Source organism: Brachypodium distachyon, chromosome 3 (genome assembly GCF_000005505.3).
Source record: "Brachypodium distachyon strain Bd21 chromosome 3, Brachypodium_distachyon_v3.0, whole genome shotgun sequence".
Taxonomy (NCBI): domain Eukaryota; kingdom Viridiplantae; phylum Streptophyta; class Magnoliopsida; order Poales; family Poaceae; genus Brachypodium; species Brachypodium distachyon.
Window position 1 is genome coordinate 58290598 of NC_016133.3, and position 121896 is coordinate 58412493.

A 121896-nucleotide genomic window follows, 5' to 3' on the forward strand; every position below is an offset into this window, starting at 1 on the left:
CCATCATATCGATACCAGTGGAGTACAATTTCCGTACTCCAGCTTACGCATTAGAATGTGTGCGTACGTACGTACGTACGTAAGTCATCATAATTAAAAGTACTGGTGCTTAATTATCTGATGGTTTTCCTTTAAAAAAAAGTGGACTAATGACACTGATGATCTTGGGGACTCACTAAGTTTCCACGGGAATTGGTCGACCAATTAAACAGGACAGAAGCACATGTGTTTGTTTACACAATGCACCCAATCAACTCAACATGCGAAAGCCGCAGCTAGCTCCCGATCTTTTCCTCCTGGCCGGCCAGCTCGGCAGCTCATCGTGCCACGCGGTCACTGACACGCAGGGCCAAGACACTAGCACACAGACACTCACGTGCAGCTCCCACTTGTCAGACGGCCAACAAACGGACCTGTAAGTTTGTTCAAAACCTGTTTCATGCATGAATATGTGCCAGAGCTATATAAGCGCGCGCGACACACTAGCTATCCTGATTTGTCGGTAAAATCGAAGTTCACGGGGCATTAGTGTCAACAAGTTTAGCCCCAGATACAAATAAGCACGACAGACTCATAATGCGTCTACAGTTCATCCGTCAAAAATCTGACACACATTGCACCGTACGTGGGACAGACGTCCCAACAGACAGTGCGCTGAACTATGAATCCTCATGCCATGTGCTAAAAAAGCCAGGCATGTGATCCACTTGTCTAGTCGGGTAAACAGTTAAACTACCTTGATACCGAGACATGACACGTTCAAATACACCCATGAGTCATCTGACCTCCATCAGAACGTTAAACCCAAGCCATTTAAACACACTACCTACCTGACTTGTCAATAAAATAGAAATCGATAGGGTTATCATCGTGAAAAGTTTTGGGCTGAAGTACAAATAAGCGCGACCGGCTCATATGTGTCTGCAGCTCATGTGTCTACATGCGGAGGAAAAAGAAACCACGGAATACAAAAGGAATACATGGAGAGAGGAAACCACGGTTGGATGCTTAACCCCTGCCCCGAGAAGTGTGTAAGAAAGAAAGAAAAAAAGCTACCATCGGCAATCACAAGAAAGAAGTTTTTTTCAGGTAAAAACCACGACGGCACAACACATGCATTGACGGGCCCCGATAGCCCCGACCTCGAACCAGCTAGGTAACGTAGACCCACCTGCGCAAAGAAACAAGAGCGAGACAAAAGGAGGCAGGCATGCACGTGCCATTAAACAGTACGGTCGATCGAAAATTGTGGACCTATAGAACTACAAGGGCAACCCTGCTCCCTGCAGGACCATACGCACGCACGTCTGCTTCATCCCTGCCCCTGCTTTATATGGATGGACGCCATCGACTCGTGCAGGCCGTGCCCTGGCGAATTGTTTCCCTTTTATTTTCCTTCTTGCGTTCCTGGCGAATTTTGGTACGTGGGTGTGTGGTCCTTGCTTTGCTTGCCATCCATCGGTCACTGGCTGGCTTGGCTCCTCTGAAGATTGTTCGCCCATCAGATCAGATCAGAAGACAAAAGCCTTGCTTGCCACGCAGCTCGTCTCCTTTTGGACTCCAACCTTTTTTTTTTCCCGGCGACCTCCTCCACTCGGCCGAAGACGACTAATTCTCGGTCCAAACGTCAAAACTATGTTCAAGTACATTATTTTTTTTGGTTTTCGTGATCAGTTCGGCGGATCTATTGATCGATGGGCCGGCCTGCCCGGATGGGTCGGCCCATTGCCCATCCGGCAAAATTGGCCCGATAATGCCGCCCGTGTCCCTTGGCTGTTGTTCGCCATGATTCCGCGCCCGGCCTCATCTTCTTCCCGCCTGCTCTTTTTTTACAGTACTACTCCGTAGATTCGGTGCAATTCTCTTCCATGCAACAGCCAACACGGATGCATGCTTCACCTGCTTGCTCGCTGCATGTGCACGCATGCATTCGCCGTCTCTGATGACAGTGCTCGCATAAGTGCAGTACTTAACACATCGATCTTAGTCTTAGACCGTTAATTAACTGCGTGTGCATCTTTAATTAGGAACACCGGGCAAGGACAGGCCGGGCGTGCATGCCTGCCTGCTCGATTAGTTGGAGCGATCAAGAGCGGCACAAAATTAACACCGATCCGTCCTCTTTAATTTCGCTTTTGTCAACCATCATCGTGTTCCAAGCTCGCCAAAGCGGGGGTAATCATGCCGCTTTTCTTCTACTAGCATCCCGATTCGCGAGAGCGCTCCATGTATCTTTTCTGTCTTAATCTGTGCCTGCAGATAATAAGCTGGTAGCTTGAACCATATGCCATGTCATGTCACCGTCTCCTCCTGCTGTAATATCAGCTCCAGCGGCAGATCAATCCATCTGAATAGGGATCAAGCAGCACTTCTTCGCTCGATAGCTGCATTGATTTAATCGGTTTTGCTATTTCCAAATCGACTGAGAAATAACTATTTTTAAATTGATGCTAACAGCCGCTTGATCCAATCCTTGAGATTCGTGAAAAAATTATGCAAGGATCGTCGATGAGAATAATTAATATGAGTTGCTAATTAATTTCTCCTAAACTAGTACTCCTCCAATTTAAGCCATCAGATCATGTATAACACCATATGAGGCAAGTTAAAGGTACTACTTATTAGTGGTGCTTAATTATCTGTTAAACCGGACGTGTTGTCAGCTAAAAAGGTCAGGTCCACTGATTGTTCCAGCTGTATTAAGCTAGAGGCTAGCTAGTTGCTTGGTTTCCTTTTTTAAAAGTAGATTAATAAGGACACTGATGATCTGGGGGGCGTCATGATTCGTTTTCATGGAAAAGGAAGCTTTAACTTAAGTCACATCATCTTTGCGATTCGAAAAATAATTACCCACTTGGCTCCGACTTAATCAGTTTCTCTCTTTAATGATTCTGATTATGTGGCTACTCGAAATGCTGCTAAAACAAATGTGATTTTGAAAGGAAAAAAAGGGATCATGCTGATGGAGAAAACTTTGATTTTAAGATTTGTATATGACTCTGGTTGTTGAAAGGGAGAGAACAGTACTTAATGCCAATCCATCCACATTATTTGATGCACACCGGCAGTTAAATTAAGAAAGTGCCAAAATACGTGTTTATGTCCAGCAGTGGACAAGATTCTATCCTCTGCTGGTGCTCAGGTAATGCCAAGCCAACATGATCTTATCTTATAGTATAAATAGATCCTATAATTAATATTTCTCAGATAGTTTAAGAGCCTCAATGCACAGAGTATCTCCACACCGCACTAACCATCGATTGGGGCCAGCATCAAGGACCACTGAAACCTAATTTAAAACCATTAGAGTCTTCTGATCCCATTATAATGGCCGGAAGACAAACCTGCATGCCTAGGAATGTTTAGCGGCTGTGCTATGAATTGCTCACCCTATCGGTAATATATAACTGCTTAAAGTACTAATCCGCGTATGGTTCCTGATTCCTTCCCTGTTTGGCGCCACTGCACTTTTTCTTCAGTATTTATTTGGTGACTGCTGCAGAAAAAGCCCTGTATTTGTTTCCTTCGGTTTCTATAATATGCACGTACGTACATATATGTTTTTCATCATATACGGCAGTACTCATTCGTCAGTCATTCAGACACACGTACGTACGTGTGGGTCAGCGTGAATATCCATGACAGCGTAGAGTAGTAATTGGCTAATTGCTGACGGGACAAATTACGGTAAGCGGAAATGATGGTTGGTAATCGATGGTTCAGCAGGGCAGAATTCTGCAGTGAGCAAGCGGCAAGCGGCCATGCATCATCGGTCCATCAAACGTAAATCATGGCGCGGCCGATCTCGAGGCGCGGAAAGGAGATCCATGGCAGCAGCAGAGGCGCGCGACAGGCGAGGATGAAAGTTCTGAGACACCAAAACCTTTATGAAAAAGGACTACAGTGAGTGAGGGGAGGGAAAGAATTATGCATGGCATGCCTGCCTGCAAGGAAAAAAAGAAAGAAGAAAAAAGCAAGCAGTGAGTATTTGAGTAATGCTAGCTAGGCATCCATCGCAGAAGCACTAGACTATGCACAAAATCAGATCACACACATATATAAAAGCTGCTGTTTTGAGGTTGTACGTGGCTGGTAGCCAGTGATCACCTGGCTAGCAATGGCTGCTATGCTAGCTAGCTGCAGAGAGATTCCTTCGGTTCTCCTGTGAAGAACAAACCATGCATGCGAGCGATGGAGAACTACTTACAGAGTTAGAGTGGTTGTTACTTTACACTCATGATCCCCATGAATTCCCTATGCGAGCGATGGAGAACTACTTACAGAGTTAGAGTGGTTGTTACTTTACACTCATGATCCCCATGAATTCCCTATGCGAGCGATGGAGAACTACTTACAGAGTTAGAGTGGTTGTTACTTTACACTCATGATCCCCATGAATTCCCTGTGGCGAGTAGTTGTGTTACTTTACACTCATGATTTTTAAATACTTGTCGTGGTTTTATGCAATGCAATCGTACGTTAATTTGCAGGGCCATGCGTGTAGCCTGCTCACAATCGTACGTTTATTTGCAGCGTGTACTAGACTACTACAGTACAGTATATATAGTTTGTGTGCCACCTCGTCACACGCCATGACACTGCCTGTCTTTTGAAAAGAAAAATGCATGCATGCGGCACAGATGATGGACCTGACAAAAGCCAAGTCAAAATGGGAGCAAAAGCTACCGGCCTCTGCGCGCGACTCGATCGATCGTCGGCGACTTAAAGTTAGCACACACATAGTGTATTAATTATTAGATGCTTACTGAAACGTATGTGTCCAATTATTCCGAAGCAAAACCAAGTGATGATGAGCTAAGCAACAGGTTCTGTGGCGCCTCGCGCCTTACTTAAAACTTAATCATGGACGATATGCGTGTAGACAAAATTATCTGTGCACACACATATATAATAGTAATATGTTTTTCTTTCTTCGGATCGATCTCCTTTGACAATCTTGTGCTTTTGACATGGACGATGCTAGTGGCGGTAAAGGCCCACTGGCCCAGCATATAGTAGACTACACAAGCAGAGACAGCAGACACGCATGTACAGTAGTACAGGTGTGCTGGACTTTTGAAATTATATATGGCCTGCAATTAATCTGGCTTTTACGTTTTACCACACCGCATTATGTTTCCCAGCCAGCCTGCGCAGTACTCTCTCTCTCATCTCTCTCAGGGACACAGAGAGACATTAGCACATTTGTGTCAACTGTCAAGTCCACTTCTCTTGACAACGATGTGTGTCAGCCAGCGTGTGTGTGCCTGCCGTGCGAGCTAGATGGAGATTGGAGAGAGAGAGAGACAAGGAGGCTATGCTAATAGCAAAAGAACAGGGCCATGCGTGTAGGCTGCCCACAATCGTACGTTTATTTGCAGCGTGTCAAAGCTTGGTTAATCACAGCGAGCGACACGTCCAAACTGGACAGCTGAAGCACATGTGTTTCAGGGGCCGGACGGGCTACTACCAGTCTACTGCTGCCATGCATCACTCAATGCACCCAATCAATTAACTCAAACATGTGAAAGCAGCTAGCTCCGGCATTGCATTGCACAGAGAACAACCGACAGGTCCAGCACGGAATTGGCCGCATCCCCGGTCTTTTCCCTCCTGGCCAACTCGGCATGCCCTGCTGTGCTGTGCTAGCTCACCGCCCTCTATACGGACAGCTCATCTTGCCGCACGGTCACTGACACCCGAGGCCCTGACACACGTGCGGCTCCCACTTGTCAGGGAGCCAAAACGGACCTGTATTTGTAAGTTTTTTCTTCTTCTTCAAAAATCCGTTCCATGCATGCTATGCCAGAGAGCTAAGGGCGCGCGCGACATGTCCATATGGGTCTACAGCAAACTATGTCTACACCTGGCACACAGTCATCTGAGCTCGATCAGAATTCAGAACGTTTAAACCCCAAGCCATTCTTAACAGACTACCCTACTCGTCGGCAAAAACTGAAATTGACAGGGCTATCAGTGTAAAAAAGCTTGGCCTGAGGCATAAATAAGCGCGACAGACTCATATGCGTCTACAGGTCATCCGTCGGTATCCTAACACGCATGACAACTATTACAATGGTGCGCTGCTGGCACACTGCCCGTTGGGATACCCCAATAGGCATATGTGTTGAACTGTATATCCCCGTGCCATGTGCTTCAAAAAGCACAGAAAAAAGACCAACAGTACCACATGCACGCAACCTCTTTGTAAGAAGTCGGATGGACAATAAAACCACCACGGTGCTTCCTAAGGAGCGTGAAGTGAAGAAGACAACACGACACGTTCATTCAATCCTCTCTGAGAAAGTCTGATAAAACAAATATAAACATCGTGCTATAAAAAACGCACGCATGTACACATAGAAGAAAAAATGGACGGGGATAAATTAAACAACACCGAGAGAGAAAAAAGAAACACGGTCGCACGATTAACCCCTTGACTGGAGATGTGTGTGAAGCAAAAAAAAACACGACTATAAATCACGAGAAAAGTATTGAAAAAACCATGACGACACAAAACAGCCGTAACACATCCAGACTCTTCACGTAAGATAAAGAACAACAAATCCATGACGCTCTATTAGAAACGTGAAGAGAAAAAACACGACATGGCTTATTCATTCAACCCTTATTCGTGAAGTCTGATCATACTTGGTATAAAAAAGCACACACAAAAGAGAGAGAAAAAAAACACATATGATTGGTGATAAATTAAAGAGGAAAAAAAAAAACCACGGTTGCATGATCAACCCCTTCACGGCCGAAGAAAAACCCCACGACGAACAATCACAAGAAAAGAAAGAACCGCGACGGCACGAGACAACAAGCAGTGACTGAAGCTATGGCCGGCGATAGCCCCCAACGGCCAACCAGCTAGCTGCACAAGGTAGACCCACCTGCGCAGGCTGCGGGAGCAAAGAAACAAGAGCGAGACACGGATATGGAAAGGGCCGGGCAGGCAGGCGTGCACATGCCCATTAAACACCACGGTCCATCGGTCGATCCAAAGACATGGACCGAGAAGGGCAACCCTGGGGCAGCAGCACGTCCTGCTTAATTCATATGGATGGACATATCTTGACGCGCGCATCCATCGCCTGCACAGCCAAGTCGTCCCGCGTTTATAAATGCCTCCGTGGACCGAGATCGCGGGCCAGTTGATCTCGATCGTGCGCCCCGATGGCATGTTGCATCTGCCACGTACGTGTACGGTTGGTGCGACCGGGCGTGTGGGGAATCATTGACGGTCGCTTTGGACGAATTAAATATGGGTCATGGTCGACTCTCCACTGGGGGTGTGGACTCGAGTCCGGTCTTGGCTTGCGCTGTTTCTGATGAGCCGAGTCTCTCTCTCTTTCTTTCTCACCCTGCACGCACGCAACTGTACGTGGTCCTGCAGCAGCTTGCCATGGATCGGTTGCTGCTAGCTTGGCGCCTCTGCAGATTGTTCGCCCATCAGATGACAAAACCTTGCCACGCAGCTGGCCGCCCTCAGCTCGTCTCTTTTTATACTCCACCTCCTTTTCTTTTTTTCTGTGAGTACCTTCTCATGGCCAATGGCGACTATACTTCTCTGCTCGAAATGTACCGGTGTACGACTCGTCAAAGGCAGCCCCGCCCTCTCAGTTAGTATAGTACATTTGTTATGGCACGAAGAAAGGCGGCGGCCGGAACATTCATATGTATGTAAACCTAGCTTGCGAGATTGAAATTAAGAACAAATCATCAATTAAGGATCGATGGAATTAATGGTGGTGCTAGAGCTAATTAACACTACTTGACGGGGAAGAAAAATGAATGAACCGTCGACGACCATGGCAACAACAATGCAAGGCGGTGATGATCGATCGATCAATTGGCCTCATCATAATTAGACGGCAAAAAAATAATCTCTCGCATTTGATCAAACCCTAAAACTCTAAAAGAACAAAAATAACAACCTCTCTCTCTCTCTCTCTCTCTCTGCTTGCTGCTCATGCGTTAATTTCCCTCCTCTAATTCTCCAATGGCATGCACACGCCCCCCGCTCTTCCACTCACATGCTGACATGCACATACAGCTAGCCCAAGCATGCATGCAAAGGATGAAATATCAATCCATGATCTAAATGTGCATGCCTGCCATGGAGTGTAATCCTCGCGAGTTGTCTAGCTAGCTACGAGGAGATAGAGGAAGGGAAACCACAAAACCGGAAAAGGGAAGAAGAAAAAATGGAATCAAAGACCAACAAATTAAGAACAGATCAAAGCTAGGCACACGACCTGAGTACCAGAGACCAATGCACGCGCGATCCTCGGAGACCTTCTTCCTCTACGACTCGCTGGTGCTCATGCTCTCGTGCCGCTCGCCGCCGCCACCGTGCTGCTGCTGCTGGCTATGGCTAGACGCTCCTGCGTCCGTGGGCGCCGCCGCCTGCGCCCGGTACGCATTGAGCGCCGCAAGGATCCCCATGTGCCCCTCTCCTGCTCCTCCTCCTCCGGCTCCGGCTCCAACCGGGCCGAGCCCCAGCTGCTGGGCCGAGCCCGGCAGGAGCGCCATGGGCGCCGCCGGGAAGTTCATGAAATGCAGCCCGCTCCCACGGTACACACCGGCGCTGCCCATCTGGGCCGGGAACGTCCAGATCGACTCTCCCCCTCCCCCACCGGAAGACGGCGCTCCACCCTGCGTGCTATTGCTGCCGCTGGGCACCATCCACACGGTGCCGCTCGGCATCTGGCTCTGCTGCGGCGTCGTGTACCCGGCCATCTGCTGCTGATACTGCTGCTGCTGCTGCTGTTGCTGCTGCTGCTGCTGCATTTCTTGCTCCCATCTCCTCTTCCTGGAAAGATCAGCGGCGTTCGGCGACGACACGTCGAGCCCGACGCTGCCCGAGTGGAAGTTGAGCAGCAGCGGGGACGCCGATGCCGACGCCGGCGCGGCATCCGACGGCGGCGGGAACCCGAGCCCGACGACCCGGTCCCACGCGTCAGGACGAGCCCCCGCGCTCCCGATGAACCTTGCGGCGGCGGCGGCCTGGGCTGCGCCGGGGCTTGGCAGGCCGCGGAGGTGGGCCGGGACGACGGAGAGCGAGGAGCCCGAGGAGCGGAGGGAGATGTTGAGCGAGGTGAAGTTTGCCGGGATGGTGCCGGTGCCCGTGGCGGCGATCACCGCCGGCTCGGCCTGCTGGAGGAGCCACTCGATGGTCTCGCCGTCCGTCTTGTGGCCCAGCTCACGGGTCAGCTGGAACACGCGCGCCGCGCACAGCGCCGGCATCCGGATCCGCCGCCCCCGGCCTTCCACCTTGGTGTGCCGGTCCTTGGTCGACGTCCGCTTCGGCGCCGCTTTGTTGGGCCGCGCGGCCGCCAGCTGCATCTCGGACGAAGATCCATTCCCGCCGCCACCCGAGGAGGAGCCCGGCGGCCCAGCAGCGGCCTGCTGTTGCTCTTCTTCCTTCTTCTCGAGGAGCTGCAAGGGGAAGTTGGGGCGCCGGCCGCCGCCTGATCCGGCGATGTCCATGGTCAATTAGACCATGTTATATATACGCTACACACACGGCTATATCTGTAATCTGCCGGCGTGTATCTTCTTTACCCGGGTGGTGATTTGGAGGAGAGTGGAAACGGATTTGATGTTGCTGGGCGCCGGCCGGGCTCCTCTTGTGGGTCTAGCTCGTGAGCTCCTTCGTCTTGTGGGTCTAGCTCGATCGAGAAGGTTAGGTGTGCCGATGGTTGAGAGAGAGAGGGGCTGAGGGAGTGCTTCAACTGTCGCCCAAGAGAGCTTAGCTATGAGCCTACTAAAGATTGCAGCTGGCTAGGTTGGCCGGAAGGAATCCTTCATCAATCCTCATGTGATATGATAAGAGCGAGAAAGAAGCCAGGACGGGCTGTGTTTGTGTTTGTGTTTGTGTGTGCGTGTGGGAGATCACAACACTATTTTATGGAGTTTTGGTGAGGGTTCATCGATCTCTGATATGATCTGAAAGAAAGGAAGAAGCATGAGCAGATGGCCCTAGCTAGCTAGAAGCTAGGAGAGAGAGAGAGGAAGAAGAAGATGGTGTGGTGGTACTTTGTAGGGCTTGGAGAAGAGAACTAGCTAGATGGATGAATTAAATGGTTCCTTGATGATGTAGAGAGAGAAGAGCTTGAGAAGGAAACTGTAGTAGCAGCAGTGTACATGGAGGGAGACGGGCGAGGGGAGGAGGATAAGGCCGGAGGAGCTAGCTAGAGACTAGAGAGGTCGATCGGGGGCCGAAGAAATTATTAGCCAAAAGCCAAGCCAACCATGGCTCTCTGCTAGCAGCTAATCCCATGCACAGTGCCCATCAGTACTGTTGGCCAGAACGTAACGTGATATGTTCTCCCGATTGCTAACCAACGAATATCCCCATTTAATCAGCGATACCATAAACACTATTGCTTGCTCTATTCCCCTGTCTGGATCGAAGCTAGCGCGCGCTAGCTATATACGTGCTATACGGATTAACTCGAACAAGCCTGGCTAGCTATTTGGTGTGATTGAAAGCAATGTTTCCTTTGTGGATTGGTTGCTTTTGAGACAACCCTATCTATCTAGTATATTTTTCTCTAGCTTTTGCTGTTTGAAATGTGTTTTTTTTTTCACTGCGCTCCCTTTATTATTATTTTTATTTTTTGTAAAAGGGAAATCTTTAGGCTGTGGAGAGGCAGTCACTTGGTCAGACTCCACGTGCGGTGCTCTTTATCAGTCAATCCCCCAAAGACTGCACTGCCCACTGTTGGTGCCACTCTCTGCAAGTCAAAATACACAAGGAAAGAAAAATACAGCAAAGTGTTTCTAACTAGCTGCCCGTGTAATGTAATGTTGTTGTATTTAGTGTCCTGGATCGATGTTCCAGTTTCTTATTTTGTATGTTTCAGAATGTAGCACCCGGAGTGTGTACCTGCTACATTTTTTATTAAAAATATCAAATATAATCATGCAGGAGCATATATCCCATACTTTATATCTTGGGAATGTGCAAGCCTCAATTTTTTCTATTTCTCAAAATAAAAGTAATATCTGCTGAAATTATGACAGGAACAGCAAAGAAACAGATGATAAAGCAGGCCAGCTCAACGAGTAATCATTCCATGGCCTTTCCTATTATGCTTTGCCCCCTCCTTTGTTTGCCAGCCTTAGAATCTGCCGTGCCCTAATTTCTGGTGCCATGGACATGGTGCACACAAGTATCCAATATATATAGCCTCTTCCAGGCCTTATACTTGGACTAGGAGTTGAGCAGGGTGAAACAAAACTATAAGTTAAACGCCAAAGAAAAAAAAATGGACCCATGTCTAACCCTCTGCAAAAGATATGGCTCTGAATTTGTTGTTACTGTATATAGCATCTGGATTAATTAAGCTTTGCGTGACTGTGGTCGTGGCAGGTGTAGAATAAAAACTCCAACACTTACTCTAGTAGTTAAAAAATGTAGCAGCAGCTGAGCAGGCAAATAGTCAGATCTCGCAGCTATAGGTGTTTCTATATTTAAATGAGCACAAAGTTGTTTATCCATTTCTACCAAAGAGTTGGGAGAACATGTAGCTATATATTGCTAGCTTAATCCAACCTTAACTTGCAACGTCATGTCCTTTTCATTATTCTTAAATTTTACTTCCCCTAAGGTCCCAAAGTTCCAAGAGCTCTGCCAAATCCCAATCTCTTTTTCCTCTGACCATTCTCTGGTATGGACCTAATTTATCTCTCTGACCTCCCTACTGTCAACCATGTTTGGGACAGCAAATGTGGAGTGCTATCACAAGATGGACGATAGATGGCAGAGATGTAGCCATTGGTAGATAGAAATTCACCAGCCCATCTGCATTGACCAGGCTCTTATCTAGCCCACCTTGGAATCATTTAAAACTACCAAATATGACCAGCTGCTGATTCTGTTATAACCAGCCGGTTTTGGAAGGAGAATTTTGGTTGATGAGGTGGATATGACTAATTCACAAAACATATTTATGCATTAGGCACTGATCAATCTTGATTTTTTCTCTCCTCTTGTTCTGTGTTTCCAGTGCACGTTCACCACAAGGTATTATTGCTCGATTCGGTTGTTAGAAGCGCCTAATGAATATACACAGATGCGGCAGAAAACATTTCTCACCAACCATAGTCGTCCAACCGCCGTCTAATCCGTGCGCCGGGCCCACGTTACAGCGAGCGAGGGTGGCTTTCAAGGTGGTGACCATCAGTCTACAGAAGCATTGCTGCTAATCAAACAGCATTGCATATATTAGTGTGTAATAGGAGCAAAGCTAACATGGGGAGGAATGATCTATCAAAAGCAAAAGATTGCTGTTGTTTGTTACAGGTGAGACAGACAGCAACGCTCCAAGTACTCAACCTTTTCTTTTTTTCATCTCTTCTTTTCAGCCACACACAAGCTTTTCTGTACACTGCAGTGCTGCTCTCTCTTGTGATACTGCAAATTAATAAGGTGTGCATCAAAAGCCAGCAGCATTGCACGCATGTAAAATATCTAATGTGTTGCAGACGTCACTTTTGATATTAGTAGTAGGAGTAGCCAGACAGAATCCTGTCAGTTGGTACACATAGCATGCAACGCTCTTCTTTTTTCTTTCCTTCTGCTGTTTAAAGCTGGGATTGCATTGGCACCAGTTGTTAAAGGCCTAAAGGGTTGAATTTGGATCAGTATGTGAAGAAAAGGGTGGAAACGAGGGGGAGGAGGAGCAATCCATTTCTCAGCTTTATGAGACCTATTTACCAGAGCACACAGCTATTATGCATCTTGAGCGACTTGAGTCAAGCCTCTCTCTTTCTCTCTCTCAATCCCAGAAAAGGGAATATGCAAATGGCCAACCTGCATGCATTAGAGGGGATCAGGGACCTGAAATTGTGGGCTAGTGGAGGATCTTTGACATGATGCCCTTAATTAGCTAGGGCAACACCAACACCAACAGGGCAGCTTGCTGCTTGCAGGCTGCAGCCTTGCACATACACTCCTCTCCCTCGTATGTACAGTTCAAATATTCAGTGCTAAAACTTATGACAGCATCAGCAACATGTTATATGTGAGTTGTTTTTAGCTAGTAGAGTATTTTGATGTGTGCCGCTTTAACATATCCCCACAACTAAGCCAAGAGGAAAAGTCAGTGAGTGATCAGCAGGAGGCAAGTATGGCATACTCCTCCATCCCATACCAAGTGACTCAAATTTGTCTAAAAATAGACGTATCTATATATACTAAAATACGTCTAGATACGTGTAATATTTTGACATTTAATATTGGACGGAGGGAGTACCAGATGTATGTTTGAGATGACTTTGACCGGAAAACCACTAAATAAGAGTCCATGTGGGTGTCTAGAATTTTTTTTTCTACGGGCAGTTCTAATTAACAGGAATGTGTCCAAATTAAAACGCAGAAGCTATCGAATAAAATATCCGCTGCGTGTGATGGAGGGGAATAAATAAAGTTTGAGCATCTGATGTCAAATGATTGAGAAGCTAACAAAACAAATGATGCAGCTTGTTTAGAATATTGCCTAAATGCCTATCCTAATTAGTGCACATTATGTCATGTTTAGCTGGGAGGACCTGTGTCTTAGCTACTCCTGGCACGTACGGCAGGAAACTATAGACAATCTTATCAAATCCATTTTTAAATGCCAAAGCAGAGCTGCAAATGGGTCTGACAATGATTATGGTTCGTGAAGGGAGAGTATATGCATTATATAATAAATAATTATCATCGAATTGCCCTGATCATTACTGTCGATCGCTGGCTTAATTAAACAATTGCATGGCTTTCAGTGTTCCACTGGGGAGATTGATTTAAACTCCTGCAAACTTTCTGAGGCCGTTTGTATTAAGTGCAAAACGACTATCTAGCTTCATTTCTAGGTTTTCATTTGGTCATTTGAATTTGATGAGACACTTTTTGGCCCAACATTGCCAACCCACACATCCAGGCAGCCTGCAGAGCTTGTCTCCGTCTCCCTGGGTTAGATGGAGGATCTGGCAAGTTTGTAATTAGTGCAGCAGCTTGCCTTTAATAGGGTAAACTGCAGTGGTACTGCCTGACTTTTCTCACCTGTATGAACGTATATTTTTAAAGGGTACATACAGTGCATATATAAAACAGATAGGTTCAGGCTTCAGTGTAATTTTATTCTATCAATATATAGTAGCATTTGTTCTTTAATTGTATGGCTATTGAGAAACCGACAACGAGATATGTTCAAACGCAAGCAGAGCAGAAATCATGAAAGCATAGATCCATCCAACCAATGGTGTGATGTCTTTTTATATGTTGCAGTACTGAAACTTCTCTGTCTATATATAGACAAGTTGACAGAGAAATAAAAAGTATAACAATTTGCACAATATACATTTATAATAAGCAAAGCACAAATGTGTTCAGGAGAAACTGCTAGCTCATTCTCATAGGAGAGATTTTTTACGGTACCTCGGTACACCTCGAGTCAGGTTGAAGTAGTGAATAAATCTGGCCGTGCGCCCACAAGAGCAATCTGGACATTTTCCGTATCCTTTCAATCGAGCCAACGAGTCACTAATTCAGGTTGTGTATCCTGCGATTCGTGATACTGCCAATGTATGTGGAAGAAAAATCTTTTTCTCAGTTTTATGCTCCTATCACGTACGGCCACTAGTAATCGGTCCAGGTAGGCAGGGGAGACAGGGCCGGGGACTGTGAGTGCCATCGGGGAGGATGATTGGGACTGGATGGGCTGCGCCACGTCACCCAGACATTTGGAATCTTCCTGGCTGGGCCCAGATCCTTTAGGCCATGCCCACATCAATCACTTTTTGCCCTGATATTTACCACGCCACGCGGCCCAACTGGGCCCTGTCTCTCCCTCCCACGCACAAATATCAGCTCGTGGGCCCAGCCCGCGTATTTCGGACGGTAACCACGTACCCTCCCCGTAGGCCCCCTAGCTCAGTTCTCAAAAAAAATTTAAATGTATTGCACTCGATCCTCCGCTATGTTGACCACGTCACCATGGAAACCAGCTTCCTTCTTGAGTTCTTCCTGTGTCTTGAATCTTCTGATGGATCGTATGGATACTGAAAATAGTGCATGCTTTCGGATAACGAAAGAAAGAGCCGTTGCGGCGGCCAAAAGTGAAGATGAAAGTGACAAGGCACGTACGCTCAAAACACCAGAGCTCATACGTTGCGCCAATGGCGTGCATGTCGAGGTCGAGGTACTCTTTCGTTGCTGGCTATATATCTTAGACACCTGTTATTCTTTCGTTCCAACACGCGTTCAATCAGTACGTCGATCGATCAGATGGTCCTTTTCTCGTTCGGATCGATCGATGGGTCGCCTTTCCTGCCCGAAAACATGTCGCTACCACTTGCTGCCTAGATGGTCCAGGGTCGGAGGTTTTAATTTGCAGGGCCGCGCGCTGGCATGGGGGCGTTATTCTCTCCGGCTGCCTAGATGGATGGGATCTCGATCGTGCTGCTCGTTCTGCCGGCCGGTCGCCGGTGCGCCCTCTTCCACACGACCACCATGGATCCGGCAAGTAATCGATCCCCACACGGAGCGGGCCGGGGGGAATGCCTGCGTGTGTCTCCAGGGCAGGCGTGTCCGCGCCCCATGCAGCCGGACCACGACAGGCCGATTGGGGACCGAGCTAGCTAGGCGTGTGTGGATTTGGCCCTCTGTGCGTTGCGCATATATGCACTCGTGCGTGATCTGTGCGCGGGTCTCACTCTGTGTACTTGCCCACTGTTCCTTTCCACTGGTACTCCACAGAGGGTATGCATACTGCTTAATTACTGCTGCTACGAGATTATAGAGGAGACGGGCAGACATTGTTGATTACTCCTCTCCGGCTGTATGCCGCCGATTTAAGCTTGCAACCGGCATGCCTGCATGCAACCCGCCAGTCTCGATCGATCGATACACAGCACACACGCCAGTAAGCCAGTAAAATCGGGTTGGGTTACGGAGGAACAGGAGGAGTATTTCTGGCCAGAGGAATGGAGACGCGGTAATCGTGAATGGCGACCAAACAGGCGCATGTGGCTTCATCTTAACTGCGGATCCACCACAGGGTATCTCGGGAAACATCTCTAATGCAGGACAACAGACTTTCATTCAATACGCCGCGATTAAATACCATCTGCTCTACTCCTATACTCCGTAGTAGCTAATGCTGATCATCGACTGAGCGCATGCATGGCCCGGTGTTTCCAGAACAAACACAGCTAGCTAGATGTGTTATTTGCTTCCTTTTGCTAGTGCTGCTGGTTTGGTTTCTTCTTCTTCTTCTGATGGAATCAGAGCGAACTCGGTTAATTCGTGCGTCTGTGTCTGAGGATTTGTCGACCTGGCCGGGAGGCCACCCATTGATTGGTTCATGGTACTCAATTATATAGCTTTCACTACACTATACGGCACAGTCCAGACGCGGCATGCAACTTGAGAGTAATGTACTACTGATCATCAGCCGGCCGTCTGTGTACGTACGTGTTGTGATGCGGATACATGGGAGCATGGTGCATCATCAGTATTCAGCACTGACGCGTGACTTTGAAAAAGCTTCCAACAGTAGGCGACCATACATCGAAGCCACATACCGCTGATCAGAATTCAGATCGAGCCGGGCCGCAATAATGCAGAAGCAATCTGCCCAGCTAGCCATGGAGCAAATTAAGAGCCATGCGCGCGCCAAGGAAACGAAACGAAACCAGCTCTGACCAAGGAGAGATGCCAACTTTAGCAGCTGGACGATGCCATGTGTTGCTGCCTGGTGCTGATCAATTCAGAGGACCCATGTGTCCGGCTGGGATATCCTGTGGATATATGATCCTGTGGGATGCAGTTGCGCGTCGTTGGTCGATCAACGGGTGGAGTAGCTTGATAGCTAGACAAACTTGGGATCGGCTTTTGGAATGGGCCCCTGGAGTGGCACCCGTCGATCAGCTCTTTCTTGATGTTTCAAGCCTACCCTCTAGCTAATACGTGTCAAGAGCCTGGAATTCAAATGTGTCATGATTGCTCTGTTGGAATTGGTTATACGTTTTACTAGGACCGATTAACTCAAATTTGACGGGGAAAAATGTACTTTTATTTGCTCTGAGAAATGTTCGTGCAAACCATGCATTTCCAAATAAAAATAATAACGGTTTTGTTATTATGAAGTCGTCTGTTTTTGTTAAGCATATTGAGTAATTCATCTTTTAAACACTGATTCTTCCTCAGTTCCAAAATAGAGCGAGCGTGACTTTTGTTGACTGTCGAAATTTCTCAATTCTGACCAACCATATATCAACATGTATAGTGTCAAACAAAAATAACATGAAAATATATTTCACAATGTATCTAATGATACACATTCGGCATGTTGATATTTTTTGTTATATGGTTAGTCAAAGTACGGTCAGCAAAATTTATATGTCATACATTTTGGAACAGAGATGAGTTATATGTGGTTTCTCATGATAAATTCCCTTTTTATCCAAACATAAACCCATGATGATCAGCACTACGATACTGTATCACAGTTGGCAGTGAGATCGACGTGTTACCTAAGACGACTGGAAACTTCCAAAACAAAAGAGATGAAGTTAGACTCTATAGTATGTTACGGATCATGTATAATGCACGCATGCATGCATTCGTGAAACGAGCAGCCTCTGACGCGATCAGTGTAGTACGGCCGGCCGGACTACTGGAGTGGACCAAGGTCGATCGTCAAGATGCCATTGCGGCTGTAAGGTCGACGCGCACAGATATATATATGCATGCAGATGCGGAGAGATATAATCGAGGCGTGTGATGTAAACATTGGCTTGGAACATCAACCAACATTAAAAATCCCTGCGCGCAGGCAAGGAATAATTCATCTCGTACGTGCAAGCCAGCCAATGAATCCTGCATAGTGTAGGGCACGCTAGCTATAGCTAGTACATCCACGGCCGGATTCCACGAATGAAAACGAGTTTGATATGACTAGCGGTACTCCGGACGTATATATTGATCCACGTACCGGAGGCACTGTTCTACGTACTACAGTACACACTGATCAGAACGGTCCCTAGCTATAGCGCTAGCTACTGACTGTGCGCGTCCGGCAAGTCCTTTTTTTCTTTTTCACCCTGTTGGGAATCACATTGTGGAACAGGAGCAACTCCAGTCTGCAGAGATCCGAAACATCTCAAAAGGAGATGGACACTGTGGAACCATCGACCTTTCTGTCCATTCATCGGTAGATCACATTTAAACCGCCCGGCCAATTGTACGTTCGTACCGGGGCCATTGCTAGCCAGCTAGGTGAAAAACTTAACGGCCCAGACTCCTAGTTGCGAAAACTTGTTGCAAGTTTTTTGTTGTGGGTGGCACACTGTCACTCAGTAAATCTCTAGCTTGTACGCTGGCTACATAGGAGAGTACGTACGTACCGTATGTAATGTGCCGTCACATATATACGTTGTTCATGCATCCGGCCAGAGATATATATACGTAGCCAGTTTGGATCAGAAAAGGTGATTAACAGTCTCTGCAGCATGCATGCATCTGCGACTGCTTAATTTTCAAGGTCAGGTCCCGGCGGGCCGGCCACGTTCGCGCAATTAATCAAACTGAGAATTTAGGAATGCGCAGAGGGAGTGCTCTACGGCTATTTGATGGCGCGTCACGGGGATCGAGGCCACTCATGCAAAGCTGGGTCGACTCTGCGAAAACTAGATTGGATAAACGGGCAGAGCTGGATGATGACATGTGCTCCTAGCTGCTGTGGCTGCCACACGTACAGCGGTACAGATACAGCTGCTGCCAATTGCAGGCCGGCCGGCATCTGCCGCCTGTACGTACACAGGTGACAGGCCACCCACGATATTTGCACCAGCCTCAGTTTGTGATGTGCACCACGAGAAACGGAGAAAGAGACGAGATTACGATATTGACTAGTACCAGCTCATGCATGCACGGGTCCCGGCCCCAGCGAGCAGAGAGATCGACAGCAGCTGTAGCTAGGCTCAGCAGCAACGGTCAGCTACCGTTCCCATACGCATTTGAAGCATTGCACCATCTGGGACGTGGAGACCACACACGGCACGCGGTAGGCTCGCTGCTGGGCCCTTTAAAAAGTTTTTGATGGAGCGCTCGATATATCCCACTCACACCATCGTTCGTCGCTACTGATGAAACCGAACTGTTCCAGGTTTCAGGAGACATGCAGCTGCGGCTCACTCTCCTCGATCCCCCAATCGCCCCGGCTCCTGCAGTATAGTAGAGCCGGTACCAGCACTGTACGTGCAGATCCATCAGAAAATCAAGACAGGCATCTATCTTTCAGCAGTTAATCGAAACATATTTATGGATCTACTGGCCACAACCGGCATTAAGCAGGGCAGTAGTGTCAGATCAGAGAGGAGGCTCAGAGCTGCGATATGGAACTATGGCAAACATGCAAATGTTGGGCGGTCGATCGAGTTAATAATACGGTGCCGGATGCATATATAGACCGGCCGATGAAAGTCTGATACGGCTTGGCAGAGCAGAGCTGTGCCCGTTCTGCTGACATCGGATAGCTGTGGTACTCAGTAATCTTGCAGTTCGAATTAATCGCGCATGCAGCGCAGCACGTACGTGCAGAGATCTTTGTAAATTCGATCCATAAAGACAGTGTCCAGATGATGCATACTCTCGTACGTGCAGGATAAGATCGAGCTTGCAACCACATGATCACATCACACGAGCAAAACGGGGAAGGCATCTTCAGGAAAAAAAGAAGAAACAGAAGGCAGGGAGCAGCGACTAAACGGGACGGCCCAACAAACTGATGGATGGCCGCGGAACTAGATGGGCCGGTTCGTCCCATGTGCTGCTGGGAAGACATAGCGCTGTTTCGAGCTACTGAAGCCCAAGTTGCCCATAAAAAAAAAGGCTACTGAAGCCCAACTAAAATTAAACTAAAAATCATTAAAAAGAAATTATCAGAGCCAGGTTTCGATCCTGGGACCTGTGGGTTATGGGCCCACCACGCTTCCGCTGCGCCACTCTGATCTTTGTGATTAGCAAACGAACAATACTTTATTATCTCTTAAACCATATCTCTTTTGTAACTGCTCTGTACTGGACCGCTGGTATTGTCATCTTTAGTGCTATGACCTAAACTGATTCGTTTCTAGTCTAGAAAAGGCTACACCAATATGAGTTGCAAGTACTTGCTGGGCCTGTTTGAACTGATATCGGTTTCATTTTTGTGGGAATAGAGCCATGGTTTTTTAAAAGGAATAACACTTTCACCGCAAAAGAGTTGAGAACGAAAAGTGACACATACGTACAGTTGCAATGTGGAGATTTGTATTTGTAGATCTAGCTTTAAAATATACTCATGTCGTATGTTATCCTCCCTACATCGCATGAGTATATACATCATACAGACCAATGAACCTAACAAAAAATGTTACATAGCCATCGTCTTTATGGCAACTAGATAAAAAGTCATACGGTTGTTGCGCGACATATGTATGTAGTTTTTTGTAGTTATTTGGTTGTATGATCCGCTAAGTTCGGTCAATCAAACGATAAACCATGTTCGAGTGTGCTTCTTCTCTCATTCTAATGCCATCTTGATCGTTTCTTGAGGTCCATCGGCTAGCTATTCAATGCCGCATCACATTGAGAGGTTACTACCGTCTCTTGAATTTGAAAGATAGCACACCACTTATAGTTGTCTTGGCGCTGATGAAACCGGTCCAAGGCCATCATGGTCATCACCTTCTCTCGCTGGCTTTCTCTATCACATGCGCCATCTTCTTCCTTAATGATCCATAGGATGGTAGGACGAACCACCGTATGTCATTTACTCTGTAAAATTAGGGAATGGACGTTCATGCTTGTATTCAGACAGATGGAGTAGGATTGATGACTAATAATAATCGCCCTATTTCCCCCTAAAACAAAAGAATTAGATTTAGAATTAGGGGTAGGAATTGTCTCGCTGTCCCCCTTTCTCTTCTGTTCATCGCCTCCTCTCCACCCCGACTCGTCCACCCACCCCGCGGCCCGAAAACCCTAGCCAGTCGCCGCCGGCGAAGCGGACTCCACCGGCGGCTGCGAAGATGAGCGGCGGGGGGCCGCCGAGGAAGCGCAACTTCAAGATCGAGGCGTTCAAGCACCGGGTGGAGCTCGACCCCAAGTACGCGGAGCGGACATGGAAGGTCCTCGAGCACGCCATCCACGAGATCTACAACCACAACGCCAGTGGCCTCTCCTTCGAGGAGCTCTACAGGTCGGTCCAGCTCCCGAACCCACCTGCATACGCTAGCCTTGCCGCCGCTCGTCGGTTCTCCTGCCTAGTTATTAGAGATGCATCCGTCTCAACCTGTGTGAATCGGGAGAAGATGCAATTGGTTGGGCCTGTGCGCCAATTCGAACTGGCCCGTGATAGTATTGATTGGAAATTAGCTGGGCACTCCAATCGTTTACGGTGATGGGCACAAATTGATTTATCAAAGAGAATTCTGTCTGAGTATTTGTGATCCCATCGTTTATTACGGATTAACTCGTTTCTTGGGGGGTGACAATGAATAATGAATATCACTAGATGTACGAGTCATGCGATTCATCTTTACTTGTTATGTAAATGGTGACATCCTGCCCGTTGAACAATTGAACTCTAATGTTGCAGCTAGTTGGTGGTAAATTTACTATGCAAGAATATTGGGTGCAGAGGGCATGTAGTATACCAAGTACCAAGTGCTACTGTCATAATGTTTTATCACCTTAGTGTAATTACTGAGTTCTCTTGCTACATGTGCAGGAGTGCCTACAACATGGTGCTTCATAAGTATGGCGAGAAGCTTTATACTGGTCTACAGAGCACTATGACATGGCGCTTGAAGGAAATATCAAAATCGATAGAGGCTGCACAGGGTGGTTTGTTTTTGGAAGAGCTGAATGCAAAGTGGATGGATCACAACAAGGCATTGCAGATGATCCGAGATATTCTAATGTACATGGATCGGACTTATGTCCCGACATCCCATAAGACACCTGTTCATGAGCTTGGTCTGAATTTGTGGAGGGATCATATAATTCACTACGACATGATCCATGATCGGCTGCTTCACACCCTTCTTGATATTATTCACAGAGAAAGAATGGGTGAAGTGATCAACAGAGGCCTGATGAGGAGCATAACGAAGATGCTAATGGATCTTGGTCCTGTTGTGTACCAAGATGATTTTGAGAAACCTTTTTTGGAAGTTTCGGCTAGCTTCTACAGTGGGGAATCTCAAGAGTTCATAGAGTGCTGTGATTGTGGGAACTATCTTAAGAAGGCTGAGAGACGGCTCAATGAGGAAATGGAGCGTGTCTCGCACTACTTGGATGCTGGCAGTGATGCAAAGATAACTAGTGTGGTGGAGAAAGAGATGATTGCCAATCACATGCATAGATTGGTCCACATGGAAAACTCAGGGCTTGTCAACATGCTTGTAGATGACAAATACGAGGATTTGGGTAGAATGTACACCTTGTTCCGGAGGGTTCCTGATGGTCTATCAACAATCAGAGATATGATGACTTCTTACCTGAGGGAAACAGGGAAGCAATTAGTGACGGATCCTGAGAGATTGAAAGACCCGGTGGAATTTGTTCAGTGCCTGTTGAACGAGAAAGACAAGCATGATAAGATCATCCATGTTGCTTTTGGCAATGATAAAACCTTCCAAAATGCTCTAAATTCATCCTTCGAGTTCTTTATCAACTTAAACAACAGGTCACCTGAATTCATCTCATTGTATGTTGATGACAAACTCCGCAAAGGACTGAAAGGGGCAACAGAAGAGGACGTGGAGGCTATATTGGACAAAGTCATGATGCTCTTTCGGTACCTTCAGGAGAAGGATGTGTTTGAGAAGTACTATAAGCAGCATTTGGCGAAAAGGCTTCTGTCCAGCAAAACTGTTTCTGATGATGCCGAGAGAAGTATGATAGTTAAACTCAAGACAGAATGTGGGTATCAGTTCACCTCCAAATTAGAGGGCATGTTCACTGACATGAAGACATCTCAGGACACCATGCGTGATTTCTATGCGAAGAAATCCGAGGAACTTGGGGATGGCCCTACACTTGATGTCCACATTCTCACAACTGGCTCTTGGCCAACGCAACCCAGCCCTCCCTGCAGCCTTCCACCTGAAATACTTGCAGTATGTGAGAAATTCCGTGCATATTATCTTGGAACTCATAATGGACGGAGGTTGACATGGCAAACAAATATGGGAACAGCTGATATAAAAGCCACCTTTGGGAAAGGCCAGAAACATGAGCTGAATGTATCCACTTATCAAATGTGTATTCTCATGCTGTTTAATTCTGCCGATGGACTAACCTACAAAGATATCGAACAAGGTACTGAGATACCTGCCGTAGACCTAAAGAGATGTCTCCAATCTCTTGCCTGTGTCAAGGGGAAGAATGTTCTCCGGAAGGAGCCCATGAGCAAGGATATATCAGAGGATGATACATTCTACTTCAATGACAAGTTCACAAGCAAGCTGGTTAAGGTGAAGATTGGGACAGTGGTGGCTCAAAAGGAATCTGAGCCAGAGAAACAAGAGACTCGCCAACGGGTTGAGGAGGACAGGAAACCTCAGATTGAGGCTGCCATTGTCAGGATCATGAAATCCAGGAGAGTCTTGGACCATAACAGTATTGTAGCTGAGGTTACCAAGCAATTGCAAGCACGATTCTTGCCAAACCCTGTTATCATAAAGAAGCGCATAGAATCTCTAATTGAACGTGAGTTCCTGGAAAGGGACAAAGCAGATAGAAAATTATACCGCTATCTTGCATAAAAAAGCCACCATCTGATGGATATTTCATGATCAGGTGGCTGCCTTGTATTCCTGTAAAACATAGTATTTCATTATGCTTGAGTCCAGTTTTATTTGTTGGACATTGTCCACTGGGATCGCAGCAGCTGTTGAATTTGGTTATTCATCGATTGAAATGGAGTTCTTACCCAATACCTGTGAAAATTTTACCAGTCAAGCATTTTTGTTGAGCATACTTTTTCGTTCATAAGGGAATACATTTTACTCCATTTCCCTTCTCTTTTCCTGAATATGCTACTTCTGCATTTCGTTGTTGTTTTAACGTTCTGACATCTTTAACATCAAGTTCAATAATTAATGACTTAATGTTGATTGCCAGTTTAGAACATAATAGTGGCGAGCCCAGAAACCAAATGCTTGCGGTCATGGACTGGAGGGTGCTTACAAAAAACTTGCACATATTTGGAAGAAAAGATACAACTGAATTTTCAAGATACAAAAAGGAACCTCTAGAAATTACCCCTGGAACATGTTCTAACGTAGCCTGGAAATGAAAAATACTACTACCTGCTTTCCTAACTAACATTTTCACTCCTTCACAGAACAGTAACTGTCAGAATAGCAGTGAGAGTTGAAACTGACAACATAAGTCCAGAGAAAATGATCATCAGTAATGTATCTCTCCTACCAACGACTGCAAAACTTGTTCAATATCTCCTCTGTACAAGCATGGCTGGGACTTGGGACACTGCCTGTTTTCTGCTCCTGTGGATCACAGCAGAATACAATCATGCTCTGTAGAATTTCTCCTGCGCCTGGAAACTGAAGAAACTAGTAGGACGCAGCAAGAAGAATCCCATGCATCTAACCGGAGCTGGATGCATAATATGTGTGTCAAAATGAAATAGTGGTCTTGCCCCTAATTCCATAGTGGCTGCCTTAGCCTGGCATTGATGAAGTGTTATCCAAACGAAGATTAGTTGGTGGTGGATCTGTAGTTTCATTAGTTCGGTGATGGAACAGTTTAGCTACTGCTCTTCTTTCACAGTCCTGTTTTAGCAATAAATTGCAGAGCACCACATTAGAATTCTATGTAAACCTGTTCCAGCATTGATGCACTGACAATATGACTCTAAATTTACTTCTGTAAACAAGGAAAATACATAAGTGTTTAGATGGAGAGCTCAGTCTCAGCAAATAAAAACATGTTAGTCACGGTTACATTAAGTATTAACCAGCACATCAGAAGGAACTCAGCCAACAAAAGGAAGGCTCTACAGAGAATACCTTAAACATATTTAGGTGAAAAAGTTTTCCTGTGTTCATTCTCCTGAGCTTCAAGTAAGTGTATGTAAAACTCAACTGATCACGTGAGGTGAAACGGTTGACCTCATTGAACCAAAGGCATGAAAACAAGTTAGACATTGGTGTATGGGCACGCACAATGAAAGATCCTTCAGGCACATCTGCACAATTGCGATACACTAGATCAATTCATTGATCAGTCACAAAAAAAATATATACTTGATAGATAGGAGAATTTATCAAACATAAGTAAATGATACTCACAACTCGGGAGAACAGACTCTTGGGCAGAGTCATTAAACTTCACAAGACCGTCAGACTGATAAAAGTAAAATTGCTCGTCAATGGCAGTATGATTATACTTGTTCAAGCGCTTGTTTTGAAGCACTTCCTCCCAGACACAGGTACGATCGTAGTGCATTGAAATGGCATATTCTGCTTTCTTTCTCCATAAGAAATACTCAATGATAAGCATTGGATCAGCATGAAGACGCAGTTTGCTATCCAACCAAATGGAGTACCTAACAAGTAAAATATCTTTTGTTAGTCATAGAGAAAGAATGCACGCATTGGTAATATAAATAGGAAAATGCATATAATGTGCCAGTTATTAGAAAATATAGATAAGACTACAAGACCCTAAACCACATTAAGAGTTCATGGGGTTGACATGCAGCAAGAGATCAACCAGTTAGTAGGTAGTAACCAACAAATTCTATGTGCTTTAGGATTGCATGCTCTAAGGATTGCAGTTAGACACTGCACATAAATGGATCCACAAAGACTTACAAGGCAGATGGGAAGAGCCGCTGAGCAAGAAATTTTGGCACCTTTCCTGCTCTCCGCATATCTTTGTAGGGTAAGTTCTTAACTATAACAATTCTCCAAAGGCCAATGAATCCATTTTCATCAGGGACGTGTCCTTCAGAGGAAAGGGTTGCTAATGTTAGCTCATCCAGGAACATGATGAAGCATACATTCTTCTTAGAGTATGAGCCAATCTGTGAGAGTTTAAAACTGGTAATGTTTCTGACATAGTGTAATAATGCCTATTGTTCTACTAACAAATATCGCTAAATTACGGAACTGTGATGAAAGTAAAATAGTACTCCCTCCGTTCTAGCTTTGTCCTAAGTCAAATTTCTTAAAATTTGATCAAGTTTATAGAAAAATCTACCAACATCTACAACTCTAGACTAGTTTTATTAAATCTGTCATGATATATATCTTCATAGCATACTTGTTTGATATTGTGTACTATATTAGTACATTTTTCTATAAATTTGGTCAAACTTTAAGAAGTTTGACTTGGAACAAAACTAAAAAATCTTATAAAGAGGAACGGAGGGAGTACAAGATATTGCCAAGGAGTGAATGATAGTAAATTTACCTCTGAAAAAAATACAGCACCCGAACTTACCATTTTGCTACTTAAAAGCAAGGTACTCATTACATACAATACATGCACAAAAAGGATAACAACATTACCTTGCTCTTAGTTGGTCTCCTCAAGTAATCAGAGCCGCCAAAAATGCATGATGACACCACAATACGGCAGGTAGCCATATAAGCCTTGTCAGTCTCATCCAAATCAAATCCACTACTAGGGTGACCCTCTGGTCCTTCTACAAAACCACAGTGGAGAGTTTGGTTTTCTGCATAGTATGTCTCATCTCTTTCCTGAAGACTCTGGTGCCCACCAAACAATGGTCCGAAAAGGGCATTACCAACCAACTTTTGCTCCTTCAAGATATAGTTCAGTGAAAACTGTGTAAAATTGTTGTAGTCAGCAGGCTCCACAAGATTGTCAACCGATGGCACAAACTCAATTTCACAGGGCGCATCTGCAATATTCATTCTTATGTCAAACTCAGTATTTATTATAGAACTGGGAAACATCAAGTTTTTAAAATATACCCATCATTTACATGTTTCATTTAGCACATAAATATGTTAGCAAATGCCTAGTGTCTTTGCAAGGACAAGGCTTTATGCTATGTTGGAGTAATTTTGAATGTAGAACCATCAGAGCCTACATACATGTTCATTCCAAATGAGGCATCTAAGGTAAATGTTGGATAACAGATTTGTTTTACAATAGACTAAAAATGACATTTAGGAACTCAATTTATAGAGAGTAGAGTTCAGAAGATCTCTTACAACGCTTGCGAGGTTTCTTTCTTCTTGTGAAGGGTTCTGACCCATTTTTAGTCCTGACATAAAAGTAAATCTGATGACTGAAATTTAGTGATGCCAAAAGGCATGTGAATATACATAGTTAAATATTTGCAGAAAATGGTAAAAGTGAATTTACATAGATGTATTTGTTTTCATCGTAGCATTGAGGGTGTGTCTCTTATCTATTTCCTTCCGAACATTATCCGCAACCAACCCAGGGTGCACTGCTGCAGAGCACAACATCGTCATTCCAGAGAAGTCTGAGAACGTTATCAGCCAAAGCTGATTGTGTCATTCTAGCAAGCATCTTAGTTCATGAAGATTCCAGACAGTGAGGTTCAGCAACGAAATTCTTTGTTAGACAAATTCATCATACACAGAAAGCTGAAGACTAAAAGGAATTTATCTTACAGTTAAGTACTTCATGTAATATCGGTTTTACCGTACTTAAGATGACAGTGCTGTAATTAGTACTATATGCTTATAACCACCGTAACTTCAAAATCTAGACAGGATGCAAATAAGGTCATACACATACGCCCAGGGCTAATCCAATATACGAACTGCGATGGCTTCCGCTTGATCATAATTACATCGTTAGTCGTGGGATTTCTACCTCTAGTAACTGTAGTCCAGCGAATTACTGCAAATGCGGCGGAGAGGATACGTGGATGCTACTTGCACAGAGAGAACAAATCGCAATCTGTTCACCGTCGCCACGCCACGACTACATGTCTACATTGCAATGCAAGCAAAACTGGCACTGTTCTTCATCGCGGAACAAATCAAAAGCCGTGCTTCCGCAGGGTGGTTATTAGGAAAACTTACCGTGGAAGGGGAGGCTGGAGTGGGAGGAGAAGGAGAGGTAGGCGAGGCAGAGGAGCGCGACGGAGAAGGCCGGGAGGAGGAGCAGGCGGCAACGGCCCCGCGACCGCCGGGGATAGCGGCGGGGCACTGCCGCGGCCGGAGGAGCGGATATCGGGAGGCGGCGCTCCGCCATGAGTCGCATAGACGGCCGGGCACCGGGAAGAGCGTGTGCCCCCGAAATCTCACCGGCCTTTTTCCCCCACTTCTTTGTTTGCTGCTGTTTCGGTGTCTTCGCCCCTATTTTTTGGGGCACGACAGCGTCCAGATTTCTCGTCATACGGTTTTGGCCTGGGAATAATAGATTTTGCTGGAAGGCCAAGAGTTCTCAAGAGAAACATTCTGAACATGTAGCTATATCTGTTTTTCGTAACAGTCTGAGAAGTGCAGTAGTCCAATGGTTTGATGCACTTGATTCCAAAGTTGAGAGCGGCTATGTTTCATTATATCTCACGGCATGTGATGATGCCTTGTCTTGGTAGACCAACTTTAAACTTGAAACAAGATAGCCGTGCAAGACTCGTTCCATAAAAGAATGATGACTTCTGCCCCCATGATCAGAGTCACAGTTTAGCCGCTTTCAGTTGCCATAGATTTACCTTGCTGATAGTAATAAACAGCACCCTCCCTCTCTGTCTCTCTCGCCTGGAATAGGAAAAAGCTTAGTCGAATGATGTAGTTAATTTAAGTTAGGACTTTTGAGGGGTATGTCAGACCATGATAATCAGCAGGAACATAGCACGTCAAAATGGTCAAATCTGACGCACTGAGGGCACAACGAATTTCGTAGCTGATAGACAAAATTCAGTTTGGACCAGCCTATAACAAATACCTCCAGCCCAATTGCACGCCTGGGATCAAACCCAACAATAGCATTCTACTTGAAGCTTTCATATGTTGCTGAAGGATCAGCATAAACGGAACTACTTCATTACAGCTCATTGGTGAATGGTGGATCAACTCTGAAACATATAATTATACACTGAAGAAAGAAGCTTATATGTCCATTGTCCAACATTCATCCACCACTGGTATACTGCTATAGGGCGTCACTGGTTGGAGAAGCTATCATCACAGAAGGATATTGCATACAGAGTTATATCATCATTCTTTGTTAACATCACCACGGATGGAAATACAGACTAATCCAGAGGAGACAAATCCAAGTGGATCTTGAGTATTCTTTTGATACAGTACAATATTTTACCCGGTATACCTTGGTACAAGATAGAACTCCCAAACCAAATCAAAAGAGAATGTATAGAACAAGAAAAACTCTCACTATATGAAAACCAGGATGAGACTTCTACAGCATTTGCGAGGTTAGAAAATCAGGAGGGGCCACACAACGGTGAGCATCAGACCTACATGGACAAGAATCAGATACTATGCATGTATTAATCAATCAGTCTTGGTCTGCTCTACTAATTTAGCTGGCCGTGACTCGAACCCTCCTCCTTTTCGGTGCTCGATAGAGTAGGGCATGTATGTCCCGAGTATCTTGTCCCAAAGGACAAAGAAAGGTTGCGAGAAGTTGTATTTGTTGCCATAGAGCTGGTGGTGAATGTCGTGATAAGCACTGTTGTTGTTGAACAAGGCATGGAGCACATTACCAGGAAGCCACAGCCCGCAGTGATCGTCCACCGTCTTGATGGTTGCAAACGAGAAAAAGAATATGGATGTTCGTGGAGTCATGCCAGAGATGAGGAATGAGAGAGCACCACCGATGGTGTCCAGAATAAGTCCCTCAAGAGGATGGTTGTAAAGAGCTCCAAATGAATAAGGGACTACAAGAGTGTGGTGCTTGGAATGAATGTGCTTGTACAGAAACTTGTTGACGTGCATGTATCTGTGCATGAAGTACTGCCATGTGTCCATAACAAACATTGCAATCACGAATTGCAGCGCTATCATCAGGGCAGGAGGTTGCTTCTGTTCGATACCACTCTCATCACCAATAACCTGTAGTTCATGGAAATTTAAACATTTTAGAAACTTCTGTCCAGATGATGCTATCAGCTAAAATCCAGAATAACTGTTACGACCCAGTATTGCTTTCACAGTAAAATTTCTCATTGACTTGGGCATTCCTGCATATCAATTATTTTCATAGAAGCTATCTTGTTGTACTTTCAGTCAACAACACACAACTGTTTTTCGTCAAGCAATTGGAAACCTAATCAGCGACAATATTAAAAGTCAGCTCCTCACTATTTCAGATGACTTTCTTGTTATCTATTGTCATCTGCTCATCTACCGTAGCAAGTAAACACAAAACGTATGGATGAGCAATACTCCCATAAGAAAATTTGCAGCTCTAAACATAGCATGCCAGCACAGACGCGCAGGTCCCGAAACTTGTTCAGAGGGCTATGTGGAATGCGTTAATGCCTTAATGACATGCCGGTACGATCGATGTTTCTAAACCAATATGTCCAAACAGGGTTGCTTACCGTACCAAGGGTATCTCTCTCTAGTACCATTTCTGAAAGAAGGAAATCAGAGCCACTTTGCAGCGGTTAACATCATGGTTACCGATAAAATACAAGGAGCAGGCTACGCGTTCCGTAATTTGTGCGGCGGCGCCGGGATACAAGAGAAAGGGCCGGCGGGGAGGAGGAAGGGGAGGATTATTACCGCGAAGAGCGTGAGCGAGACGGCGACCTGGAAGGCCTGCTGGACGAGGACGCCCCAGACGACGGCGGACCTGGGGACGGCGTTCTTGGCGGCCTCCTCCTCCCTGGGGTGCAGGCGGTAGAGGTCGAGCCGCTCCACGCCGTCCAGCGCGACGTACATCCCCGAGTAGAGCCAGTACACGGCGATCGGCACGAACGTGCCCAGCAGCTCGTCCGACGCCCCAATCGCCATCCTGAAGTCCGAAAGCGCCGGCCCTCCCCTGCTCGGGAAACGCGAATCCCCGGCGAGACGACGGACGGAAATGCGCTAATTAGGAGATAAGGGAGCGGTGGTCGGGGGGGATTGGTTGGAGGCCGGACGGACGGACCCCGCAAGCGCAGCAACCCGGATCTCTCCAATGGGGAGGGGGACGGCACGAGGAGGCTGGTGGTGGCTAGGCTGCGGTGGAGGAAGGGAGGGGGGAAGGTATATAGGCGGTGGCGCGGTGGTCGCCGTCGGTCCGCAGAAACAACGAGAGGAAGGGGAGGGGCGGCTCGATTGTTGCGAGGCGCAGAGAGAGAGAGAGAGAGAGAGAGAGGAGAGGTGTCAGTTTCCTTTCTTTGTGTAGATTTTCTCGGCGTGTGAAAGTCTAGTCGGTCCAAAATTTTCACAGCGTCCCTTGTTTGACGCCTTCCTTGGCTTCTTCAGCGTTCAGCCGGCCCCGTCGTGCTCCAGAAGGTTAATTGCCACGTTAACAGCCTTGACGTTACGTTTGCAGGTTCATCTTGCACAAATTCAAGGCTCCAGCTACGTCATTTTCGAAATCTAGAAGCCTGGCTAGCAGCATAGCACGGCACGGCTGAAAGTGGTAGCACACGCCTAGCACGGCGTTGCTGAATGTGGTAGGAGTTTAAACGGACGAATTAGGCCAAGATACTACTACTGGTAAGCTTCAGTCCAGTGGGTTCAGACTTGAGGTTGGAACAACCAAATAAGCTCGGATGCAAGAGCTTCAGGTTAGAATTGATCAGTCTATTTCTATGCAAACATTCTGCGTATTAGCTCATGCTTCAAAAGGAAACAGGAGAAAACTGGTATCGAATCTACAGAGTTGTAAGATGGAAACAACGAGTTCGAAGCTGCTTGTTTCAGAACCTGCAGGCTACCATCTTTTTTTTCTCCACTATCAAGAGATAACGGAACAGTAGTTCACCCCACAGAGTTTTACATCTGCCGAGTTTCTTCGAATCGTCAGCTACCAAGCTCCTTCAGTCACTGTTTCTCGCAGCACTTCCTTCAGTCTTTGCCAGACTGCTTACGAGGCAAACAACTACCAACAGAGTGGTCTCAGATAATTACCAGCCGTGGGCCCAGAAACAAAACAGGGTGTTAAGACCACTTGCAAAACAAACACAACAGATCATATTTGCAAGACCTCTGCAGCACTTTCTGGGATAACATTTTTAAGCGCACAAAAGCGTCACTTTTAACAACGGTTCAGACAGAACACAGGTTCCAGTACAACATTTTATTTAAACCGACCGGAAGAAGGTTCAATAAACTGCAGTACCAGAAGACACTAACTACAGCAACCACCAATGATGAGACCAATTTTTCAGTGCAAGCACTGGGGTGATCATCTATATGCTGGAGCACCAGCAAAGGAATAAAGAGAAGACACCGGAACCCTTGTAGAAGCGGGCATTTGAATGCTTTCTGGGTAAGCAGGCCTGGAGTTCTCATAGGCAGTTGTCAGGTACTGAGACACCGGCACCCTTGTAGAAGCGGGCATCTGAATGCTTTCTGGGTAAGTAGGTCTGGGATTCTCATAGGCAGTTGTCAGGTAGGGATCCTGATGGAGGCCCTCTGGACGATTGGCAAGTATATAAGAATGGTAGAGCTCATCCACACGGTCTGGGCGTGGGGCGACCTCTGCTGGCAGCGCTCTGTAATCTCTGGAAAGGAGTGGATCCCTATTGGTTGCGTCAAATGAAGCTCTCGGAGCAGAACTGCAGTTCAACAAGTTTAAAATGCATCAAACATTTCAGCATACATGATCAGAACAGATTAAAGAGACTTATAGTTGCAACAATCAACTCAAAACACTCTTGTTTCTTGGAACACATGCTTGAAACTTATAGAAGACAGAAAACTAACAAAACAAAACAAACAGTAATAGAAACTAACACTGAAACAGTATAATCAAGACATCAGATAGAAACCCCAATGTTATTAACCCAATAGTCAAGGCACAATTCAACAGGCAACTCACTCACACCTTCAAATAATCATAGCTGACTTTGCCTGCATACTAAATTGCCAGAGAGATTTTGAGGTGAGGTTAAATCTATTTCTTGTGGAAAGAGAAAATTGAGGGTCATCAACTAGTATTGAAGTACCAGTTAGGTCCCTAAATATTAGGGGCCTTCATTGCAATCCTCTCTTTGCTAAGTCAGAGCTTTTTGAACGCATGAAGAAGTCCCCACTGAGTTCATGCTAATGATGGCATGATTAAGTTTTTCTTCTTCTGAAATTTCAGATTTGCATAAACTACCAATACAAGGGATTAGCACTACCTATAAAAATCACCTCATAATCCAAAACTATTCAGTGCAATCTTATCCTCTCTTTGACAAGTCAGATAAGCTTTTTGAACGCATGAAGAAGTCCCCACTGAGTTCATGCTAAGGATGGCATAATTAAGTTTTTCTTCTTTTGAAATTTCATAGTTGCATAAACTACCAATACAAGCGATTAGCATTACCTATAAAAGTTCACTCAAAATCCAAAACTATTCAGCTTTATACTCTTTGGACAGATGGCTTGGTTAGCTATCTTAGACTTAGCACCGAAAGGCAAAGGGGTCATTATCCTAGAAGATCCACAAAATAACCCATCCAACAAATACTCAAATGTATTACAAAACAGACACAGCATCTATTAAATGATCGGCATGCTTGACAAAAAATTCATTGAATTGATGAGTGACCTTTCTGTAGAATAATATAAATAGCAAACAAATTTTAATATGCCAATAAAAAGGATGATTGGAGCACTCACCTTTCATAAAGAATGTTGGCCGGATGTGGATTGTACACATCACTAGAAGCAGGAGGAACACGGTGATAGTATGGAGGTACATATGACACCGGCAAATGAGTAGGTGCACGAACTTCTTCAACAAATTGTGGGCGTCGAATTTCTTTAACATGGTGTGGTGGCTGTCTTTCATCATAACCATAGGTTAGTCTCCCATCTTCAACAAATCGTGAGCGTTGCATTTCTTCATCATGTCGAGATAGTCGCCTTTCTTCATAATCATGTGGTTGTCGCCTTTCTTGAACATACTGAGGCATACGCCCTTCAACACAAGGCGTTTGACGAATTTCCTCAACATGTTGCGAAGATGAGCGACGCAGATTAACAGGCTTGTACAGTGCCATTAGCTTACGAACCTACAAAATAGTACCATAACTTACAACGTCAACACTCAAATTGATGCTTTCAATTTGAATATCTTTTTGCTTATTACTTCAAACTATACATTGTGAAGAATTGCCAGGACTTACTTGTCTGGAGCTAAGCTCTTGGGTGAATCTTCCTTTGGCATCGTAATTCTCTTCAATGGCATGCTTGAAACTACTCTCAGGAAGAGGAAGACAATCTTTGTCGATCTTAAACTTGACCTGCATCAAGTGCACAAATTAGCTACAATAATAAAATGTTTCCTCATAGCATCATCACCTTTGACGCAAGGTTCATTTTCAACCGATGAAGGAAAAAATGCTAAAAGAAACTACCATCTTAACCTTGCAAGGGTAAAAAAGAACATACTAATCAAAGAAAAAAAAGGAGAAAGAATCTTCACCACATAGTTTGGTGAACCGGATATAAAATTCAAAATAATCATCCACTAGCTATAAATACAAGTTAGTATTCCATGACGAATATAAGATTAAGTTATACATAAAGTATAATGCCCACTCACAAATGGGTTTCATTGTAGTTCAATATCAAGAGGCAAAAGTAGTTTTGCGCAAAAAAAAAGAGAGGAGCAAAAGCAGTAACAGTATGTACCCTGAAGTTTATGAAAATAATTGGTGTCTCTAAATAGTACCTCTAGGTTACAACATAATTATTCATATAACAAAACAATACATAAAACACATGCAAACACTACCAATCAATTGAACCCAAGGTCCCATATCTCTACATATTTCATCTTCGTCGTCTATCAGTGCTCCTCATCATCAATACCTCTAGCGATCAAATCTAGGCGATAGGGATGGCGTGCAACATTACGCCACAACCTTTGCACCCTTTGTTATTCCTTCCTGTGAGGAATTCTTGACGTGGTGTGGCAGGACAAGAACCCATACGTTATCAATACCATGCCGTCATGGACATAAATGGTTGACGATGAGGCCACACTTTAACGATAATTGACACTCCCCCATCCATGCATAGAAGTCCCCTCTTAATTAACCGAGTCGCTAATTAAATCACATTAATAATCTCGGATACCAAAGCAGAGGGCGCTTGGATGCACATTGAGTGTGGCGTTGAAGCATGCAATATTTGCATTAAAAGCAAGCGACAAACGAGGTGTAAAATGAATTAATTCATCTTGCAGAAAGAGAGGCAAAGAGAATATGGCCTTGCACTTTCGGAAAAGGTATACTTGAAGAGGGGCCATACATGGATGGCGGGAGTAGTACATTGATGTGCTAGATCAATCTGGAAAATAACTTTTTACAAGCTAGAGCAAAAAATAGCATAGTCCTAGTACTCCAATTGTGACTGTATGACTAAAATTCCAATTGGGCTGAATGCTAAGCTGTCTTCACCAATCTAAACAAGAATAACAACAGAAGGACCGTAGTTTTCAAAAGTTTTTTCTTCCAGATGGTCAAGTCATGTCAGACCATTATCTTGACTACCAATTTGTGTTGTTTACCCAGACCATACGATATAGCACATAAACTTCAGAACTCTGCATATTCCTAATACTCTAGTAGTAAACAGGATACTCCTACTACCATAAGTATAGATTATAAACAAGCAAGCAACAAAGGTTAAGAATTACCTGCGCAGGGAATCTCCCATCGAACGCCCGTCGAACGAGATCCATCCCTCCTTTTCCTGTTGCCTTGTACACCCCGTAGAGAAGCTTCAGGTCAAAGTCATACAGGAACAACTTGGACCCTAGATGGACCTTCTTCACCACATCTATCTTCCCCTTGGGCAAGCCAAACACGCCATTCTTGAAGCACTCCGGCTTTGTCTTTGCGTTGCACATGAAGATAAACCCAGCAGCACCACTCTCGTCCGCCCCCCTTTTATCTTCCTTCCTCTCCTCCCCCCTGCCATTCATCCTACCCCTTCCTTCCTCCTTCGGCCTCCTGACAGCGCCGTTATTCGCAGTGACCACCTTCTTTTCAGCACCATCGTTCTTATCGGTGGCAGTCTTACTGCCATCGCCGTTGTTCTTACTGGTGGCAGTCTTACTGCCCTCGCTGTTCTTCTCGGCGACCATCTTCTCATCATCGCCCTTCTTCTCGGCGACTTTAGCGGCGTCAGTCACCTTCTGCTTCTCCTGGTCGGCCGGGGCCTTCTTCTTCTTAAACATCTTCTTCCTGGACTTGACCGATCCAGGACTGGGCTTGGGCGGCGGCGCCGCCAGCAGCGGCGCAGAGGCGGACGCGGCGCCCTTCCCCTTGGCGTCCGGATTGGGGGCCTTCTTCACCATGGCTAATCAGAGCACATCCAGATCAGAAACACAAAAATTTGCAACGGAAGTAGGCACTGAACCTAACTCGTATAATCAAATCAAACTAGGGTACGGGCAGCAACAACGAAATTCCCTTGGTTCGATCTACTACTCCAGCGGACCCGATATGCGTTACGGCCTTACGGGAAGTACGAGGAATCAGAATGAATCGAAATCGAAATCTGGATAAGGAAGATGGGGAGCAGCGCGTGGGGTAGGGGGCGTACCTTCGTAGCCAGAGAGGGGAAGACGCACGGGCCAGGGCAGGTGGGTGGTGTGTGACGGCGCTCGTGATGTGGTGGCGTCGGCGGGCGGATGTCGCGTCGGGGACTCTCGGGGATCGGAGTTTATAGGGGAGCCGGGACGGACGGGGTAGCCGCAGCCGAGGCCTAAACGCTTCCCCGCCCCCGGTTTATCTTTCCGTTTCCGTCCCTAGGAGGAATTCGGCCGACAACCCGGTCTGGATCGAACGTTCTTGGGCAAAAGGGGATGTTATTTGTCGTCTCCGAGGAAAGCTGTCATTCGTAAATTCCAGCCGGTTTTTACATTCCAGCTGATTTGTACCTGTCCGATCCGCGTCAGGGTCAGGCTTGTTCGTTCTGCCCCATTCCGGTGAAACAATGGTATCGAACGACACGGGAACAGAGTTCACTTACCCAATCTTCAGGTTACAAAACAAGGCCTCACGGTTGTGTCCCTTTTCTCACCTTGCGCTGCACACAGTCTCGTGGCGGAGGTTAGGGTTGCCGTGAGATGGAAAACACCGGAACCATTAGGTCCGTTAAAGCCGTTGAGGAAAGACCTCGCCGGAGTGGTTAGGAGTAGAAAGATAGGGTTCGAGGTATCGACATGAAAGAAAGAACCACATACCTCTCCTCGTGCGTGTGTAGAGGGATGGTCGATGGCAACACGAAGACCATCAACGATACCGGTTGGGACATCGTAAGAGCACGACCGTGCAGCGCAGACCAATGAGACAACCAATAGCGGTGGATCAGTAGTGATAACCATCAAATATGGAGGAGAAAGGCGGCGGCGTTGAGATAGAGAAGACGAGTAGCTCTTAGGGTTAGGTTAAAACAAAAATGATCGGGGAAGGGTTTTTTTAGGGTTAGGGTTTTAAGAAGGTTGTGTTTGTTAGTGGTATTTATACGTATTTTTGGCGGCGGATATGTTGATGTCGGAAAATCCCTCCCCCGCATAATCTTGTCTCTTGTCGGTGGTGCGCACGTGCAACCTCTCTTTTCTCACCTGCATTTATTGAGAATCAACTGCTTAGGTCGGGAGTTACTGGCAAAAATACGGTGGGTTCACCGTTGCACGTTTGACACTAGAAGCATTTATGGGTGCTCATTTCGACAACGGAGACACTCAGCTCATCCTAGCTAGCACGTGTGGCCCACACTCTTGTCGTTAGTGCGCCCGCGACATCCTTCTCCTACTTCATTTATTGAGAAACAATGGCGTGAGCGATAAGTTATTGGAAAAGTACGCACAATTGTTTCTCCCCCATCCATCGAGACACGAGCTTGTCACGGTGGTTAGGGATACCATGCGGATATAGCGACACAAAAACCTTTATGTCGAGGGAGAAGATCTCACGGAATGGTCATGAGTTGGAAGTTAGGGTTGAGGTCGGGATCGGCGTGGAAGAAGGGCATGTACCTCCTCATGCGTGGAATGGTAGGTATTAAGACATGACAGGAACATCGATGCACGTAGCACGTGCCAAGGAGATAGATACTGGCCTATGGATCCAATTGCGAGAGCCGCTAAAGAGAGACAAGAAAAGAGGCCACCTTGAGATAGAGCAGACGGATGATATTTAAGGTTGGGTTCAAAAGAGAAGGGATGAGAAGGTCGTCTGTTTGTACGGTATTTGTAGGTACCCACTGTGGTCTGTGGTAGCGCATATATTCTCATGTCAATAAGCCCTCCACACTCTGTCGCTTGTTGGTGATGTGCACTTGAGTGTTGCCCGAATGTTCATGTAATCATCTTGTCGAAGCATTGGCACTTTGGCTTGGTCTGCAACTGACAAATCAGCAAGGTGCAATCACCTCCTGGTCAGTCAGGATAATATTGACTGTTTCTATCTCGCGAGGGATCGTGTCGAGATTTCCTTTGAGTATTTGTTTGTTTGCGGGATGCTGCTGTTGTTGCCCATGAACTCGCCGGATTAGCTAGATGGTCTCCTAGTTCGGCATGGCAACCGTGGCTAGATTCCCACCGGTAGCAGCATTACACCTCTCTTAACCGAGAAAATGGTTTTTGAATGACGATCAGTGCAGAGGCATACTGACACACTGTAAAAGGAAGAGAAGAAGAAGTTCCAATGAGTGCTTTGATCAGCTACATGGGTTCTCTGTTTCAGAGCCCGAAGTTGCAGAGCGTGAGCAACTCCATGTCGGCGTCGACGTGCTTTGTCCAGAGACGCTTGTACTGGTTAAAGGCGACGTCGAGCCACGGCTTCATGTCCCCGTTGAAGTGTACCACGGCCGCTCCCCTGACGTCCTCTGGCCTGACGTGCGGGTTGCATCCCAGGCCCATGACGTGCCACGACCTCTCCAGCGGCCTCGTGTTGCCGTCGAACGTCATCAGCCCCGCCGCCAGCACGCTCGCCGGGTCCCATAGCGTCCCATTCTCATTCTGCACGCCCCAAAGGACCGAATCAACATTAACACCCGATCAAAATGCAAGCAATTAAGCGTCATGAAGCTCGAAATTCTGAGTTCTGACCATGTCCATGAGCTCGTGGAACTTGTGGGTGCAATTGTCGCGGCGCCATGCGTCGAGGTCGAAGACGTTGACGCCGTAGGACCAGGCGCAGGCGCGCGGGCTGAAGCGGCCATTGACGGCGGGGTGCGAGAAGTTGAGGTACTTGGCGTACCGGCGGAAGCCGCCGAAGCAGGTGTGGAGCGCGGCGTTGGCCATGCCGCGCATGTCGAGGCGCCAGAGCCCGGCCAGGTCCCGCTGCACCACCACGTCGTCCTCCAGCAGCACCACCTTCCCCAGCGCCGGGAACATCTCCGGCAGGTAGAACCGCAGGTACTCCAGCCGCCGCAGCGCCAGTTCCCTGTTCCCGTCCTCGATCTGCCTCAGCAATGGCGACGAGGAGCCGTTGTTGTTGAAGAGGAAGGGGAAGGAGAGCTCGGACGCCGCCAGGAGCTGCACGCGCGCGCCGAGCGGGGGCGGGCTGCGCGCGAACCAGGCGCGGAAGGCTTGCAGGTACATGGGCGCCGTCACCACGTGGAACACGTGCCGTGTGGGCTCGGCTGCCGCTCGCGCCGCCGACGCCACGACCACGGACACGGCCAGGACGTTGTCGGAGAAGATGGCGTAGTGGTACATCGCCGGGTCCGTGAGCTCTGGCCCTTCTTCATCCATGGCAGCAGGGGGATCGTTGACGGATGATGACGAAGCGTTGGCGTTGGAGGAGAGCTGGGACTGGAGGAGGCGCATGGCGAGGCAGTGGAGCGACTTGGGCGTGGATCCGGCGGCGATGCGGGAGTTCAGGATGCCGGCTTTGCGGGCGCGGAGGAGCTGCTGGGAGACGGCGAAGACGGTGTCGGAGAGCTTGGCGACCTTGGACTGCGTGTCGAATGCCTCCTTGGCGCCCGCCGTGGCCAGGGACTTGGCACGCTTCAGTTGCGCGCGGGTTTCTTTCTCCAGGAGGGACACCGTGGAGCTCGTGACGCGGGCGGCGAGCGAGGCGAGCTGCGAGGACGCGGAGAGGAAGGAGGCCGTCTGGGACGAAGACTCCGAGCTCAGCCGCCGCGCGTGCGCCGCGTAAGCTGCCAGGACCGCCGTGTGGTCCTCCGCGTGGCGCCGGACGGCGGCCAGGCGGGACGCCGGGGAGCTGAGACTGCTGGTGGCTGTGGTTGCTGAGAGGAGGAAGAAGAAGACGCAGCAGGCGAGGAAGAGGAGAGTCACCAGCGCCGCGAACGCCGCGCGGCGCGGCCCGGGCGATCGGGCGCCGGCCATGGGCGCTGCTTGCTGCATATGATATATGCGTGGAGAACTCCTAGAAACGGCGTCCAGCGACTCACGATCGAGGAATTTCAGGAGCGCGCGATGCTTTCCTTTCCTGCTCCGGTGTGTTTTGGCTTTAGAGCGGCTTGGTTAGGTTGCGTTCTGAGTGTGCCCGGTCGGGGGGCACTTGGAGAATTGGGCTATGGTGATCGGCGAATGACTGAGTGGAGTGGCGAGGCGCCGGTCTACGGACTGCGACGGCCAGCAATTTTGTAATGAAGCCAAGCGCGCCCGTTGTCAGCGAGCTTGGTTTGGTTTAGGTGTGTGCGCAGTGGACACTGCCACTAATGCTAGTGGCAATGGCTCTGGTTTGGTCGCACTAACTTGGGGTAGTGGTGCGTGCTCAGAATTTGCCTAAGCGTGGGGCTGCTGACAGGAGTTTCCAAATGGTCGCCGCTTTGCTCTTGACTATGTCAACTGATATAGTGGATAGAGTGATTTCCAGAAACATGGATCGTACTGGTACACAGAGTAGTAGAAGAAGTTCTCGCTTCATCCGACAAAGTCATCGGGAGAAAAATGTGTAAAAGTTGGCAACAAATAACTTTGAATTACACAAATGGGCCTAGTCTAAACCGGGCCTTTCCCCTTGAAGGAAAAAAATATCTAAACGGGGGCCTTTAAAGGCAACAGACTTAGAAGGCCGAACCAAACCGATCGGTAAATTACGCGGGCCAGTTCCCAATCTGAAACTCGCAAATTCCGCAGTTCTCCACAGGTTCAGCCGGCATGACGGCAACTGCCGGCCGCCGCCGGCAGCCGGATGACCGTCGAGCTGTGCAAGGAAGTCGTAAAACATCTCGTGTGCTCCGTCCAGACTCCAGACCGCATTATCGGCACCAGGAAGGCGCGGCGCCTGTGCTGACAACTCTGGATACACCGCATGGCGCAAGCGGGCGGGTGCCGCTTGGGAGCGCACCACTTGTTCGGCGGAACGCCCCGCCGAGACCGCCTCCTCGCCGATGCGCAAAGGGGGACTCGCCAGCGCCGGTGCCGGAGCAGTAGATCGAGCGCAGGGCCGAGGCCCCGTGAATTGACCAGCCTGTACGGGTTCAGAATTCAAATCCGGTGGTGCAGGATGACCTCGGTGTCATGCAGTCAAGCCTTTTCTTCTTGTGATGCTGTTGATTCTTCTACACAAGGTACGTGCACCGACAACCCTTCATGTTCTCAATACTAGGGCGGGAAATAAGTGGAGAGGATCATAGGAAGTAGTTCCTTGAGAAACATAGATACTTAGCACAATTCTGCAGTACATGCAAACTATTGACAAAACTGGAACTGATTTACGCTTACTCATTACACGACCACAGCAGCTACTGCGTTGCACAAAAGGGTGATCAGCTCCGCGAATGCATCCTACATAGTGTCACCTTACTTTCTGATGATCCTAGTTAGCTTCATTCGTTAACACAACGAAATTCTAATACCTCTACATGCTAACAATAATAGTAGCAGATGGAGGTAGATACGATTACTGCCTACTGCACTCTAAAAAGTAAAACCAATGCTACATTGCTACAGAATACGAACTAAGTGTAGCACTTGGTCGAGTGGTAATTTGTCGAGACCTCTGTCGTGCAAGGGAGTGAGTCCCAAGGCACGGTCGCCCTCCAGTCATCAGAAATCGATCCTTGCATACTGAATGGGAAATTGATGGACCGTGTAGCACCGTTCACATTGTTGCCTATATCAGGCAAGTCAACCGCACATCTGTTGATCATGCTGTTGCTGCATTGTTGCGGCTGCGCAAACTCAATGCTTGTGGGGGTTGATCTGTCCATGCTGGGGAGGGTGATGGGTGATGTGTTCAGAACCATCGATGCGATGTCCATCCCAGCCGGAAGATCAAGCGGGATTGCTGAGAGTATACTGATGTTCTGATGTTCTGAATCTGGTGGGGGGAGAACTACGGATGTAGTTGACCTGCTGATGCTGTCAAGGATGTTGAGAGTGTTCTGACAGGAGGAAACCGTTGAAGGAAAGTAGCCACTGCCAGTGAATTGGATGTTGGAGGACATGATGTTGGTCATTGTGGACAATGTGTTCTCTGTGCTGTGTCGACTTCTATGTGTGGTATGGAAGTGGGGAGGGTTGTAGGTTCCGTTTGTGCTCGGTAAGGGAGGAGAGACCCATGAGTGTGAGATCGCTCTCTGAGCAGTGGCATTGGTTTTCTTGAAAATCCTGCAGATTGCCCAGGAATCCTGTTCATGAGGGAAAAATAGATAAGAAAAAGTGGCGGTTAGTTGTGAAGGGTAAATTATATCTTACACTTATAACAGTACACAGAAAGGAGAGATTAAGCGATTTGCACCTGACATATTGAACCTTTGCATAGTGCTATACATATCTGCCAGGCGTTTTGCAGTTTATATATTTCAAGTTATCTCGGTATAATATTTGGAAGACATGTATTGATGTAGTTTAAAAGCTTTAGAGGTCATCCTACATAAATTGCACTCTAGTTTTCATGTTCAGTGAAAAATTCGGAGCTGTCTGTCTCAAATATTGCAGCATGCAAGTTGCTTACATTTGGTGGAATGGTCTTCTCCAGTGGCTTTTTCTGCAGCAATGAGGGGTCGGTGAGTGATGGCAGACGGAATTCGTGCATCATCCAGTCAGTTTTGATGCCTTTGGCCGCTCTGCCCTTGTAAAAGACGAGAGACTTCTTCAAGCCTATGCACTTGCTTCCATCGGAGGAGTAGATTGGCCTGTCAGTTCCGGTGGCCTTCCAGAAGCCTGCTCCTGTTACCCTGTTCGGCCTTGTGCTGTTCCGGTACTTCCTATCCCTTGGGCAGTAGAAATACCACTCCTTCTCTCCTGCACTTGCTAGTTCTTTTTGGAGGGAAATAAAGATTTTGTAAGTAGTCAAAAAGAAATTAACGTGGGCTTATGCCCCATTTAGTGTACTCGTTTGGTAAATGAACATGAATGATGCATGCAACTATTTCACAGATGGATCATCTAAACTCAAAGATGGAATGAAGTGATTGTGTCCAAAAGTGATTGTGATAAAGTGATAACTTGTGCTTATCAAGATTATCAACACCATATGAGCCAGTGGTGCTGGTGCATGCTACTCTTTCACAGTTACTCCAGTTCTGATAAGAGATAATAGGACTTGAAAATCTTAGTCTAGATATTTTATGATGGTATGGTGAACCCTGAAACTTCTTTGGCTTCATGATGCGTGGGTGCTGTATAGAGTTAATTATTGCATGACAGGTGTTTGAAAAAAAATCTAAGTAGTAACCTTTTCTTATTTTGAGCACAACCCCAAAGAGACGGAAACTAATCAAAAGATGGATGTAAAAGGGTCAGAATTTCTTCTTTTAGACGAATGATAAAGAAAATATCTACTGAACTACAAGCTATGAACATGATGGAGTATATGCATGCTTCATACCAGTCATATAAAAGAACAAATATGTAACAAAAACAGTCCTTTCATAGAACAGAAAGGCTTCATAGCTCTTTATTTGTCTGTGCAGATTGCAGAGAAGCAAAAATAGTTGCCAAAGGATTTGTAGAATCTTACTTGGGAGATCCCATGGATCAAACTTGTAGATGTCTAGCTGCCTAATAAGCTCGATGGGAAGAGACTTCTGCTGGATTTTTCTTTTGAGGTAGAACCTGACGAGTTCTTCATCTGTTGGATGAAACCTGAAACCAGGTAACATAACTTCATCCTGCTTCTCTATATCATCACTTCTGATCTCATCCATATCGAGCTCGCTGGATGTGCCCAGTATCTAACTCAAGTGTGCTCGCCTACTTCTAATTATCAAGAACTTACTAAACCCTAAAGGCTGATAAGTATGGCCAGACTTACTGATTGGTGCTAGCTAAATGGTTTGGGTTTCTACTGATTACTGAAGATAGAAATGGCAACACTTTCTACCACTCGACGCTAGATAGACATATATATAGCAGACACTTCCTTTAAACCTAAACAAGCTAGCTCTAAGCACTGCCTGTTTCTTACCAACAGAAAGCTAGCAAGAAGACTATGAGGACACTATGGCATGCAACTTAAAGAGAATAGGAAGCCCGAGCTAAGTTCCAGAGTTGGACTTAGCTCTCTTGGTTGCCCCCTTCGTAGGGTTTTCCCTTCCTACTATTCGGCTTATTGTTCACACCTTTGCACACACTCAAGAACATGTTCTTATAGCAGATCTTTAGAATACTCACTCATTGTTGAACTCTTATAGGGTCTGTTTGGTCTTTAGTCTTTACTCCATGACGAGGATCTCAATGACCTGTACAAATTATGCGGCCACTTTGGGATTAGCAATCTAGCTAACTGATAAAATGTTACAGTAATTTACATCTTAGTTCAAACATATGTGTCCTTGCTTATAATCAAGCCTTCTGAGAGAGTAATCTAGGCTCGCTAGATGGCTAGCTTAGTATTTTATACTGTGGTTCCTTTGAGTTGTCTATAGTTGATGTATTTAAGTAACAATTCCCAAGACATCAGAGACTTCCAAATTCCAAGTAAGTACAGTTTTATATTGGAACGATGAGAGTCTAATTCCCTCTGACAACATCCATATTTTACATTGGTACCAACATATACCTTTGATATCCTCTCCAGATCCAAAAATTCCTTCCAAACCATGCCTTCCCCCTTTATTCCTCTTTTCCTTCTCAACTATATATTTTGAGTTTTAAGGAACAGACTTCTTGAACAGTAACAAAGACGAGTGCAGAAAATACTTCTTAGAAATTTGTACTAGCTGTTTGCTCATTGGTGTGCTGGCCCTTGTTTGAATATCGCTTCTGACAGAAAGTAGAAGAAAATTTTCTACCATGAAACCAAATTTAAGTTAGAATTATTTACAGACAAAACTTATATTTGCAGTACACGTTTTTCATCCCTGGAATAGAGCCAAAACACAGAGTCATACGTGGTAAAATTATTTATCTTTCTTTTTGTAAAGATGCTACTGTCTCTGGCTACTGTAAGCTTGTGAACTGTCAAACCCGCGTTAAACCTGACCTCAGTTATTTTACTCTATAGCTAGTTGCTGATGTGTACGGCCAAGGGCTTTGTGTGTGCAATGGGTTAACTACCTTTGTCTTTTAGCGACAAAGTCTTGTATCCATTCGGTTGTCACTACTCTGAAAGTCCTAAGTTTGCCTGTGTGTATGAATGCAAGAGCACATCAATTGTTATGGACTGGGGTGCAAACCTTTCTTGGCTGTTTAACCCTTCCAGTTTCAAGCAAAAGCTAGTTGGCATCCTCCATATATCCTATCTATATATCCATAAAGCTATTACTGTACGTAAATCTTTCAAAGAATACATTCTGGCATGAGTTATTTGATGCATCCGATGTTTGCACCACACATGTTCGAGAAAAAAAGATACCATACCTCACCACCTCACTCTATCAGTAGTCACTAGGTTAGCATCATAGTCACATGCCATCATACTTTAACGGAAAAATCCAGACCTGCCCATTCGTGCTGCATTGGGTGCATCAGCGGGACTTCTACAGACATTGATGCGAAAATCCTGCATGGATCCAAGTGCAACCTTCTCCTTCCTCCACTCGCTACCAGAAAAGAGAAGTTAGAAAACTATGCAATCCAAAATCCCATGGGCCCAAGTTTTCCAAACCCTGTCGTCCAAGCACCCAACAGTGCAAGGACCTTCGAATTAAATGATGGGGGAGATTACCTCTAGCTAATAGGGGTTTATAGATGGTCTTAGGGTCAAACCTCTGAGGTCGAATGCTTGCAAGTCGGTTCGTGGAAACTCACGCAGCTTACTCATCCTTGTACTCCACCACGTACGATTTGGGCGTTTATACTAGTATCTCCCTGTCAGTACTATACGGAGTAGTAATCAACCTAACCTTATAGATGAATGCTTTTGTATGATACTTATGATATTGAACTTCAGAGATTGCCGTGCTAACCTATAGCTGTAAGTATGCTTGTTTTACAGATCAGCAATTGCATAGCAGATTCCTGAAGAAGTTTTTAAGGAGCTTCATATATCATATCTGCATTCCTGCATCCATCAGGTGTGTCATGGGAGTGGGTGACGACTGACTGGTGGGCCATGGGCATGCAGCAGCCTCTCTCCTCGACAGGTACGCGCTTGTCTCTCCTGCTTTGCTTGACCTCGATGGGGCTGTGTGTGCCACACACCCGCTCGTGCGGCCTCTCGTCTGATGTTACTAGTACTGCTAGCTAGAGTAGCTACTCGGGGACGGCTGAGTCAAACCCTTCCGTTTCAAGTCTCCTTCGTATCTTCTTCATGCCCCTTGGTTATGCGTGGCGCTTGTAATAAGTTTGTTAGCATCCAGGATCCCATGTTTCCAGGGTGCAGACTCCAAATTTAATCCCCTTGTACTCCTTCTCTTCTCTCCTCTTCTCGCGCGGGCGGCCAATCGATGCGCTGGGGCCGTGTTTGTGCGCGTAAGCGCGTGGCACGCCGAGCTTTGGCACATCGGCTGTTGGCCCCGTGCACGTGTGCCATGGGGACAGTGGCTCCCTGGGGCCAGTAAACTTAATTGGCTCTCTTCGCTTCTTCTTTTTCTGGCAAAGTTCAACAATGGGGAAATGCATGGCTCGATCGGACTGCTCTCTCCGGTTCCCAGACCGGCAGTGAAAACCCCAAAACGGGAGGAGCAGTGGTTCTTACTCCACGCTCGTTACTAGGAACGACGCGATGGAAACACGGAATGCAAACAATCTTGCAACAACGCGTACACATGCTCAGAACGAGGCAAGAAACGAGAGAGAATAGTATAAGTGAATCATAGAACGACACAAAGATCAGGCCACGGAGACTTACCATTAATCACACTGCTTTTATGTTTTATCATTCATTCAAGATTCATGCACGAATGAATGCATGGTGCGCTGGGACGTACGGTGGATGCTTGGATATATAACCCCCATGCATGCATATTTGCTTGCAAACGAAGCGAGTGTTCCTGAATGGCCCTGATTCACATTTCTGCTTGACATGTCCATGCAATTTGTTCAGGACTTCTAGGTGCTGTGTACTTTTCTTTGCAGAATCTCATGCGGTCAAACTTCCTTGTTACTCGACTGTTCTTGGTCATACCACTACACCATAGTCCAGATCTTGAAAAGTGTTCTGTTCATATCTGCACAAAAAGAGAGTGTTCACGTGAAGTCCATTGAAGTCCTTACTGTAGTTTCGCCTCACAGTCTTAAAGGATCGCTGCATCAATGAAAAATATTTTTCCTAATGAAATTCAAATTAAGGGAGAATATGTTCCTGTAGAGAATGGGGAAGAAACGTGATAAACTACAGGCCTAATGGGCCGCGCCCACAACACCCGCTGGGCCTAAAATTTAAGTGTATCACTGAATTAATCAGAGCTTGCCTTCATGGAAGTTCGATTAATCTACTACTAGTAGTCAGTAATCAAAGGTGCCTTGCTCCCTTAAAAAAAAAAGGTGCCCTGATCGATTCTTGTCGTATCTGTGACCCCCTGTCCCCCCTTTTCGAAAGAATATCTGAAAACTTTCGGAATCCAAAGGGATGATGCAAGTCACTATTTTATGCCAACACAAAAGGTGCCATGATTATATAAATCTAACGCCTTTAATTATTATCCATCAAGGAAAAATCTGCCTCGGCAGATGATAACAATGCACTCCAGTTACTTTTCTAGCTCGATCAGTAACCTTTTTTTGCCCACTGCGGCAGTGCGCGTACCATGGGAATTCTTTTACGAGGATCTCGTACCATAAGATCGACGTTGATTTAGTGTCACCTCAGGAAATGACCATCCAAAACACACGGCCGTCCATACTTTGCATTGAGGTTCTACTAGAAGAACAATAATTAACCGCCAAAAAAAGTAAAAAGGCTGAAAGTTTGTTGCAGATAACTCACTTTTAGTTGAAGGCAATGAATCTACTTGCTTTGCGTGCATCACATTTGCTACTAATTTTTTCATATGTTGTCACCTTACAGCACACCCAACTATATGGATTACTTTTATGTCGACTCTAAATGATATGGAGAAACTGAATAGTAATCAATATACTATCTACCTTCTCTTCTTCTTCTTTTTTCTTTCACAAAATGGACTCTATCATTGTAAATGCATTCACCACCGAGCTAGCTAGAATTATGTCTTGATAGTAGGAACCACTCACTCCGATCCTAAATTGTTGTCAAAATATTTGGACAAATTTGAGTCAAAAATTTAGAATCAGAGGGAGTACTATACTAACCATCTGTGCCATGGCTCAATTCCCATCATGTGCTCTCCAGTTATCGAAATTTAAATGTCAAAAAAATTTGTGTTTGGAGACCATGCCAATATCTAAACGGAAATGTAAACTTGTATAGAACCATAGAGTACATTGCACTATAAATGTTCAGGGAAATTCTCATCGCCTTATTCATTTGTTTTCAGTCCCATCCGTCCATGCAACAACGTAAGTAGGAGTATGCGTTTGACTCTTACAACTCTGGACGTTTGAATCCTCTTTGTTACATGCCACCTTACCGTTGCAGATGAGAAAGGAGATGAAGCCGTGTCCCCTGCTTTCCAGCGAAGATCAGATTAGCATGTACCATACTCGTACTATACTAGATTCTAGACACCAGTTATCGTTGATCAATAATATCCCACTCCATCCATCTACAAGAAAAAGAAGAGGCTCAATTATATATGCGACCGTACCCTGTATGTATCGCTGCTTTTTAAACAAAGCAATGCTAGATTACAACCTGCCTGCCTGCCAATGCCGCTGTAATAAACAAGCAATATCTACACTACCAGCCGTGTGCACGTCGACCCCTGCTGAGTGCGCTAGTGATATCGCTAATCCAGCGAGTCCCATGAATCCGTTCCCCCGGCTGTCTTGGCCTTTCCCCGTCCAAAGATCCGTCAAAAAGTTGGCACGGATCCACCCAAAAAGATCCCCACACGGAGCCGATATGATCAATCAATCATGTAGCCGCCGGTATACTGGTCCTCAGGTGCTTTGCTTTCTTTGCTTCTTACCTCGACCGGCCGGAAACTGCCAGGTTTTAACTCGTAGACGACTAAGGAACGGCGATATTATACGTGGATCACGTGACGGGGACCTGGGGGCAGGGAAGGCCATGGCGGGCGCCGGCTTTCGGCGTAGTGGAGCTGTCTGTCAGTGCTAGTCGGCGCCGGTGAGGTGTCGCTGGCCGGGTGGCGAGTGGGATTACACATTTACACGGATTCATATATGGAAGGTAAAGCTCTCCCCAGCGTGGCCGGCCGGTTGGAAAGCAAAGCAAAGCGCCACGAGATTGGGCATAGGCGACGTCCAAGACGCGTACTTGGTCTTCTCCAAATTCCTCCGGGTCGTGAGTCGTGACTCGTTCGTGCGGCAGATTTTTTGTGTGGGCGTTGGGCGTCCATGGACGCGTTGGAGTCGGCCACGTGAGTGGCCGGACCATGCAGGAGATTCAGGAGGGGACTGGATGACTGCGCACTGGTACTGGCTAGAACGGGCAAAGATAAAAAGGAACCGATCGAGCGCTAGTGCGCGCTGGTGCTGCGGTCTCGTCAGGCTAAAGCTTTTTATTTTCGGGCGATCGAGTTGGCCGGCATGCGTGATACAGTTTTGATTTGATTCTGCGTGCGTGCGGGCGTGCGTGCCATTTTTGGCGTGTCGTCTTTCGTTCTGAAGATTATTACAACCTTCGAACGCTATCTACGCTACGGCTAAAAGGATGACGTATTGATGTGTCTTTGATTTATCCATGACGTATTGATGTGTGCTTTCTGCGCCAGAACGCGTCGGTACGTACTGTGAAACAAAGGGGCGAAGAATGCTATAGTTATTTAGAGCATCCGCGTCCCGGCCGGTACTCATAAATTAGACGCTGACTCTAAGGATGTGTGCGTGTACAATGAGGTGACGTTAGCTTTTTCTTAGCGATGCCACGAAGGATAATTGCTGGTGTGGAAGAGAGAGGAGTGAAGAAAGACATAAGCGTTATCTTAACTAAGAGATAATCACTTCACAAGAAGGATAAGATAAAAAAAGGCAAATTTCTTATTGTACTAGGTTTCACCTTTTCTTAACATTTCAGCAGTTAATTTATTCATCTAACCATTAATTGTTTGATAAGGCAATAATAGATGACCTATTGTACAGTATGTTTTTTTATCTTTTCTAAATGACGTGGAACATTGTACATGCCCTAAATAATAGCCTTGCACCCGCCAACTTAGAGAAGGCTGTCTTATCAACCATTGTACATGGCCTAATTGTATTAGAGAAGGCTGTCTTATCAACTATTGTACGTGCCCTAAATAGCCCTGCACCCGCCAACTTAGGTGCTAAAAACCTTTACATTTAAATTAAAAATTGATGTATATGAGCTAATGTAAAACAAATTGTACTGCGTCAGGTGCTGAGCATAGTGATGGCGCCAAGTTTTTTAAATCGCTCACTCTCATGTTCTTTAGCGTGGGTGCTAGATTTTCTCTCGCCTTTAGCGACTGCTTAGCACCTAGAGATGTGGATATTGTAGCTCTCATGTGTGCTGCCATCAGTAAGAGACAAGTCCATTACTCCATTAACAGATTATTTTCCCTTAATGTAAAAAGGACGGCCACAACCTACGCGCGCTCATGGCCGGAAGCCATCCACAATAGCACTCAAACGGGATGGCAGAGCATGCCATTCAACGACTATTTTGAGATGCTTGGGACCCTGCAATGCAAGCCAAGTGTCCAATAACAACGACATGTGTGTTCTTTCGTTATGTACTCATGAGGCCATGACAGGAAGACGGTTCCGGGGCCAATTGTACGTGAGATTCCAGGGCCGTGGGCATGATTGAATTCTTGTCTGTTGTCTCTAGTGGGCGCGGCAACGGGAATTAATCCTTTGGGATGTGAAGAATGGTTTTTTTGGTTGTGTGTTATGTGGTCATATTGGTCTCTGATTCCATGTTGATATTAACGGCATGCACTAGCAACAGTGGAGCTCCTCTGTGAAATCGTACATTTTGTCTTCTCGGCAGTGAGGACTCGACGGAGAATCGGGTGCTTGGTCTCTACTGAAAGGATGGGTAAAGTACAAAAGGGCAAAGGGGAATTCCTCTTTCAAGAAAAAAACATTGGTTGACCCTTGTCTCTGGCTATGATTAACATGAGTCAGAGTACTCGCTATCTCTGTTTTTAGCAGCATAAAAAATTCCTAGGTTTGACCATATACGAGTTCCAACAAAGGATTACAAGCATCGACAACATCAAATCTATAATATTAGATACATCATCAAATGTTTTTGTGTGACGCAACAAATTTGCTTAGAAAGTAATGGTAAAAGTGTCACGTTGAAGATTTTGGCAATGTTCAAAATGACATGTGCTATTATGGCTCGGAGTGAGCATTTCTAATTGGAAACTGCTTGAAACTAATTACTTTTCAAGTGGGTACAAATAGTTTACTTTGATACTTGGACAACCTTTACATCATCAATGAGATATTTCTTGTGCTTGCTGCAATGGTTGCATGATCATCACGATTATTTTTAGTTATGCTCGTCATGAAATGATGTAGAGCCCACACCAGCCTTCTCGCTTGTTAGAAAGGTGTAATGATGATCCTTTTTTTACAGCAGATGTAATGATGATCTAATCGCATTGCAGATATCGTCAAAGTGTCAAACGCATTGTATATCATTATTTAAGCCGGCCACAACTTGCAGGTCCAGTCCAAACTATATATGGAGAAAAATAGTGATTTGATTCTCCTTTCCCCAAGCAAGAATCCTTAATTATCAGCTACCGACAATGACGTGACTATATATTACAAAATCATTAACTAAAGCTTACTCCGTTGCATTGCACGGGGAACTAAATAGAGGCAAAAGCCAAAAGGACACGAAAAGGGAGTGGAATAACAGCAGAGATTATGTCTATATACTCCTATATGCTTCTTCTATATGTCATGGCCGTAGCTATAAGAAGGAATAAGCATGTGCTTTTAGGCTGTTTCGGTTGGATGAGAACAAGAGACAACATCAACTATTGCTCACCTTTTCCCCCTAGGGTCACCAATTGTTCAGTTGTTTGAATCATCGCCGATAAATGAGAAAGCTACACCTCAGGACGACCCGAAGCAATAAAATATGTAATTCAATTTTCTTAAGAGATCTCTTTGCTTAATGCATTTGGTTTCTAGAGCATTTTTAATATGTTTTCCGTGTTTAAGCTAATAATTGTTACCAAAGTGTCAGAAAATATCTACAATTTCGAAAAGCACTCACAGTCTTGGATGAGTGTATGCCTATTTTATTGTCGATTGCATGGGGCCTCCAACACCGAGAGCGGTTAGAATGTTTTCCCCTCACACCGTCTTTCCTAAGCAGCGGCTTTCGGAAGCACCCTCCTTCCATCCGCAGATCCATCCAAATGGGGAGATATAATCAATTGCTTCCAACTCCATGACATCAAAGCTTAAAACCCTCCCCAAGGGTTCGAGCTTCCAATCACTAAATACAGTCAACCTTCCAACTCGACAAAATTAATGTAGCTTAGCTTCGATCTTACTAATAATCGATCTTCCATCTTGCCCAAAACATCTTTGGGTCTTTTACTTTGTGAAAAAACTCGGAGAGCTAGAAACAGAAGTATGTATGAAACGCCACAAAGATGTTTTATGTACTGCAACAGCAGGAGAGGTACACTTGATTGGCACGCACGCACGAGCGCGTATGACAGACAGCAGACTAATGCACACGTGCGCCCTCAAAATCACGCCCCGGCTCCATGTTTTCGCACATCAAACAGAGCGAGCAATTGATCTACCGCCACACACGCGAAGCACGCACACACTCCCCCGTCATTGAATCCATCATCAAACCGGTACAAGGTGATCACACAGAGACACATAGCTAGTGATCAAGGCAACAACACGCTGAGATAGGATGATCAGACGGGGATGTGGTCGAGGACGTCGTCGTCTTCGGCGGCGACGGATTGGCTCTGGAGGCGTCGGAGCTTGAAGGAGGAGAGCTTCTGGGGGGCGTCCTTGGGGGAGTCCTCGAAGCGGATGAAGGTGTAGGTCCAGGCGCCCGACAGTGTGCCTAGGATCGGGCCCAAGAAATAGAGCCACAGCCCCGTGTAGCGGTTGCTCGCCAACGCCGGCCCCAGCGTCCGAGCCGGGTTCATCGATCCGCCCGACACCGCCCTGCACGATACATCCATTTCGGTTTCCCGCCGCGTCTCAGTTTAGTTTCCATCCATCACTTTAATTCTACTTATCCATTCATGTCTTTACATTCATCTGTTGTTGCCGTTATCCGTATATTTTTTTGAAAAGGAATAACCCCCGGCCTATGCATCTATTGATGCACGCAGCCATGTCGTTATGTGTATGTATGATGTGATCATGATATATATGTGCCCTGTGTAAGTCTAGCGTGTCACTTTGTTCGACATAAGCATATTCCCCATGTGAGTGACTAACCAGGTCAAGGTTACCCTAATTATTAATTTAGCTTGTTGCATCAAACAATCTTATCTTCCCCGCCCAAATATAAAAGAACAAAAAAAAATGATCAGTTGGGCAGGTTTTTGGCCTTTCCCTTGTTTGCCAAGAGCCAAGTGGTGACTGATTGGAGCTAATTAAGTCGTAATTTTGGACAGGAATGGGAAACAGTTAAATACTACTCCTAGCCAGTGACAATTTGTTAATCAGCCGGGCGGCATGCATGCGTGTGTATGTATAATATCTGGGTTGTTACTAATATCTAAAACGTGTATTTATTAATTACCCTGCGAAGATGGACGTAATGCAAACGGAGGACCCGACAGCTAACCCGGCCAACTCACCCACCTGCAAAATAAGAAAAGGAGTAACGTCAGCACTCGTTCATTTTCTTACAGCAAAAGATGCATATATAGACAAAGTTAGTGAAGGAAAGTTAGTAAGAGTGCTCAATTACCGCTCTGGTGTCCGTGGCGACGGCGAGGGTGACGAACATCATGTTGAAGGTGACGATGATCTCGATGAGCAGCGAGTGCCAGTGCGGCCCCACGGGCGTCGTGGTTCCCAGCACCTCGATCGGGTGCAGCACCGCCTTCAGCACGAACGACGCGCAGATCGCCCCCGTGAACTGCGACGCCCAGTAGAACGGAACCTACACACAACACACAACATACATATGGTCAAGATCCAAACAAATTAAAGAAGACATCTTTACTCTTTCAGAAACAGCTTCTGGCACATCGATCGATGTCCATCGAATCGGTTCGTGCATCATATGCCGGCCTCACCGGCCGGTGGTGCGCGCACACACACATGCACAGTGAATATGTGCAGCCAGTAGCTAAGCTAAGCTTAGCCCGGGTCAGCTAGCCAGAATAGGGTGCCAATCGGAAGGACGATTCCCATTTCCTTGAACGAATATATGGCACATGCCACACTGTGCCCAGCCTCAGCCAGTGCACACCGGCCGCTCTCAAGCTTTGTTGGAGTGCCCAGCACCGCAACACGTGTCCCGTGTGTGTCCTCCACGAATTAACCACACAACTGAAAGCTCAACGATCTGTGCTGCTATCCCTGCGCACTCGCACGCACGACCACCGTGGCAGCAATGGACGGGACAACTCCTGTGACGAGGACACATGTAAAAGACACGCGCGCACTGGATCGTCTTCTAGAGATCACTACACTCACCAGCTGATCGATGACCGACCAGCAGGCCAGCACGGTGAAAAATGCCCGGATTGCCTCGGCTTAAAAGGTTAAAAGTGATGATGTGACTGTTAACCCGGTCGGTTGGTGTGGCATGCACAGTGTGTTAACTGTTAAGTACTACTACTAGTAGTTGTTGTATTAGCCAGTGCCCTGTGGATTGTGATCGATGCAAATGCTTTGAGCTCACACTAACTTAACCATCGGTCTAGCTTTCCATGTGTATTCGATGCGAGATTTGGTGCTTTTTGGATCGATCCCGGCCTACACGCTGTGCCCGACGTGTTCTCTGCTTAATAGTAGTAGTACTAGTTTTGCTGCTACTGCTAATGGTTGATTGCTTGCTGCATCCAAATTATGAAATTAAGCACCTGCTAGACAAATTATACTGACAAGGAAAGGGACCTATGAGAGGAGAAGTAGTACCTAAATATTATACCAGGGGTTCCAATATTAAAAGAGAGGAGATAAGTGTTGATTCTTTCTGGCGGGCATCGTTTTTGTGCATAAACACCGGCCGCTCATGAAAGACACGCGGTTAGTTGGCGGCGACAAGTTAACTACGCGAGCATATACCAAACCCGTTAACGTTGCTTTTAACTCTGGTTTATGGCCAAGGACGGCCGCAAGCTAGAATATTGGAGGCGTCGGCACCTAAGAAAAAGCAATTAAATTTGGCAGTATCACGTCCATGACAACATCATGAAAAGTACGCGTGAATAAACCGGATTTGCAGCCATGACTAAATCGGCCAATGATGTAGCTGTCTTGTGGTTTTTAAAACCGTTCTCATATATATATATATTGCACCGGCTACTGCTACCCCTAGCTCCTTGCTGCATGCAGCCCGATATATCAAGTGCTGAGCATTGTAGCTCTGACGCAACAAGATCTAGACGGGTGTTCTATTAATCTTATGCAACGCTTCTTTTAGTGATGTCTTCAATCTGTGGCTACAATGATTTAGGAACTACTCGAAATGAAGAGCGCGTAGTACACGTTGTTGTTTGCATTTTTTTTTTCGAAAAGGAGAATGCGTGGAGTTACCTGAATCCATGGGAAATGGCGGAAGACGGCGAAGGCGGTGGTGACGGCGGGGTTCATGTGGGCGCCGGAGATGTGGCCGACGGAGTAGATCATGACGGTGACGATGAGCCCTCCGGCGACCGACTGCCCGAGCTGCGATATGCGCGACGGGTCGTTGCCGTTGATCGCCGACGCCCCGCACGTCACGAACACCAGCAGGAACGTCGACACCACCTCCGACACCATCTGCATAACCATATAAACGCATTAGAAGGAAGAATCCCAATAAGTTTCACAACACAAACCGGAGACTACAGTTAACTCTGAGTTGAGCCAGTTAATAAGCAAATGATGATGATCAAGCACCTTCTTGAGGAGGTGAGGAGGGAAGAAGTCCGCCAGCGACCTCTCGTTGTAGTACATCATGTTGGGCATGTTGGAGTTCTGCGGCGTCGCCATGTCGTGGATCTCGTTCGAGAAGTTGGCCCTCGAGTTGGATCTCGAGTTTGTAGACATTTTGATCGAGTTGCTAGACGGCCAATAAACTGGGAGTAGACAGGAAGAAGAAGAAGCTCACACGAACTAGCCTGTTGCTTGCTTGCTTACTTGTTCTTTGAGGCAATGGAAAGGGTATTTATAGGCAGGGTCAGGACTCAGGAGAGCCTGGAGCTAACACAAGAGGTGGCAGGTACTGTACTAGCTAGCTAGCAGTCCACACTTACCTTTTAAATTAGGCCTGGTTGTCAGAACGACACTGGATGCCGTCGTGCTTACCTCTAAAAAATATCCTCAGATCGCTAAACGCGCTGTGTTTTCCATTAGTTTTCAGTTATGATTCGGGTAGTTTAATCTCAGAAACACGTTGTCGGACGGGCATTGGCCGAGATTAAACCGAACCGCATGCCTGTTTTGTTCTGCTCGATCGAGCGAGAAAGAACAAGACGATATAGAACTTCAAATTTTCAAATCTGTGCTGATAGAAGAAATGATTGGAGTTATAAAATTCCAGGCTGTGTATAATATGCCTGGATAAAGCGCGATGTCGGGGTCATGACGCCGATGTTCGGCGACGAACTGATTCTTTTATGTGAGCTCTGGAGAAAGAATTCTACTATAGGGGATGGATAATTTTGGCATTGTGCATTCCCCATGGGTTATGTATGCTTGTATTAAGTTGACATTAGCATATTCTCATTCCATTCGTTCCAAGGCACGCAGTAAGCAATGCAGGACTGAACCAACCATAGCTAGGACAGCCGTACAAAATGCTATAATTTACCAGGGGGTAAATTGTCCCTGTCATCGGCTGCCGCCAATTTTCCAGATTAATGATGGAGCTGGATCATTCAAGTAAAAACAGTTTTCAAATGCAGGCATGGTATGTACTTTGCCATGTATATGTCGAGCGACCGGATTCAAGTAAACGAGCAGTTAAGGATTTGCTAAGATGCCATTACAATATGGGCTTATCCTAACCACTCTCTGCAAGTACGCAACGCACGCTGCCGTTGGCGACGTCGAATGGCAGGCGCTAGGCTTAGCTCGTGCGTACGCTTGCACATTTTGCACTTTGATTGGTCACTGTCAGTGTGTCACCACTGACCTGCTACTGCTGAAATATCTCCTCTTGTTTGTTATACTATTTTGTCCAGTCTGCAGTGGCCGGACTTCTCGTTGATCTTCAGTTTGGTTTCTCGATCGAGACCTGTTGGGCACGCACCGGATCAGTAGGAAATCATGTACGAGCAACGGCCGGCCTCCAGACTCCAGAGTGACTTCAGAGTTCACCAGTTTCAGGCCTCTGGATTTCCATCATCCTCTTCTGTTGCTTGGGATCCTCAGCAATAGCCCAACTGAGCACTGCCAGAAACCGACTTGCCAACCACACTTTGATCGACCCATGCATTGTGTTGTGTGGTAATTTCCAGCTTAGCTAGTTTATGTAGGGCAGGTACCTAACTGCCTAGCTGAATCTCGGCTTGTGGTGTACGCCTTCAGCAACACAGAAGGAACATCTGCTACTGTGTTTTCAGAAGAAAACGAGCGATTAACTGTAGCAGAGTCAACACCATCCGTGATTGCTACCACTCCCAACTGAATATTTCGGGCAGGTAAGTACAGAGAGATTGTATCTGGGCTGGGGAGTCTAATTTTGGTTCTTTCATTAGGAGTATATTTAGGAGTTGAGACTTGAGACAAGCAGCTGACGAAAGAATACATTCGAGAAAACACTTTCGGTTTGCATACACGCTTGTGACGGGTGCTAATTTTGCAGTTTCTCTGATGGTTCAAATGACAGCTACTGTGTCATTGGCATGAGGCCACAACAGGAAACGCTTGGCAGAAAACGAACTGTAATAGGGTGATGATAGCTGACGAGTGGCAGATCACATCAGTCACGGACAAATCTAGAACCCAGCATCATTTTACCTCTGCTAATTATTGCTCCCCTCTGCTCTGAGTGCACTCTGCAGCTACCAGGATTCAGGTTGGGAGCGACTTGAGCGTATGCTAACCGAAGGCAGGAACCGAATTAACCAACTAAACTTAGATTCCTCAAGTATGCTGACTGAAGTTCCCTCGGTCTCTATTCAATCGGCTCCGGTTTTTGTTTCTTGGTTTTTATGTTCAGGTCAGATCAGGTGTGTCATTCGATATGACCATACCTATCAGCACCCGTATATGTTACTAGGATCCCGACGTACTCCTGAACAATGATTAGTTTCAGGTTCAGAATGATCATCGTTCGCTCTCTTTTACACAGCGTACGCCGATCGATGCTGTCCACGGCTTGGCCTGTTTTTGCCGTTCTGTGTTCGAGTCTCAAGATTGATTTTCAGAGCCGTCCGTACAAATTTCACTGGCCTGTACTCGAGCCATAGTATCTGACAGGCCGGTGAAATGTAGTGTAAATTAAGAAATTCGGGCTAGTCTGATAGTAGTAGTATCCTATTCCTATATATGCAGTCTGGACCTCCCTGCAGCAATATAATACAAGGTGCTCAGTTTATTCAGGGTGAAACCGTCATACTTGCGTGTAGGCATTATCTCATTAGCCAATCCAGAAGAGCCAGAAGCTCAGACGCTGTATCACTCGTGAGCAAGACAGCAAGTTATCTCCGGAGAATCTATGAGTTGACTTCTTCTTTTTTTGAGAACATCTATGAGTTGACTCAGCCAGCTTAATTAGCTCCCGATGGACCGTAAAGAATCGACATTACATTAACACTCATATTTGGCTGAAATGGCAAGGAAGGAAACTTAGTTTCAGAGCTGATCAGATGACACCAAGCACGTCAGCTCGCAGCTAGCTGTCGAAGGCGCAGTTAGGCTGCTACCTGCCGGCCGTCAATCTCGTCTCTTCCCTCGTCCGAAAGGAACCCAAGTGGCTCAAGTGGTCGTGTGTACTCTTTCCTACAAGTGGCATGTGCACGGTGATTACTGATTAAGAATTAGCGTGACGGCGAACGGGAAGGGATTAAACAAGTAATCCCTCCGATTCTAAATTGTTATCAAAATATTACATGTATATAGACTTTTTTAAAAATAGATACATTCATATTTAGACAAATTTGAGTCAAGAATTTAGGAGAAGCGTGAGCGGTGTACAGCACGCCGCCGCTTCATGTGATTAGGATTTGCGTCACCGGACGGTCAGTGGGCCAGAGTGAGAAGAAAGAAAAAAACGCGGATCCATCCAAATGTCTTACAGTGTTGGGCTGGGCCAGTTGGGCTGTCTTTCGTCGGAGGCCGCGTGGCCGCCGGTGGCACCGTGCTCCTCCGCGCTGGTGCTAGAGATTCGGAGAGAGCAGCAGCGGCGACACTCGTCAGAAATCAGAAGCGGAGAAGAGAAACCCATCTCCCCTTCCTCATCCTCCGCGCTCCGCCACGACGATGCTCGCCACCGCCTCCCCGCACCTCCAAGCGGCGGCGCGCCGCCTCTCGCTGGCAGCGCTCCCCGCGCGCCTGCCCCGCTCCGTGCGCCTCCCGCGCAGCAGCACGCGGCACCCCATCCGCCACGCGTCGCTGCGCGCGTCGTCGTCGGCGGCGGAGGCTACCCCGTCGGCGAAGGACGGGGCTGCTGGCGCCGAGGAGCTAGGGTTCGAGGAGATGCTGTCCAGGACGACGCGGAGGTACTACATGCTCGGCGGGAAGGGCGGCGTCGGGAAGACGAGCTGCGCGGCGTCGCTCGCCGTGCGCTTCGCCAACAGCGGCCACCCCACCCTCGTCGTCTCCACCGACCCCGCACACTCCCTCAGCGATTCCTTTGCGCAGGTCGTCTACCCTCCCCACCAACAATTCCAGTGAGGTTTATTCTGAGCCTGTTCGTCTTTATGTATTGTAACATTGCTACTACGTGCTTGTTTTAGGATTTGACTGGCGGGGCGCTCGCGCCTGTTGAAGGCACCGATTCGCCACTGTTTGCGCTCGAGGTGAGTTGTTTTGGCATGTGAACAGCGAAAGTGATCTCTGCCGCACCCACAAGCTAGTAATCAATGATGTTTTGTGTTGTGCCGATAATAATGAGATTGCATTTCGCTAGGTACTACTGCCTGTGCATCTCAAAAGATACTCGAAGCAGTCATACAATGTGTCATGTTAGAACTTGTGGGCCTGTGAAAACTTGCACAAAAATAAGATAAAATGTGCCCTGCATAAAAAAGATAAAAAGGTTCAACTTATTTTTAAATAGTGCAGCTACAACCAATTGTCTTTGCTGTGCAGGGCGCACCTGATATTTTTTGCATGATTTTTGCAGGTGAACATGTTCTAACATGATGAACATCTATGAATATTTTGAGATGAACAATTACTTAAATCCAAAAACTCAAGCACCCATCCTTGCATGTGCATTTGCCTTTCCTGATAGTTTAAAGCATACTTCAATGTTGTAGCCAACTTCTGTTGTTTATTTCCCTAGCAAAGTTTGCATTCATGATATATTTTTCTTTATTAAACAATGTTAACAGTACTAAACGGAAGTAAAGGACAATATCAAATTTCATAACTTGAAAACTTCAGCTGTTAATTTTGAAAAAAAAATCAAAGATCACAACGGTTAAGTTCTGTGGAACAATAAGTAGCGGAGGGCTGGTCTTATCATGTGTATGACTTTGACGTGGTCCAGAATCTAGATAGATATGGATAGTGCTGCAATGTGTCATCCTGGAGTTCTGATGCAGATAAATCCTGAGAAGTCCCGTGAGGAGTTTCGGACACTAAATCAAAAGAATGGAGGAACGGGGGTAAAAGATTTCATGGACGGCATGGGCCTAGGGATTCTTGCTGAGCAGGTACATGGCCATATTTCTGGTTACTTTTGCTTCCAGTAGACCAGTAGACCCTCCATCCTCCCATAGTTGATAGTCCATTACGCTCAGTCATATTTGTTCTCTTGTTCATGATTAGCCTGAATTGCTTTCAGCGGCTCTCAGTATTATAACTGTTGTCTTATTAAATATAGCTTGGGGAATTAAAACTGGGGGAGTTATTGGACACGCCGCCACCAGGATTGGATGAAGCAATAGCAATTTCAAAGGTAAAAAAATATGGCTTTAGGTTTGTAGTCCACTTGTTCATCTGATTCTTCCAGTTCTTTCGTATGATTTCCTTTTTGCATGTTACCTCAGGTTATACAATTTCTCGAAGCACCGGAGTATAGCATGTTTAGCCGCATTGTATTTGACACTGCTCCTACGGTAATTGCCATATCTTTGTAATCCAAAGTTGACTCCCAACAATCACCTTATTATCTATGGTTTGCTTCTCCCGTTGACAGGGCCATACGCTTCGGTTATTATCCTTACCAGACTTCTTGGATGCATCCATTGGGAAAATCTTGAAGGTACTGTTATCCCTTTTAGATGCAGGCCTGTTCAAGATTAAATCTCTGAATGAAGAACAAATGACTTATTTTATATTACTATACCTTTTTTGAATCAAGCTATGCTACTACTCTACTTGTTTGCAATATATCACTTCTGTTATTTTGCCAGATAGATAATACTAGGAGCTACTGCATTTCCGCTGCTGTACCCTTCATCAATTGTGCCTGTCTGTGCAACTTCATATTGTGCCTTTTTTTGTTAACCTGTGACTGAATTTGGAAGGCTGTATATATCATGTTGAATTTCATCTGGTCAATACGCTGTTTCAATTTGTTTGTACAGTTATTGAATGAGGTCTACTATTGTGTCACTTGTGGTTACCACTTACTAGACCTCGCGAACTTCCCCTTCACCTGCTTGTCTCCGAATATCATGATTATTACCAACACCAAGTTTTAAGTTTTTCATTTCTGTCATCTGGTTTCTATGGAATTCAGGATTAACTAGTATTACACTGAAGTGTTTTTAAATCCATTTACTGGTAGCTATACAGCTAGTTAAGGTTTGTCATACTGATTTAGTTTTATCTTTCGTCCAGCTTAGGAACAAGATTGCTTCTGCAACATCAGCTATTAAATCAGTCTTTGGACAAGAAGTTCAACAGCAGGATGCAGTAAGTTCATTGCTCAGTTCCTCTGGAACGTATTGTTCCTGAGTTTCTTCACCAGATACATTTTTAAAACTTTGAGCTCGTTATTCTGTCTCTGAAGGCAAACAAATTGGAGCAACTCAGAGAAAGGATGGTGAAGGTGCGGGAGCTCTTTCGTGACACTGAATCGACTGAATTTATAATCGTTACAATTCCAACGGTAAATTTTGTGCTCACCTCCGAAGCCCCTTTTGTATGGCAATATTTCTCAGTACAACCACGTGATCTCAACTTACCATGTTTACGATCGGATGTGACTGTGATTCATGCTCGATGCATCTGATTTGTTGGTCACATGGCGGTACCACCTTGGCTTTATTTTTATATGTATATATGTTTCCCTATAATAGTTGCCCTTTTTCGCATTTTCAGGTCATGGCAATCAGTGAATCCTCAAGATTACATTCTTCCTTGCAAAAGGAAAGTGTTCCTGTAAGGAGACTGGTTGTTAACCAAGTTCTTCCACCTTCGTCATCAGACTGTAAATTTTGTGCTATAAAAAGAAAGGTACATTGGTACTTTTTCTACGGTTTCAAATTTACAATTAATAATCTTCTGCTTGTACAAACTACCAGTGTGCAGGGGCAATTTATGCATTTTGTTTCGTGCAGGATCAAACACGTGCTTTGGATATGATAAGGAGTGACCCAGAGTTGATGGGGTTGAACATAATGCAAGCACCTCTTGTGGACATGGAAATTAGAGGTGTTCCTGCTCTCAAGTTTCTGGGTGATATAGTGTGGAAGTGACCTTAGTTTAGGGAAAATAGGATAACTCCAGGCACCTACTGGCTAGATTATCACTGTTGGCCTGCTATGCTGTTAAACCTTTAATCCAATCGAAGTGTCAGCCTGAGCAGATCTTGAGAGCTACTGGGTGGAATGCAACTTAGCAGATTCCCATACTAGTAAATAGCACCAAATAGGACGGTTTTGCTGCTCTAGCATATTTGATTTCATATACTTAACAGTAAGCAAGGACTGGTTGGGTTGCAACAGCATCATGCCAATGCAGTCTGAATTCCATGATGTTTCTTGTTAGGAGCAGCCAGCTGTGGATTTTCGGATCCTCAGCATTGTAAAAACATGTTTTCCCACTCGCGACATGTAAATTTTGTTGAGATGTGGTATGATTTTGCCAAGATCCCTTGTGTCGTGTCTCGTATGCAAGGACTGAAACTATATACTACTACCGTAGCAATCCAGATTGATGGGTATGCAGTTAACGCGACGTGATAATACAGGCAAGACCTTGACGGCTGCCGCAGCAACTGAGCCAAGCTTCACTTCTATCCATGCAATATTCCCCCTCCGGAGGCAGTAGCTGCACTGCCACCGGAACAGAGCCCATGGATGACGGAGGGGGCACCGAACTGGCCATTGTACTTGTGACGTTGTAATTCGCGCGTGTCACATTGTGTTCCCCCCGTCAAACCGTGCCAGGAAAATGTATCCGTACGAGAGGGTTGAGACAGGCAAGAATCGAAATGACCTGATTAGACCCGTGCGTGATCATGATCAGGAAGAACGGCACCGCAGTACTGGTGCATTAATGGCCAAAAAAACGCTAGGGATATACTGTACAATGCTCCTGGCTAAGCTCGGGACAAATGGGGCGAATAATAATAATAATAATAATAATAATAATAATAATAATAATAATAATAATAATAATAATAATAACAATAATAATGTTTGTCCAATGAGAGCACCCGTTGTTCTCATAAGGCTTAGTATAAATTGACACTCTCTAATCTGTCTTCAAATTTTGGAAAGAAATGAGGGAGACAGGAAAGGATGCCAGACGTTGTGCGGCTCAATTTTTATGTCTGTCAATTGAACCACCCTGGTTTAAAATCTTAGATATGCCACTATCTGGACAAAGCGTCTAGGCTTTATTCTACGCCACAACCGAACCTAGACGCTTCATTTGCATTTTATTCTATGGACGTCTAGGCTTTATTCTACACAAATCAATCTATTTTGCAACCTTAAAATTATAAATCATCGAGGAGAAAATATCCGGTGAAAACCACCTCTAGGGTGCAAATTGTGAAAAGTCCATAAAAAAGTTCAAAAATTCAAAAAAATAAATTACATATGTTAGAGAAGTGATGTTTTTTTATATGTGTTAAAATTCAAGTTCAAACTCAATTGAGTTTGGTAGCAGCGAAAAAAAAAACAAATTCAGCATTAATAGTGGGCCTTTAGTGTTTGACACTACTCATTTGTATATATTTTTTATTTTTTTCCAAATGCATTTGATATTCAACTTGAAATTTCGCGCCTTTGTAGAGCATGACACTTCCAACATGTTACATTTTTATAGACTTTTTTTCAAATTTTTATACATGATTTTTGTGAAGTTTGCACAGTTTGCATCAGGGTTTTCAGCGGAGCCGCTCTTTTTTTTACAAACGGCTTAGGTGAGCGTACGTGGTGGTGACCGATGTCGCCTGCAGGATTACAACATCAATGTGTACTCTGTTTTCCGTCCAAAAAGAAAAATGTACTACTATGTTGCGGCGTTGCCACCATGCAAGATTTACTAGTAGTGGTAGCACAAAAGAAGGAACATCATTGGTCACTTCGTTCGCCCCGTTGCACGTTTGCACACATGCCAGCACTTAATTTGCAGTTACCAAAGCGCCCATTAGTACCTCATGAATGTTTTTCCCTTTAAATCCAGTGCTAGTATTAATTGCAGCGGCCATCTCTGGTTGCGGCTGCCAAGAAGCGCCATGCTTCAACTCCCACCAATGGAAGATTTCAGGTTCTACGAAGAAGAAGGGTACTACTTCCGGGATCTCAAGTTCCACAATGACGAATACTTTCAGGATTTCAGGTAAGTAATACTAGAACTCACGGCCGGCTCAACTGGAAGCTTTGTACTAGTCTCTTGTGTTGTTGCTACATTGCAATCCTTGCGTGTAAGCTCTAAGGATTCTATAGTACTTTTCCTTCTCATCTGCAAGATGGAACTTTCAACTTTTTCTTCTTTTTGAAACGTAGATGAACTAGTACTTTTTCCAAGAGAGTAGAGCAGATGGACCTGTACTCGCACTAGAAAGAAAACACCATTGAGGCTTTTAATCTAGGAATTGTGCTATCTTTTGCATGTACCCGCTGCCGCAATGGAGTATCGAGTACCTGCAAGAAGAATCTCCTTTCTTCTCCACTCAGCATCGTCTGTGCACTAGTACTGCTACTGCCACGCAAAGTTACTTCTGCCAAGGTACTAGCACAGCAAGTCTTTGCACATAGTATCATCACCAATAAAATTCATGTTCTTGATGCTTCTGTCGTTGCAGACGAGCTTTACGCCCTCTTCCAAGGAGATATCCTGAGCTTGTGGGCTGCCTTGGAGGAAGAAGCCCCTTGCAAGAGCGAGAAGGAGCTGGAGCTGGAGCAGAAGCTTGGCCCTGACGCCGTGGAGAAGACACGCATGAGCAATGGACCACCAGAGCAGGAGAAGCCATTGCTGACCTTCGAGCTCGTGTCGCAGCACTTCTGCGTGCCGATCAAGCAGGCGGCGGCGGAGCTCAAGGTGGGGCTTACGCAGCTGAAGAGGAGGTGCAGGGAGCTGGGCATCCCCCGGTGGCCGCACCGCAAGATGAGGAGCCTGCAGACTCTCATCGACAATGTTCAGGTGTTCTTGCAAATTTCCCATCTCCTCTTTCTCGTTTTTCTCCCCATCTCTTCAGTTGGGAGTGTTTATTTCTTTCCGAGTCAATTTGAGAAGAAAAGAATTTTCTCTCTTGATTCTTTGTCCTGCAGGAGCTAGGAAGGGGCACTGGGGAAGATGGAGGGATGACCAAGATCGTGGTGGAGATGCTGCAGCAGACGAAGAAGCTGATGGAGGAGAGACCTGGGGATGTTGAGCTGGATCACACGACGAAGATGCTGAGGCAGAAGTGCTTCAAGGAGAACTACAAGAGGAAAAGGCTCATGGCACTTCAGGGGTGATGGGGATGCATCAAGAATTCAAGCTGTTCATGGGAATTTTGACTCTGGGTGTTTTGCAGGTTTGATCAGAGGAACTTTTGTTTGATCAAATGTGTAGTCCGTACTCCGTAGCTGTTTTTGGGGCGCCAGACCAAGGCTGAAAGGTAGAAATTGTTGCTGCATATATCACTTCTCCTCTGGACAATTTCTCACTGATCATTACAGTAGCTGTTTGGCAGTTCATAGTTCATACATGCCAAATGCCAAAGTATATCTTCAGCGTTGCTCCAACAGATCTTTCCTTTTCTTACCAAATTTCGTTACAGTCACTGATGCGCACGCTGTTGGCGCATGATGAAGCAATGTGCTATTGCTTTGTTACAGAAATTAACAGTGTCGCGTGCAATTGTGTACACCCAGGTTCAAATCCCAGACTAGACGCTTGCGGTGACTTCGCCAATCTCTCAAGATCTGCCAGCTCCACCTTTCGAATGTGCTCGTAGGGGTAGGGTGTGCGTGTGTGCGTTCATAGGGATGTGTGTTCCTAAAAAAATTGTGTCGTAAACACATCTACTCTGTCCACAAATATGTGTACGTTTGAGTTTAAAATTTGTCAAAAAAAAAGTATATTTCTCTCTTTCCCAAAACATTTTAGATTAAGAAAAAATGCTTCTCTCATTACATGAAAATAAAACCCAATAACATTTTTTCATGTACTTAACTCATTAAACGTGGAGGAATTAAAGAGGAGAGAGATGGTGGTTGGCATCTTCCAAATACAATTTCTATCTCGATGCTAAATTTTCTTGAAAACTCCAAACGTGATCTCTTTCACGGACGGAGGAGTATGCATTTTTACTTCCCAATTACAAATTACTCAAGATATTAAAACCGTAATACTTTTTACGTGTGCACCATTTATATATACGTGGTATTATATGAGTACAAGAAATTAGAAACTTGGGTCACGCTACATAGGTTGATGTTTATAAGAGACGGCAATTTTGTGTTTGATGTATTATTAGAGTAGTATAATGAACTCCAACGAAATATGGATCATGAGCATGACCGGTCGTTGAGAAGACAAGATTAATCAGTTCCCGTACGCCTAGAAAACTAGTTAATCAAACCCATTACACCTAGAGGTCAGAGGCATAACGTGTTTTGTATGTGGTTTCATATTGTTATCGTTACCGAACAACGCTTAGTATATGGGGTACCAATGCTCGATGGTACAATGTTAAAGTTGGACGTCTACAACGACCTTATAGCAAAGTTCATCTTATTGTTGGATAAGGTTGGCACGTCGATGATTTTTTAACATGTGATGCATGTAAAATGCAAAATGAACTTTGTTATTTATTATGTGATATACTACTATTATTACACCATTTTAATTGAGTTCTCCATGAATTTTTAATTATTTGAGAGCAATTTTCTGACCCCGTGAATTTAACCCTTTGGAGCAGATTTTTCTGTTTTTAGTGTTTTAATATTCAGGTACCTTCTGAAACTCAAAATACACCGAGATTTTCCGTGCATCAACATTCGGAAAGGTACAGGACTGCGTGAAAAGGAGCGTACAGGGGAGCCACGAGGCCAAGGGGAGACCCGACGGCACCCCCCCCCCCCCCCGCATAGCTCTCCGAGGCCCGTTTGCGTATGTTCTTTCACCAACGCTTTCATCTTGACCTAAAACCCCATCGTATGATGCAGAGAGAGATAATCAAGATGACCCTAGCATATAAATACATTGTTCTTCGTGTTCCCGAAGCACGATGGCAGAGAAACAAAAAACAAATAATTATAGTAAATTAATCTAGAAGTGGAGGAAGAAACTTCGCGGAGTTGCCGACAGTCGCCTGTCCTTCTCCTTCAACATATTCTCCATCTCCATGATGATGAGGGAGTAGTGCTCTCTGAACTATGGATTTGTGAAAGTCTCTCTCTCTCTAGTTATCATGTAATGAAAATCATATGAGCTACTAAACATGATTATGGTCATAGTTATATTTTTATTGACGGACCTTTTGTTACGAGGTGAGTTATGAGGTTGCAATGTTCAGATTCTGTTTGATGTATTGATAGATGCACATGTATACCCGTTCTTATTTACTTGTACTGATCATATGAGTTTGCTTGAACATGTGTACTTACAAGTATAAGATTTAAACTTAAATGGGCTGGTTCGATCACAAATTCACAATGAACCATATATACACCCACAAAGGACACGAACTGTGTATATGTGTGATTCGTTATATTTTCGTTTTACATCTGAGAAGGTGTTGCTTTTACTTGAGAGCACCTGCTCCTATCGTATGTTAGACTATAGGAAGGATATGTGAAGCCACGATTTTTTCTAGAAACGTGCCATCCATGAGACTCTGCAAGGTCTTCATGTTTTTAAAATGACAAATACTAAAAATTAGTTAAATTGTTGTTCAAACTTACATTTTGGAACGTGAGTAAGCATTAAATGGATTACAATTTACCAAAACCATTAGCTTCCCAATGCCCCTTTAATCCACCCATCGTGTCTATATAAGAGCTCTCCATGTGTCCCAACTGAAACAATCAGGCTAGGTGAAGACAGTACTCGGCTTGGGTCATCGATGGAAAAGGCCACCAAAAACGAAGAGCATCTGAGTGATGGGTCGCAGCGGGAGAAGCCGTCGCTGAGGCTCGAGCAGGTATCACAGTACTTCTGCATGCCGCTCAAGCAGGCGGCGGAGGAACTCAAGGTCGGGCAGACAACGCTGAAGAGAAGCTGCAGGGAGCTCAGGATCCTGCGTTGGCCTCACCGCAAGGTCAAGAGCTTGCAGACTCTCATCGAGAATGTTCAGGTGCTGCTTTCATTTCCATATCTTCTACTTCTGTTTTCTTGATCTGTTTCAACATCCGGATTTTTAACCATGAATTCCATGTCATGTCGTGTGCTGCTGTGCAGGAGCTCGAGAAGGATGACGTTCTGGGAAGGAGTGAAAAGATTCGCGCGGTGGTACAGATCCTGCAGCAACGTCAGAAGCTTATGGAGGAGAGACCTGCAGGTGTTGTTGAGCTTGATAAGGAGACGCGTATTTTTATGCAAGCGTGTTACAAGGAGATGTACAATCGCAGAAGAAAAGGGGTGAAGTTCGCATGGATGAGAAGTGATCGAGCAGGTATGCAATGCTTCCAAATTTACCCCTTGTCCATAACTGTTGGCTCATAACCATTTTCATTAGTTGCAAATAAAAGATATTTTCTCCGATCCACATTATGTCTCAGATTTAGTACAATTTTGTACCAAGGCATCTTCAAGGGTGAGCCCCCATTTGTCCTCCTCATTTTTTCTTTAGGAGTGTTTGGACAAATGGAGAAGTAGAAAATATGTTGTTGTCTAATGAGAACCTTTTTATACTGTTTTTGACATGTGGGTCAAAAGTACAAGTGGACAAGGTTTTCACAAGTTTTGCACAAATAGAGACTCCCTATTCTCTTCCCAAATTTAGCAAAAAAATTGGGGACATGGACAACTTTTGGACAAATGAGAATCCACATCAGATACATTTCCCCTCATGGATCCCAAAATGGACAAATCAGGAAGGTATGAGGGTGTCCTTGGAGATGCCCTAAGTAAGTAAAATCTGAAGAGGAAGTAGCAAACTACTCTCTCCGTCACGTATTAGACAAAGTTGCGACACTTGATGTGGAACAGAGTTAGTCGTAATACAAAGGCACATTAAAATATATGAGGTTAGATCGATCCACCACGAGGACATCTCCGAGGGTGAGCCCTTATTTGTTCTCCACATTTGTCTATTTGGAGGATGTTCGGAGGAAGGACAAAATAACATGGTGTCCAAAATAATTTTCGCAATTTTGTCTAGATGTATGTTAATTTTGAAAAAAAAAGTGACATTTATTTTAGGATGGAGGAAGTAGATACCATAATGAAATACATAGGTTGAATCGATCCACCGTGACACTCTGAAATTATCCTATCTACTCCAGATGTAGCATCGACCTATTTAGGAGTCTTTATCTTGGAGATGATCGCCTTCTCATGAATGTTTTTCCTTTCTTCGACATCATTGGACAGGTTTTCGTTGAGAGATAATACCAAGATTGGAGCGATGCGGCCTGCTAGAATGTCTTCCGGAGAGGTCAGGCTATCAAGAATTCAAGATTGGTTTGAAGAACTCCAATGTGTTTGTGTCGTATGTTCAGTTTCTTCGTATGCGTCAGGCTAGATTAATAATCGTAATGCCCGATCGTTACAAATTTCATTGCTGTCAGTAACGCACTCTGCTGGCACACGATAAAGCACATTCGACATGCTCTGAACTGAAGTACGTCGAGCAGTTTAATAAATCTCCCCATTCAACACACTTTATGCTTTACTACATTCATTCACATATCGAAGATTGTCAACAATTCAGAAGAACTGCTCTAAAGGTTCTGTAGTCCGATCATCACCGTGTGTTGTTGTACAAGAAAATCGGCCAGGAACAACAGGATCGATCAAGACGCGACCAGCTTATTCTTCTCGTCCTTACGTCTTAAAATCTGTTTGATCAGCCGCAAATCGATCTCTACGTACTATACCGAGCAACAATCCCCCACTGGAGCAGAGATGGTAGCAAGTTGGATTACTGTGATCACAATGTGAGCTTGCTCATCTCCCTGCGGAGGGCCGTGGCCCTGACGAGGCTGCCGATGGTGTTGACGGCGAGCTTGATGTCCTCGAGGGGGTTCCCGGGCACGACACGCTTGTAGAGGTAGCTGTCGAAGGTCATCCGCTGCACGTAGTCGTCAGCGCACATCTCCACGAAGGCCTCCCTGGCGGCGTTGGAGCGGTAGAAGACCTTCTGCAGGATGTCGAGCACCTTGTAGGTCGGCCAGTAGAGCCTGTCGAACTCCGCCAGGTACTTGCGGAGGTCGCCTTCCTCCACCAGCCTCGTCCCGTTCGCCGACCCGGCCACGATCGCCTCCGCGCACATCCTCCCGCTCTTCGCCGCGAAGTAGATCCCTTCCCCGGAGCACTTCGTCACGTACCCCGCCGCGTCCCCCACCAGCGTCACCCGCCCCGACACACTGATAGCAAACATGAAGAAGAACGTTAAGATGTAGTTTCCGTTTGTCGCAACTTTTTGTCTAGATACGCATGTTTACGGACCGTTTGGGGCGGGGGTGCTCGGGGATGGGGTGGGCCTCGACGCGGATGATGCGGCCGCCGTCGATCTTGTCCTTGGCGCGGAGGCGGGTGGCGGCCTGGAACTTCTTGATGTCGGCCTTGTGGGTGACGGTGCCGGTGCCGACGGCGACGTGGTCGCACTTGGGGAAGACCCAGCCGTAGAAGTCGGGGGACACGTCGTCGCCGACGTACATCTCGGCGCGCTCCTCGTAGTAGCGCATCTTGTCGTCGGGGATCTTGACGCGCTCCTGGAAGGCGATGGCGTACTCGTAGTCGCCGGCGCCCATGTCCTTGGCCACGCGGGAGTTGGCGCCGTCCGCGCCCACGATCGCGTCCACCTCGAAGGACCGCTTCTCGCCGCCCACCTTGCCGCTCGAGCTGTCGTAGTGGTTGTAGTGCACCGTGTACGTGCCGTTGGCTTCCTTGGGCGCCTCGTACCTGTTGTCAATCCATCAGATTAGCCACCCATTGTTCAAGCTTTAGTTCAGTTTAAGTAGCAATATGAAATTGTAGAGGTGTATAGTTCAGTTTTGCACTTTTGGGTCCCCCTTTTGCATGTCAAAACTCGGAATGCTTGCTAAACAATCCCTTTTACTTAAGCATGTAGTCTAACAATGGCTTCCTGATGTTAAGATTAAGATCATTTGCGAAAATTCGGATATGCTGGTACACGAATTTGGGGTTTGACAGACATGCATCATGCATGCGGATGCAGGGCTCTCTGATGCTTCCTACTTCCTAGCTAGTTCACTCCTACATATTTCCCATTCCTTTTGTAAGATTCGAGTAGTATTCACCCAGGAAAACCTTGCATTCGACGGAGCAGAGCAGTAAGCATAAGAGTACCTAAGGAAGAGGCCATTGAGGACCTCGGCGCCGGCCTTCTGCGCCCGTGTCCGGAGAAAATCGTCGAGCACCTCGCGCCTGACCATCCCGATGTACTCGTGCGGGGCGAGGGTGCGGCCGATGTCGACGGCGACGTTGGAGGGCGAGATCATCTTCATCTTGGTGACCTTCCGGTCGACGAGGTCCAGCGGCAGGTCGAACTCGGACACCATGCACAGCGGGATGGCGCCGCCGCAGGGCTTGCAGTTGTCCATCTTCCGCTCGATCAGCACCGTCTCCACCCCGCCCTTCGCCAGCGCCTCCGCCGCCGCCCCTCCCGCGGGGCCCCCGCCGACGACCGCCACGCGGAGGCGCCGGCCAGCCGGGAGCTTCGGGCTCGTCGCCGCCGCCCGGGTCACCACCACGCGGGAGGACCTTCTGCTGCTGCGGAAGGAGGAGGAGGACGGAGAGAGGTGAAAGGTTGTGGTGGCGCGCGCCGCGGATGCCGAGGAGAGGGACGCCATTGCTGCTGCCGCGGCCACGAGCTCGAGGTCGATTTGGGGGAGGGATTCCTTGAGCGAGAGCGTGGGGAGCGCGCGAGCAGAGCACGTAGGTGGTAGTGAAAGGGGGATAGGATGAGGGCGCTGAGAGGGGATTGCGGGGGAGACCAGCCGTCGGATCGGTCTATTGGACGGCTTGGATCGGATGTGGATGAGGTTCTTCTTGATGTGCTTTCGCTTTCGCCGTTTGTTCTGGCGAGTGGCTGTGGTTTTGCCAGGTCGGATGAGAGCTTTGTTTGGATGCATGCATGAATCTTTTTTTTTTCCGGATGTTTGGATGCATGCATCATCCGTGAACGCCCAGCCCGGCCACGCGCCACCGGGCTAGTCCCGGAGCGCAAGACGACGAGCTCCAGCGTTTAGTGGCTCTCCTCTCACTGCATTGCAAGTTTGCAAGTAGCGAACGGGCTCTTTCTCTTTGCGGTATTACTAGCGGCGAGGGTATAGCCAAGTCGATCGATCGAGAACGTCTGGTTGGTAGGCTGCAGTGGCCGGTGGGACTGTCGCTGTGAATCGAGTTCGTCGTCGGAGGGCTGGTGTTTTGCCACGTCTAGTGGTAGGATAGAACCATGCATGTTGCCTAAGTACGGCACTTGCATAAAATGGTGTTTTCCCAACATTTTCCATTGAGAATTAATGGATTATATGCTGCCGATCAAAGCCAACAGGGTTGAAGGCTACAAACAAACAAACAAACAAAAAACACATTGTGTGCTGCTTTTTTTTAAGAAAAGATACCTAGAGGACGTCTCGTACCTTATAATTATCAAGGAGAACAGACGACGGCACGAAGTAGCAAAATGACCAATAACAAATAAAATTAAAAGAAGAACATATCGGTCATCTTCTTCCTCCGCTTGCTCTTCATCCTTCGGAGATAAACAATGCACTAAACAAGCAGTAAGGCATCAAGACACCTGCAAACGCCCTCGCCATAGAAGGCTTCGAAGGCCGTTATAGCCACTCTCCACGAAGAACGAGACCTAGTAGTCGTCGAACGAACATCAGCCGGTGCATTATCCCACGCAGCCACACAACACAAGCTTGCAAATCCTTCACCACCAATCCAGAAGGTAGAAGAAACTCGAAATGTCGCATAACACAAAATGAAAGAAGAGGTCAAAGTGACCGCTCCAAAACACATCCAACTTCTCCGTTAAAAAACAACAACTACCAAGACCCGCAGAGGACCAACCAATCCGGTGACGCAAACCCTCACGGGCCTTTTGTTGACGCCAAGGTGGATGCCCTCAACGTAGGGAGAGGCAAGATACTTTATATATCAACGCACATGACATGCTGGAGGACCAACGTGCTAGAAAATATGCACATCAGCACATGACATCCGAGGAGTGGGCGGGCATTGAGCCAATGCAGCCGCCTGTTAAAAAAATTACGGTAAGGGTTCACGTGCATTTAGTTATTTTCGACGTTAATTATGACACTCCTGATCCATATAGACTCACATCTTGTCTTATATGATAACAGGAAAATGCCCACAAATGGGAGGAGAGCAAGAGGTCAGAAACCTCCGACAACTCCGTGCAGAGCAAGAGGTGGGAGTCGGCTGTGACCGCCGGCTTGCAAAAGGCGAAGCACACGGGCCGTGTTCTAGGAGAAGGCGAAGGGGCCTGCTGGGATGATTATTTCCCGCCTGCTCCGAAGCGAAGAAGGGTCCAGAAAAAGCTCCCCGCTTCTTTTGAGATAATAGAACAAGCTAAGGCGGAGGCGCGAGAGCAGGCATCTATCGTGTCTCAAGAGGTGTCGCGGGAATATGCAGTGCAAGCCGTCCATCATTTGGTGTCAGCATTGGCCAAAGACCACCCTGCCCTTGGCGTCATACTCGGGGGAGGAGTGGAAGGTTTGAGGAACCTCCTTCCTCCTCTTCCTCCTCTTCCCCCGCGAAAGAGCACCCTGCTAAAGAGCAGCGCCGCCTCCGACACACGTATAGAGGATGAAGACACCCACACCCCAGGTTACAGCCCGGCTCCCAGCATGGACAACTCCCCCGCTAGCCAACCTTCCCCAAGCGAGGGCAGCCGGGATAACGATCCGGGTCCGAGAGACAACATCCTTGTAAGCAATCTTTTCAAACTCTTTTTCACTCCTTACCTTCATGAATAAAGATCTTACACACATATGCCTTCTTCTTGTCACGCGCAGGCACCGGTGAATTGTCATATCCACGTTGACAAGCCTGAGAAGCCTGTAGGCGCTATTGGCCGCCTGATGCCCAGATAATCACCGCCACTGGTGCACGGCATTCTCATGAACGACGCACAAGTGAGTGTGATGGTGGACTCCGTCGTCGAGGAGCATCGGGATTATGCTATCTCGCTACCTCCGGAGGTAGGCGTGGATATCCTAGGCGGTTGTCCAAACTACCAAATTATGTGGCCTAGGAGCTTCGTATCTCTCTACAACCAGCGCCGGCCCTCTATGACTCCATCTCCCTCCGCCCACAAAGGTACTTCTCATTCGTCGCTCTGCCTTTTCCCTAGGACACTTCCTCCTGTCGATGCCGGCGGAGATGAAGAGCGGGCAATGTCGATGCCTGCACAGCTCAAAGATAGACAGACCATAGGGTCGGCACAGGCTGGAAGCGTCCCTCCCACCTTCTCTCTCTTGGGTGCCGCTGAGTCCATGGGTGGCCACAAAATCGATGACAAGTACAAGGCAGAGGAGCAAAAGGCATGGGACAGTAAGAGGGGGCGCGGCGGCAAGACCATCAAGAAGTTCTCCAATGTCACTCAAGATGAGATGCACCATGTGCCTGACATAACTGGAGTCTGGGAGGACAATAGGCGTGACATTCTCATCAAGAACCCATATCAAGGCCAGAGATTCAAAGACGGATCCTATTTCGTGGCTAGGTAGTTCGACCGGGTGCTTATTTACTATCCTGGAAGACTGATGGTCACCGAAGATTTCCTGCGTGCCGTGTCCAGAGAGATGCAAGAGCTTCATCAGTTCTACATGCAAGCATCAGCTGGTTCTCAACAGCATGCCCAACAGATCAATGTTAGAATCCCAAAAGACTATGGCTTCTTTGACCAAGAAACCGGAAACATTCAGGAATGTCCTATCACCTTTGGTGTGGAGTTCAACGAACTGTTCCACCTCTTCAACTGCCAAAAACTTGATATCAACCTCTTAAAGCTGTGGTCCGCCTACTAAATAAGAGAACTGCGGCGATTGGAGGTCAAAAAAGTAGCCATTCTAGACCCCGTGATATTCAACTACGGTGACATCGGTCTTGAGCCTGAAAAGGATGCCTCACGAACCATGGCATCTAAATACTTGGTGGCATGTCTCGAGAAATACGCGGACCACGACTTCATCCTCTTCTTTCTTAATTTGGAGTAAGTTGAATTTTATATATGGAACCGTTTGTTTTTTGTAATTCAGTCTTTTCTTATACATCCTTAGATGCTAAAGTTTGTTTCTTTTGAAAACAGAGACCATTGGGTGACACTACTCATTTGTTTGCTTTGGTCCGCAGTGTACTACTTCGATTCACTACTTCCGAAGAAGGGTGTTCAAGGTAGGTTCTGGAAACCCATCAAATCACTCATTAACACTGCCTGAAAAGTGGCGACCAAGGGAAACTAGCTGTTAAAGGCTATAAAGACGAGCCTCACCACAACCACAGGTTCCCTTGCCAGCAACAGCCGCCAGGCAGTGTGTTCTGTGGCTACTATTGCTGTCACATCCTTATGGAGAATGTCAGCATGTTCAAGCCTGAGTGGAATAGGTCAGTCGCGGCGACGGAAGAGCACTGACGGCCCCGAATGACAATGGGACACCGACCTAATGGCTCGTCTGTAACATTCAAAAGGAGTTCGTCCATCTCATCAACAATGAGGTCATCAAGCCTAGTGGGGACTTCTACGAACGCGTGCAACAAGTGGTGTCTAGGGTTCACCCACAACATTAGGATCTAGCTTGAAATGAGATACATTTGTATTCTTTATATGCTTCTATGAAATTTTGACACTTTGTAATCAATGTCGTGAAGTGAGATACATTTGTATTCTTTATATGCTTTATATGATGCGGTTTATATACATTTGTATGCTTTAAATGATGTGATGTGATGTGATGCGGCTTTATATGTATTTTTCTGTGATGAGATACATTTTTCTTTGATGAGATACATTCTGTGTTGTGCTGTATATAATTTCCTGTGTATTTACTGTGGTTTTAATTATTATTTTAAATACCGAAAATGTATCAGTGACCGACACTGATGTGGCAAAGCGACCGTTACTGATGAGATATACATCAGTAACAGTCGGGGAGGATCGACCGCCACCGATGTATATGTACATCAGTGACGGTCGCTCCGACCGTTACTGATAATGGGTATCATCAGTAAACACGAAGTTAGTAACGGCGGCCCCGACCGTTAATGATGTTGTTTTTCGACCGTTACTGATAAACCTTTCTGTAGCAGTGACACCATCGTTGCCACTATCGCCGATGCCACAAAGGAAAACAAAATCAAAGGGCTAATCTTAGAATTCCTATGAATTTGAGGGTCAAAGGGATGGACTCCGTAGGATTTTACAAACTCCATTTTTATGATCCAAAAGTCTCATTTAGAAAAAATTGCAGGGATTAGAATTTTTAAAAATTCTTTTAAAAATTCTACGACCGAAAAAGGACCTCCATCTAGCACACCTCGAGAGACCCATGCTAGCGTGGAAGATGGACGATGCATCCAACACTGTGCGCACGATCAGTCGGTCTAAAGTGATCGTTTGGGGTAAAACCGTTTCGAGAACGTGAACAATCCAAATTCAGTCCCCTCCAACCATGCGTGTCTTCTCCTTTGTTACATCTTGACGTTACAATGAACAAAAGGTTTTAACCCACCTGTCAGTCACGGGGGACACGCAGAGGAACCGGTGGCCACGTGTTTCAGGCCGGCTTCATCATCTCCGACAGTGGAGCCCACAGGTCAGTGAAACAAGCTCCCAATCAATCCTGCAGCGTTGTCGCCATGTGCCTAGCGTAAAAGAAGGGACCGTGCTTCACGTGGGACGCATCCGTTGAAAAAGCCGGGCCCAGCCCGTCAGCCAGACGACGTGTCAATACACCGTGCCTCTGGCTCTCACTCATCAACTCGTCGTCTTCCTCGCCGCAGCGCTTCTGGCTCTCGCCCCCGGCCGCTCTCGGGCTCCGAGCTCCACCACACAAGCCGCTCAACTCTCTCTCGGCCTCCAAAGCTCCTCCTCCGCCTCCGCCTCCCGGGCCCCGCCACGTGGCCCCGGCGAGAACCCGCAGCCACACACCGAGGAGCGCAGATCTTTCTCCCCCCGCGCTTAATTCCCTCGTGCGCGCGCGCACCGTCGCTCGCCATCGTCCTCGTGCTTCACCTTGTTCGATTCGCTCCTCCCCTCTCCCGGAGCCACCGAAGACTTCTGGCGCTCGGGGCTAGCTCAATGTCGGGGGCCGTCGCGTCCTCGTCCGCGGCGTTTCTCTTGCTCGTGGCCAACTCCTCCTCGTCGCTGCGGCGGCGGCGGAGCAGGGTGAGCACCGCAGTGCGCTCCTACGGTGCCGCCGGGACGCGGCTGCATTGGGCGCGGCGGGGTTTTACTTGGGACGGAGCCGTGCTGTGCGCCGCGTCGGCGGCGGCTGGTGGCGAGGAGGGCGCGGCGGCAGGGGAGAGCTCGAAGGGGGTCTCTGTGCAGCGCGGCAAGGTCAAGGTACACTTTATCAGTTGACTACGCTCGCGTATCATTCCTTCTTTTCCATTAGAAATTCCTGCACCGGCTTTGCTTGTCAGAATGGGGATTGTTTAGTGCAAAAGGCGCAGTTCAGTTGCGCCCTTTCTGTCGGAAAATGTAGCATCACACGCAGTTTTCGCCATGCGTATCTCTCTCCATCTTTATACTAAGTGACACTTGGTTCTTTACTCTGCTGAACTGCCGATCGGTTCCGTTCAGGCTGCTAGAAACAAGGATCCTGCTTCATCACCCAAAGCTGCGACATCGGCACTGAAGCAAGACAGTAGCGTTGCAAAGCAAAATGGGGCTGCTGTCTCTAGGGACGAATCAGGTGCGCGAGTCGCTGAATCGACGGCTGCATCGGGTTATTGGAAAGATGTGGTTGTCGCGGAACCGGTGGAAGCTAAGGTTGATGCTGCTGGAGATGCAGAGGTGGCGACTTCTGCTGCAGACGACAGTGAAAACAAGGGGTCATATGTTCCTTTGGCTGGGCCAAACGTGATGAATGTCGTCGTCGTGGCTTCTGAATGTGCTCCTTTCTGTAAAACAGGTATGCACGCATACACTGAGCAATTGGACTTGCCCCTTTCTGTTCTCTTTGAGCTTGATCAATCAGACTTTACCATGTACTCCTTTTAAGCCTGTGAGCATCGTTCTCTAATTGTTGATGTCATGTATAGGTGGGCTTGGAGATGTTGTGGGTGCTTTGCCCAAGGCTCTGGCGAGAAGAGGACATCGTGTTATGGTACTCATTCATTTGCCTTATCCGTTTGGTTCAATCTAGCTAACAAAAAGGAAGAAACAAAATGACTTAATGAGTGGGTGCGATAAAATGTAACCATGTTTAGACACCTATGCTTTCTGTAAGAGGTTGAACATGCTAATTCAGTTGCCATGCCCCTTTCAAATTTGTTATTCATTGTCGGTATTCTAATAGAGGTAAGTATAAAATTCGAGGGTGAAAATAAATGCAATTTCTGCATATAAAAGACGACGAAGAAGAAACGCTATGTCATAACAGAATAATTCCTTCTTGATATTTGATTTAGATGTCCACATGGACGAGCTGACAAAGACGCCAGTTTTCTGTAGAAAAGATTCAGAAATTTGAATGTAGGGTATGCACGAAGTTGAGACGGTGACCTAGTTTGGAAAGATGTAATACAACTATTCATTTCAATTCTAGGTTGTGATACCCAAATACGGTGATTACGCAGAAGCCTGTGATCTAGGTGTTCGCAAACATTACAAGGTTGCAGGACAGGTATGTAAAGTGTTAAGAATATAAACGAAGAGTCTGTAGTACAACAGGAGAAGTTTTAAAACTATGGTCGAATCAGTGAATGCATTTTCGTGGCTTGCAGGAGTCAGAAGTGACTTACTTTCACTCTTACATCGATGGAGTTGATTTTGTCTTCCTAGAGGCTCCTCCCTTCCGGCACCTGCATAATGATATTTATGGAGGAAAAAGAACGGTAAGCATTTGTTTCCCTAGAGCTTCGTTACTCGTTAGCCAGAAAATCAAACTAAATTCCTTTTGATGTTTGTGTAACGTTTGTGCATTTCCATCATTGATTGGCAGGATGTTCTGAAGCGCATGATTTTGTTCTGCAAGGCTGCTGTTGAGGTACCTTCTAAACTTGTACTGCTATGCATCTCTAACCAATTCACAAATTACAAAGAACTACTCTCCCTATTCCCAAATAGATTATGTTTTGCAGTTCCAATTACAATTTGGTAGAGAAAAGACCACAGTCCAGATTTGTTAGAGAACTAGTCAGAGGTTACAGGCATTGGGGTCAGCAGGTTTATAGGTAAGCGAAATTGAAACGAGAAAACCTAGACACTTGCAGGTGGCAACAGACATCACAAGCTAAACACAACGATTGCTAAGCCCTAACAGAAATTTAACCATATGAAGCACTAAGATTGAAAATCTACGACTATCATTTCAGTGTGAGCGTTATGAACACTTGGTGTCTATTAGTGACCAAAGCTTTGAAGGTTTGGAGCACATCCTATTGTGACATCTACTTCACAAACAAAACGAGTAATTTGGATTAATTTCTCCATTAAACTCTAAGTAGATCTCAATGAAAATCAAATTAGCCATATGGAACTCTAGCAGCTGGCACCAAGCTCACAACTCCAGATGAGTTTCTTGCACCAAGCCGTTTGTGCACCTTATTGGTTAGCCTAGCTTGTCCTAAGTCAAAACGAACACAAGGAAAGCATGTATGTTAGCTATTCTTGGGTGGATGAACTGCTGCTGTGTTCTCTTCAAATTAATTATGCACATACGCATGGATACAACCTTCATCCAACCTAACATTTGCAGGTTCCCTGGTACGCTCCATGCGGTGGTGTTGTCTATGGTGATGGCAATTTAGTCTTCATTGCAAATGATTGGCATACCGCACTTCTACCTGTTTATCTAAAGGCGTATTACCGAGACAATGCCTTGATGCAGTATGCTCGCTCTGTGCTCGTGATACACAACATTGCTCATCAGGTTTTGCTCCTTAAACTTTGCTTACTTGTTGAACCACGAGAGTGCCTTTTACTGTGAAACGGGCTGTCTTTTGTACTGTAATTCTGCAAGTGGTTGTCAGGCATGAGTTTTAGGCTTAACAAGTGATCAGCAGTGTGACTCTTTATAAATATTTGTCTTGTTTAATATAATTATACTGTCGGAATGTTTCCTACAGTTTTCAGTCAAAAAAAAGTGATCGGCAGTGTGAGTCTAGTCATCTACTACCAGTTTTTCACCTTTTCTTACTTCCTCCAATTTAGGACTATTAGTAATGTGGCCATATAATCCTTATGAAACTGAATCCGTGACCAGTAGAAAATTGATCAACAATGATATGCTCCGGACATTGATTCTTTCTGTGGTTCCTTCTGTTCATTTAAGTCAGTTTGCAGTCCAGTGCCAAACCTTGATGTTGAATGTCTGATTATGCAGGGACGTGGCCCTGTAGAGGACTTCTTCGACATGGACTTGCCTGGGCACTACATTGATCACTTCAAACTGTACGATCCCACCGGTGGCGAGCACAACAATGTGTTCGCTGCCGGCCTGAAGATGGCAGACCGAGTGGTGACCGTGAGCCACGGCTACATGTGGGAGCTGAAGACGATCGAAGGCGGCTGGGGTCTCCACGACATCATAAACCAGAACGACTGGAAGCTGCACGGCATCGTGAACGGCATCGACACGGCCGAATGGAACCCCGAGGTGGACACGCACCTTCACTCGGACGACTACACCAACTACACATTCGAGACGCTGGACACGGGCAAGCGGCAGTGCAAGGCGGCGCTGCAGCGGGAGCTGGGCCTGCAGGTGCGTGACGACGTGCCGGTGATCGGCTTCATCGGTCGCTTGGACCGGCAGAAGGGCGTGGACCTCATCGCCGAGGCGATGCCGTGGATCACGCAGCAGGACGTGCAGCTGGTGATGCTGGGCACGGGGCGCGCCGACCTGGAGGACATGCTGCGGCGGTTCGAAGGCGAGCACAGGGACAAGGTGCGCGGCTGGGTCGGGTTCTCGGTGAAGATGGCGCACCGGATCACGGCGGGCGCGGACGTCCTGCTGATGCCGTCCCTGTTCGAGCCTTGCGGGCTGAACCAGCTCTACGCCATGGCGTACGGCACGGTGCCCGTGGTGCACGCCGTGGGCGGGCTCCGGGACACGGTGGCGCCGTTCGACCCGTTCGGCGGCACGGGGCTCGGGTGGACGTTCGACCGCGCCGACGCCGGCAGGATGATCGACGCCCTGGGCCACTGCCTCAACACGTACTGGAACTACAAGGAGAGCTGGAGGGGCCTGCAGCAGCGCGGCATGTCGCAGGACCTCAGCTGGGACCATGCCGCCGAGCTCTACGAGGACGTCCTCGTCAAGGCCAAGTACCAGTGGTGAATGAATCGTTGCTGAAGCTATTCCTCGCTGCGCCTGCACCGGGAAGTCGCGTTTTTTTAAGCCAGCACGTTGAATCTGGCGATTACTGGCAGGAGTTCGGGCTCGCGATGTCGATTTACCACCGGGCGGCAGAGAGCGACGGTGGAAGTGAATAGTGCCGGACTGACGGCGCCACGCCTTTCTGGCTGGGGACATGTATACGGATGTAGCACACCACTTTCTTTTTGGTCACGTTCGAGCCCCGGGGGTTGGTTGAATGGTCCGGTTTTATGTGAGTTATACTGACGAATCCGAGTCGCGGTGTTTGTATATGTTACCCATTCTTTTGAGCCAATGGTTCTCTTCTTGTTTTACTTCCTCTCGTGTAGCTGGAAGCAAATTGGGACGCAGGTTCCGAGAAAGAGTTTTTCGGTGGCTGCCGACCACGTTCTGCATCTTATCTTTTGCCTCCCTACACGAAGGGGGCTGCTAATTTGGAAACGGTGCTGTTATTAGAAAACAGAAACTTGTCATAAACAAATGCCGTGATTCGCGCCCTCCGATCACTCAATAGGTAACCAATTATTGTCATCCTAGATGGACGTTGAAAAACATAGAGCCCAGGGGTACATCTTTGTGTATTCCTGCAACTAGTTGCTGTACCGAACACGTTGGGGGCGAACATCACTCGCATAAATTGATCCATCACACAGGCTGTCGTGTACGAGCGCCTGGCTAGCATGCACGCACGAGCGATGGGACACAAGTCTCACAGCTGCGTTGGATGCTGCTGTTGACTACACACCGTTTCGAGTTTTCGAAGTCTCATTTCACTGATATTTTTTTAAATATGTCAGTTCCTAACATCATACTCCTCCACTAATCATAAACTTGCACAAAATGAAAAACTTTAGCAAAACTAACACGGTGTCTGGATCAATACCAACAAAAACATCTCGGAACAAGGTTCTAGCGCCATGCCAAATATGTCCGAAAAAGAAGAGCAAAGCAAAGGTAGCATGACCAAAAGTGAACCAACCCCTTGGACCGCTGCGAAAAACACCATCCGATTTCAAAGTAGCCCGATCTAATTCAAAAATTTCCCCTTCACACGATTTCGCGCTGAAATTGTTTTTAGTTTACTCCGTAGTATAGTTCGTCTCATTGCCGATCCGTTTTAAACGAGACACTGGTGACATCAAACATGGGCTTTGATCCTTTGTCGTTACAATCACCATCCTAACCATCCAACCAATGGTTGGTTCTCTCCGCTATATTGTTTTCATCTTCTTAAAATTGATAAGGACTAACATTAATTTGCTCTTGATTTGCAATTTTTCATTGTGTTCACCTAAACCCCAATGCCCCTTATGGCTTATGCAGCTTCGTCCTTGCATCTATAAAGATCAATCGAATACATTATATGATGACTTAGCGGTGATATATTTAGCTATAATTATGAAGATCTATTGATAGTGGCATGTCCATATACAATCATGAAGATCTAAGAGTTGTGGATCTATTCATTAGTTTAGTTTTTAGTTTGTGAGTTTCTCTCTCCGTTTCAAGTTTGTCTAAGTTAAATTTTGTATATACATTTGACCAAAGTTTAACTTAGAACAACTCCAAATATGTAGATATTTAGAAACAGTGGGAGTATACGATTTGGAGTTAACAATGATTGGATGCCGATCAGAAAGGTTATACTAAGTTTAACGGTTTGTATTCTTAAATTACATGAATGATGTGTCAGACGCAACATCCTTGAGCTTGTGGTTGTGGGCCGGGTGTGTAGTTGCTCACACATCCTTTCAAGTCAGGCCAACATAGTGCTTAGATCACGCTGAGTAGTTCGAAGTTCACGAGAAGCATATCCAAGACTCTTTTTACCCGGGGGCCACACGACACTCTTCGCTCACGCAAGCGCGCGTGCAACCAAACGACACGTCAAAGAGTTTAGGTCACGCAACCGGACATATAAGCTCTTGAAGGTTGCGTCATGCTAAGCTGCCTCTGGTGATAACTGCGTGCATCAATCGATGGAGAGACCGGAGGCATGTTGGGAGAAAAAATGATAGAGGCAAACACCTCCTTCATAAAATTCAGGCCTACAAAATTAGCATGTCTCGCCGTCGCAGGGCTCACATGGCAACGTGCGGTCATGCGAATCTATTTTCCGGTTGAATGAAGGAAAAATAAAGAAAAACAAATAGGGCCCCAGTCCATGGAATATCTTCAAAGAAAAATTTGATCCTTTATAGAGTAGAGCCAAGACAAAACTCGCCTATAAACCATGTTGTTTTCTCTCAAGGAACAATCAAACTTGCATAAATATCCGCTGATTGCAGTCCAGAAAGGCTGAAAGAGGCTGAAAGCCATGGGGTGTTGATGTTTAACCTGCCGCTGCTGCTGCCCTCAGGCCACTGCCACCGCCGTCTCTTCTCCAATTAGCAACAGCAACCCGAAGGAACATCCCACGAGGCTCGCATCCATGCAAGGTAACATACATTCCATTCCATTTCTTCCATCTGATCACTGGAACTACGAGTAGTTCCTAAAAATTTCCCCATCCTTGATTGATTCGACGCAGGCGGCGGCCATGACGCGCTGCGCGACGCCTTCTTCTTCTTCCCCTCCCCCTCGCCCTCCTCCCCGGCGATGGCGGCCGCGCTGGAGCAGCTGCTCCGGGCGTGGCGGCTGGTGAGGATCGAGTTCCTGGCGCCGCTGCTGAGGGCGGCGGTGGCGCTGTGCGTGGTCATGTCGGTGATCGTGCTGGCGGAGAAGGTGTTCCTCGGGGTCGTCAGCTCCGTGGTGAAGCTGCTCCGCCGGCGGCCAAGGAAGCTGTACAAGTGCGATCCCATTGTGGGGGACGATGAGGATGGCCGTGGCTCCATGGCCTTCCCCATGGTTCTCGTCCAGATCCCCATGTACAACGAGCGAGAGGTACAGTATTCTGGTGGCTCTGCTCTCAATTTTGTTTCTCACTTGTGCAGAGGCTGAAGCGCTCAGAGTCAGTAATCCAAATGCTAGTAGTAGTAGCAGTCCCTGATTTTGTCACGTCCAGTCCAGGATCCTCCATCCCAAGCTCTTCCTTCCATTGCAAATCTCTCGAGTTAACGGCTGCCTTATCTGGAGAAGTAGATTTGTCCGTGTTGGCTGGCAGTAGAACAAAAGAGCCAAACAGGGAATTTTAGTCGGCAGTCAGTCGTCCAGGAGCAATCTTTAGCATATTGCCCTGACAGAGAGCTGTGATATTTTCTTGCAGGTTTATCACCTGTCAATTGGGGCTGCCTGCAGGCTCACATGGCCGGCAGATCGTTTAATAGTGCAGGTCTTGGACGACTCCACCGACGACACCATCAAGGTCACAACGAGATCCTTGCTGAATTACCTCTGCTCTCTTGTTTTTACTCGCAGCTAATCTTCAAAAACACCTTAAAAACTTGCCATTTTTGCCTCCCAAAATCCAACCCATAATAACTGCCTTAGATCGAATCGGCAGAAAGGAAACGCGTATAATCTGTGGATCTTGCATTTGGGGGCAATTTGCAGGAGCTGGTGAGGGAGGAGTGTGAGAGGTGGGGCAAGGAAGGGGTGAACATCAAGTACGAGACGCGCAAGGACAGGGCCGGGTACAAGGCCGGGAACCTCAAGGAAGGGATGGCGCACGGCTACGTGCGCCAGGGATGCGAGTTCGTGGCCATGTTCGACGCCGACTTCCAGCCCGCCCCCGACTTCCTCCTGCAGACTGTCCCGTTTCTCGTCCACAACCCCAGCCTCGCGCTCGTGCAGACCCGCTGGAAATTCGGTCAGTCACAACTGCTTTTGGTCCTTTCCTTCCTTCTTTTGCCTTTTTGGTTTTTTCCTGCCAAGTGAAAGTTAGAAAAGGTCTTTTATTCTTCTTGTTAACGGCACGTGAAAACGTAGGGAATTTGGCTACGACAGGGATGTGCACTGGGACTCTGGGTTGCACCTTGCCTTGAGTTGGTAGTACAGTGGTAGACAACAAGTACTACGGTTTATTAGTGGTTGCTACAGGGTAGGTGTTGTTGCTGTACTCACAGACATCATAATGATGATTGTAATGTACAGTATGCATTTTGTCAGCGATTACAAATAGATGCACACTAAAGTTTGTTGCTTATTGCGGAATGGTGGGTGTTGTCTTTTTTAAGTACAGGGAAGCACTGAGCACACTGATTGTGTAGTGTGTGCATTTTGTTAGACTGAATCCTGTTCTGAACCACATTTTCTCTTTCTTTCCACACTGACAGTTTGGGTTGGATCTTATTTTGCGATACATTGAACTAGACGCGGTGAGCTACTATCAAAACCTTAAAAATGACTCGACAGTCGACACTCAGTCCTCGTACTGACTAGTTCAGAATGACTGACTGGGTAATGAGCATGCATCCATATCTGTTGACGTAGACATCACATTTGTTGTAGTGTTTGACTAGATGTCTGTGCAGCTGAATGACTGAACAACCGCACCGCTCTGCAGTAAAAGAAATTACAAACGGCTACTCCTCTTTCTCCAGGGCAATAGAAGAGCCCTCGTCAGCTTTTACTTTGGGTAAATTTTGTTTTAGAAAGTTCTTTTGGTGGGATTTTAATTTAAGCATGTGAGATAGCGTGGGCAAAATTTTCACTACTGGAAAAGGTTATTTCTAGCGGAACCAATGGAAAAAAGGTGAACCACAACTTTTTTTTTTCGATGAACACGAGTTGTTTAGTTTAGACCCATACATGACTATCTCCGGTAGGACGACCACCGTCTTATCAGCCCAACTTACAGTAAAGCCCACCGAATAGGCTTAAGAAACAATTGCCCTGGCTGGGCTTCTTTCAAAAACGAGGCTGAAGAAGCCTCTGAATTTTTTACAAACGCTCATTCATCAGTTCCAATTATACCGGGGTGAGCGGTCAAAAAGCAAGATTATTAATTGGACCATCACTCGATCTCCCATGGTACACTGTACATGCTATTGCCCCAACTCCCATCATATGCTGAGAGAAATTTCGTTTAAGCTGCCTTGTAGTGAATGCCAACGACTGCCTGCTGACGAGAATGCAAGAGATGTACATGGACTACCATTTCAGGGTGGAGCAGGAAGCTGGCTCCTCCCTCTGCAACTTCTTCGGCTACAATGGTACATACTACCCCTGCTGCCCTCTCTGCCGTGTACCGTTTCTTCTCAAATATGCCCCGGGTTCCACAGATTTGAGAACATTTTTGTTCGCTGTCTCATGTACTCAGGTACTGCTGGCGTTTGGAGAAAGCAAGCGATCGTCGAACCGGGAGGTTGGGAGGACCGAACGACCGCCGAAGACATGGACTTGGCGCTGAGAGCAGGACTCCGGGGCTGGGAATTTGTGTACATCGGTGGCATTCAGGTACCTCCCTTCCATCGATCAAAAGCGTTATCAGACTGCCAAACTGTTCGTTCCAACGGTCGCCAATGCTTCCTTCCACTTTCAGGTTAAGAGCGAACTGCCGAGCTCTCTGAAGGCGTATCGGTCCCAACAGCATCGCTGGTCGTGCGGACCTGCGCTCCTGCTGAAGAAAATGTTCTGGGAAATCCTAGCTGCCAAGGTTCCTTCTGTTCTTCTCCTTGAGTAAAGCAGATACTAGCAGCGTAAATTCTTCCAGTGCTAATTCCATTGCTTCACGATGCAGAAAGTCTCGGTCTGGAAGAAGTTCTACATGATATACGACTTCTTCATCGCAAGGAGGATCGTATGGACGTTCTACACCCTCTTCTTTTTCAGCGTCGTGGTTCCTGTCAGCGTTTTCTTTCCGGAAGTGCGGATCCCGGTGTGGGAACTGATCTACATACCTGCAGCGATCAGTCTTCTCACCTCGGTCGGCACTCCAAGGTTAGATATAGATCACTGCATGTTGCTCTGCTGCTTAAAAAAAATGGTGTTGTCGCCAACAAATTATGTCGGGGACACACATATCAAGAATGATCCTGAACTGAACTACTTGTGTTTGCAGGTCGTTCCATCTGATTGTCCCGTATTTCTTATTTGAGAACGTCATGGCATTGCATCGGTTTAAGGCAATCTTAATCGGGTTCTTCGAGGCGGGAAGGGCGAACGAATGGATCGTCACACAGAAGCTGGGGAATGTTCAGAAGCAGAAATCTGTCGCCCACGTTACAAAGAATCGCCGTCTGAAGGACAGGTGAGAAAACCAAATAGGACTCACGATGCACTTCGATTTCTTCTCAGATAATGACGTTCCATTTTTTTTCTGTAACATGCTAATTTTGATCAATATCCTGGTTCATGTCAGGTTCCATTGCCATGAGCTACTAATGGGCGTGCTTCTTCTCATGTCTGCATGCTACGACTACTTGTGCACAGACGATTATTTCTACGTCTTTGTCTTCCCCCAGTCGATCATGTATTTCGCAGTTGGGTTTAACTACATGGGCGTCAGTGTGTCCAGCTGAATAAAAGGGCAAACAGGGAGCAATTTGCATGGTTTGGATGCAAGCAAAACCAGGCTGCATCAAAGGGTTTCTTGTGACTTTACAACGGACAAGATGTAGTACTCCGCTGAAATAGTAGTAGTAATCAACAAGAGGATATATAGCTCGCTATCCATCGATCCTTTGATGCGCAAAGATGCATCGAGTACCTTCGATGTGTTTTGAACACAACTGCTATCTATGTCTCGGCAAGTGTTGTATTCACATATGTAGACGTGTTTGGATGCAATTAAAATCCATCCGTCACAGGAGCTGTTATGACAAAATAGTTTCACTCATCCGGATTTTTTTAGTACCACAATGACATGTGTGAGTAGCGGCTACTGTAGAAAACTGTCGGTATTTCTTCTGAAGTTCTGAATAAAACCAGAAAATTTAGAAACTCTGAACACGGTACAACTCATCGAATTTATTTACGAAGTACTTGACATTGTATACTTGGTCTTTCTCTAGAACTACTCGTCTGGAATCATTATCGTTCCTTTCTTCGCGGAAGTGAAATTGAGGCCACTGTCTCAAAAGAAAATGAGGCCTTATCCAGCGGGTGCATATAGGAGTAGTCCCGAGAATTGAGGCATTTCCCGTTAAAAAAGTCTTTTGAGGCAACCCATCATATTTTATGGCCCAGAAAATTCCGCCAGGCCTAGCGATTCAGTTCAGGCCCTTTGGTAAATTATCTCTCCATCATCTATGTGCCCACGGATGCCGCCGGCCTAGCGAGAGAGAAGAAAGTATAGGAACGTACAGAGTTGTAAAAAAAATGTATAGGACTGCACGGTGACTCGGTGAGGCAGTGGTCGCGGCACGCAAGTCCTATCCAGAGGAACGTGTAACCTGGAAAACACAAGCAACGCAACAGCAGCAAGCATCCGTCGAATCGGTTGATAGATTAGATACGGGACGACGAAACGAGACGAAACGTCCCTGCGCCGTTCGAGATCCAGGCAGACGAGTACTGCTAGACGAGACGACGAGTCACTCCACCACTCGGCCCCTGAACCATGGCGCCGTACGCTTCGTTCCGGCATTTCCTCTGGCTTTCTCCACGGAGGTACTACTCATCCGGAGCAGCCCATGTTTGGAAGAACACATACGGATCCAAATTCGAAAAGGGTTCAGCGAACGGACGGATGATTTCCCGCCTAGGACCCAAAAGAAACAGCATTTAAACTGTGGGGACCTTTTATTCGTTTGGAACACCCGAAAACAAACAGCAGCATGTGCTGGGAACAATTCAAACTAGTACAAGCACCGTCGCACGAGCTTACCCGCCACTGGAGTTCATAAAGACGATGAATAAAGGTAAAGTAAAAAAAGGTGACAACATAACGGAAAAAGAAAAGTCCACGGAGCAGGAAGGACACAGGGGACGACAGACTACGATCGCTCACAAAGATACAAAGCAGCACGGTGCCGTCAAGCCGCTGACACGCGCACGTCGCATGCCAGCCGCTTCCCCGTGTGTGCGTCTCCTTCACGGCTTTCCCCACGTCTAGGCTCCGACTCCTAGCGACAAGGATGGAGAATGGGGAATCGATGGCCGGCCGCGGCGTTCCCCACCTCTTGATTCGACCCGTCGCGTGCTACTCGAGCAATCGCGAACGCATGACTACCTTTTCCCCGTGCCATTAATGTTGTCGGTGCGCCCTTCGTGACCCACTATTTGAGTGTAACCTCGGCTGCTGCACATGCGAAAAAGTGTATGTCTCGCTGTCGGATGATGAATTTGGCTTGATCGAAAAGAAAATTGCACGAGAAATGACAGGGAGTGAACCAACAGCAATCTTGAGATTTATACTCAAGATGTTTGCATTTCTCTGTATTTTTCTTTCAGTGAACCGCACCAAGAACTGCTCCCGTTCCGTTAACAACACTCGAGGCCTCAAGCACTGGATGGACAAGCGGCAGAAGAATCCAATGGTTACAAGAAGGCGGCTTCGCTTTCATGGACTGTTGCCAGTCAAAGTTGACGGTCAGAAACCGGGAAGGACTGTCTAGGAACCTGCGGCCTAGCCGGACCAGATTCCTGACCGTAGCTGCGTAGGCGTCCATTTTCTAGAGCCCAAGGCCTCGAGCAATGCGGCAGCAGGCGCCCGTCATGACCCGCAGCCGCAGCAGGGCCCGGGTTTTACCGGCGTGCTTCTGGTTCTGGAACCCATCCTTCACCCACGCCAGTCTCCACGCAAGGAATCCTAGGTTTGCATGTCTTGAACAGAATTGCTGCTTAAAAGAAAAGAACAGAATTGCTCTACTCACACTGTTTCCAAAATATATTATTTTATGTAATTAGTTCAGTGTTGAAATATATTGTCATATTTTTCAGTTACCTTTGGATTGAAGGAATTCAAAGTTTTTTAGTACAATTCTGCCTCATAGAATTTATTTATTTTCTATGTGAAAGGACTCGATCATTCCTACAATATGTGAAGATGTTAGATCTCATTGAAAACTTTCTCAATGTTTATGACAACAATGACATATATTCTATGCAAAATTCATGTTCTCTCCGTGTCCTGTACCCATAGAATTTCTCGCTCTCTTTCTTTCCAAAAAATCTCAATACATATGAATGAGAAAACACATGATGTAAATGTCAAGACATTGCTTCTTATATAAATAAAGAACGTGGAAACAAGAATTATAAGTTGTTCGGTTGCAACATAAGAAAAAATGATCATAATTATTTGGTGTAGTGGTCATCGAACCAAATTAATTATCAAAAAGGCTAGAATCGAAGGATACATTTGTTTAAAATTGAGTGCAAAGTGATTCATGAGAATTTAATCCTACAAATCAAACAATGAGCATAGGAAAGTTTCAGATAATTCCAATTCACAAAATTCCGTTGGAATTCCTTTGAATCAAAGCCACTTTCATGTGTTCACAATTCCCCTCGGACTCTTATTCACATAAGTCTTAAACTCATGCCAAGTTGTACTTAAACGATTTGCTTCTAGCCAAGAGGTACATACTTTACGGTCATTTTGTATTCACATAAGTCACATAATACAGGTAATCAGGTACTCTATTATTACTTCAAGTCTTGATCATAGAAACAAAAAAATTATATCTCAAAAGTGTATTGTTTTTCCTCCTAAGTTAACATTATCAACGGCTACAGTTCCTTGATAGATGGTTTTATGGTGCATAAATATTAGCTAATGTCCATGTTAATATTTAAATCAACAAACATGATTAAATTTTGAAAGGTTTGACTCAAAAGTCAAATCACATAACAATCCCTCACCCAGAGCCAAAGAATCCGGGCCGGGTGAAGTACTCGTCGTTGTCCTCTTGTCTTTACGGAGAGCACTATCCAGTACGAGTAAAAAGAAAAGGAGAAGTAAAAACAGAAATTGATAGGGAGTGTTTCTTTTCTCTGAACTGTATATTTTTATAGAATTTTGTTCTTGATTCATATACTTAACCGAAACAACCTGAAGTTTCCGTTCTCGTGCAGCTGTACCACAGGAAAATTCTGTTGTTTTCAGCTCATTAAGCTCCGCAGTTCGCATGTTCATCAATCAACATACAAACAGCACAACAGTGACAGGAACGAAAGAGGCTGAAGCCCCAAATGCATAAATTAGTTAACCCCAGAATGAGGATCAGTACAAGCCAACGCAGATTACCGTCGAGACAAGGCCATCATCCAAATAGGCCTAATCGCTAATTGGCGGGTGATACAAGGCGGCTTCAGTTAACCAACCCAGCCTTTACCACCGCTGCCATCCTTAGCCAAAAGCTCGCTCAAACTACCACTCCACTCTTGCTAACACTGACACTGGACACCAGGACAATTAAAAGCCCATGCTAATACCAGGCCTAAACTACCTGCTGATACTACTACTGACTGCTTCCGAAGAACGTACAGTAAATGCTTCAGGAAGAACCACCCATAAAACCATGGCTCCTCCCAGCACGCTCCAATCGAAGCTACTACTACTCGCTACTGGATAGCACTACTAAGGCATAATCTTGGGGTAAAATGAGCTAGAAAAGGAGACTTTTTCAGGTGAACTGGGCGCCGCTGAAGGTCTGGCCGAAGGCCCAGCCGCGGGGCACGGCGTTGCTGGAGACGACGGAGCTGCCGTCGCCGGCGGTGACGCGGAAGGAGAGGCACTGGCGGTCTAGCAGCGCGTTGCTCTGCCAGTTCTGGCCCCAGTTGCGCGACAGGGCCTGCCAGGAAGGCGAGCGCTCCGACTTCACGGCCACCGCGTGCACGTCGCCCGGCCCGCCAACGTTGGAGACGAGGACCAGGTTGAAGTAGGAGTGGCCGTTGATGGTGAACCTGATTCCGCCCTTCTTCTGGCACGCCACCCTGAAGACACAACAAGAAGAAGAAGAAGAACAAAGCCACTGTCAGTCAGTGTGTTACTCCAGATTCAGATTTCAGAGGTAACAAAGAACAAGAGAGCTCGAATTAACCTGCGGTAGGAGACGGGGACGATCCCGGCCTTGTAGATCGCGATGCGCTGGAAGACGGGCTGGGACATGTCGAAGTGTGCGCGGGGAGGGTTGCACCAGCCGCCGTCGTCGTTGGGGAGCGCGTTGTTGGGCGGGCAGAGGTTGGTGGCCGTAATGACGACGGAGGTCCCCGGGAGGCAGGCGTGCGCCGCGCCGGCTTCCGTCCCCGCCGGGTCGCAGCGGACCTCGAAGCAGGCCCCGCAGCTGAGGCCGTCGTTGTAGAGCGCCGTGCTCAGCGCCGCCGTGTTGGAGCCGTAGCCCGTGCTGTAGAGGTTCCCGTACCCGCACGCCCCGCCCATGGTGCCCGAGGCGTCGCCGCCGCCGTAGAAGGTCGCGTGCGCCGAGGACCAGGCGCCGCCGCCGAGCGGGGCGTGCGCATGGCCGTGGCCTCCGTGGACGTTCCCATGCCGGTGGACCAGGCCGTGGCCGGGCAAATGATGGCCGTGCCCCTGCCCGAGTGAGAGGGCGGACGACGGGGACTGCGCGGCCACGAGGAAGGCGAGGAGCAGGGCTCGGAGGACGGGCGCCATTGCCGCGTGACGGGCGTGGAACAGAGCGGCCTGCGGAGAGAAGGGGAATGTGGTCTGAGGGGTTTGTGAACTGGGGTTGGGCCGGGGATAAATAGCGGGAGGCCGCCGTGGCGGAGGAACCGAAAGGACGGAGGCAAGGCACGCGGGTGGGGCGCACGGCATGGACTGGAAAAGCAGCGGCATGCAGGCAGGGACACGGGTTTTCTGGGGCGTTTGCGTTGGGAGGCGTGGCGGGAGCGGTAAAACTAAAAGCAAGCAGCCAGGGAAGAGAAAGAGAAAAAAGCTGTGGTGGCGCCGTGGCGGTGGCCGGTGGGTGGAGTAAAGGAGGCGGGAGAGAAGACTGGAGTGGACCGCGGCGGCGGTGCTGGGCTACGGAAGTTGAAAGTGGGACGAGCGGGGAGCTACGGAGTACTCACGCTCCGTAGGTTTTGGTTGGTTTCGCGGGCAATTTCGTTTCAGATTGGAGGAAATTGCACGTTCCACCGGTTGTATCAGAAAATACTAACTCGATAATTTTTTTTCAGAAAACACCCACTCGACGTCTAATCCGTTGCAGAAAGGTCATAATTCTCGTTTGGGCTCGTTAACTAGCTTTCTGACCGATGAGACCCACTAGTGAGAGCCATGCTGGCTGGGCCGGCTTGCCATGCTGGATCGGGAACGCGCCGTTGGCGCTGTCGGTCTCGTCGCCGTCCTCGTGGGCCCCGCCACCGGTGTTCTCGCGGAGCAACGGTGTCGTCAGCAATTGCGGCAAGCCTTGCAGACCCACTCCCTCCACAAACCACTGGCCCCTGCGCCCCAGTGTCACCGCTTGCCGCCTCCCGTAGCTGCCCTTCGCCGCCGCTTCGGCGTCTCCCCTCGTGGCGGTCTCACCTCCCGCGAAGCCAGCGCTGAAGGGCGCACGGCCATAAAGCCGTTGCTAGACTCCACTGCTGCGGGGCTGCTCATCTGGTTCATCCGGGCCCCTGCCGGCGTGGCCCGCAACGCATGGCAGCTGCTCGCCGTGTTCCTCGCCACCATCGTCAGGATCATCACGCAGCCGTGGCCCCTCGGCGCTGACGCGCTTCTCGGCCTCGGCTCAGGGACCCCATCCCTTGGCTCATGGCGCTCGCCTTCTTCTTCGCGCGAGGGTTCATCAAGACCGGGCTCCGCTATCCCGTCGCCTGCGCCTTCGTCTACGCCTTCGGGGGATCCAAGCTAGGCCTCGACTACGCGCGGCTACTGCAAGAACGGCAGCGGCTGCCGCTTCGTCCATGACGGCTTCTGCGACAACCTCGCCGGCGCCAAGATGGACCGGGCCGCCGTGGAATAGCAGTGCCATGATTTCGTCCTCTGCCAGCGTGGCAAGCCGGCCCAGCCAGCATGGCTCTGACTTGTGGGACCCACCAGCCAGAAAGCTAGTTAATGAGCCCAAACGAGAATTAAGACCCTTGCGCAACGGATTATATGTCGACCGGGTGTTTTCCGAAAAAAAGATCGTCGAGAACAATTTGCTCTTTCAGATGGTGTAAAATCGCTTGGAACGGAACGTGGGCGGCACATGCGTCGGGTTTCCTGCTTCTTCTCCCTGCGCACATGCATGCCACTGGTGTATTTTTGTTCTGAACGGAGTGGTTACGCTTTCAGAAAACGCAGAACAGTACAACCACTTGTTTTGGAAAGCTCAGGTGAGCGGATCAATCGCATGCTTGGTCAAGAACGATTAATCATCCGCGATTTTCTACGATATTGTAACGGAAGTTGTCAGCTCCAGGACTGTGGCAAAGGGAGGAATTGTTTATCAGTCCCATTTTTTATGTAAAGGTTTCCACCGTATGTTTGACTGGCGTGCTGAGAGTCCTAAGGATTTTGTTTCATTTCAACATTCTACGCGCCAGTACACGTATTATCAACTTGTCACAGAGTTTCTTTAACAGAATTTTATACATCTTTCTCCTTTAAATTATTAGAAGCCAACGTATTTTTTCTTTACGATGATCCGTGGCGATATTTTTATCCACGTGGCTCGGTTTTTCTTCCAATCTCACCACGGTGGATGGTTTTGCTCTGTGAATCAAACAAAGGCGCGTAAAAGTTTGGTATGTTCGGTGTCACGGTACCCTTGCTCAAAGCCCTCGTAGGTCGCATGCACTACAGTCACGGATCTCGACATTGCAACACATGGCGTCAACCTCCGCTCGTCCCATGGCCATGAGGTTCTTTGTCTCCCGAGCTCATCCCCACCGCGCACAACCACATCATCTCCCTAACTCCTCCCTGATAGTGTGGACTCTACCTTCCACCATCAATGGTGCTGCCTCCTCCATGGCAATCGTGGTGTCGTTGCCGGCCGTGGCTCCGATCATGCCCATCTATATCACTTGAGCCAACACCCATGGGTAAACACTGTACATCTGCTTGCCAGTCACTGACAATGTTAGCATGCATTGTTTTACACCATGACCAACGACACCGTCACACGTGCTAATTGTACCCTGACAGAAAATCTCCCGCACCGGCGACGCCTATGCTAGCGGCTGCCTTGGCTGAGTCACCGTCGTGTCGCCATTCATGCCAACATGTCGTGAGCAATAGCAATTTTGTTTTCCATACGACCTTGGTGAGCAATAGTAATATGTCTGATTTTTTAATACTGAAGGATGAAAAATTTAATATCTTTTTTTGAGCAGAAAGAAAATACTCCCTCCGTCCCATATTAAGTGACTCATATTACTTGTATTTAAACGTTTTTTTATAAATATACGCGTATTTGGATAAATTTGAGTCTACGGGACCGAAGAAGTACAGTATTTCTTAAAAGTCCAAAAACGAAATCTTCACGATGAGTCGTGAGGATTTTTTTTTCCAGAATTAATAGAGCTTGTGTAGTGCGAATACTCGTGGCGAGGAGCGAGGACTTGAGGTGTGCAACAAACAGGTCATGTGCTCAGTCAGGGTACGAGAATCCAAAAAGGGCTGCACAGAGCCAAGGGGCCATGGGCTGCCTCCGTTGGGGTCGTTACCGGATTTGAGTAACTGTAACCACTGCAAACCGATTGGTGCCTTCTTTAATTTGCTTGTCTGCTCGCGCAGATCCTTCAATTCGCGGGTCAGATTATTAGGACCCAGTTTGCAAAGCATTTTCCTTCTGCCTCTCGCCGTCGTAAACTATTTTCAGTATTTTGTATAAACTGTATATGTACAGTATGAAATACTCCTGCTAACCCTGCGAAGTATACTACGCAGGACGGCAACTTTCAGGAATTGCGTTTACACACAGCACCACACCTCAGTAGTAACTTCAACTGCCCTAACGGCGCCTGCCCCTAAAAGAAGAGGTGTCGCAAGACGAGCGGTTGTGAGTGTGTGACTAGGCCTGCATTTCTGCAACCTTGTCTGAACTAAGCGTTGAAGGAGCACATGCTTCGCCTGCCCTGCCCGGCCCGGCACCAGGGTCCATCGATACACATGCCAACTTCTGTAAAAAAAAGATTGTTTGTCCAAGGCAACTACCACCAGAATTTGGTGGCTCAACTTTCAAAATAACTCGGCGACCCTCGTCAACGAAACTGGAGCAGATTACGGGGATCAAAACCCTGCCCTGGTAGCTCTTGTCTGCTTCTTCTTCGGTCGTTTTGCACGCAGAAAAATGGTCGTCGCGTGGTAGTACGAGTAGATCTTTGTAGTACGAATCCTTGGAGTATTTTACACGGCCCGATCGACCTCACGTCAATCTCTTCGTCTGAGGGAGTATTTATTCACTCACAAAGTTTTAAACAGTTGCCCGTGAGCGCGTGGAGCCCCGTGAAATCTGAGAGGCATTGAACAAGGCAGGCGTTCGTAGGACGGAGCCAAAGCCAGTCGCGTCGCTGCGTATCTTGACGCACATGGTGGTTGCAGGATGCAGTGGCCCCCTCCAAGGGCAGAGGATTCGCCACGCGTCCCGTGCCATGGCCCATAGCACAGGAGAGGAACATGCAAGTGTCCGAGAGGAGTCATTGCAGCCATGCGTTTGGGGGCGTGGGCTCCTTCCTTGCTGCGTCACCCGGTCAGTGGTCACCTCTTGGCGCGTGCCTGCTACTGTAGGCTACGGTTGGCACGTAGAGTGAATGCTACGAAGAAGAGGGCTGAAATGTTACGGGCCCACCCTGACGAAGACAAACGGATCATCACCGCACTAGTCTTCTAAGCCATTCATGAGGCCCAGCCCAGTTCATCGTACCAAGGCCCAGGTGTGCCAGGCTCGAAAGCCTGACGGCAGCAAGGCCACTTCATGTATAGCAAAAGGCTCCCCTAAAAAAAATGTATAGCCAAAGTTGTCTTCAAGAGTTCAGGACACCTGGACACGTCATTTAGAGGCTACTCCGTAGACATGGGGGCTGATTATGTACGCGGACGATAGGCGCGCCGTGTTCATGCTCAAGCTTGAGAACCCGGCTTGCTCGATGTTTTCGGCTGTTTTCCGGGTGAGGTGGCACCCATCAGAGACGAACTGCTGCAGAGGGTCAAGAGCACTTTGCACGAACTGGAGCAAGGAACCATCTATGAACAACAAAGATGAGAAAGCAGGGGTTAAGAATGCACAGACAGAGAGTCAGAGACGTCTATTGCATAGGACAGCTAGATCTACCTGGTGCAGCAACATGCTCGATGAATAGGTAGAGACCCCCAGGCTTCAGAACTCTCATTACTTCTGCAAAAGTTAACGCCCGGAGTTGTTGAACCAGAAAATGATGGTTTTAATTTAACTCCGCTAAACCACGTTTTCCAAGGGGGGGGGGGGGGGGGAGGGAAGGTAGGTGTCTTCTCAAAGTAAGGTGGAAAGAACAGAAAACGTGCAGATGCAAGTGCAAGTATGACTTCAGTTAACACTATAAATAGTTGCACATAAAAACGAACTTGCTAACTCACGTCTGGAGCTCAACTCAGGTGCATTCTAGTGGCAGCAGTGTTGGAACATTGTGGGAAAAAGATGAGTGTGGTACATCAAAATGGCAGCCAAAGTACTCCCTCCGATCCATAATTTATATGTGCATAATTTATATGTGCATGCAAAGACCATAAAGTAATGCAAATGCTACTCGCAAGGAAAAAGAGATGACTATTTTAACTAGATACGGATTAATGATATAAATTAGCAGCTTACAATGGATTTATTTTGTTGGAGAAATTGCAAGAACACTGCTGCAGCATTCAACCTTTTGTGTTAAGATATTATCAATGGCAAACAAATGCCCCAACAGTGAGCATTATATCCAATTAAGTATCAACATCTTACTGCATCAATAGAGGATAGCCTAGTTGTGATTTTGAGATCTTTAGATTTTCGACCTACTGTACACCAACGCTTTTGTCTGTTGGTTGTCAAACTAGTTGTGGTGATAATGTGTCATGATGTGACTTTTTCTCAGCCCATGTGTGTGCACTCAACTCTAGGAAATAATGATTGCCTTACTAACATATCCAAAGTTTTCAAATGACAAAAGAACTAGGTGTCACTACTGTAAACATGAACAGCTGTTACCTCTTAATGCCATAGTTGTATCCTTTACAGAACACAACACCAGTGTGCCAATAACTGCATCCATTGAACTGTCCTCTGCTGGCAATGCTTCGCCGACCTAAATAGAACCGTTCATATAAAAATAAGTTCTCATGCTATAAGACTGCACAGGCATAGACATATAGTCCACAACCAGAAGGCACCATCACCATACCCCTCTTCTGAAAGTGAAGTTTGATAACGGAAGCCCAGCGGAAGTTGCCGCTGCCCTGGAATACTCCTCCATGTACATATTAGGATCCACCCCAACTACGTTTACTCCATCAGCACTTGCATAGTACTTTAAGTTCGGGCCCGTTCCAACACCAAGCTCTAGAAAGTTCTTCCCCGCAACCGATAATTGGGAAAAGAGATTTGATTTATACTTCGCAATCTGCAAGCTTCACCGAATGAAATGTTTAGTGAGACCACTGTACGTCGTGGATACCATGTCTATGTTCCTACAAAAATATGACTGTAATTTAGCAGGAAAGCTAAAATTACTGAGCAATTGATCGTAGACGTCAAATAACAAGCAACAGCAACGGCATTCCAAGTGTCTGATATTCATTGGGCCAATACAAAGGTACCGAGTTACTGGGACAGATCATGAGTTCGTAAGATCAATACTGTACTAAAGATGCGAGGATCATGAGTTCACGGCATCATAGCACATACTGCACTAAAGATGGGAGTAGGTCATTTCAGACAGATAACCAAGGCGGCAAACACAAACCTATGATGGATGAGCTATGTCTGTTGGATGTTGGAGCTGATTAACACATATGGGAGCTTCTATTTGTAAGGCGACTTCTTTATCTATCAAAATTCATTACTCCCTCCGATCCATATTATTGTCTAAATTTGTTCAAATATGGATGTATCTATGCCTAAAAAGCGTTTAGATACATGTAATAGTTCGACAATTAATATGGATCGGAGGGAGTAGTTGCGTTTTGTGTAGCTTTAAGCTTCACAACGTGCAGCTTGGTGACTTGCAAAAAAAAGGAGTAACTATTATCACCCGAGTTAGAAACTTAGAAATAGGGAATCCGAAAAGATATACCTCGGCTTCATAAGCCATCATGCCCTTGTCCATGGCCGTGGCGTAAAGCTTCTCGTACCAGCCGGGCCTCGTTGGGTGCACGCGCTCAAGCATCACCTGCACAGCACAGAGTCACACCACCAAGCAATTGATAGGATGACTAGGAAGACCTACGAATCGAATTTGCAGAAGGCAACGTCACAAATCTCGGCCGTACAGGAGCTTACCTCGGGGTCGATGGGTGGGGCGGCGACGGCGAGGGGAGTAGGGTTGACGATATGTAGGAGGCCGGCGGCAGAGGATGCACCGAGGAGGTGGCGGCGGCCACAGCGGCAGCCGCAAAGGCGAGCCACGAGGGTGCGGCGGCGACGACGGGGTTTGGGGCCGACATGGGACCGGCGGGCGGCCGCCGGTAGTGCGACGTGGCACAGCATCCCGACGAAGGCGATGATACTGGGGAAGTGGGGATCGGTAGAGAGTCCGTAAACCGAGAACGAAGGCGTAAACATATTCCATTTTTCTTAGAAGAGGCGTAAACCCTTTCTACGTCCAACGAATTGCACATTCAAGGCCCAAAACCCCAATTTACTTGGGCACAGCCCATTACCAAGGGGGTAGCCTCTCTTTTCCTTTTACTGGCTATATTCTGTGGGCCTTGGCCCTGCGTCCGCAGATAAACGAAAGAAAGAGTTTTCGTCATAGAGGCTACACTGCATTCGCTCAAAAAAAAAAAAGGTTACACTGCAGTCAGTTCTGAAGGAAAATAAAAAGACTGCACTGCAGTCCTGCTTACTACAGTGTTTAGAGTGACATGACGAATTCTTGAAAAACAAAATGTGACTAGCTGGTCTAGAAAGGCAAGTCTAGGTACCTCTGACTCGAGTTCTGGGAACTGAAAAAAAAAATTGAGCTGGAAGCCTGGAACGCTTGGAACTGCCAAACGGCAAACGTAGCGCCATATTGCTGGTGCATTCCTCTGTCAAATTACTTATGTCAACCCGTATCTCGTTTACACACGTTCAGTTTTGATGCGAGTTAGCTTAGCCCCAGACAGTTTACTCTGGACTGTGGGAGTTCGGAGAGGCGAATGCGAGTGTAAACCTTCAGCATCTGCACTCATAAGTCGCAGTTTTACTCTCAGATGCTACAGCTGCTGTGCAAACGAACATGTAACCCCCAACTTTGCTTGTTCATTCTGCTCTCTGGACCGCCGGTGCCGCAGCACCATGTTTCTTGTACTGTTTGATCATTCAAAACTGACACTGACAGAGGGAAAAGGCTCAGCGCGGCCGGGGACAGAGGCAACAGGAGCTGCAGAACTAGATGTGTACGTGCTTGGGTCTGAGTCTGAGGCCGGACCGTAGTACGTGTGGGGATCGCAAGAGCACGGTTTACGGCCGCTCATCTCCGAGACGTCTCTCACTTCGCCGCTGTCAAAGTGTCAATGGCGAAAGCTCTTCGGATCTCTCTCGACAAGCCACTGTATCTCTTTTTTCTTTTTACCGCCAGGGCAAGTACGTACGTACAACTCCCATCGTCGTGTAGTACTGGTACGTTGTACTGCTCCGGAGTACTCCACAATTATGCCGTTTCTCGTTACTTACTGACAATCAAGATTCTCCATGTTGGTTCCCCTTAGCATGCAATTGATCGCGCGAGCGACTCAATCAAACAGCTTTATATTGTGTACATGTACTGGTGTGCATGCATGCAGACAGGAGAGTACCTGAAGGCTGAAAAAGGCCCGTTCGGCTAGCTATAGGGCGTCGTGCACTAGTATAGGGCAATGGTGCACCGATCTGCATCATAATCGATCCATCTCCCAGCCGGCCAGCTGCTGAAGAAACACCATGTCCATGTACGAGCCTAGCTAGCTACTAGCTGCGCAGTGTGTCATCGTCCAATTAATCCGATCCGTGCACGTCTACGTCTGTGTCTCGCGCTCCTTCAATGGTCCAGACGCCGATACTGTACTAGCTAGCCGGCCATCCCTTGGATCGACCATCTCTCCCCGCTTATTTATAGGGCGCTCTTCGGCACAAGTCATCACAATATATATTCACACATGCAGATCGATCTCCATCGAAGAAACCTCTCTGTGGCTGGTCTCCTCGACCACTCCCTGCGTGCTAAACATGTCCTATGTTTGCGCCCCCGTATGATGAAATCATCTGAGGTCTTGCATGTGGGGATGAGGCCGGTGCTGTTTGGCTCACGACGACAGCTCTTCGTGTAGCCAAGGATGACTTGCCGGCCGGCCTGCATATATGTCTCCAAATTAACAAGCTTAACAAGCTAGGTCGGCAAGTTGTTTGCTTTGGCTACATGACTGCCTCATCCTCTCATGCAAGATCTTAGATGAGTGGCTTGGCTCGTCGAGCTAGAGATTGCTCGTGCTTCGGCAAGAGGTTAAGGTATGTATCGATATACAATTCATCTTTCTCCATTCATGCGTCCATGAGATGGGGCTTATATGCATATAACTGTCGACATGAGGAGGGATCAAAAAGAATATTGTCCTTTGCAGGTTTTGTGATCGATTAGCGGAGAGCTATGGTACTCTTCGATCCACTACCACGAAAGAGCATATCAGTAACGGAAAGAAAAGTCCGTGTGGCGGGCACACCATATCGTCTTTGCCGTCCGGCCTTTGAGCTGCATGGGCAAGGCAAATCAAGCACGCATAGGCGGCGGCGAAGACTTACGACGTATCAAGCAAAAGAGTTTACACGTTGTTAATCTCTCATTAGTAACTATAGTGATCAACTATGTGGCGTATGTGATCCACATATGAATTTTTTGTGCGCGTGGGTGCGCATATTTGGGTGTACTGTTGCAAATCTAACCATGCATGAGTCCGCTCTTTTCCAAAAGCCAGGATTTCTTTTCTCGGAAAGGAGGATTTCCCGAACTCTGTATCGATTGATGCACATAGACATAAAAACACGACAAGCTGATGTTTTAAAGTTGGAACAGTCTGAAAAACGTAAGTTTGTCTAGAGCAATGCGGTCTATAGAAGTTAGGAGAGAGAGAAGACAAGGACGAAATTACAGTCAAGCCTAAAATTACTAAAATTATCAAAGAAAAAAATGATCCACGGCCCTGGTGCCACATATAAGTACCTTCACCCCCCCCCCCCCCCTCTTTCATATCCAGAATTATTGATCTGAGATAATATCCGGTTCTAGCTACCAACCCTTTTGGTGCTACCAACTCTCAAAAGATTTCAAAACTTCTGAAAAAATTAAATGAAATCCTAAGGTGTGTGTCTACAATGCCATAAAAACTCAAATCGAAATTCATTATACGAAGAGGAAAATAAAGAAGATAAATCCAAACATGAATGGTGTCAGTGTCTTTTGTCTTTTTTTGTGACCTATTCACATATGGATTTGACTTTTATGTGTATAATGAATTTGGATTTGGAATTTTGCGAGATTGTAGTCACACACATGGACCCACTCGGTTTTTTAGAAAATATTAAACTTTCATTTTTTTTGCATAGGATATCTGTGGGTTGTGTCTCCGTCCCGGCCTTTGACAACAAAATAAAAATCATACTGCCTCTACATTTTTTTTTCACAAGACTCTACATGTTATAATCCACTAAAATTTATCCGCTAGAATTTACTCTCTCTGTTTTTAAATTCTTGTCGTGATCTTAGTTCAAATTATGATTCTGAAGAATCTAACAGGAAACGCTTTGGAACACAGAAGTAATCGAAATTTCAAAAGATCTGCTGGCAGGACGATCGAGTACTCCAACTTCCACTCAAGGTTAATTCCCACGCGCCTATACACTGCGGATCATCACCATCATAAGTTGTGTACTTGGGCACTTGGCCGCCCGGGGAACGCACGCACGCACGCATGCAGCGCTAGGCTCTGGCGGGGGTCTGGATCGCGGCTCTCTCTCGTTTTTGACCAGCTTGTTGCTGCAGCTTTTGCCGTTACCCGTAGCTAGTATCGACCTTACCGGCGGCCCATGCCGTGCAGTCCTCACCTGCATGATCTGAGGAGGCAGTCTGATCAATCTTCTGAGCTGACCGGTCTGTGCACGTACTGTACGTGCCGTGCGGCTAAGCCATCTGGCTAGCTGACACGTCCAGGGACCATGCATGCTGGTCGGTAAACAGTGCTGTTTTTCTTTTTGTACGAGCGTTTGGCATGCGTACGTAGCGTGCGTACCGAGTACTGTGCACTACACTAGAAACGAAACGTGCCAAGTACTTGCATGCATCATGCATGTATACTCGATGACTTGTTAGGTAACATTTCCCCTCAAAACGCATGCGTACGGAGTTCTGCAACTTACGGCCGTCAGTTAATTCGGGAGAGAATAAAATTTGGTGCAATTAGATGCATATACATATAACCCTGACCGTGTGTCGCACTTGTTCGGTACTCCCTCCAATTCTAAATTGTTGTCGAAATATTACATGTATCTAGATTTTTTTTAATAATTGATACATTCATATTTGGACAGATTTGAGTCAATAATTTAGGGTCAGATGGAGTACTAAATTAATTGCTAATCAACATATCTGTGATTTTGATATGATTGCCAGTGGCACTTGCTTGAGGAGATTCAGCTTATAGTACACCGAAGAGTACAGAGTGCTTAATTTAACCTCAAACTTCCCCATTAGAAATACGGATATATGCATACATGTGTGCGTATAGTTTATATCACTTGACGAACTCCTCCTCCTTGCCCGCTTCCTCGAGCTCTCTGAGCCCTCCGACCCTCTGCTCGATCTCCTCGAGCAGCTCCTCTCTCAGCAGCTCCTCCCTCGCGGACGCCTCCATGTCCTCTTGCTGCAAATCAAGCCAGCTTACCAAATTAAACAGGCACAGATTTCTCTTCAGCGTAAGTAGCGCACACTCCTTCTAGCGGGATTTCAGTTAACTAATTGAGCTCCATAATATATATTCAGAAGCTGTACTGGAAATTCTTGGAGTCGAATGGTGAATTAGGGAGAGATTCTGCATGTACATACCCGGTCGTAGTACCAATGCACGGTGCCGTCGCCCCCTTGTTCCCTGTAATACTCGCTGTCGTAGAAAGGATCCTGTTTGATTCAGACAATACCGTGTCTGTCAGGAACACGCAGGCCACGATTCATTTTTAACGATTCTGGTGATGACTATAGACTATGCATACTAATGATCAATAGTATTCCTCCGTCTCATATAATTCTTGTCGAAATCTTACATGTATCTAGACATTTTTTAATAATCCATTTTTTAGCAAATTTGAGACAAAAATTATGGAACGGAGGAAATAGTATTCTAGACCAGTGCTTGCCTTCATGGACGCGAAGAAGCAGACGCCCCACACCGTGAACATGGCGTAGAAAGTATCTACTCTCACAAAACAGAACAGAAAGGCCCAATTAAGTTTGTTTCAGAGAAATTAAACTGAACTTGCAGCTGCGCAAGAAGGTTTATAGTTGGACTGACAGAAGCTCTTGATGGCGGTGTCGCTGAGATGCCAGATGGACTTGGTGACGACCCAGTCCCTCTGGCCTTCCAGGTGCTGCACCATCGTCGCCATCAGCGGCACCACCTCCAGCGACGGGAACGCCCTCGCCTTCATCGCCGTGCCCCTTCCGCCGTCTCTCCACCTCTGTTGCAGTATCTGCTGCATGAAAAAGGCAATTTCCACAACGTCTGTCAGTACCACACTTAAAACTGCAGGTGAAGGAACTACGAGAGCCCAAGCTAGCAGAGATGACCGTACGGTCGTTGCAGGGCGGCCGCCATGGAGGCTCCCGGCGGAGCAGCGGGGGAGTGGCTTGAGCAACGGCGACGCCATTGCTCGCTGGCTCTGCTTCGATTGCTTGGTAGCGAGCGAGTTCGATCGTCTTTGGGTAGGCTCACTGGACTGGAGTGGAGACGTGGAACTTTTTTTTTTCGGTGGATAAGGTTGTTGGTGTTTTGGGCGGCCAGGTATTTTTCGCCGACACTGTTGGGAAACATTTTTGGACGGGACGTTTGCACGTAAACACTGGGCCTGGTTCATTGGGACATGTAGTAGATGGGCCTGGTTCATTGGTAAGTCCATCTGTGCGCCATATAGTACAAACTGCTGTTTTTTTTTTCAGGAGAAGTGCAAAACTGCTTCAGTAATGAACATGTTAAAGTAAGAACCGATTGCTGTCCTAAAAAATTGCAACCTGATACAGAACGCATCAGTAACACGGACAACATAAAGCTCATCCTAAAATGGCTCAAAATGTCTATCACAATTCACAACAGATCAATCTTTCCCGCTTTACATTTTTCACCAGTGCAAGAGAGATGTACATGACCACTTTCAGAAAATCGATGTACATGGCCACTATGCATGCTTGCAGTAAAAAACAGACTGCTGATTAATCTAATTTACAACGCTGTGTTTCTGTATATACTCTCTCCCTCCCTCTCTCTTTCTATGCAGTAAAAATGCTTACATTCTAAGAAGAACCCGTAAAATCTTTACCTATCCTACACATCTTGCCGACACACAGGGCATGAACCGTGGCCAATAAGCCATTTGTCCACGCAAGGCTGGTGAAAAGCATGAGAGCAATTCGGCAACCTCCTCCCCGTCTCACCAGCCACCATGTCCTACAACAACATAAAGGAGCACACAATATTAGGTTTCGTAAGAGGTTGAGAACAATAAAGAAAAGATCTCTCCAAATAGAAGGCAACAGCAATTGCAAAGCAAAATACCAACCACATTGCCCTTTTCTTTCTTGATTGATCGACTGATAATGATAGAGACACGGCCCATGATTTCATTTCAGACCCACGTTGCATTTAGTAGCTGAAAAAAATGGGCGTGGAAGTTTCTATATTGTTATTGCTTCTAAAGGAGACATAAACATGGTGGTTGTTGCACCCCCTCTGTATTCATTATCCAACCGTACTTGTTGTAGTTTGATGTTTCAGTGTTCACTGGCTAGCTGTCACTTGCAACAGCATTATACACACAGGGACAAGACTATTGGCGATGGATAATTTTGCCCTTGCTTGCTTACGCAAACACATAAATTTTCACACTATTGTTTGAACGAAATGAGAAAGAAAATCAGGACAAGAAAACTAAAGAAATATAGATTTTGCAGAATTGTCTGAGAAGAAAAATTCACAATGTTCTTTCAACAAATGGTTTGGTCCTAGCTGAGTTTTTATGTATCAGGCTCTATGGACCCTACATTACTCCTTGGCACAAACTTACATCCAGATCAATCGCCACTGCTAACCAGCTGGAGTAGTAGTAACCACCTGGTGGTAAGTACTCTGGCATCAATCTTTAGGACATTGATCAGGATAACTAACATTGGTGGAGGGAGTAGCTGAATGTTGACATGGTTGTATGCAAATTATGTGAGTGGCAGAATTTGAAGTGCAAATTAAGAAGAGTGGCTTTCTGACAACAGGAAGTCTATTCTGCAAACTGTACCTGTAGACAGATAGTGCAAGGCAGGTCTTCACCAAAGGAGCCCTGGGCTTGATCAGCTACCACAAATTCCGGCAATTTCTTGAGTGACTCTCTGGAAAGCCCTTTCAACGAAATGTCACCGAAGATGTCGTACATATCATCGTGAGCAAAGTCTGATATGCTGACCTGTTGATGCAAAACAACAACTAATATTCAGTACAAATGCACCAGCAACAAATGGCAGGACCCCCATTAATTGTTGTTTTAGGTCAAGAACCCCCCATTGACTGTGAATCCAACACTTCCTTTTTGCAGTACTGGCCAGTCAATCTTGCTATTTAATTCTGTCACCAAATGGTGTACATACACTTCACAGGTAACATTTGTATACATCACCACCACCAGAAATGGTACCATTTCTGCATTTTGTACTAGACTTTGCAATGAACCAGAGGTCTACATTTATGTGGGTTTTTCCATAGATAGGCAAAAAATCGGCTCCACATATATGCAACCCAGTGACTCACCTGCCAACGGTACGCAGTATGTGCTGAAGATCCAAGCTGTTCTTGCACAAACCGGGCATGCAGGAGCTGCTCTATGAAATCTGCCTGCATAACATTTCAGGAACTTTTCTCAGAGGCGTGTCGATCCAGCAAACACCAATATATTAAACAGTTACCATTGCAAATGAATCAAAATTGTAACTAGTACTCCCTCCATTCATTCAAGGTTTTGTCCTAAGTTAAATTGGGGAAAAAAATATGGAGTTTGGCCATGTTTGTTGTTAAAAATATTAAAGTTCACAATACCCAAATCAATACATTATGAATATATTTTATCGCTAACATATTGGTATTGATTTGATGATTTGATATTTCATCAATAAACATGGTCAAAATTCAAAAAATAAATAAATGCCACAGGACAAAACTGAGATCCATGAGTAGTAGAATCTAAATTTAAAACGACCAAGCAGTAGACAAGACAATGGTGTTAAGTGTCATCGAGCTGACAAGCTGAATCAAAATTTAGAGTTTATCATCTTGGGCAAGCAAGCGAAGACTAGAACAAATCATCTGATGGATCACTGACCATGGAAGGGCGTGGAAAAGGGTAAGTAGTAAGGGCGTGGAAGAAGCTGGGATGGATCACTGACCATGGAGGACGTGCCGAGGCGATCAGAGCACCAATACGCGCGGGAAGCCTCGAGGACCTCGATGGAGAGGATGGCTCCGGCGATCGCCCCCAGCCCGGCTCCCCGGAGCGCGCCGCTGTCCGAGGCTCTGCCCGCTACGGCGCCGGTCACAGCTCCCGTCAATGCCCCGGCTTCATTCATCACCAACACAATCTCAGATCGAGCCAGAAAGAAAAAGAGATAGAGAGAAACAGAGGATGATCGATGAATCCGCCATTAATTACCCAGGGCGAAGAGGCCGGTGAGCGCGCCGGAGATGACGTCGGCGAGCAGCCTCGGGAGGTACACGGCCTCCTCCACGCCCCGTTCCTCCGGCCACTCTGCCGCCGCGGCGACCTCCATGAATTGAATTGCGTGCGCAGGAACGTGTTTATTTTTGGAGCGGAAGGCGATGGATCGTCCGGGAGGCTCTCCGGAAGAAGAGGAGATGGAGATAAGCAAAAGGCTTCAGCTGCTCAGCTGCTGCTTTAGCTTAGCTTGGGCGCCGAGGGGCTTCCCGTGAAGCGACACTGACCGGCCGGCCGCTGCCTTTTTCCATCCATGCTTTGCTTTGCTTTGCGAGTTTTGTGTTCTTTCTCTTTCTCTCGGGGCTACGAGCCTTCTGTGCCTCGATCTTGGCGGACTGAGGTTGGTGGTGAGACAGGGCTTTGTTTCTTTTTCCGGCCCAGAATTCAGGCACGCTGTGCAAGCAGCAAGGGTCTGGCTAGATCTTCTGCTGCTTCTTTTTTTCACCAACCTTTTTCGTGCCCACGTTCCTGTAATGGTTGGGATGGAGGAGAGCTTTGATTGATGATGAGAGTGCTTCCAGTTCAGAGAAAAAGTGAGAATCTTGACACTGTTCAAACGTACTGCCGCTACGTTATTGTGATGTCTGGCTCAGCTTTATTAGTTTAGCGGTGAAGTGAAAGCGACTAGCCAAATTATTTCTGAAGCCGATTGTAGGATGTGGCCGAGGATTTTGAGCAGTACGAACAGCATGAGCACTGTCCGATGCAAATCGGCCGGTGCAGACAGGACATGGTATTGCTAATACACAATGGTATAGAATTATATCAGACTTTCTAACTGAGATACAGACAGTCATCCGATGCTTTTGATAGATCCAGTGCACCTGATTTTAGCTGGCTGACATGTGAATCCCACGACCTGTTGGTCCATGTGTCAGCCAGCCAAAGTCAGATGCATTTACTTCACTTAATCCTCAAAATGACTGAAGAAGTGAAGAACAAGATCCAACAACCCATCGCATCAGCTCGATCCATAACGCCCGTGTCCATAATACTCCCAGCTAGCAGAGAGCAGTTCATGTGGCCATCGCAATCGGCAGCTTTAGTACGTGCACGGGCCACGGGGTCGATCGAGCAGGCTCCGCTGCGTGATCCCGGACAAAGCCGTGATATAACTTCATAAGGTTATATCGATCATCACAGGAATTAGGAAATGAAAAGGAACGCATCAAGTTGAAGAACAGGAGGACCACAGAGATAAGTACATGCAATGCAAGGTGTACCGACACTCCGACACTGTACCCATGTCTTAGCGTTTGCTGATACTCTGGGCAATTACGAGGGGGAACAGGAACACGCCCCAGCTGCCCATCACTTGAAGAACAGGAGATATGTACACTTGTACAGTAGAGCATTTTCAATTGCATGTTTGCGATCTACCTGCATTTCACAACCTTTACTGAAAAATCCCTCAAACCGCACATTTTATTCCGAAAAGAATCTCAAGCATACACACGACCGGGTCCATGGTGATCAGTGAAAAGCAAAATGGAAATCCCTCCCAAAAAAAAAGAACGAAGGAGACATGAGGATAATTCGTAAAAGCATGCCGCCGTAGATTTGCTTATTTAGCGTCACATAAAGGCGGGATGGACACATATGTCACGGGCCGTGACATGTAATTAATCATCGTAGTCACGGCGGCGGTTGTTCCTCCCATGTCGTTGCTTCCTATCATCGTCATCGTCCTCATCATCGTCACGCTTCTTATAACGAGGCTTCCTATCATCGTCGTCGTCGTCATCTTCATCGCGCTTCTTATAACGTGGCTTCCTATCATCATCCTCTTCATCATCGTCGTGCTTCTTATAACGAGGCTTTCTATCATCCTCGTCGTCGCGCTTCTTGTAGCGAGGCTTCCTCTCACCCTCTTCGTCGTCATCATCCTACACACACAAAAAAAAATTACAGCAAGAGATGAGTAATTTGCAAAAGAAAAAAAAAATTAACTGAGCGTTGCGTCCGATCCGGCATTAGCCCATCCGGCCAATTTTTCTCGATCGGGCCGGACCGGGTTGGGCCCATGTAACCCGAGTGTGGGCTGAAGGCATGGTGGGCTCACATTCTTCTTGCGGCCGTAGCTGGGCCGCTCGTCGTCGTCGTCTTCAGCATGGTACTTGGGCTTGGGCTTCCGGTACCCACCCTCATCGTCGTCCTCGCCGTGAGCCTTCCTCTCGTGCCCCACATAGCCGCCGCCGCCATGGCTCTCCTCCTGATCAGCGTGAGGCCGCCTCCCGTACCCGGCTGCGGACCCGTGTCCACTCTCCTGGACGACGTCCTGAGGCCTTCTGCGGTGCTGCTGCTGCTCGTCGTCCCGGCCGTAGTGAGAGGAAGAGGAGGAAGAAGAAGGGGCGGTGGAGACCGGGTAGCAGGTTTCGTCGGAGGGCGGGAGCGCGCGGCCGAAGGTGAGCGTGATGTCGTAGCCGCCGCCGTAGGGGGTCGGGTCGTACTCGTCGAAGTCGGCCACCTCGTCCGCCTTGCCGCCGCCCCAGAAGATGCTCGCCATCGATCTTCCCCCGGTGGGTGCACGTTCGTTCCTTCGCGTTTCTGGGTGGTGATCGATCTCGACGGGGGGCTCGCTCTCGGGAGGAGATGAGATGGGCTAAGGCGTAAGGTAGCGCGGGAAGAAGGAGAAGAGATAGGAGGCGCGCAACGGGTGGCTGGGGAATCGGTCAAAAGCGGAGATGTGCACGGCGGAATCAGCGGCCGTCCAGTTGCTCTTTGAAACACAGAACCTGAAAATCGGGAGATCAAGAACTGAACAACCTTTTTTTTGTTTTTGTTTTTTGATTTCTTTTTTTTAATACAGTTGTTGTTGACATTGCACATAAACAACACCCACCGTTTGGCGGGAGGACGCGAGAAGAAAACGGAGTATGAACAAAAGCCCCTGTTCCGCCTGCCAGCCCGCCCGCCATGCCAGTTCCTTTGTCCGACTGTTACATGGTCCAATAGCGCCGGTCTTCACGATTGGCTCATGCCACTTGCTAAACCTTACATCATCACGCTATTTACTCTGCACACGCATTTGGTGTATGTAACTGTACAAAAAAACAATCCTGAAGCCACGGACGTTGGGCGGCTGCTGATCTTTCGTTTATTTACACGTCTGGTTGCTGTACTCTCTGCCTTGGTGCTTGATTGACCGGCAAGGTCTTCAGTAATGGTTTTAATGCAGCCATGATATCCGCAAATGATGGTCGCTTCCTTGGGTCCCTACAGAAAATACAGAAGACAATCAGCGTTAGAGATTACTGGGAGAGTGCATTCACCGAACAAGAATTCAGATGTTTATGAAGCATGATGTGTCTAGAACAATGATGTTGTATATTTTGAAACTGCAACTGAGCAAATCAGGCATACTAACGTCTGCCAGCATTGTGTTATGATTTCTGCTACGGCGGGGTCGGTGTTGTCTGGAATATCAAGGCGACGACTCTGGAATCCAACTGCGCCAACAACTTGCATGGCGTTCATACCTTCCCAAGGCTGTTGTAACGTACAAAGTTCCCACAGTATGACCCCGTAACTGAAAACATCGCATCTGCCAGCACACACGACCATTTCAGCAAGCACAAAATCACGTGATATATGAATACATTTGAACTGGGTTTTAAGCAGTAGACTAACTTCTCATCAGATGGTTCGTTACGTAGTACTTCAGGTGCCATCCACTCCGCCTGCACATCAACATAAACATTCAGTGGTAACTATCATAGACAATTGAAACAGCTAGATACAAACAAATACTGGACATATTAAACATAGTTGACTTTATTTTTCATAATGTACAAGAAATATCTGATACAAGAGCAACAAGGTAGCAGAAATATCGGAGTTATATAATTTCCTAAAAAAGATTGGAGGTAGAAACTGAAGGCTGTGTAGGTTAGTATTCTAGTGAAGTGTAACTGCGAGTTCAAGATATGATTTGCACCTCCACCATTCATCCAAACATTCTGTAATATCATCATCAAATCTTCCTTCCATACAAGGATAGTTAAGATCTTCCAATGTTATAATTATTTGCCATATGTAAGTAGCGTTATGGAATAAATTTATTAATATGCAATCACATGATGCAACCGACGTTATTATTAACTACTATATATCAGAATTGTGTGTTGACTGGTATGTAAAGTCTAAGCACATAGAAGCTGAGGAAACAGACAAACCACAACTCTTGCTGCTCGAGGTTTCCAAAGAAAGTCGCATATTTGCAAACTACATAGCATTTTTTTAATTTGCGCAAAAAGAAAATACGTATTATTTTTTAGGGGAGAAGATAATTTACATAACTGGAGAACTGAGTGCACTATAACAAAATTTAAACATACATACTCTCCCAGATAGAGAACTGCAGAACCTTAAAGCACTGTTGGCACAAAAGTAATACATAGTACTAAAATTGAGGGATTATGCAAGCTTACTGTTCCAGCTGTTGATCTTGATGACAGGAAGGTATTGTTCTTCATTCTTGATAGACCAAAATCACAAACCTAATTGCACAAAGTTATGTAGCTTGCAATGAAAACATCACACAATGCAATCGCTATAAAGGAACTTGTGCATTACCTTCACAACCCAATTCTTGTCAACCAGTAGATTTGGAGATTTCAGATCCCGATGGACTATAACTGGTGTGCAATTATGCAGATAATTCATACCACGAGCCTAGGGACCATCCGAAGAAAGTTTTGGTAAGCAATATTGTAGGTGTACTTCTGTACATTTTTCAGCAGCTAACAGAAACTGATACATTTAAATCCTGTGTTAATCTTACCACATCAAGTGCCATTCTTAAGCGCCTCTTTTCATCCAACTGGTTGTTAGGTCGATGAATCAACCGGAACAAGCTACCTCTGAAATATCAATAGCAGACCTAGCAATTAGTAACTAATGTAGACTCTTTTTAAAGGAAGTTATAGAACCAAGGCACACATGGTTCATGCATCAAAGGGATAAAAGAACTGTTACGAGTGTTGGACACAATTCATATTAGTCTCCAATAGTTTTTTCGTGTTACTTTTTCTTCACACTCAAATCAATCCACAATAGAATCACTAGTCACCAACATAGTCCTTTGTCCTTAAAGAGGGTTGCCAACAACAACAAGCATTCTGGAATGTGTCTGTTACTTGTGTGCTGTCACCTGAGACTTGATTCAGATCGACTTACAAAACTAGCCAGGTTATTAGAACCCATGAAGATGATACCAAAATAACAGGACCGAAAAATGCAAAGGATAATCATTGTTCAGAGCACAATCGTCCTAACAGATATGCAAGAATTCAGACACTTATTTAAGACAAAAATTAACAGCAACTCCCTTGTTCCACGTTACTCGAATATTTCCATTTGAGCAGAAAACAGTATGAATTAATAGGACATTCATAAGAAAATGAGCAATGGGTCCAAGAAGCATAGTCATCATCAGGGGCAAAAAGACACATGAAACGTAAATTCACGCGATGATCTTGTATGAAATGCATTATGTTAAACAGAAAGCAACACAAACTAAGTCTTTTGTCCCAAGCAAGTTGGGGTAGGCTAGATATGAAACCCAGACAGAAATTTGTGTTAAACAGAAAGCGAAGTGAACAATTTAAACAGGAAAGCTTGCCTTGGAAGAAATTCGGTGACGATGGAAAGGTTAGGCACACGAGTGATGGCACCCATGAAGAGAACAACATTAGGATGACGCAACCGCTTCATTATTCGCACCTACACACGAAGCATGTATCATGATAACTGCGAAGGAGCAAACTTAAAGACCATTATTACACATTAGGAAAAGCAAAGTTCTTAAAATGATGACCAGGCTACTATTTCAAAACCTTTAGTGGTAGCCTGCTTGAGATTGCACCCTGATTAGTAAGAATGTTATAAGAAATCATCTGGAAAATATTGTGTAAACTAGAACCAGTATTTCCAATACAGTTCTTTACATTTTACAATTATGGCATTAAAATATGATTACTTCATGGAAAACTGAATGGTTTGGTTCACAAAGCGCGGGCTCAGAGTGCACATGAGAGCTGCACGCATGCATGCTAGTAAAAATCATGAGCACGCATTCACATAAACATAGGAAACACGACCAACAAGGTCAGCAGCGAGTGTACGTCAACATATTTATGCCATTTGAACAGAAAGAAGTATACCTCAGCTCTAAATTCGTCCAGAGCATCGCTTGAAATATCTTGTTGCAAAAATTTCTTGACGGCAACTTCCTATAAACAAAGCAATTTATTATACTGTAAAAAATGGCCTTATATGGAAGGAAGTATTAAAGGCATCGCTAAAGGGTGAACAGAAGATGGGATGCAAAAAGGATGGAATCTTCAGACTAACCAAAACAGATAATGGTAGGTGCGTTACTGGAGCCTGTCACTATAGAGATCTTCAAGCTTAAGGTGAAAACAAATGGCAACTAAATGCAAATTCGTAAAGTTAAAACTTCAAACTTTCTCTCTTTTTTGGCACAAGACCTACGCAGTTCGCATTATTTATATATTTTTCAGAAAACACAACAAGCTTGTGGGTCGGTGCAAGCATTTCACATTATGTATGGCGAGAAAACTGAATGACTATGAAGGTTTCTCATAGATCTTAACTGATTTTCCTCGTTTCTAAATGTAAACAACTCGCTGAAAAGTAGCTATCCTAGCTTTAGTAATTTGTTGGCTGTTATGATGTACTTTATAGATTAACATTCCTTTCACATCAGGAGTCCCCAGTAGACCAAAATAAGTTAAATTTGCTTCCATATATTTCCACTGCCCATTTAGCAATTCCCATTAAGATGACAAAAAATGGAACTCCTTAATAACTTTAAAAACTATATGAGCACATTTAAACTGAAAGACTTACCGTCCCATGCCATTCTCCTCTATAAACTTCCCCAAATGATCCTGAAACACAGAAGGTTGAATGGAAATTAAAAAATCTTACAAGCATGGTTTCTCTGAAATAGCAGCATGACCAAGAAAACATTTTTCTATACGAGAGAGATACCAAGTCCAATCCGTTCACCAATTGCAATTTCTTCCAATTGCATTTCAAACTCTGCGACTTCTTCCAGAGCAACATCAGATTTTGCACTTTCTGTCCCGCTTGATTTGTCTGAGGTTCTTTCGGCTTCCTGAGGAACTTCAACTGAATCCTTTTCTTGATCTAGAGAGTTATCTTGGCCATGACCAATTTCAAGGTGCTGTTTATCCCAAAAGTCATCTGCAGCTTTCTCAATTGAATCATTTCCTTCAGAGCGGCTCGGTAAACTGAACAGCTGATTACCAGGCTCCGAGTGTTCATATTGCTTGCTAACAGCAGCGGTTGTTGCAACAACTGCAGCTGCAGTAACAGTGGCTGCAGCTGCAACAGGAACGTCAAATTTCATATCACTGTTAGATTTTGCAGCAGCCACAACCATTGAAGACGCTACCACTGCAGCAGTTGCAACAGCAGCAGCAGTAACAGGTAATTGCTTTGAGAGCTGTGGCAGAGCTTCCTGAGGAGGTGCTGAAGGTTCATAATGAGGAGGATAAGGAGATGCGTTATCTCGGATATCCGGAGGATGGTATATGCCCAAACCCTCGATAGGCTTAAGTGAGTCCACAGGTGCCCGGTGAGGAGCAACTTTTGATTGGAACTCATGCCCAGGATGAAGAGGCAATGATGGTCCATGACCACGATCAGCATATTCCCTTGACCCAAGCTCATTCATCCTCCTTTTCATTTCATCCTTGTTTTGAAACAGGGTGGTGTCACACACGATGAGGTCCTTCGGCTCTTCCATTGAATCTTCTGAAAACAAGTCAGGTGGTGCCACTACTCCATTTTCAAGTAAAACCTCATGGATCTTCTGAGCTAATTGTGGATTTTCTCTGGCAGCATTAATCATGTACTCTGAGATATCCTTTACTTTCATCCTGCGGACACCTGTACCACTGCCCACTTCTGGGGAAGAAGGTGAAGTTGATAAAGAGTTATTTGCTCCAACTGATTTTTCTTTGTTGTTTGGAGCCACAGGGAATGTGCTAACTGATAAATTCTCAAATGAACTAGATAGAATATTTTGTTGGTTGCTTGTCTGAGTAGTTGCAGGTCCATCGGTATCATAAGGACCAAAGTTACTAGATGTCGATCTCCTCTCAAGTAACTCATACTCAGAAGAATCATATGCAGAATTTGAAACTCCACCATAAGAAGATCCCAACTGATTGGCTGTATCAGCTTTGCTTAACTGATGATTATCTGAGAAGGAACTGTCTTCACATTCTGTAGACAAAACAGCAGCATCTGAAGGAATAACTGTACCAGGTTCTGTCACGAGATCAACAATGAACTCCCTGCAAAATGCACCATAATATAGATAGTTATAAAGTGTCTAGTGCACCTTTGTTTCTAGGTGCCAACATTTGAGTGAAGCAAGATGTCTACTATCTAGACACAGCACAGCTGTTCCATCAGATGCTTATCTGTGCTATGAAATCCCATTTATGCTAACTATGCAAAGGGTGTAATACCTTCCATCGTCGAATTTCACAATGTTCAAAGCCCCATCATCTGATCCTGTGTACTGCCTTCCTTTCAGGAGTCGACAAGGGACATCAAGGCTATCAGCCAAAACCTATATCCAAGGGCGAGAGAAGTAATTATTAGCACACTAGTGGATAACCTATTGGACAAATGTCACGTGGAGTGTTTTGTCATGGTAGCAAAGTAATTGCTAGCCTAGTAATGGATCCCTTTCTGACAAATGTTTCTTACATGGTTTGCCCTCCGTCCGGGTATGTAAGGAAGGCAGTACACAGTTTTTATGTCAAGCTTTGACCAAAAATTACATTAGTATTACAAGTTTATCGTGACACAAAAGAGATACCGTTAGATTCGTCTTGGAAAGATCTTTCTAATGGTATAACTTTTATATACACATCTTAAATATTATTTGTATAATTGTTGGTCAAAGTTTGGCACAAAACCCAATAGAGGCCTTATAAACCCGGACAGAGGTAGTAAGGTTTATGGAATTTATAGAACAGCGAGAAAATGATGTCATCCATTTTGATATTCAAACAATGCAAACAACAACTTTAATGTACAGCTATGCATTGAATTTTCAGTTAACAAAACTATAAATAACAGATAGTCAGCATTGTTCATATTTAGACAATTCTGTTTGTATTAAGACAGGTCAGGATTGGTTCCGTAATCTAAAATGGGTTAATATATTTATTGAGTTACTTACCTTAAATAGTAGGGCACGGTGACGAGCTAGACCAGTTTTTAATTGGCCAAGAGGCACAACTACACTTCCAATACGTGTTCTCAGGGATCTGATCATATTCTGGTATTTCACCGACATTTTCTCAGGATCAGAAATAAGTCCACCCATGTGGTTAGCAACTAGACTAGCAAGTTCCTGAACCAAAATATTGCCAACAAATTCTGAAGTCCTCGACCGAAGTTCAATTGCAGTCATTAACGCCTTTTGCTCAAGTTTCATAAGCTGGGGATCTTCACCTCTGTGGACCAATACAGCTTCCCAGTTTACGCTATTATGTGAAAGTGGCTGCGCTCGCAGATCAGTAAGAGAGGGCATGTTTATTGACGCCGGTCCATTCCCGATGACATAGAGATCGTAAAAGCCATCTGATATTTTATCATCATAGCCAAGGGCATTGAAATTCTGTGAAGCATGGACAGATATATCATAGGGTGCGTGTGGAAAATGGTAAGGGTACATTACAATAAAAGTGAGGAACATTTGAGTATATAGAAACACTAGGATATGCAGCCTAGTAGAAAGCACTATCGAAGATGCCACTGGTGCTACTTTGTGTCCCCTTGATCCATTCTACAAAATTAAATTATAATTAACAACTGTTACCAATCAACTACTACTCCCTCCGTCCCATAATTCTTGTCGCTGTTTTAGTACAAAATTGAACTAAAACAGTGACAAGAATTATGGAACGGAGGGAGTACTAATCAAGGATCTACCAGCATCACACTGTAGAACCCACACAAGCAATGAGCATTGTCATGCGGTATTTAGTTACAAGATGAACTTACTGTTCCATTGCATTCCTAGCAAGAGGTTAGCTCTGTGGTACAATCGACCAGACACTATTATTTTATTCTTGGAGGTTTCAACATTTCATTGCATCCAATTACTGTGTTTCCTGCAATTTATCTGTTTCAAAGAGGCCCTTAACTAATCCTTTGCTCAACAGAGAGGGGTCCTGCTGCTACCAATCTAACAAGGAACATGCTCAATGAGCATTATCGTAATGGATGCTCACAACTGCGATATGAGAACAGTAATGGGCAATGAAATCGAATGAGGCAGGGCTAATTAAATTGCTAACTGACCCAGTATCGGGCAGCGAGGACCTCCGCGGGGGAGCTGGCAGAGCGGCAGAAGCCGAGGCTCATCTGCTTGGCGACCTCGATCTCCATCTCCTCGGGATTGTCCCGCGCGCTCATCTCCAGCACCAGCTGCAGCTGGAACTCCTCCAGGTCGTCCTCCTCCTTCTCCCGCTCCCGCTTCCTCTCCTCCGCCTCCGACGACTCCCGTATCACCCTCTCCTCCACCGCGTCCTCCTCCTGCGACCGCCGCCTCTCCCGCTCCATCTCCTCCTCCTGCGACTGCCTCCTCTCCATTTCCTCCTCCTGCGTTCGCCTCCTGTTGTCACCAGCCGCGGGCGGTTGCTGCCTCCGATGAGCAGCCCCTGGTTGCCTCCTCTCCTCCGCCCCCATCGCTACCGACGACGCGGACGCGGAGGCCGACGAACCGTCCGATTCCGCGGGGGTCGGCGGCGTAGGGGGCGGGGGGCGGCTGGGGACGGAGTCAAGCCAGGTCGACACCACCGAGGGCGGCTGCTGCTGCCTCTGCTCGGGGAGGGGATGATGATGATGAGCCGCACCTCCTCCTCCGCCGCCGCCGCTGCCCTTGCGGGAGGAGGGCGGAGGGGGAGGCGTCGACGCCCCATCTCCCGACCCCTCCCCGATGTGAAGCTTCCTGAAGAAATTCTTCATGGCGCGCGCCGCCGCCGAAAGTCGCCGTCGCCGCCGAGTCCCAGCAGGTAGCAGCAGTATTGCCTACTGGTTTTGGTGGTGGGTGGGTGGATCCGACATGGCCACTGACGCAGCGGCTGATGGAATGGACGGGGTAACTTTAGCGGCCGCTCTTGACTCGTCTCCTAGTGGCCCAAACGCAACTTTGTTTAAGCCCGTTTTTTGAGGTCTTTCAAATAGTTTAAGCCACGGCGTTATCGCTAATCAGCACCCGTTGCTCTCGCCTCGCGGCGGCTCAGCGGCTCTGCTCCGTCCATCCGGCGGCAAAGGGGAAAAGGAAAGAACCGGAGGGGGATTTACCAGAAACAGAAAGAGCCCGGGGTTTTAGGAGGACTAATTACCCCCATCTTTTCGGGCCTCTGTTACCTTTAATTAATTCCTTCTTGCTATACGGAATTGCATACGGTATGTGTAATTAATACGGAAAGGTCTACGGCTGCCGAGCTTGTCCCGTGTCAAGGTGGTTGCGTTTTGAGTTTTCGTCCCGCCGTGTGCCACAAGCTTATATAAAAAGGATGACTTGTGGGGAATGCCCTGACCGTGTGGCCCACGCGTCATTGTGATGGTTATCGGAGTACGGTGCGCCGTGTGCGGACCAATTTGGCTCCGCGGAAACGGAAAGAAAGCGATTTATTAGCGGGTGACGGAAAAAGAAAACGTGTTTAGTTATAGGCAGGCAGAAACAGACAAAGGATAACAACACTCACAGCGCCTCTTTCTGCGTGGACGAGGCTCATGGTGGGCTGGCCCTCTGACGTGCGTGGACCGGTGGACAAGCCACTATTTTTAGCCAAGGCCAGAGCAAGTGGCTGGCGGCGGCATGCGTTTTCGGACGCGGGTCCCACCCCCCATTGACGCTTGCACGCTAGCGCGT

At 46.6% G+C, this 121896-nt stretch overlaps 20 protein-coding genes, 2 long non-coding RNA genes and 2 other non-coding genes across 27 annotated transcripts; 9 read left to right on the top strand and 15 right to left on the bottom strand.

Moving 5' to 3' along the window:
* Positions 1 to 7837: 7837 nt before the first annotated feature.
* LOC100833697 (transcription factor TCP15) lies at positions 7838 to 10386 on the bottom strand. Its single transcript, XM_003570604.4, has one exon. It carries the CDS (start codon positions 9493 to 9495, stop codon positions 8311 to 8313), a length of 1185 nt encoding a protein of 394 aa, XP_003570652.1. The 5' UTR covers positions 9496 to 10386; the 3' UTR covers positions 7838 to 8310.
* Positions 10387 to 19939: 9553 nt separating this feature from the next.
* On the bottom strand, positions 19940 to 20011 carry TRNAM-CAU. The gene has a single exon. It is a non-coding gene; the product is annotated as a tRNA-Met (tRNA).
* A 926-nt stretch (positions 20012 to 20937) lies between these two features.
* Positions 20938 to 23997, top strand: LOC100834318 (cullin-3A). Its single transcript, XM_003570606.4, has 2 exons — positions 20938 to 21242; positions 21774 to 23997. Exons 1-2 carry the CDS (start codon positions 21073 to 21075, stop codon positions 23812 to 23814), a joined length of 2211 nt encoding a protein of 736 aa, XP_003570654.1. The 5' UTR covers positions 20938 to 21072; the 3' UTR covers positions 23815 to 23997.
* Positions 23998 to 24187: 190 nt separating this feature from the next.
* Positions 24188 to 28776, bottom strand: LOC100822345. 2 transcript variants are annotated; one of them, XM_010237817.3, is made up of 8 exons: positions 28105 to 28776; positions 27413 to 27500; positions 27259 to 27311; positions 26587 to 26942; positions 25888 to 26099; positions 25363 to 25619; positions 25081 to 25259; positions 24188 to 24843 (listed from the first exon to the last, which is right to left on the bottom strand). In XM_010237817.3, the coding sequence occupies exons 1-8, from the start codon at positions 28418 to 28420 to the stop codon at positions 24733 to 24735; spliced, it is 1572 nt and encodes a 523-aa protein (XP_010236119.2). In that variant the 5' UTR covers positions 28421 to 28776; the 3' UTR covers positions 24188 to 24732. The 2 variants fall into 2 exon arrangements, with proteins under 2 accessions (XP_010236119.2, XP_010236118.2); XM_010237816.3 differs by having other exon boundaries at positions 27413 to 27503; positions 28105 to 28775.
* Positions 28777 to 29211: 435 nt separating this feature from the next.
* Positions 29212 to 31351, bottom strand: LOC100834617 (sphinganine C4-monooxygenase 1). Its single transcript, XM_003570607.4, has 2 exons — positions 30778 to 31351; positions 29212 to 30102 (listed from the first exon to the last, which is right to left on the bottom strand). Exons 1-2 carry the CDS (start codon positions 31006 to 31008, stop codon positions 29542 to 29544), a joined length of 792 nt encoding a protein of 263 aa, XP_003570655.1. The 5' UTR covers positions 31009 to 31351; the 3' UTR covers positions 29212 to 29541.
* An 808-nt stretch (positions 31352 to 32159) lies between these two features.
* On the bottom strand, positions 32160 to 36960 carry LOC100834009. The gene is made up of 5 exons (XM_003570605.3): positions 36754 to 36960; positions 35843 to 36507; positions 34326 to 34442; positions 33817 to 34211; positions 32160 to 32765 (listed from the first exon to the last, which is right to left on the bottom strand). Exons 2-5 carry the CDS (start codon positions 36503 to 36505, stop codon positions 32393 to 32395), a joined length of 1548 nt encoding a protein of 515 aa, XP_003570653.1. The 5' UTR covers positions 36506 to 36507; positions 36754 to 36960; the 3' UTR covers positions 32160 to 32392.
* A 1765-nt stretch (positions 36961 to 38725) lies between these two features.
* On the bottom strand, positions 38726 to 40736 carry LOC100834920 (galacturonosyltransferase 8). The gene is made up of 2 exons (XM_003570608.4): positions 39266 to 40736; positions 38726 to 39175 (listed from the first exon to the last, which is right to left on the bottom strand). The coding sequence occupies exons 1-2, from the start codon at positions 40526 to 40528 to the stop codon at positions 38897 to 38899; spliced, it is 1542 nt and encodes a 513-aa protein (XP_003570656.2). The 5' UTR covers positions 40529 to 40736; the 3' UTR covers positions 38726 to 38896.
* A 488-nt stretch (positions 40737 to 41224) lies between these two features.
* On the top strand, positions 41225 to 46929 carry LOC112271983. Its single transcript, XR_002965584.1, has 4 exons — positions 41225 to 41700; positions 43113 to 43334; positions 44050 to 44231; positions 46515 to 46929. It is a non-coding gene; the product is annotated as an uncharacterized LOC112271983 (long non-coding RNA).
* LOC100835229 (putative NAC domain-containing protein 94) lies at positions 41812 to 44726 on the bottom strand. The gene is made up of 3 exons (XM_010237818.3): positions 44097 to 44726; positions 43089 to 43393; positions 41812 to 42762 (listed from the first exon to the last, which is right to left on the bottom strand). Exons 1-3 carry the CDS (start codon positions 44281 to 44283, stop codon positions 42091 to 42093), a joined length of 1164 nt encoding a protein of 387 aa, XP_010236120.1. The 5' UTR covers positions 44284 to 44726; the 3' UTR covers positions 41812 to 42090.
* Positions 46930 to 53189: 6260 nt separating the features above from the next.
* Positions 53190 to 56910, bottom strand: LOC100835541 (aquaporin NIP2-1). The gene is made up of 5 exons (XM_003570610.3): positions 56648 to 56910; positions 56303 to 56527; positions 54504 to 54698; positions 54333 to 54394; positions 53190 to 53746 (listed from the first exon to the last, which is right to left on the bottom strand). The coding sequence occupies exons 1-5, from the start codon at positions 56795 to 56797 to the stop codon at positions 53488 to 53490; spliced, it is 891 nt and encodes a 296-aa protein (XP_003570658.1). The 5' UTR covers positions 56798 to 56910; the 3' UTR covers positions 53190 to 53487.
* Positions 56911 to 60175: 3265 nt separating this feature from the next.
* Positions 60176 to 63959, top strand: LOC100835850 (ATPase ARSA1). The gene is made up of 10 exons (XM_003570611.3): positions 60176 to 60556; positions 60652 to 60714; positions 61465 to 61575; positions 61746 to 61820; positions 61912 to 61980; positions 62061 to 62126; positions 62708 to 62782; positions 62880 to 62978; positions 63191 to 63325; positions 63430 to 63959. The coding sequence occupies exons 1-10, from the start codon at positions 60176 to 60178 to the stop codon at positions 63565 to 63567; spliced, it is 1212 nt and encodes a 403-aa protein (XP_003570659.1). The 3' UTR covers positions 63568 to 63959.
* LOC112271923 lies at positions 60721 to 61324 on the top strand. Its single transcript, XR_002965460.1, has 2 exons — positions 60721 to 60953; positions 61041 to 61324. It is a non-coding gene; the product is annotated as an uncharacterized LOC112271923 (long non-coding RNA).
* Positions 63960 to 65405: 1446 nt separating the features above from the next.
* Positions 65406 to 67440, top strand: LOC104584322 (protein RKD1). Of its 2 annotated transcripts, XR_001406843.2 has the most exons (5): positions 65406 to 65662; positions 65958 to 66052; positions 66129 to 66466; positions 66595 to 66926; positions 67183 to 67440. XR_001406843.2 is itself a non-coding variant. In XM_014900723.2 (4 exons), the coding sequence occupies exons 1-4, from the start codon at positions 65481 to 65483 to the stop codon at positions 66781 to 66783; spliced, it is 804 nt and encodes a 267-aa protein (XP_014756209.2). In that variant the 5' UTR covers positions 65406 to 65480; the 3' UTR covers positions 66784 to 67440. The 2 variants fall into 2 exon arrangements, 1 of the variants encoding a protein (XP_014756209.2); XM_014900723.2 differs by having other exon boundaries at positions 66595 to 67440.
* A 1143-nt stretch (positions 67441 to 68583) lies between these two features.
* Positions 68584 to 70982, top strand: LOC104584323 (protein RKD1). Its single transcript, XM_014900594.2, has 3 exons — positions 68584 to 69608; positions 69713 to 69926; positions 70847 to 70982. Exons 1-3 carry the CDS (start codon positions 69378 to 69380, stop codon positions 70855 to 70857), a joined length of 456 nt encoding a protein of 151 aa, XP_014756080.1. The 5' UTR covers positions 68584 to 69377; the 3' UTR covers positions 70858 to 70982.
* A 107-nt stretch (positions 70983 to 71089) lies between these two features.
* Positions 71090 to 73379, bottom strand: LOC100836154 (geranylgeranyl diphosphate reductase, chloroplastic). Its single transcript, XM_003570612.4, has 3 exons — positions 72788 to 73379; positions 71924 to 72379; positions 71090 to 71841 (listed from the first exon to the last, which is right to left on the bottom strand). The coding sequence occupies exons 1-3, from the start codon at positions 73288 to 73290 to the stop codon at positions 71406 to 71408; spliced, it is 1395 nt and encodes a 464-aa protein (XP_003570660.1). The 5' UTR covers positions 73291 to 73379; the 3' UTR covers positions 71090 to 71405.
* A 5083-nt stretch (positions 73380 to 78462) lies between these two features.
* Positions 78463 to 83333, top strand: LOC100822651 (soluble starch synthase 2-2, chloroplastic/amyloplastic). Its single transcript, XM_010237819.3, has 8 exons — positions 78463 to 79037; positions 79278 to 79608; positions 79739 to 79803; positions 80245 to 80322; positions 80423 to 80533; positions 80641 to 80685; positions 81397 to 81570; positions 82024 to 83333. The coding sequence occupies exons 1-8, from the start codon at positions 78774 to 78776 to the stop codon at positions 82978 to 82980; spliced, it is 2025 nt and encodes a 674-aa protein (XP_010236121.1). The 5' UTR covers positions 78463 to 78773; the 3' UTR covers positions 82981 to 83333.
* Positions 83334 to 85224: 1891 nt separating this feature from the next.
* LOC100837081 (probable mannan synthase 6) lies at positions 85225 to 89737 on the top strand. The gene is made up of 10 exons (XM_003570615.4): positions 85225 to 85457; positions 85550 to 85902; positions 86225 to 86323; positions 86512 to 86767; positions 88002 to 88112; positions 88220 to 88356; positions 88442 to 88555; positions 88640 to 88839; positions 88961 to 89149; positions 89261 to 89737. Exons 1-10 carry the CDS (start codon positions 85451 to 85453, stop codon positions 89418 to 89420), a joined length of 1626 nt encoding a protein of 541 aa, XP_003570663.3. The 5' UTR covers positions 85225 to 85450; the 3' UTR covers positions 89421 to 89737.
* Positions 89738 to 93011: 3274 nt separating this feature from the next.
* On the bottom strand, positions 93012 to 94631 carry LOC100822967 (expansin-A5). The gene is made up of 2 exons (XM_003573052.4): positions 93888 to 94631; positions 93012 to 93780 (listed from the first exon to the last, which is right to left on the bottom strand). Exons 1-2 carry the CDS (start codon positions 94616 to 94618, stop codon positions 93471 to 93473), a joined length of 1041 nt encoding a protein of 346 aa, XP_003573100.2. The 5' UTR covers positions 94619 to 94631; the 3' UTR covers positions 93012 to 93470.
* Positions 94632 to 98604: 3973 nt separating this feature from the next.
* LOC100823276 (methyltransferase-like protein 7A) lies at positions 98605 to 101456 on the bottom strand. The gene is made up of 6 exons (XM_003573053.4): positions 101250 to 101456; positions 101044 to 101139; positions 100153 to 100371; positions 99960 to 100056; positions 99066 to 99128; positions 98605 to 98977 (listed from the first exon to the last, which is right to left on the bottom strand). The coding sequence occupies exons 1-6, from the start codon at positions 101454 to 101456 to the stop codon at positions 98784 to 98786; spliced, it is 876 nt and encodes a 291-aa protein (XP_003573101.1). The 3' UTR covers positions 98605 to 98783.
* A 1790-nt stretch (positions 101457 to 103246) lies between these two features.
* MIR169M (microRNA MIR169m) lies at positions 103247 to 103356 on the top strand. Its single transcript, NR_127111.1, has one exon. It is a non-coding gene; the product is annotated as a microRNA MIR169m (primary transcript).
* Positions 103357 to 105543: 2187 nt separating this feature from the next.
* LOC100837388 (photosynthetic NDH subunit of subcomplex B 4, chloroplastic) lies at positions 105544 to 106967 on the bottom strand. 2 transcript variants are annotated; one of them, XM_003570616.4, is made up of 5 exons: positions 106767 to 106967; positions 106487 to 106667; positions 106332 to 106387; positions 106024 to 106095; positions 105544 to 105841 (listed from the first exon to the last, which is right to left on the bottom strand). In XM_003570616.4, exons 1-5 carry the CDS (start codon positions 106839 to 106841, stop codon positions 105713 to 105715), a joined length of 513 nt encoding a protein of 170 aa, XP_003570664.1. In that variant the 5' UTR covers positions 106842 to 106967; the 3' UTR covers positions 105544 to 105712. The 2 variants fall into 2 exon arrangements, with proteins under 2 accessions (XP_003570664.1, XP_010236123.1); XM_010237821.3 differs by having other exon boundaries at positions 106487 to 106664; positions 106767 to 106966.
* A 268-nt stretch (positions 106968 to 107235) lies between these two features.
* LOC100837689 (NEP1-interacting protein-like 2) lies at positions 107236 to 110421 on the bottom strand. Its single transcript, XM_003570617.4, has 5 exons — positions 109878 to 110421; positions 109615 to 109784; positions 108983 to 109066; positions 108477 to 108641; positions 107236 to 107635 (listed from the first exon to the last, which is right to left on the bottom strand). The coding sequence occupies exons 1-5, from the start codon at positions 109993 to 109995 to the stop codon at positions 107513 to 107515; spliced, it is 660 nt and encodes a 219-aa protein (XP_003570665.1). The 5' UTR covers positions 109996 to 110421; the 3' UTR covers positions 107236 to 107512.
* A 914-nt stretch (positions 110422 to 111335) lies between these two features.
* On the bottom strand, positions 111336 to 112627 carry LOC100823587 (uncharacterized protein At5g39570). Its single transcript, XM_003573054.4, has 2 exons — positions 112003 to 112627; positions 111336 to 111826 (listed from the first exon to the last, which is right to left on the bottom strand). The coding sequence occupies exons 1-2, from the start codon at positions 112444 to 112446 to the stop codon at positions 111563 to 111565; spliced, it is 708 nt and encodes a 235-aa protein (XP_003573102.1). The 5' UTR covers positions 112447 to 112627; the 3' UTR covers positions 111336 to 111562.
* Positions 112628 to 112799: 172 nt separating this feature from the next.
* Positions 112800 to 121146, bottom strand: LOC100836772 (probable serine/threonine-protein kinase SIS8). Its single transcript, XM_010237822.3, has 13 exons — positions 120318 to 121146; positions 119191 to 119631; positions 118469 to 118572; positions 116958 to 118291; positions 116814 to 116854; positions 116105 to 116173; positions 115564 to 115664; positions 114724 to 114802; positions 114516 to 114614; positions 114371 to 114439; positions 113571 to 113620; positions 113308 to 113484; positions 112800 to 113156 (listed from the first exon to the last, which is right to left on the bottom strand). The coding sequence occupies exons 1-13, from the start codon at positions 120981 to 120983 to the stop codon at positions 113042 to 113044; spliced, it is 3345 nt and encodes a 1114-aa protein (XP_010236124.1). The 5' UTR covers positions 120984 to 121146; the 3' UTR covers positions 112800 to 113041.
* Between the last annotated feature and the right edge of the window lie 750 nt (positions 121147 to 121896).

Coding starts and splice junctions, on each gene's coding strand:
- LOC100834318 (XM_003570606.4), top strand. CDS start 21,073: ATGAGCGGCGGGGGGCCGCCGAGGAAGCGCAACTTCAAGATCGAGGCG. Junction 21,243..21,773: donor TCCTTCGAGGAGCTCTACAG/GTCGGTCCAGCT, acceptor CTACATGTGCAG/GAGTGCCTACAACATGGTGC.
- LOC100836154 (XM_003570612.4), bottom strand. CDS start 73,290: ATGGCGTCCCTCTCCTCGGCATCCGCGGCGCGCGCCACCACAACCTTT. Junction 72,380..72,787: donor CTCAATGGCCTCTTCCTTAG/GTACTCTTATGC, acceptor GATTGACAACAG/GTACGAGGCGCCCAAGGAAG. Junction 71,842..71,923: donor GAGCACCCCCGCCCCAAACG/GTCCGTAAACAT, acceptor GTTTGCTATCAG/TGTGTCGGGGCGGGTGACGC.
- LOC100822967 (XM_003573052.4), bottom strand. CDS start 94,618: ATGCCGTGCGCCCCACCCGCGTGCCTTGCCTCCGTCCTTTCGGTTCCT. Junction 93,781..93,887: donor GTCCCCGTCTCCTACCGCAG/GTTAATTCGAGC, acceptor TTGTGTCTTCAG/GGTGGCGTGCCAGAAGAAGG.
- LOC100835541 (XM_003570610.3), bottom strand. CDS start 56,797: ATGTCTACAAACTCGAGATCCAACTCGAGGGCCAACTTCTCGAACGAG. Junction 54,395..54,503: donor TCGCCACGGACACCAGAGCG/GTAATTGAGCAC, acceptor CTTATTTTGCAG/GTGGGTGAGTTGGCCGGGTT. Junction 53,747..54,332: donor ATTACGTCCATCTTCGCAGG/GTAATTAATAAA, acceptor TGTATCGTGCAG/GGCGGTGTCGGGCGGATCGA.
- LOC104584322 (XM_014900723.2), top strand. CDS start 65,481: ATGAATGTTTTTCCCTTTAAATCCAGTGCTAGTATTAATTGCAGCGGC. Junction 66,053..66,128: donor GCAAAGTTACTTCTGCCAAG/GTACTAGCACAG, acceptor CTGTCGTTGCAG/ACGAGCTTTACGCCCTCTTC. Junction 66,467..66,594: donor CTCTCATCGACAATGTTCAG/GTGTTCTTGCAA, acceptor TTTGTCCTGCAG/GAGCTAGGAAGGGGCACTGG.
- LOC100823587 (XM_003573054.4), bottom strand. CDS start 112,446: ATGGCGAGCATCTTCTGGGGCGGCGGCAAGGCGGACGAGGTGGCCGAC. Junction 111,827..112,002: donor GCTACGGCCGCAAGAAGAAT/GTGAGCCCACCA, acceptor TTGTGTGTGTAG/GATGATGACGACGAAGAGGG.
- LOC100837689 (XM_003570617.4), bottom strand. CDS start 109,995: ATGGAGGTCGCCGCGGCGGCAGAGTGGCCGGAGGAACGGGGCGTGGAG. Junction 109,067..109,614: donor GCCTCGGCACGTCCTCCATG/GTCAGTGATCCA, acceptor AATGTTATGCAG/GCAGATTTCATAGAGCAGCT. Junction 107,636..108,476: donor CTTGCACTATCTGTCTACAG/GTACAGTTTGCA, acceptor ATGTTGTTGTAG/GACATGGTGGCTGGTGAGAC.
- LOC100837081 (XM_003570615.4), top strand. Junction 88,840..88,960: donor ACCTCGGTCGGCACTCCAAG/GTTAGATATAGA, acceptor TTGTGTTTGCAG/GTCGTTCCATCTGATTGTCC. Junction 89,150..89,260: donor AATCGCCGTCTGAAGGACAG/GTGAGAAAACCA, acceptor GGTTCATGTCAG/GTTCCATTGCCATGAGCTAC.
- LOC100822345 (XM_010237816.3), bottom strand. CDS start 28,420: ATGACGAGAAATCTGGACGCTGTCGTGCCCCAAAAAATAGGGGCGAAG. Junction 27,504..28,104: donor CTCCAGCCTCCCCTTCCACG/GTAAGTTTTCCT, acceptor TGTGCTCTGCAG/CAGTGCACCCTGGGTTGGTT. Junction 25,260..25,362: donor AGAGTCTGTTCTCCCGAGTT/GTGAGTATCATT, acceptor GCAATTGTGCAG/ATGTGCCTGAAGGATCTTTC.
- LOC100823276 (XM_003573053.4), bottom strand. CDS start 101,456: ATGCTGTGCCACGTCGCACTACCGGCGGCCGCCCGCCGGTCCCATGTC. Junction 100,057..100,152: donor ACTTCACTTTCAGAAGAGGG/GTATGGTGATGG, acceptor GGTTCTATTTAG/GTCGGCGAAGCATTGCCAGC. Junction 99,129..99,959: donor TACAACTATGGCATTAAGAG/GTAACAGCTGTT, acceptor TAACTTTTGCAG/AAGTAATGAGAGTTCTGAAG.
- LOC104584323 (XM_014900594.2), top strand. CDS start 69,378: ATGGAAAAGGCCACCAAAAACGAAGAGCATCTGAGTGATGGGTCGCAG. Junction 69,609..69,712: donor CTCTCATCGAGAATGTTCAG/GTGCTGCTTTCA, acceptor GCTGCTGTGCAG/GAGCTCGAGAAGGATGACGT.
- LOC100834617 (XM_003570607.4), bottom strand. CDS start 31,008: ATGGCGATTGGGGCGTCGGACGAGCTGCTGGGCACGTTCGTGCCGATC. Junction 30,103..30,777: donor TCTCGCTCACGCTCTTCGCG/GTAATAATCCTC, acceptor CATGAACTACAG/GTTATTGGTGATGAGAGTGG.
- LOC100837388 (XM_003570616.4), bottom strand. CDS start 106,841: ATGGCGTCGCCGTTGCTCAAGCCACTCCCCCGCTGCTCCGCCGGGAGC. Junction 106,668..106,766: donor GCGGCCGCCCTGCAACGACC/GTACGGTCATCT, acceptor TTTTTCATGCAG/CAGATACTGCAACAGAGGTG. Junction 105,842..106,023: donor TGCATTGGTACTACGACCGG/GTATGTACATGC, acceptor CTTGATTTGCAG/CAAGAGGACATGGAGGCGTC.
- LOC100833697 (XM_003570604.4), bottom strand. CDS start 9,495: ATGGACATCGCCGGATCAGGCGGCGGCCGGCGCCCCAACTTCCCCTTG.
- LOC100834920 (XM_003570608.4), bottom strand. CDS start 40,528: ATGCAGCAAGCAGCGCCCATGGCCGGCGCCCGATCGCCCGGGCCGCGC. Junction 39,176..39,265: donor TCCACGAGCTCATGGACATG/GTCAGAACTCAG, acceptor TGGGGCGTGCAG/AATGAGAATGGGACGCTATG.
- LOC100835850 (XM_003570611.3), top strand. CDS start 60,176: ATGCTCGCCACCGCCTCCCCGCACCTCCAAGCGGCGGCGCGCCGCCTC. Junction 60,715..61,464: donor CGCCACTGTTTGCGCTCGAG/GTGAGTTGTTTT, acceptor GTTCTGATGCAG/ATAAATCCTGAGAAGTCCCG. Junction 61,821..61,911: donor AAGCAATAGCAATTTCAAAG/GTAAAAAAATAT, acceptor ATGTTACCTCAG/GTTATACAATTTCTCGAAGC.
- LOC100836772 (XM_010237822.3), bottom strand. CDS start 120,983: ATGAAGAATTTCTTCAGGAAGCTTCACATCGGGGAGGGGTCGGGAGAT. Junction 118,292..118,468: donor GTGAAATTCGACGATGGAAG/GTATTACACCCT, acceptor TGCATTTTGCAG/GGAGTTCATTGTTGATCTCG. Junction 113,621..114,370: donor CAAGATCAACAGCTGGAACA/GTAAGCTTGCAT, acceptor GTTGATGTGCAG/GCGGAGTGGATGGCACCTGA.
- LOC100835229 (XM_010237818.3), bottom strand. CDS start 44,283: ATGGATGAGATCAGAAGTGATGATATAGAGAAGCAGGATGAAGTTATG. Junction 43,394..44,096: donor TGATCCATGGGATCTCCCAA/GTAAGATTCTAC, acceptor CCCTCCAAAAAG/AACTAGCAAGTGCAGGAGAG. Junction 42,763..43,088: donor AGAAGACCATTCCACCAAAT/GTAAGCAACTTG, acceptor CCTCATGAACAG/GATTCCTGGGCAATCTGCAG.
- LOC100834009 (XM_003570605.3), bottom strand. CDS start 36,505: ATGGTGAAGAAGGCCCCCAATCCGGACGCCAAGGGGAAGGGCGCCGCG. Junction 34,212..34,325: donor AAGAGCTTAGCTCCAGACAA/GTAAGTCCTGGC, acceptor ACTATTTTGTAG/GTTCGTAAGCTAATGGCACT. Junction 32,766..33,816: donor GCCAACATTCTTTATGAAAG/GTGAGTGCTCCA, acceptor GTTGAACTGCAG/TTCTGCTCCGAGAGCTTCAT.
- LOC100822651 (XM_010237819.3), top strand. CDS start 78,774: ATGTCGGGGGCCGTCGCGTCCTCGTCCGCGGCGTTTCTCTTGCTCGTG. Junction 80,323..80,422: donor ATTACAAGGTTGCAGGACAG/GTATGTAAAGTG, acceptor CGTGGCTTGCAG/GAGTCAGAAGTGACTTACTT. Junction 81,571..82,023: donor TACACAACATTGCTCATCAG/GTTTTGCTCCTT, acceptor CTGATTATGCAG/GGACGTGGCCCTGTAGAGGA.